The 144,179-nt window shown below is 46.3% G+C and overlaps 1 protein-coding gene and 1 long non-coding RNA gene across 2 annotated transcripts; both read left to right on the top strand.

Moving 5' to 3' along the window:
- The first annotated feature begins 48,704 nt into the window (after positions 1-48,704).
- Positions 48,705-51,566, top strand: LOC140217181 (uncharacterized). Its single transcript, XR_011893702.1, has 2 exons — positions 48,705-48,793; positions 51,375-51,566. It is a non-coding gene; the product is annotated as an uncharacterized lncRNA (long non-coding RNA).
- A 12,471-nt stretch (positions 51,567-64,037) lies between these two features.
- LOC129384964 (uncharacterized) lies at positions 64,038-116,398 on the top strand. The gene is made up of 4 exons (XM_055070698.2): positions 64,038-64,290; positions 85,462-85,638; positions 105,859-105,987; positions 116,012-116,398. The coding sequence occupies exons 1-4, from the start codon at positions 64,087-64,089 to the stop codon at positions 116,216-116,218; spliced, it is 717 nt and encodes a 238-aa protein (XP_054926673.2). The 5' UTR covers positions 64,038-64,086; the 3' UTR covers positions 116,219-116,398.
- The last annotated feature ends 27,781 nt before the right edge of the window (positions 116,399-144,179 follow it).

Raw genomic sequence — 144,179 nt, forward strand, 5'->3', positions numbered from 1 at the left:
CGCTGTGCCCTAAAATTGAGTAACAAAGTGCGGCGCTCCCGAACCAGACAAAAAAATAAAGGCAGCCAAATAAGAGATCTCCACAATATCTTCCCGTCCTGACTGTATAGTTTTATCAGCCGAACGAAGGAAGTGCTGAACCAGCCTAGGTTGAACCCTTCTGACTGCTGAACGACGATCTGCGAGCTATTCACGCTGGCGATAGCACTGAGAATTCGATCTCACCATGCAAATATCTCCTTGGCATTGACTTTGAAGCTGAGGTCACGGGAAAGCTGACCCAGCCCTTCAACCGGCCAACACAGTAATTGCGAGAGCAACTTTGTGGACAGTGTCGGCAGCAGAGATTTAGGTCATCCCGGTGAATGCTTCACGTCCGACCTACCTCTGGGAGCTGCAGGCCGTTTGCGATGAACCGCAGCGCGCAATATTCTTTCCTCTGCGTGGAATGGCCACTCGTACGCTTGCACCGAGTCCCCTCCATTTGATAGCGTAGCCTGCAAAAGGTTTACTTAGAAAGCCAGCAAGGGCGGTGCAACTCATTATCCGTCACTTCTTCGAACGCGTATCGCGCTTCCAGCCGTCGAACGCCAAGCAGACGACGAAGGCAAGTAATAGCCTCCGAAGCAACCAACGCACGCGCGCGCAACGCCCGCGTGTCTCCGGGGTCGCGCGACCGGCGCGCGCGGCCAGGGTCACAAGCCAAAGCCAAGTCACAGCAACGGAACCCAAAGCGGACTACCCCTTCGCCGGTTCCTACGGCCGGTTCGCTTTGAAGATGATTGACAGATGCGTGACGTATTCAAAAATTGTGATACCGCCCCGCTGCCTCTGACGGCCTGTGACGTAACCAAATTTTGGCCAATCAGGTGAGGCCAAAGGAACGGTTCCCCAACCGAACCGTTATAAGATTCGGCCCCTGAACGCAATTATACTGTTACGGAACAGGAATGCCTGGCAGCCGTTTTCGCCATACAAAAGTTTGGGCGTTATCTTTACGGTAGGCCATTCAAGATTATCACCGACCAGCTGGCTGGCCAATGGCTGGCTGGCTTTCAGCTGGCTGGTTGGTTTGCGTGATCCCTCTGGTCGCCTCGCCCGTTTGGCGCTGCGCCTCCTTGAATACGACTTTGTGGTATCGTACAAGAGTGGCCGTCGTCACGCTGACGCAGACTGCCTCTTTTGGATTCCTCTAGCGACTACCGACTGCGATGCTCAGAATTTTGACGACTGTCTTGCTGCTGTTAGTTCTCGTTCCCTGACGCGGCAGACTTTCAGCGAGAACAACGGATTTATGTTACCCTCGATCCGCTTTTTGTCGCCACCCGTACCTCTAAAGCAGTGGTCGCTTCACTGTCCGCGATAAATTGCTCTACAAAACTAATTACTCCGGGCATGGAGCTCGTTTTCTGCTTGTTCTCCCCGAGAGTCTCCGCTCCGACGTTCTACGCACCATGCATGACGATTTGACATCCAGCCATTTCGGCTTCGTACGAACGCTGCACCGCACGCAGGAGCGCTTTTTACTGGCCCAAGATGTACGAAACAACCAAGCGCTATGTCGCTAGTTGTGAAACGTGCCAACGTCACAAGCGATGGACCACCGCAGCCCCGGGTCCCCTTCGGCCATTGACACCACCCAGTACGCCGTTCGAGCAGGTAGGCTTTGACCTTTGGGGTTCATTCCCGTTGTCTAACAACAAGAACCGCTGGATAATTGTCTGCGTAGACCATCTTACATGGTATGCAGAAACTGCAGCCATACTGTCTTCCACCGCTGCTTGCGTGGCGGTCTTCCTGCTGCGTTGCGTGGTTCTTCGTCATGGCCCACCACGTGTCATCATCAGCGACCGTGGCCGCTAGTTCACTACTGATACCATTGAAGAGTTACTTCGTTTGTGCACTTCACAGTTCCGTCATTCCACGCCATATCATCCACAGACCAATGGCCTCGTTGAAAGGACGAACATAACGCTGACCAACATGCTTGCCATGTACGTCTCCTCCAATCATAAGAACTGGGATGACGTGCTTCCGTTCATCACTTAGGCATACAACACGGCGAAACAAGAAACCACGAACTATAGCCTATTTCATCTCCTGTATGCAAGGTTACCTCGAAGCCCTCTGGACACTTTCTTACCCTTCGTACTGCACACTGACAATTCTGTATCGAAGGCATTGTGTCTCGCGGAAGAAGCCCGTCGAATAGCTGGTCTTTGTACTCTGGCCTCGCAAAGTCGCTCGACAGAATGATACGACGACCGTCACGTACAAGTATCGCTGAAAAAAGGTGATTTGATCCTTCTTTGGATACCGCAACGCAAGCGTAGATTGTGCCAAAAGTTCTTGTCACAATATTCAGGCCCATTTACAGTTGTGAAGCGCCTGAGCGAAATCACTTACGTCATAGCTCGCCTCCTGTGCAATGGTAGGCGATCAAACAGAACTCAGCTGACTCATATTGCTCGCCTGAAGGCTTTCTACCCTGCTTGTCCATCCTGACTCACCCCACGGGCTTCGTCTGCTTGCGGGGAAATCTAACGGATACGAAAGGCGCGGACAAGAAGATAGAAGAGAAGACGAAGAGAGCGAGGAGTTTGAGAGGCCGGGCTGCGCTACGATCACGCTACGATCATCGTCAGTCTCCTGTAAAAAAAACCATTTCTTCGCAACTGTTCGTAACAATATGTTCGATAAGTTTACAACATGAGGAAGTTAAATATATCGATCTTTAATTAGATAGAAATAATCTGTCGCCTTTCATGCAGATAGGGATTACTCGGGCCGTCTTCCAGTCACGCGGTAAGGTTGCTGCTGACAAGGAACTATTAAAAATAATAAAAAGGAACTTGGCAACGCATTTGGCATATCGTCAAAGAAACACATTTGGAAGATAGTCATGACCGCAACATTTTTTCGTGTTTAAGTTTAAACGCATAGAAACCTAATCAGAATATGAAATAAAATTGACTTCGCATGGTTGAAATGAGATTGCGGTAGGCGTACATGGTTCGGATAGTGAGAACACGCTATGAAAATAGGCGTTGAAATGATTTGCTATATCGTCATAATTTGTAACCATGCTACCGTCAACTTATATCACAGAAGCTGCTTTCTTGCTTTCAATAAGATAGATCCAGAACATGAAGGATCATTCTTTATAAAATTGGGCATTACAGTTCTAAAGTAGTAATCCTTTGCGTGATGCATCGCTTGTGCAAGGATTCTTTGGTGATCGCTGATAACTCTGCACTGCGCACGCTGCTTTCTTAGCCGTTTAACTTTTCTCTTCAATTTAATGACTTCACGAGTTATCCAGGGTGCACGCATGTCTGTTTGTTTGCGTTTGCTGGGTAAAAAGCTGTTCATACAGTAATGACACGTCTCAACAAATTTGTCCCAAAGAGCCCCCGTGTTTGGCACGCCGTCATCAAAGTCTGCAAGTATGGTTTCCATCTAATCAAGCACACGAGCATCGTAAGCTCGGGAATAGTCCTTAAAATACCGAATGGGAGATTTTTGGTAGCTGCTGCATTTAGGAAGAGGAATTGACACGCTTACAAGTTCATGATCGGACAGCCCTTGTTCCACTAGAATGGTATGTTTTGAAAAAGCCCTATATACAAATACCAAATCTAGAACCGAGCTTGCATGCCCTTGTACGCGTGTGGGTTGTTTGATTATTTGAGTTAGGTCGTGAGCGAGCATGATATCAAAAATAATGTTAGCGTTTTTACTGGCCTGGGAACAGGCCAGTCCCTCCCCGTCCAAACTTGGCAAATTAAGCACTCCAACCACGAAAATTTTCTTATTATGATACAGCCACATGTGTTCTTTGAGCCCAGTTAAATACTGCGGGCACGCGTCCGGCGGCCTGTAACATGCGTATAAGATGAAGCTATGTCCCCAACAAGACAACTGTACGCACAAGCATTCAAGAATACCAACATCAGTTCTAATCGCAGCTTCTACTGGGAGCTTTACAAGGATGGCTACTCCCCCACCTCTGGTAGTTCATTTTGATATACGTTGTTACACGAGGGAAAGATTTCATCGTCACTAATTTGCTTTCTCAGCCATGTCTCTGTTATCACCGCGATGTGAGGATCATGTTGCATAAGTATGGTTTCTAACTTATCTATTTTATGTGTGACTCTGCGCGCGTTTAAGTTAAGTAGCCTCAGTTCTTTCCGTTTGGTTACATCTCCGGTTTTTTTGGAGGACTTAGCGATTTTTACTTTGGGTGTGGCTTCTAGACGAGGGATCTGGTCGCATTGCTCAGTTACGTCTGTGGCGATGGCACTTGGCTTCGAGTGTTTGGCCGTCGGGTTTCGCTTGCCACAGTGCTTCGCTTTTTAGTATCGTTTTTTTGAACAGGTACTTTGTCTTTTTTTTTCGTCCAAAACGTATGCCTTTTTATTGATATATTGATATTGATATATCGTATACCAGCGAGGCTTTGTCGCCGTTTTCTAGATTCATTTTGCAGCTTTGCCATAGTTTTCTTCTGATTTCCCGCACTCTTGCCGAAAAATCCTCGCCAATGTAGGGATTCGTGCCTTTCAGTTGGATTCCCTGCTTTAGATTAATAATTTTGTCTCTTGAATCTAGGAGCTTGAGAATAACAGGCCGGACCTTGCCAGCCAATGACCGTCCCAACCTATGAATACGTTCAATAGCGACTGGTTCTAGCTCAAGAATACCTTTTATTGTCTCATTGTTCAGAGCACCCTCTAGCCATTCGGTTTTCTCTTCTTCAGCTTCAGGTTGTCCGTAAAGAATGATATTAGACCTTCTGCTTCGGTTCTCCAGGTCGTAATTTCTTGCTTCAAGGTGGGCAATTTCCTCCTGGCACGACGTAACCTTAATTTCTAGACTGGCCAAGGAATCTAATTTTTTGTCAATATCTGTAAAGCGCTTTTCTTTAATTTCGCTAATGTCGTTTAATGAATAGATGTGAATGAATAAATGAATGTTTAATGAATAGCTGAAAGCTGCGAACAAGAAGAATTCACCACTTGTGCATTCTCTGCCATCATGGGACATGTCGATCCGATTGGCGCCCGGCAGATCAAAACCGCTTGTTATAGTTAAGGTAGACCGGCAATGTGTATATTTTGCGAGGTAGCCATTAATCACTTCAAGATATTCTGGTGCAGGTTTGCGAGACCGACAAATTTCCCGTAGGGTTACACGTTTACCGTGAAATGTTAATCTGCACAATATAATTTCATGATCATCGATGTCGTCTAGTATTTCGCAGGGTATACGATTTTTTATGCTTATGGCTACACCACTACCACGAGATTGTCTGTCTTTGCGTGCCACTTTATATGCCGATGAAAATATTTCAGAATCCAGAACATCATCACGTAACCAGGTTGCAGTTGTAACTACGACGCGTGGATGACAAGATAAAGAAATAACTTCAAGTAGGTGCAGTTTATTGATTACGCTAATCGCATTCAGGGCTACAACTCTCAGGTAACATTTATTTATCAGTCTTTGTTCAGGCTCTCATACATTTGGGCGGATTCGCCATAGAGTGAATTAGTTGAACCCTGCAATCCAGTACTGCACCCCAGATAAAATGTTTTTTGATTGATCGTACACGAGTGAAATTCTAGAACCCATTGCCTTACTTTTTTATAGGGGAACGCCGTAGCTAAGCCCGTAGTCCTATTCTCGGCGGGAAACGTTCTGATATATAAATGTGTGTTCCTTTCCGTTTCATGTATTCAGATAAAATTTTATATTTTTCATAGAATTCGAACAGCCTGATTATTACCGAGCGTGAACTCTCGTCACGTTTAGTACCAATTTTTTGGACCATTTTCATTGTTCTAACTTCCACATCATGTAATCCATGACTATAGTTTTCTTTACCTTGCATTTTGTTGAGTTCCTGTCTTCATTGGATTCTTCGATTACCCCGTATATAATGAGGTTGTTACGTCGGCTCCAATTTTCTAAATAGTTCACTTTAGGTTCTAGGCTCAGAAGTTTCTGTCCTTACAGGTTTGGTCGCATTCTGTGAGATTGTCTTCATATTCTTCAAGGCGTCCAAACTCGTTTTCCATCGCCTCAATTATTTGCTTAATAACATGAACCGCTGATTCAACTTGCTTAACATTCCAAGTAAAATCTTCAAGAGGTACATTAGTTTTAGCCTGCTCCTTCACGACTTCTTTCAACATTTGATCGGTAGAATTAGCCTCTCAATTCGGACACGGCTTCAACTTGACAGCACCACATGTCAAAAACAATAATCAGATTATTTCAGCGTACTTGCAATGCATAACGACAAGGAAATCTGGAAGCAGCCGCGCCATCAAAGTTAGAGTTATCACGTACACAAGAAAATTGATCACCAATCTGTACAACAAGCACGAAAAGGTTACCCATCCGTCCACGACCGGAGCTACGAAGTCCTCCCAAGTGTTCCGTACCAAGCCACATGTTTATGTAGTCCTTGTAATGCTTCTCACTTGACGTCACTGGGCCTGACAGGTGAAACCGTCGCTGTACACGTAACATTATGTCGGTAGATTGGCACATCGCTGCCATGCAGAGATGATAGTGGTTTTGCACAAATTCCTTCGCTGCAGTTTCTTGCCATCTTCACGGGTGGCGAGTCTGGTTCGCAAAACAGTAATCTGAACGAAAAACACGAACTTATTAACTATCCATCCACGATCGGTGCAACCATGTCCACTCTTAATTATTAGCAAAATATTGTCACGTGGTGGTGACGTTCAAGAACACAGTAGCAATACTGTGAAGAACAAAACTAACTTTTATTGGGCGAACCTGTGCCCACAAAAACAGGCTAGCGGCGAACACTGTCGGCGATCGTCGAAAATCTGATCAGCGGGTCAAGCGCGCCGGCTTTTACAGAGCAGTCGTCGAATGTTCCAGACTAATCGTTTGGACCCGCGTGCCTTCCACAAAGTTCTACACCTTTCGCGTTACGCGATGACATCAGATAACACAAGGTTCGGCGACAACAGACAGCCGGGTAGAAGCATCAATAACTTTCCAGAAACTTCGGATACATGCAAGCGCGTCCGTCGCTGTGCGATTACAGTTGTTAAGCGGCGAAACGTGGTCGCCCGATAAAGATAAGTACACGTGTCAATACCCCCCTCTTAAAAAGCATCGACCCGATGCTGCAAACAAACGAAGTTAATAAACAAAAGCACTCGTAGAAAAGAAAAGAACAAAAATGACGAAGTTCGTCAGCGTCCGTGAAAGGGTTTAAGGCGCACCACGTGGACCACTTCAGATCCTGCGCGGCGCCGCTGTGAAAGCGAAATGCCGTCTGGCACGACCTCATAGTCCAGAGCGCCAATACGTCGGATGACCTTGTAGGGTCCGAAATAGCGTCGGAGTAGTTTCTCACTGAGTCCTCGTCGGCGTATCGGTGTCCAGACCCAAACACGGTCGCCAGGCTGGTACTCGACGAAGCGTCGTCGGGGGTTGTAGTGTCGGCTGTCGGTCCTCTGCTGGCTCTTGATTCGCAGGCGGGCGAGCTGTCGGGCTTCTTCTGCGCGCTGGAAAAAGCTAGCGACGTCAACATTCTCTTCGTCAGTTACGTGCGGCAGCATGGCGTCAAGCGTCGTCATCGGGTTCCTGCCGTAGACCAGCTTGAACGGCGTGATCTGTGTTGTTTCTTGCACCGCCGTGTTCTACGCAAAGGTTACGTATGGCAGGACCACGTCCCACGTCTTGTGTTCGACGTCGACGTACATTGCTAGCATGTCGGCGAGGGTCTTGTTCAGGCGCTCCGTGAGACCATTCGTCTGCGGATGGTAGGCAGTTGTCCTCCTGTGGCTTGTCTGGCTGTACTGCAGAATGGCATGGGTGAGCTCTGCTGTAAAAGCCGTTCCTCGGTGATGAGGACTTCTGGGGCCCCATGCCGCAGCAGGATGTTTTAGACGAAAAATTTCGCCACTTCAGCTGCGCTGCCTTTTGGTAGAGCTTTAGTTTCAGCAAAGCGGGTGAGATAGTCCGTCGCCACGACGATCCACTTATTCCCGGATGTTGACATCGGAAACGGCCCCAACAAATCCATCCCAATCTGCTGGAATGGTCGGCGAGGAGGTTCGATCGGCTGTAGTAATCCTGCTGGCCTTGTTGGTGGTGTCTTGCGTCGTTGACAATCTCTGCATGTCTTGACGTAACGGGCGACGTCGGCGGTGAGACGCGGCCAGTAATACCTTTCCTGTATTCTCGACAGCGTCCGGGAGAATCCGAGGTGCCCAGCGGTTGGATCGTCGTGTAGGGCGTGCAGTATCACTGGACGCAGCGCTGACGGTACAAGAAGAAGGTGGCTGGCGCAGACTGGTGAGAAGTTCTTCTTCACGAGTAGGTTGTTTTGAAGCGTGAACGAAGATAATCCACGCTTAAATGCCCTAGGGACAACGTCGGTGTGCCCTTCCAAATACTCGACCAGGGCTTTTAGCTCCGGGTCCCCTCGTTGTTGTTCGGCGAAGTCTTCCACGCTTATTATGCCAAGGAAGGCGTCGTCATCGTCGTCATCTTGCGGCGGTGGGTCAATTGGGGCGCGTGATAGGCAATCGGCATCTGAGTGTTTTCTTCCGGACTTGTATGTTACAGTGATGTCGTATTCTTGTAGTCTGAGGCTCCACCGCGCCAGCCGTCCTGAAGGGTCCTTTAAGTTAGCTAGCCAACACAACGCGTGATGGTCGCTGACCACTTTGAATGGCCTGCCATAGAGGTAAGGGCGAAATTTCGCTGTAGCCCAAATGATGGCGAGGCATTCCTTTTCGGTTGTAGAATAATTGCCTTCCGCCTTTGACAACGACCGGCTAGCGTAAGCTATCACGTGTTCATGTCCATCTTTTCTCTGGACTAGGACGGCACCCAGGCCTAGGCTACTGGCGTCAGTGTGTATTTCGGTATCGGCGTGCTCGTCGAAGTGCGCAAGTATGGGCGGCGACTGCATGCGTCGTTTGAGTTCTTGAAATGCTTTGGCCTGCGGCGTTTCCCACTTGAACTCGACGTCACATTTAGTTAGCTTTGTCAGCGGCTCAGCGATTCGTGAAAAGTCCTTGACAAAGCGCCTATAGTAGGCACACATGCCAAGGAATCTGCGCACTGCCTTCTTGTCGGTTGGCTGCGGGAACTTTGCGATGGCAGCTGTCTTCTGTGGGTCGGGGCGTACTCCTGATTTGCTGATCACGTGGCCTAGGAACAAAAGCTCATCGTAAGCGAAACGGCACTTTTCCGGCTTCAGAGTGAGCCCTGATGACCTGATGGCTTCTAACACTGTCGCAAGCCGCCTAAGGTGATCGTCGAAATTTCCGGTGATGACAACGACGTCATCCAGGTAAACAAGGCACGTTTGCCACTTCAGTCCGGCTAACACCGTGTCCATGACGCGCTGAAATGTTGCAGGCGCCGAGCACAGTCCGAATGGCATGACCTTGAACTCGTAGAGGCCGCCTGGCGTGATGAAGGCAGTCTTTTCGCGATCTCTCTCGTCGACTTCTATTTGCCAGTAGCCAGACTTGAGGTCCATCGAGGAGACGTATTTAGCGTTGCAGAGCCGATCCAATGCGTCGTCTATTCGTGGAAGGGGGTACACATCCTTCTTCGTGATCTTGTTCAGTCGACGATAATCGACGCAGAAGCGTAGGGTTCCGTCCTTTTTCTTTACCAGGACTACAGGAGAGGTCCACGGGCGTTTCGACGGCTGGATGATGTCGTCGCGCAGCATTTCGTCGACTTGTTGCCTAATAGCTTCACGTTCTCGCGTCGATACTCGGTAAGGGCTCTGGCGGAGTGGTCGAGCGCACTCTTCGGTTATTATGCGATGCTTTGCAATTGGTGTTTGTCGAATCCTCGATGACGTCGAAAAGCAGTCTTTGTATCGTCGGAGAAGACTTCTGATCTGTTGCTGCTTACTCATAGGAAGACTTGGATTCACGTCGAAGTCTGGTTCGGGGACAATGCTCATCGGGATAGATGCGGCTGAATCCGAGAGGACAAAGGCATTGCCGGTTTCCACAATTTCCTCGATGTATGCGATTGTCGTGCCCTTGTTGATGTGCTTGAACTCTTGGCTGAAGTTGGTTAGCATAACTTCCACTTGCCTTCCGTGGAGTCGAGCGATCCATCTTGCGACGCAAATTTCACGGTCGAGCAGTAGATGTTGGTCGCCCTCGATGACGCCTTCTACGTCAGCGGGTGTTTCAGTGCCGACGGAAATCATAATGCTGGAACGCGGCGGGATACTCACTTGATCTTCGAGCACACTCAAGGCGTGGTGACTACGAGGGCTCTCCGGCGGCATCGCTTTATCTTCCGACAGCGTTATTGACTTCGACTTCAGGTCGATGATTGCGCCGTGTTGGTCCAGGAAGTCCATACCGAGAATGACGTCTCGTGAACACTGTTGGATGATAACGAAGGTGGCAGGATAAGTCCTGTCATGAATGGTTATTCTTGTCGTGCAGATTCCAGTCGGCCTGATGAGGTGTCCTCCAGCGGTCCGAATTTGAGGGCCTTCCCATGCGGTCTTAACTTTCTTCAACTGGGCGGCGATGTGTCCACTCATTACGGAGTAATCAGCCCCTGTGCCCACTAAGGCGCTAACTGCGTGGCCGTCCAGAAGCACCTCGAGGTCGGTCGTTCTTTGTCTGGCGTTGCAGTTAGGTCTTGGCGTCGGATCACGGCTGCGTCGCGTTGACCTGTGGCTGGTATGTGACGTCGTCAGGTCGTCTTTCGTCGTCGCATTCTTTCTTTCCAGACTTCGTCGGGACGGCGGCGTGTCGTTATGTTGTCGAGGTAGTTCCGTCGGCGTCTTCGTCGGCGGCGGAGGGTCTTCGTCAGTTCGACGGACAGCAACCGCACCTCCATTGGTTGCTGCTTTTAGTTTTCCGGATATGGGCTCACTGACCGGCCCCGGGCTGGGCCAGTGAATGGTCGGCGCTGCGGCGATAGGTAGCGGCCTGGTGACGGCGAACGGGACGGTTGTCGAGGGCTCCACTTAGTAGCGGCGAGGTAGTCGGCGATGTCACGAGGGCGTTCACCTTCCCTCGGGCGCTGTGCCTTGACGGCGAAGCCTCGCAGTCCCATCTCCCGGTATGGGCATCGGCGATACACATGGCCGGCTTCTCCGCAGTGATAGCAGAGCGGGCGGTGGTCGGGGGCTCGCCAAATGTCCGTCTTCCTCGCGTAGGTATGCTGGGCGACGGGTGGGCGTGCTGGCGGCGGCGGCGGCAGACGGCGGAATTGCGTCGTTGCAGGGCCCTGGCGTGGTCGCGGAGGGGGACCTTGACGGCGTGCGACGGCGGCGTATGTCATCGCTTCTGGATGGGGCTGCGGTAATTGTGGTTGCAGCGCGGGAACTCCAAGCGATCGGTGCACCTCTTCTTTGACGATGTCGGCGATCGAAGCCACTTGGGGCTGGGACGAAGGCAGGACCTTGCGCAGTTCTTCGCGCACAATGGCCCTGATGGTCTCTTGAAGGTCGTCCGAACCCAGTCCTTGGGTGGCGTACTGCGGCGTGAGCCCCTGGCGGTTATATTGCCGGGTGCGCATCTCCAGAGTTTTCTCGATCGTCGATGCCTCTGCCGAAAACTCAGCTACGGTCTTAGGCGGGTTACGAATAAGTCCTGCGAAAAGTTCTTGCTTGACGCCCCGCATCAGGAAGCGGACTTTTTTCTCTTCTGACATTTCCGGGTCGGCGTGCCGGAAAAGACGGGCCATCTCTTCCGTGAAGATCGCGATCGTCTCGTTTGGCAGCTGCACTCTGGTTTCTAGTAGTGCTTGGGCTCGCTCTTTTCGCACGACGCTTGTAAAAGTTTGCAAGAAGCCGCTTCGGAACAGGTCCCACGTCGTTAAGGTGGCTTCTCGATTCTCGAACCAGGTCCTGGCGGCGTCTTCCAGTGCGAAATAGACATGCCGCAGCTTGCCGTCGCTGTCCCAACTGTTAAACGTAGCGACCCTCTCATACGTCTCGAGCCAGGTTTCCGGGTCCTCAAATGTTGATCCGCGGAACGTCGGAGGTTCCCTGGGCTGCTGCAGCACGATGGGGGACGCTGGGGCTGCCCTTGGGGTTGCCTTGTCCACAATCTTCTTGGTCTTCTCAGGTAGAAGTCCGTGCTCCGGGGGCAGCTGTTGAAGACGGCGGCTTGCTCGATGCTCCGGGACTACGTTGGTGTTCTCTTTGCGGTCCGGGCTTGGATCACGGCTTGTCGGGGGCGTCCGGTACATGAACGAAAAGCACCTCCACCAGATGTCACGTGGTGGTGACGTTCAAGAACACAGTAGCAATACTGTGAAGAACAAAACTAACTTTTATTGGGCGAACCTGTGCCCACAAAAACAGGCTACACTTATAGCACAACGATAGCGGCGAACACTGTCGGCGATCGTCGAAAATCTGATCAGCGGGTCAAGCGCGTCGGCTTTTATAGAGCAGTCGTCGAATGTTCCAGACTAATCGTTTGCACCCGCGTGCCTTCCACAAAGTTCTACACCATTCGCGTTACGTGATGACATCAGATAACACAAGGTTCGGCGACAACAGACAGCCGGGTAGAAGCATCGATAACTTTCCAGAAACGTCGGATACATGCAGGCGTGTCCGTCGCTGTGCGATTACAGCTGTTTAGCAGCGAAACGTGGTCGCCCGATAAAGATAAGTACACGTGTCAATATTCTCATGTTGTGGTAACGGTGAACAACCGCAATAGCACACCGAAAGTCACGCAGATAACTGTTAATTGAGGGAGCCTGTGCGCAGAAAGACAAGTAACATTCCGAGGAATGATAGCGGTGATCACACTCATCGATCGTCGAAATCTGATCTCCAGCTGAAGCGCGTCGCCTCTTTATACATGCGTCGCCGAAGGTTCCTGCTCATCGGGGAAGTTCTACGATGTACACCACTCTTTTTGTTATAGGCACACAATCTGATTCCACAAGTCTCGACGACTACACAAACAACTGATAGAAGCCGTGACAACATTGGAGAAACTTCTAGAGGGTGCTCGGGCTGATAACTTTGAGTATTTGTCAGCCGGAAGGATATGTAAATAAGTATTTAAAACAGAACAGCGCCGTTTGTATGGGGACAAGCAGGGAGAACGACACGGACGAGCGCTGACTTGCAATTGAAGTTTATTGCTTCAGTTGCAAGTCAGCGCTCGTCCGTGTCGTTCTCCCTGTTTGTCCCCGTGAAAACCGCGCTGTTGTGTTTATAATATGTCTTACCAACTCGCCCAAACGTCGGTTTTAACGAGTAAATAAGTACACGTGGAAATATGTAAATTTTCGGATGCGGTAGGATTGAGCCCGTCACTCTTCTGAAGGGGCCAATACACTTGAGCAATGTTTTTTACTTAACCAGATCATGCTATTGCCTTCAAAATAATCTAAAAAATCTACAATCTAATCCAAGTCATTGACCGAATGGTACCCGTAACATACTGAGTTTTGGCCCCGCTATTGACAATGTACCATGATCGCCTTATGTAAACAAAGTTACAGTAACATCGTTACAGTTGGTAACTATGCCATATGATTATCGAATTTTTAATCGATAGAACCTTGCGAAACTGCAACAGAATAAAGCTCTATATGGCTTCATCAACTCTGGCTTTTTCGAGTGAAAACATAGTTAGAATTTTTATATTCATTTATGTACATTATACTCTAGCAATACTAGACGGTGCAATTAGAACAAGAACCTTCACGATTTAATAAAGATGGAATACATATACGTAAAACAGAGTAAGACGCGCATTACGTCGAACATATGACTCAACATAAACCAGTGAACAGCAAAATATTTCTCTTCGCAATCGTTGACAAAATTCAGGCAAAATGCATCGGGGATGATAAGCTTTTCCGTGGTGGCTTCAGTGAGGTGCTGCATCGGTTCTTCGAGCTGACTGGCTGTGGGATCCTTTTTGGGATGTGGGATGGAGCTAAGGAACAGGTGCGAAATGAATAAACTGGTGTCTCAAGTACGGCAGTATCCCATCGATGACAAAAGCGGGCGATTTACCGCCGAAAGTGGAACCAAGTCCAAAGGAAACGTTCTTCTACACCTGTTTGCGACAAACTTGGGCCACTGATGAATCCCATCATGTACGAGGCGTACAAAGCAGTTGCCCTCATCTCTCACGCTTCTTTTTTGACACACTAGGCCATGTATTGGATACCGCATGGTCCCCCTTGATTTCTCTCTGAGTTTTCACCGGTGGCCGGTCCGTGTATTCAACGCTTGGAATTTTTTTCGCTGCCCACGTGCATTCGAGCGGCAGCGCTAAAGCGTTGGCCAGCTCTGCTGGAGGGCACCGTGTCAGCCGGATTGGTCTCCCATCCACCACGGTGTAAATTTTAAAGGATTTCATTTCGAGCATGCCAGCGTGAGGGCGCCATGGGTCAGTGTGAAAAGCAGAGCACACTTCCGCATGTACGTCGCCGGTATCACCAACAGCCACTTCCGACGACCGTGAGACATAATTGCCGTGGTACAAGAGATGTACATGAACGCTGAAATGATAGTCTTGATGGCGGGGAGCTCCTAAGAGGCTGGACAAGCTCAAAGATAGCTTAGGAAGTCATGTATTACACCAAACTAGGTACTCTTGCGTTGTTCTGAAGGCATGTAGCTAGCGCCATTTCGCGACTAGGTTGCAATGGTACCTCACGAAGAGATGTCGTGTTAGAAGCAAACTGCGAGCAGGACAGTGTGTTGGCGCCGGAATGTTTGCGTCCGGTTCAATACATGATAAGTATGTACTCCTGAAGGCAAAGTGTCCAACGACCGAGACGAACTGATTGATCGCTCATCAACCAGAGCCAACGTACATCATTATGGTCGGTGACGACGCCGAAAGGTGCGAACGGAACTCAGGTACACCCGAAATGATGGGCAATCGGTGTTTTTCGTTGACAGAATGACTACTCTTCTCTTTGGTTGGCGTTCGACTCGCATAAGCAATCACATATTCTTCGCGCCCTGGTTATTGCTGAGCCAGTATTGCACCAAATTTGATGGCGTTGGCGTCGGTATGGCATGTGGAGGTCAAAGAAACGACTTACTAAAATATAAACACAGTTCCGCTCAAATGAAAATAGAATTGGGCTTGGTATATTTCGACACGGCCTGGCGTTTTCCACAACATAGGGAAAAGGCATTCTTGAGAAGACGTAACTCGGCATATACAACTGGAGATTAGCAATATGGCCATATTTTACATTGAGTTTAAGGCCAGCAAGGGCTAGGTGCACGAAAATTCGCGTGGAGACATCTATGGTGCATCAGAAAATCTACGTCACTGTCAAATTAGCAAAATTGCTGCTCCTCTTGTAATCGCGGAGGATATTACCCATCATGCTTTCGAACGCGGTGGGCGCGTTGCCCAATCTGGAAGCCATAACGCTGAACTCAATGCCCACAGGATTGAGAAAAGCAGCATCTGCTCGATCACAGTCAGCCATCGGAACATGTAAGTAACCCAAGCGTAAATCGAAATCTAAGAAATTCTCCGCATCTCGTAAGCATTCTGGAGACTTATCGATGAGTGGGAACGTGTATACGTCCGTCTGATTTACATCGTCGAGATGGCGATAGTACAGTCGCGGTCAAAAATACGCGGCCCACGACTCCAGTCGGCGGAGCGGCCGCGAGCTGCACCGCGGCGCTCGCGTCGGCGCTGCGAGAGTTTGCGCTCCGACGACAGGTATCTCCCTACGTATCGTCCGTATCCGTTACGTATCCGCCCGTTACGTATCGTCCGTTACGTATCCGCCCGAGAGCGAGGGAGATACCTGTCGTCAGAGCGCAAACTCTCGCAGCGCCGACGCGAGCGCCGCGGTGCGGCTCGCGGCCGCTCCGCCGACTGGAGCCGTGGGCCGCGTATTTTTGACCGCGACTGTACATACATGACCTGACGAATCTTTCCTTTTAGTGACGTTGAAAACTAGACGACTTGGGATTGATGTATGAATATCCCTTAATGCGATTAGCATACGTCGAGAACTACATCCAGCTTTCGCTTTGTCATTCCGTGCGTATATTTATTCAGTCATTTCATTATGAGCCTCTTGGTACACTCTGGTCGATTGCATAGAGCATCGGGTTGCTGTGCCGAGGGGACCGGATTGTAAGTCATTACTCCGTATATTTGACGAATGATATGTACCGCTCTTCCACGAGTCCATTTCACACAAACTTAGGCTGCTGGGCAGGGACATTCGATATCTGTCCCTCTTCAATGGACCTCTTTGACGCTGAATTCAAGCACTAGGTGTGTTCCGGTTGTATGTACCGCTATTAAATGAACCTATTTGATGCCAGCTTGGGTCGCAGGTTATGTGCCGGGACTGTCAATCGGCATATTTCACGCTGACGCGGCTAATGGCTACGTACTACTAGGTATATCCCGCTCTTCAAGGACCAAAAATGCTATTTATTTGTTTATTTATTTATTTATTTATTTATTTATTTATTTATCAGTATACGTACCTCATCATCTAGACGGCGTTGCAGAGGGGTTGGCTACAAAAAAAATAAAGAATAGCCGCGATTCAAAGGAGAAGCATTAGTTTGCAGCTACGCCAGAAAGTGTTCAGTAACTAAAGCCTTTAACAAGGCTTGGTCTTCAGCGGCAACGGTGGAAGGAGGAAGGTGACTCGACTCCCTACTTGTCTTCGAAGAAAAAAAGAAATGTGAAAAATATTGGTGCGGCAGAAAGGGATGCCTACTTTATTTGGATGAGAAACACGTGATGAAAAGCAAGTAGGTTAAGATATAAATTCCTGTTAAAGTACTTGACCAGGAAATAAATTTTTTTGAAAAGCGAGAGTAGGGAAATCGTTCTTTTCCTTACCACGTCTGGAAAGTGAACAGTCCATTTCATCGATGTGACATGGGCCGTACGAACATAAATATTTCGCATAAATGGAGCTGAACGGTTCAGGGCATACTGGAAGGTTTCAATTAATGTTGATATAGCTGGGTCCCATACGGCAAAAGTGTAGTATTTCTTTAGACGGATTAATGTTTGTTATAGCTATGGTTTAAGGCCTGCTGGTGCTTGACGGAATTTTCGGTTAAGTAACCAAAAGTACGACTGGCGCTGACAGTAATGTACATACGTAATATGAGAGTGCCATGATAAATAATTTGATATGTAAACAACAAGGTATTTCTAAGTATTGTCTCCTCAGATATCCTTCCAATCAATGTGTCCTTAAAAACCTCAGAAGAGTTAGAAAAGCGCGAGATTGTCAAAGATTTAAATTTAATTACGTTGAAGGTCCTTAGCCACGTGCCACACGAGTCTGACACGCGATAAGGGTCGGCCTGAAGAAAGTAGTCACATTAGTTGGGCAATCTACTGTACACCAGACAGTCGTCTGCAAACAGTTTTATGCATGATCTAATGTTACGGGAAATGTCGTCGATATAGATTAAAAAGAGTAAAGCATCTAAGAACGCCAGATGCAACTGCGCAGGGAAGTGAGGAACAGTCAGTAGCTGTCAGGTACTCAGTACGGTTACTCAGGAAGCATTCTGTACATTTGAGAATATTTGAGTCGATGTTGAGCGTGCTGAGCTTGAGTAGTAATTATTGGTGCGACACCTTATCAAAGGGATTTCTGAAGACTATAACTATTAAATAAACCTGTATTCTATTGACGCGTGTAGTTGTTTTTCGAATGACCGTGTTTCATTGTCCATCAAATGTTATCTTTCATCGCAGTCGCACCTGCATGTATCGAAAGTTTCTCGAATGCTATTCATGGTTCTGTCCACTGTCTGTTGTCGCTGAACCTTCTGTAATCTCATTCCATGTTTGCGTGACGCGAATGGTGTAAAGCTTTCTGGAATACTCGTTGGCACAAGTCATTGCTCTGGAACCTTCAATGACCGATGTATAAAAACCGACGCGCTTGATCCGCTGATCAGATTTTCAACAATCGCCGACTGTGTGCCGGTATTGTTGTGTTTTGAGTGTAGCCTGTTTGGAGGGCACAGGTTTGCCCAATAAAACGCAAGTTTTTTCACTCAAATTTTTGCTGCTTTCTGCACAGTCACCACTACGTGACACTATTATGGAGTGCGAAGATGCATCATAAGACAGAAGCCAAATGTCACATGAGTGGTGCTTATGATAGCCATGTTGTAACCTGCTTAAGAATGAGCTGGTTATAAGAAATGCAATATAGTATTAACGCTCAAGCACCTTACACGGAATACTTTTAAAGGAAATAGGCCGGTAGTTTAGGGCAGACTGTTGGTTTCAGCGTTTAAAGATGGGAAGCACCTTCCCCGCCTTCCGATCAGGTGGCAAACTAGAGCACTGAGAGAGTGCGTGGACAGCTGCGATAAAATTACGGATGAGTATCTATGGTGTTATTCAGAAACTTGGAGCTTGTCTCAACAGTGCCGTAGGTAGTGCGACAGCCTAAGCTTCCGAATTAAGGTAATAACTGCTTAGAACTTAATCACTAGAAAATCCATTTGAAAAAGCCTGATGTCACAGCGCTGCGCCACACAAACTGCACATGAATCGGAAGAACATTGCGAAAAAACGTCGATGAGAACGGAATAGCATTCTCCATTGCGAAATGCACGGTCACCGGAATCAGTGAGAGTTATAGAAAGTTGTTTGGCGCTTTTCAAAAACTTGGATAGGGTACCAAACAGCAGGGAGGGAAGCCCGGTGTTGAAATAGTCAGTGCTGGCATTTTTGGCAGCAGAGCGATACGCGGAAAGAGCTTCGCGATAAGCGTGCCCGCTCGAAGTATTGCTCTTAAGCTTTGCACAATGGAAGATGCCTTATATTTCTCTTATTTAGAAGCCTTTCTGGGATTCTTGCAAACAATGGCTCTCACTGCCTATTTTCAATAAATTGTATTGGTACGTTCTTGCTGATCAATGAAGCGACTTCCTCTCCGAAATGGCTCCAATTCTGGTCGATTGACTTGTCAAAAAAAAAAAAAGCCAGGCAAAGAGCTTTCCATAAAGTATTCTAGGTACTAAATAATTCCTTCATAGTCCCCTTTCTTGTACCTTCCTATTTTCTTGGCAAGATAAGTCGAGGGTAAAATATTCAGGTTTCAAGTAAATTCAAGCCAGCAAGAGTCGCTAACAGCACGAAATTCACTCCGTGAGCGCACTAAATTTCTTGTTGCGGTAAGGATCAAATCCAGGACGTTAGGAGACGCAATGCCTACTCTCGCTGGCTCGGTGACTAGTTGAGTTATATTTAAATCTGAGCATGATTTAAAGACACCCTCGCCAGGCCCCATAGCAAATTTTGGTTACACGTTGGAAGCTGTTACGGGCTCGTTTAGGAGCGTTCTACCACAAGACTTTTTTCAAACTGGTTCACTTATAACCAACATATAAGTATTTCACTACGGCGAACCCATGAGTTCTGCAGGCGAGCTTCGCCGCCAAGAAGGACAGTCACCACACTTGTGCCGTCTAGCCTTGGCAAGCTAAATTCCTTCCCGGCGTTTTCCCATACGGGAGCTGGAGGATCGCCTGACTAACACATGTCACGGTCCCGTCTTCTTTTTTACAGCGAAGCTATATGTGGCTGGCCGATTCGTGTGTCCGTCCGCCTGCCGTCTGTACGCCAAAAACTCCTCCGGCGCGGCCCCATTCGGATTTGCGAAAAAAAGAAACAAAAAGAGGCGCGCGATTGCCTGCGCCAGCAGTGACGTCATTGCTCGCCGTCACAGCCATGCCCGCTCGTAGCAATTTCTCTCCGTCATACGCACTCCTGAGGAGCACGCAGCTTTCGATCAGTGATGCCATGAGCAAAACCTGGAATGTGCCTGTCTACGCCGAGCCCATGCTGTAGTCCGGGCACAAGAACAGACTCTTGTAGCCGAGCACAAGCAGCAACTGCTTACCGAGAATCAGGCAGCCTACGGAGCGGTCGTTTGAAGTACCATCAAGATTAACCCAGCGATAAGTGCCGGGGTCCACGTTTCAGCTTCGCTGGTTAACAATCTATATGGAATGCTTGGGCAGTGATTTTTTTCTTCATCGCGTTTTTGGCAGCGCGGCGCACTTCCGCTGACGGCCGAGTCAGCGAGCGGTTGCGTTTGCCTCGTTTCGCAGGGCGCATGATATTGCGCGCTGCGCACGAGAACACCTAACTAGCGGTAAAAGTCAGTGCTACGCGAGCACTGAGGCAGACCCAAACGGCTCACAGAGGGCGACTTCGCGCTGGAACACGGTAGAAGGTGACGATTTCGCTCTCAGCGCGCGTAACTGCACGGTATAGGAACAAGCAGACGAAACGGTAGTACATCTCTCTCGCTGCGGGGCACAGTAAAAAAACGCGCAGACATTCGGTTTGTACGTTTTATTATTTCTCTAAGCATTCGTTTTTCTATTGAACCAGTATAGAACACAAATAATACATGTTTCCTTGAATAGTTCATGAAGTGTCATGTGTAACTGTGAGTGACGTCACAGCATATACATGTACGTGTGCGCACTTGCTAATATAAATTATCCCCCCCCCCCACCCCTCCTAGAGCACGCTGCCCGCGTAGGTGAGGGCGAATGACATTTATCTTGAAATTTCAGGTCTTTCCGCTGTGTGTTCTAGTGCAATAATCAGATACGATGGTAAGCGCGCATTGTAAGCGCCGCACTTTTCAGCTCAATATGGCCACACATACTGAGGGGCTTTAATATATAATTTATTCACGCCGGTCGGTTCAGTATTGATAGGACTGGTACCTGGCAAATCAATATTAGGAAACGTACTGTCATGAAAAAATACAGGAGAACGGAGATTTTTTAGAATTAATGAGTTCAACTCTTTATGTAATTCGTTACAACATTCAGGTGTCGGCGATGGGCAATCTGTAGCACGCGCAAGAAAAGCGTTTCGGTGTGTTAAAGGCATGTTCGCGTAAACAAGCTGTAAGGAAGAATTCGCTAGTAAGTGGCGCTAGCTTTTCGGCTACTGCTTTAAATACACGACCCCCTTTTCCGCTGTGAGGATCATGGCGAAAGCTGTCGTATATTTTATTGCAGTAAAATAGTTCGCTACTTCAGGCGAAAGCAACGTTTCTGTAAGCGTCATATCAGCATATCATGAGTGTATGAAATCTGGTAAAATGTTTGGCGTATTGGTTATTCTTCAGTCGTTCGATAGCAGGAAGGACATACTTCGAGCAACATGGGGCGTAACATTTGCGCTTTGTGATAGGAAAGGAAGTGGCATGATTTGCAAACGTAGAAGCGGACGAAAAATCGTTCGTAATTTTCTCACTGCCAAGTCCTAGTCCTATCGGTCACTCACGAGTAGACCAATGACATTTTTTAAGTATACTTTGTTGTAACGAAACGTGAATTGCTCTCAGCAGGCTTTCCGGGTTCAAAAAGTTTTAAGAACATTTCGTGTAGCGTTGCAGAAGTCTTGATTATTCAACACATCATAAGCCTTGAGAGTGGTTCTTGCGGCGGAAATATCGTCGCGTAGGTTGAAAGACGCAAATTTAATTATGACGGGCCAGCACTTTCACCGTGCGAATTTGGCCAGCCTTTGCGCACGAGATATGCGTTAGCTACGCTAGCCAGGTTAAGCCTGAGCCTTGTATCAAGGATTTTACAAACCTTTTCTTTACATTCTGTCCATGTTTCGGCAGCCCTGTCTTCATTGCTGTCTAATACCAGAATATATCGGCGGGAGCGTTCTTAAGGCTCGTCCGACGCTCACTTAAAGTTTTCAGTCGTGGTGTCGCGCCTAAACTCGCGTTTTCTCCAGTCAAGTGCTTAGTGTATTCTACAAGAGAAACCCTGCTGTGAATGACGCAAATTTTATCCTCAAGCGAACTCGGCGCTTCCTGGACCGCGTTTAGAAAGGCCATAATCTCATTGTGCTTTGCGCCAACGTTCTTGCGAAGGGATTTTATCAAAGAAAGAAGTCATTTCTGCGCTTTGCCTGGCTCCTCATTTGTGGAGGAGCCAGGCAACCTGGAGATGCCAGCAAAGGATATGGTGAACAATAATATATCAGTGCAAATTAGTAGAAAATTTTCATTCGGAAAGGAAAAAGTGAATCGAATTTATTTTTGTGCCCAATTTGTCCCCTGAATTGTCCAGGCCTTTGTCGCAATATATTTGTGGCGGACGTCTTGTGGTTCATTCTTCTCATTTTAATTATAATATCTGTTTTCCATTTTGCAGCCCAGAATTCTTCAATAGTTTTAGGGACCCAGCATTCGACATGAGTATACAAGACATGAAATCAAACGGAGTACATCACTTTGGCGTTCTAAACCTCCACGAAGATTCAAGATTCATTCAGAACCTCAGAAACATTTTCACCGTACTGCAGGCAAGTGTGCGAGCTAATGTATAGATCTCCTTTCTTTTTCTAAATCTTCAAGGCCACCAACTAATACTTGCTAGTCAGCAATATTTAGGCACTTTACCAAATGCGCTGGAAGTTACCATATGGTATCTGCAAAATGTCGGATGTGTAACGACAGCTTTCACATCAATTACTGAAGAGTAGACAACGGATAAAGACTGAGACAACGGTATCCAGCACACTACAAGTTTGCGACACTGCTGAAAGCTCGGAAATCAAGTCAAAAATTTTATTGGAAGTATATAATCGCAGACTTGTAATTTTTGAGTTGGTATGAATAATAGTGTATACATACATAGGTCCTCTCATTCGCGCACAGTGTATTTGCTTTAAGAGGTACGCACAGTGAGGCATTCCTTTAAAGACCCGCTATTTTTTCGTATAGCATGTCGCTACCAGTCACTCGAGCGGCATTTATGGATTTACTGCACGGATAAAAGTTTTCCCCGTTGCATTATAACCTGCTGAAAAAGTGCATTTTAATGCCATTTACTTTTTGCAGAGGACTACACACAATATCTTATTTATCGGCTAGACGTGAGAAAACAGTGATTCAAGCAACTCGATGTCCCACTGTGCTGCCAATAGTTTTGTTTTCTGCAAATATGTTTGCAGGACGTTGATTTCGCGTAAAAAGGTTTCTTGCAATAGTACTTTGGAAATTAAGAAATGGTGCAAAAAATGACCTACATGGATACAAATGAACGAATTAGCGTTATTGTGAAATGGTAAACATGTACCGTATAAACATATTAGAAACATAATCGCCATCAACCATCCTGGAGAAAAAGTAATATTTTTATCAGGAATAATCGTCTAGGCTGCCCAATAAAGAAATAATAAAAAAACAGTAATTATTGCGAATGACAAAGAACAACATTTCCACAAAATAGCATCGCACAAAAAAACGCTAAAAAAAGAAATTATATCTTGCTCAGCGGAGAACAGAAGTGCTGCGAAAAAGGCATCAAAAACGGCAAGAGTCTTTCCCGTTCTGGTCTCCTTTTTTTTTCGAAACACTTCGGCGTTCCCCTTTGCAAGATATAATGTTAAACCAATTAGCTCAACAGCTTACTGTTCCAAAAAAAATGAATTGCTGTGGAGAGTTCGTGGTGACCAGTGTGAGTAACGGGAATTTTAAAGAAATAATGATTAGATATTGGTGAGGAATGAGATTGTTTTAGGTAGTATGCAACCGATTCGCAAACGAGGGGCCCTTATGTATTGACATCAATTTTCATAGCTAGTTTTACCCTTGGCTAAGACCAAGTTCTTGTTCTTCAAAAATTCTGTGTAATTGTGGTTACGGGAAGAGTGGGAAGTGAATTCAATACAGAGATAAAAGCTATTTAACGTTCTATAAATGTACAAATAAACTTGCTTTTCGTTGCAGAAGGTAGCGCATGGGTAGCACATCCACGATTGCATAACGTGGAGCTACAAGTGCTCTGGTTTTGTTAAATGTGATAAATCGGTGTTATTCGTTCTGCAACTGTTGAAGATGTACATATGTGTAGCACGTGTCTCCCCATGAACAGAGGCCGTATTGGAGATTCATGTTAATGATCACAAGGTCAAGCGACATGAGAAGTTACTGCCTAACTACCACCACGTTCGTTTATTAATTCTTAGAATAAATCCCACAAGAAAATTAACCCGCCGTGGTTGCTCGGTGGCTATGTCTTGGGCTGCTGAGCACGAGGTCGCGGGATCGAATCCCGGCCACGGCGGTCGCATTTCGATGGGGCTAGATGCGAAAACAGCCGCGTACTTAGATTTACGTGCATATTGTCACGCGCTAAGGCAAGAATAAGCAGCAGTATCAGCACCCAGACACAAAAATGTCAGACACAAGGAGGACGGTTCACCAGCTGGCGCAAGATCCCTGACCTCGTCGTCTTCTTCGCCGTTTTGCTGGGCACGCAATGCTGAATGGTCGCTGGCTCATAACACCAGGTGGCATTATTCCCCCTCCCTATGAAGCATCGACTCGATGCTCGAACACAAGACGTACACGGAAAGTACGCACATTAGGTAAGACATTAAAAAAAAAAAAGGGAAAACGCGCTAGCACACATACGGGCATGCACACGAGGCAAAAAAAAATTGGGTTCTGTCGTCGGGAACAAAAAAAGAGAAAAAAAACACTTCGCAGTTCTTTGGAGGACGACGCGACGACAGCAAAAAAACAAAAGTTTGTTTCACCGGTAGACTTAACATCACCGTGTAAAATACGGCTTGAGGCGGACGACATGTACAGTCTCTGCGCGTGGTAAACGGCGCTTGGGCGATGGTAGGTCTCCGTCCGGAACCACTTCATAATTCACGTCGCTTACACGCCTTAGTACCGTGTATGGTCCGAAGTACTTGCTCAGGAGTTTCTCGCTGAGGCCTCGCCGTCTAATGGGGGTCCAAACCCAAACTTGGTCACCAGGCTCATAGGTAACTTGTCGATGGTGAAGATTGTACCTTATGGCATCGGTACACTGCTGCTGTCGTATGTGGACACGGGCCAGTTGACGGGCTTCCTCGGCACGCTGAATGTACTCCTCGACGTCAGGAGCTAACTGGTCGAGCTGATCGAAGTCTTCATATGGAATCATGGCGTCGAGCATAGTTTGAACATCTCGACCATAAACGAGGCGAAACGGCGTAAATCGTGTAGTTTCCTGTGTGGCAGTGTTGTACGCAAACGTTACGTACGGCAGGATTTCGTCCCACGTTTTGTGCTGCACATCGACGTACATAGAGAGCATGTCTGCCAGTGTTTTGTTTAGTCTTTCTGTCAAACCATTAGTCTGAGGGTGGTATGCAGTGGTCTTTCGATGACTCGTGTAACTCAACTTGAAGATGTCGTCCAGAAGCTTCGCCGTAAATGCCGTCCCTCGGTCAGTGATGATGAATGATGGTGCGCCATACCGAAGCACAATGTGGTGCATAAAAAACTGGGCAACTTCAGATGCTGTCCCACGTGGTAGTGCCTTCGTCTCAGCGTAACGCGTCAAGTAGTCAGTTGCGACAATGATCCACTTAGTGCCGGAGGAAGACAAGGGAAATGGTCCAAGAAGGTCCATTCCAACTTGATCAAACGGCGTACGCGGAGGTTCGATGGGTCGTAGAAGGCCTGCAGGCTTGAAGGGTGGTGACTTTCGGCGCTGGCATTCACGGCATCCTTTCACGTAGCGTTTGACGCAAGCAGTCAGTCTAGGCCAGTAGTACAGTTGCCGTACCCTGTCCAGAGTCCTTGAGGAACCCAAGTGACCAGATGTCGGCTCGTCGTGGCAGGCTAATAGAATGTCGTCGCGAAGGGCTTGAGGCACTACTAGAAGATGTGGTTTGTCGCCGGCACCTGTGTTTCTTTTGTATAAGATGCCCTCTCGAAGGCAAAATGATGACAACCGTCGCAAAAGTGGGCGAGGAATGGACGCGATGCTGCCTTCTAAGTGATCAATTATGGGCCTTAATTCAGCGTCCGATCGTTGTGTAGCGAGCAGGTCCGGTCTGCTGAGGGCTCCCAGGAAGGCGCTGTCGTCTTCCTCGTCAGGATTCGGAGATTCAACAGGTGCTCTTGATAGCGTGTCAGCATCTTCATGTTTCCTACCTGACTTGTATACGATGGTGATGTTAAATTCCTGGAGTCGCAGACTCCAACGTGCCAATCGTCCAGAAGGGTCTCGGCGGTTGGTCAACCAGCACAAAGCGTGATGATCGGTCACAACTTTAAATGGCCGCCCGTAGAGATACGGCCTAAACTTTGTAGTAGCCCAAATAACCGCGAGGCACTCCTTCTCTGTGGTGGAATAATTGGACTCTGCCCGTGACAGAGTGCGGCTCGCGTAGGCGATAACTCGTTCAGTTCCGTCTTGCCGTTGCACCAGGATAGCTCCAAGACCGATATTGCTGGCGTCAGTGCGTACTTCTGTGTCAGCATCCTCATCAAAATGACCGAGCACAGGGGGAGAAGACAATCGATGTTGTAGCTCCGCAAAGGCAGTCTGTTGTTCATCAGTCCAGAGGAATGGCACGTCGTCACGTGTAAGGCGAAATAGCGGCTCTGTAATCTTCGAAAAATTTTCAATGAAACGTCGATAATAGGCACACAACCCCAAAAACCGTCGGACACTTTTCTTGTCGGTTGGAGTGGGAAAAGCAGCTACGGCATCAGTCTTCTCGGGATCGGGCCGAACACCTGCCGCGCTCACGACGTGACCAAGGAACTTCAGTTCCTCGTAACCAAAATGGCATTTCTCTGGCTTGAGTGTAAGGTCAGCCAATCGAATGGCTTCGAGTACATTCCGAAGGCGTCGAAGGTGCTCGTCAAAAGTCTCCGAAAAGAAAACGACATCATCGAGATAGACGAGGCAGCTTTTCCATTTGAGGTCAGCGAGAACGGTATCCATCATTCGCTGGAATGTTGCTGGCGCGGAACAGAGGCCGAAAGGGAGTACTCTAAATTCGTAAAGGCCGTCCGGAGTCACAAACGCAGTTTTCTCGCGGTCCCGCTCATCTACTTCAATTTGCCAGTAGCCACTTTTCAGATCGATAGAGGAGAAATACTTCGCGCGCCTCAATCTATCCAGAGAATCGTCGACACGAGGCAACGGGTACACGTCTTTCTTTGTGACGTTGTTTAGCTTCCGGTAGTCCACACAAAACCGAAGCGTGCCATCTTTCTTTTTAACGAGAACGACTGGCGATGACCAGGGACTGCATGAATGCTGTATTACGCCGTCTTGAAGCATTTCCTTCACCTGCGTTTGAATCGCATATCGTTCTGTCGGGGAAACACGATAAGGCTGTTGCCGTATGGGGGGCACATCGTCATAGGTGATGATACGGTGTTTCGTAACCGAAGTTTGACGTATCTTCGACGACCGTGCAAAGCAAGAGTGGAACTCGAGCAACAGCTCGCGTAGGGGTTGTTTGTTCTCTTCAGGAAGGGTTGGACTAATGTCGACGTTGCGCATAGGTGGTTCAGCATTGTCGATTGCCTCGGAAACAAAACACTCAGTGACATCGGCGATCGGGTCGGCGTAGGCGATGACAGTACCGGGGAAAAGGTGCCGGTGTTCGTAGCTGAAGTTCGTGACAAGAACCTCACAGTGGCCATCATGGAGATCAATAAGGCTTCTTGCTACGCAAACACCTTGAGAAAGCAGGAGAGAGCGATTGCTTTCTGCGACCGCTTCACCGTATAAGAGTCTGTCACATGCCACCTGAACCACGACACTTGCACGTGGTGGTAACGTGACAGCGTCGTCGATGACACGAAGAGGTGCTCGAGGGTGGATGGTGTTGGTCGTCGCTGCGGCGCTCTTTGTCGAGAAAGTGACGAGGCGTTCTCGAATGTCGATGATAGCTCCGTGCTCCCTGAGAAAGTCCATACCGATGATTAGGTCTCGAGAACACTGAGGGAGAATGCTTAAGCTGGCAACAAACGTGGAGCCGCGGATCTGTATTCTTGCCGTGCACATGCCGAGTGGGGTGATGATGTGCCCGCCAGCTGTACGAACTGGCGTTTGATTCCAAGGCGTCGTCACTTTCTTCAGAAGGGTGGCCAGTTTTTCGCTGATTATAGAATAATCTGCTCCAGTGTCCACTAAAGCAGTCAATTCACGACCGTCGAGCAGTACAGGAATGTCCAAGGAAATTCTTTTTCTGTAATCAGCGGGTACTGTCGTCGTCGGTGTGTCGTCGGTCCGTGTACGCGTCAGTAGGGGTCCTTCAGTACGTCCTGACTGAGCGACCTCGCCCCCGAAGGCCGCTGTGGTTAGTTTTCCCGGCGCGGGCTGGGCGACCGACCCCGCACCACGCTCGAATACGTACGGCGAGTCGGAGAAAACCGCCGCGGCGAAGGGGAGCGTGACTGGTGTCGAGTTGATGGGGATCCGCACTGCTGGGCAACGTATTGTTCAATTTCAGGAGGACGCTGGCCGAACCTAGGTCGCGGCGAGTTTGCTGAAAATCCGCGTAGTCCGAGCTCTCGATAGGAGCACTGTCGGTAGACGTGCCCAGCTTCGCCACAGTGAAAACAAAGGGGACGGCGATCAGGTGCCCGCCACACGTCTGATTTCCTTGGGGCCTGTCGGTGGTCCTGGTAATACGAGGCCGCTTGGACGGGCTGTAGCATGGCCGGGCACGCGGTGCGAAGCGGGGAGGGAGGTGGGGCAGGTTGCCTCAAAGCTTGCGCATACGACATACGGGAGCTGTCAGTTCTTAGCGGTCGAGCTTCTGTGTTGAAGGGTGGTTCTCTTAGCGCTTGCTGGACTTCGTCACGGAGAACGCTGGACAAGGAGTTGAGCGTCGGCTGTGAGGGTACCGACAGCTTCTGGAGTTCTTCGCGGATTACGGAGCGAATAAGCTCTCGAAAGAAATCGACGTGGTCCCCGAGAGCTCCGAAGAAGTCCGTAGGTGAGGCAGCGTTCACTTGGCGTTCGTATGATGGTGCCCGCTGCCGAAGCGTCTGTTCCATGGTGACGGCCTCGGAAAGAAATTCTGACACAGTCTTGGGAGGACTGCGCACGAGACCGCCGAACAGCTGCTCTTTTACTCCGCGCATCAGGTACCGCACCTTCTTTTCTTCCGACATGCTGGGGTCGGCTCGTCGAAAGAGACGCGTCATGTCCTCGACGTACATTGCGACACCCTCGTTCGGCATTTGTATGCGGGACTGGAGATCACGCTCAGCTCGCTCTCGGCGATCAGGGCTCGCATACGTCTCAAGAATCCGCCGTTTGAATTCTGCCCATGAAGTTAAGGCATCTGCACGGTTCTCGTACCAAACACGTGCGCCATCATTAAGGCTGAAATAGACATTTTTCAGCTTGTCTGCGTCATCCCACTTGTTGAACGCGGCGACACGTTCATAGTGCACCAGCCAATCTTCAACGTCCTCATGTATGGCGCCGTGGAAGGGATTCGGCGTTCGCGGATTGAATAGCGTACAATGAATCGGCGTTGTGCCTTCCATACCGGTTGGGGTGGTCGGAGCTGCCATTTTCTCTGGGAGGAGTCCAAACTCAGGGGCTTGTCCACGGATCCTTCTGCTGGCGCGGTGTACAGGCGTAACCACCGGTACGGGGCTGGAGCTCCTGCTGCCCGGAGGGGTTTGGTGCATAGATTAGATTACCCAGCACCTCCACCAGTTTGTCACGCGCTAAGGCAAGAATAAGCAGCAGTATCAGCAGCCAGACACGAAAATGTCAGACACAAGGAGGACGGTTCACCAGCTGGCGCAAGATCCCTGACCTCGTCGTCTTCTTCGCCGTTTTGCTGGGCACGCAATGCTGAATGGTCGCTGGCTCATAACCCCAGGTGGCAATATTAAACAACCCCAAGAGGTCGAAATTTCCGAAAACCTCCACGTAAAACCCCATAATTTAGTTATAATCAATTATAAAAAATTGAAAATTGTCAAAAATTACGGCACAACTCCTCTCACGATGACTGTCGAGGGTAATTCAACTGGCATTCCAGCTATGCAACGGCAGATACTTCTGAGCTGACATTTATTTAAGTGTTGTGGTTAGTCTGAAATTCCCGTTCTTTAGGCGCTATACCAGACATTTCTGATCGTCCAACACTGCTTTGGCACTGGCTTGCCAAGGTCATTCATGTACAACGCGGTATGACAACGATGAGATGGCGCTGACGTACTGACGCATAATCACTTCTAAATGACGGCACCATTATTCGATAGATTGACGCAGAAGGAAAGCATGATATACCGACAATGGCCTTAATGCCGGGACACCTGGAGCGTTTTTCAGGGCGAATTTAGCACCGTAGAAAACGCCGCGGCGGCGTGACGCCCAACTTCGGCTGGCAACATGAAGCGATGAAGCGGTGGGTGCTACCTTAGTGTGGCCAGACAAGGCAAAACTGCTTTAGTCAACAGGCAATGCACAAATAAAGTTTATAGACCTTTGCTCTTTCTTTACAACAGCAAAATACCAAAGAAAAGCCCTAAAACTTTGTATAAACCTGCTTCAGTTACTTTTGATAATGTATCAGTATATTTTCTGCCTGTTTAGCGGAGAGATTGCGTTTTAAATAAGCGGTGGGGCCACGCTATGCGTAGTCGGAAAAGATTGACGTGCATTCGTGTCTCCGTCTTTATAATTTTTATAATCCACCCTTCCGCTATACCACAATATGGGACACTTCTGCACCGCGCAAATAAGCTTATCATTGTATTCCATGCGAGCCGCCTTTGAAATCATGACCATGTCGCTAACACTAAGTGCCAGACCCACAGAGAAACGCGTGTGCGAAAAGCATATGCCGGCGAGGAAGACGGAAGTGATGGCGGTACCGCCCACTAGGCCATGATTGGCTACCCTTGCTGGCTACTTCCGGCAGCGTCCGACGACGCACGTCAAATATCTGGCACGTCCTGATAGGCGGCAGCGGTCGTTTTTCTCGACACTGGGCGTCGAATGCGCGCCGTCGGACGAAAGTGGCGAACTTGCCGCCATAAAAACGCTCCATGTACCCCGGCCTTCAGAGGACGATGGCATGACGACAATCGGATGGCGTTATTTAAGTGATGACGATGGTAAAATAACATCGTAATAAAAACGGCACCATGAAAATGACGCGACACTGACTGTGTGTCGATGAAGGCGTCATGTCTACGGCATAACGAGAGTCAGATGCCAAAGTTAGCGTGACAATAATAGGACAATCGCAATGGCGTCATGACGACGGCATGATAAAGAAGACATGCCCACGATGTGATGACTACGATGGCATGGCAGCGGCGAGGTGACAGTGGGATGAGGACGAGTGTATGGCGACAATGGTGCAACGACGACTGTATCGCGTTGCCTGTAAGACGACGATGGCGCAATGATGACGGCATGATGAGGGTAAAAAGATTTTGGAGCTACGACGGTGCCAGGACTACGACGGCATGAAAACGGATGCATAATAATGACTGTCTGAATACAACAAATGAGAACGATGGCACGACAACGGTGGCCTACTCACGATTGAATGGTTACACCATGATTACAATACAATGACCAAAAAGTATTGACATCGATGGAACACGGAAGACACGTGACGATGGTGGCTGGACAACGGGACGATGTTACTCAACTGATGACGATGATAAATTACATCATGACGGCGAGGCCACAGAGAGTCGGCTTCATCTTAACTCAGTCCTACAATGGCATAACGTGATTCGGATGACTTTCGTTATGCCGATGAAGGAACAAATGGCAATGACGTATTGAACGCGATAGTATCAGGACCACGGTATAAGAAAGAATGCATGCATAATTGCAGCTGTATGACGATGATATCGGGACGATGACATGACGAAAATCGCATGATAAAGCTGGAATCATGACAACGGAATCACGATCGCTAGCAGATACATAGTGGGTCACCTTTTGGACAATTTCGACTACTGGGTAGGCGTAGAAGGCGTGACAATGACGGCATGACGAGAATTACATCACCATACTGGAATGACAACAATGGAGCGACCGCGATGGCATCAAGATCATGAGCGCACACGTAGAGGCTCAAGCTGGTAGACAACTTGTGTCACTGGGTTGGCGTAACAGGACGGACGGACGGAAGGACGAACAGAGAGGCAGACAGACGGACAGAGAGACAGAGAGACAGACAGGCAGACAGACAGACGGCTGGACGGACGGACGGATGGACGGAAGGATATATAGACGGATAGATAGACGGACAGACGATAGATGGACGGGTAGATAGACAGATAGACGGATAGATCGACGGATAGATAGACAAATAGACGGATAGATAGACAGATAGACGGATAGATAGACAGGTAGACGGACAGATAGACGCATAGGTAGATTTTTCAACACGGCAGAATCAGGCAAAAAATGCTGATGGCAATAAAACGATCAAGTGGGTGCCCTAGAGGCCTCCCCCCCCCCCCCCCCCGCTTTCTCTCTCAACAGGCCACCCAGGACATGACCCTAAATTTGGTGCTAAACGCCCAGTCATTGTGTAATTGTTGCATTATTAAGGTGGCGTGATCTTGATGCAGATATGAGACGAGATTATGCATATTCTTTAACGTCATTTATTGTTTTTGTCGGAACAGCAAACGCGTGCTCACTGCTACTATTTCTATCGAAAAAAATTCCGGGCCACATTGGTGTAAAGAGGCAAGGAAAGCGGTTCTTTATAAGCTCGTACATCGAAAACGTGCAAGAGCACTCAGGAGAACTACCGGTGCAACACGCACCTGTTAATTGGCGCTACACCTGTCAAAAGCAAGCACGACCTTATTGCACCGCAGAGCGCGGCTGATATCGCCGGAGACCATGTTCCACCGAGTGAGAGCGCTGATGCATAGGAAGTGAAACTGAACCGGAAGCAATAGCTGAAGCATAAACTCCGATTTCTCAATTCAAATAAATGCCGAACACCTATCTACATTGGCGACAGAAGCACAGGGAGGGTATTCTTTGATAGTCCACATAGTGGACTGTCCATTTCGGCCTCTCCTGATTGGATGCAGCTGTACGAGGGACGAGGAGACGAGCGGCCCCGGCCAATCGAGAGCGGCCTAAATGGACAGTCCACTAGGTGGACTCCTACAGAATACCCTCCTGGTCGGGTCTGCGGTATATTTGCTGCAGTGCCAAGATAAAGTTACGTCCTAGCATCTATGGGACTCAGAGCAATAATTTGGCACTGAAAGTATTGTTTTAAATTGCCTATATTTCGAAACAAACAAAAGCATGAAAGTCCAGAAATCCGTGACTTTGAGCGAAAACCAGATATAACGGTCACGTAAACAGCATCTGCGAGATCGCCACAACCGCCATGTTTGCTTAGCCGCTATGGTGTTGGGCTGCTAAGCACGAGTTCACTGGGTCGAATCCCGGCCACTGCCCTCGCATTTCGATCGGGGCGAAATGGGAATGCACCCGTGTACTAAGATTTAGGTACACGCTAAAGAACCCCAGGTGGCCAAAATTTCTCAAGTCCCCCACTAAAGCGTGCCTCATAATCAGGTCGTGTTGTTGAAACATAAGACAGCATAATTTCATTTCAGAGCACCTGAAACGGAAAAATGTGATGCAGAAACTTACCAATTACATACATTTCCGAAAGATTACGATCTTCTTGCAAATTTAATACTCACAAATTGGTGGAACTTTACAGATTGGTGCATAGGATAACAATTTTTTCCGCTTTTCATATGTTTCAAGTGCAGTTCACAGAATAGTGACAGCGTTAGGAGCGCTCCGTTACAAAAAAATTCGTCATCCTCATTTTCGTGAAATTGTCTTTCAGAGATGTTAAAAAATGTGATAACACAAATTCCTCAAGCTACAACACTTTAATACTTCTAAACGCTAATATTATTTGAATGCTTTACAACCAAAGCTATTTGTATTTACGTTATGTATTTAGAGAGTTGTTCTGCAGCTAAAACTACCCAATGCCGATTTCTAATATTATACACAAATTTCACTTCATGCCAAATGATGAAAATCCAAAATGAAATTCCAGAATAAGGTACTAGCCCTTGCCAGGAAAATATTATAAAACTGAAAAAAAATATCGTCGCTAAGAGAGTACATCATGTTATCGTGAAGCTACCTGAGCTTTTTCTTGAAGGCTACTCCACTTTGCAAGTGACTGCATGTACTAACAGCGCATATTGATGATATGGCGTGCCGTTCCGCACTTATTTTACCACAGAGTATTCAAGACAGAGTTTTAAGAATTCAAAGACGTTTCACGATACGAACGCTTACAGCCCTGGGAGTCTCTATCACTGATCGTAATCTTCAGTATACCCTCAACACGACAATGTAAGTGGCTTGATTATATAAATTTAGTAATAGCGTGTCAATACACAGTTTTTTCAATAAGAATATTTCAGTCTTCCATTCAATTCGTATCATAATCAAGGTTTCAGTATAAAGTGGTTAAGCATTTGTGTTTGTTGCCGTTGAGCAGCTTTGTCTCAAGCAAGCTTCCTTATTGTGTGCACATGCTGCTAGTGGCCAGCGTGCTCCTTCGCGGCGCCACAGCACTTCTCTCGCGTGCTGTGTCTCATCAAAATGATCGCGTATTTTTGACACCCCGTCTGAGCAGTTCAACCACAATCCTGCACTTTGCTATCGTCGTCAATGCTTCGCACGCTTAGGCGAATCTTACAATCCTTAAAATTTAGTATCGCACAGCATATAAACTCCAAAGGACTTCCCATTTCCGCATATACTCGGAACCAGCGATGTTAACGTGAAACTAGCCGGTAGGTATGCAATATGTGGCACTTGCATGATCGGACTCAGGGTTATCAGGCGTTAGTTTTCGCGAAAACACCGCTCTGATGTTGGAAATGTGAGCCAGCAAAATCCTGTCGGAGACCAAACAAACAAATGCGTGAAACTTTCATACCGCAGCTTGCTTTCGTTATGCCAACGAAGTCGAGACAATAAGGCAAATTTGAAATCACCTTTTAAAAACTGTCGCCCTTCCTCTACTCCCATAACAGAACACCCAAAGTATTATACATGATACGCCGAGGTGGGTATCTTGAATCGCTAATTTAGGTAAAGAAAACATCAAAACACCCGTGATGACCTTTTGCACGTTGGAGTGCTGTTTCAGTCACGGATAGTCCAGGAAACAAGCCCATAATAATAAAGTGTGCGTCGTGCCGCTTAAACATATGTCCCCTAAAGAGCCTTCTATTTGTGCTACTGCTTCTCCCTCCGCCCTTACTGCAGCCGCCAGCAGTGCCTTGCCATCTTCAGAGGTGCAACAGCTGCCAGCTTTGTTAAACGAACACGCAAATTCTTTTGATGTGCATTCGTCGGCTCTGGGCGAAAGGACAGTTGCAGCGCATGGCATTCACAGAGATGAAGCGTCCATAGTGCGCCAACCACCAGACCACGTTTCTCTAGCCGAGTCGGAAATCACAGCAGAACTACCTGCGGACATGCTACAACAGAAGGTCATCCGACGATCAGCTAGTCCTTTGTCATCTCCTTTTGTTTTGGTCCGAAAAAACAAAAGAAGGTTGCGTGCGCGTTTGCATCGATTACCGGGCCCTCAATAACATCACTCGGAGAGACCTATATCCTATTCCACTGATTGGCGACGCCCTTGATTCGCTACAAGGCGCAGAATACTTTCAAACCTGGATTTCCGTTCTGGCTATTGGCAAATTGATAAACAGAGATGATAAAGAAAAAATTGCCTTACTACCCCCCATTGACTTTACGTTCTACGTCATGCCTTTCGGGCTATGTAATGCACCTGGGAATGTTTCGTATAAGGGTTTGCTATTGATATTAAAAATTTGTATTATTCCATTCCACATCACGCTCTCACGGGCATCGTTGAAGAAGGCCCGTTTGAATTAAGAGCTGTGGCGTTCCAGAATGACTGTGGTGTTACTGTTAATGGTTTTGTTTTATGTTCTAACAATTTATCTCAAGTCTACTTTCGCAGAATAGAATGTAAAAATTTATCTGCAAGAGAGTGGCGTATGTATCGGGTCAGGCATTGGCCATATTCTGAGTGACCTGTTTTGGGCCATTTATATAGAAAGATTGAAGCTATTTTATCTGGTACACATATAGTAAAATGTTTATGGTTTGCCGATGATTACCTCGTCCTGTTAGACTACAATGATGCCTGTTTTGATTCGCCCCTCCAGCAGACACTGACGTTGTTCAGCGAAAGCCTGTAACATCTCACTCTCACGCACGAACGTCCTGAGAATGGTGCGTTTTTCGATTTGAAGTTGTCCTTTTTAGGCGAGCATATCTGTTCGAAATATAAACCCTGCGCTAAAAAAACACTGCTTCCTTTTGAATCAGCCCGTAGCAAATTGGTTAAACCGCGCATTGTTCAGATATGCTTGAGAAACGCCATGCTAAAATCCTGTTACCACTCAGTACGAGACAGTTTCAACTCACAGACAGTTCATTTGAAAGCTGTTGGCTATGCCGGCAGCCTCATTGCTTCTGTTTCAGATACGCTGCGAGAGAAGTTGCAATCTTGTGATGCCCCGCCCGGCCCACGTTATGCTGTTCGCAGGAATCTAGCAGTCATCGAATACCTCCACGCCATTTCACATAAGCTAAAGCGGCCAAGCTTTTTCTGTGCCCCACCAGTTATCCCAGTTATGCGCAAAAACCACCCCTGTCAGCAGACAATGAAAACCATGCAACATTCTACGTAGAAAGGGTTTCGTAAAATGCACAAGGAAAATAGTGTTTAGCATATCTCTTTCCTGCGGACAGCGTTACGTGGGACAAACGGGAAGGTGCTCAAACGTGAGACTGCAGGAGCACAATCAGAAAGTTCAAAAAGGGAGAGAAGGTTTCCTTGGGATCCATTGCTCTCAATGTAAATGTGAGCCACTCTTTGGAAAACTCGCAAGGCATGAACGGGAAAACGCCAGATTCGCCACTGAGTCAGCGGCTATCGCAGAAGGCAACTGTGTCAGCAAACCATCCATAGTATTGACCGCTAAAGAATTTTCATTCCTGGGGACTGTCTATGGGAAACTACCTTAAAGGGAAGCTGAAAGGTTTTCCAGAAAAAATGAGTGAACATCTGTACATAATGGTTCTCAACCCTCCGAAGTCGAATATCGTATCGAAATTGAGCGAAAGAAAGCGTAAATATATTTTATATCGACGAAAACTGCAGCAGCGGACACGCCCAGCTCGCGCGTCTCGTTTCCGCCTGTGATTGGTCGGGCGCCTCGTGACGTCAACTCTAGTAACCGACCGCTGCCGCTACACATGAAGCGCGGTTCCAGGTAGTTTGGTGCTGTTTTTCTCAGACGGTAATGGAAAATTTAGAGAGACTGCGTTTTTCTGAGGAGTTCGGCGTTACTCCCTACATGTACGAGCCAACTGCGAAGAGCCGGCCTCTCGAAGAAGCAAACGATGCTGGTGCGAGCAGTGCTTTCGACGCGAACGAAAGCAAAGTCTTGGGATCTCCTCGTGTTGGAAATGCTCTTTGGTGAGTATGTTTTTTGCAAAGCGATCTAGTGATCTCGCCGATCTTTCGGCGATCTAGTGAGCTCGTTTACGGTCAAACAACTGTAGTGTTGTGTTCCTGCATGCTTCCTCGTGGAACGTAAGCGGGGATGCGATCGTCGGCATTTGTGCGCTGTCCAAAGCTTTTGGCAATCTGCAAAGACGGTTTAAACGCGTGAAAAGCTTCCCGGTTCATGCAGTACGTGTAGTGACCTTCATCTGTTGACTACCACGTTGACTACCAGTCACGTTGATTACCACTCACGTTGACTACCACGCCTGTTGACTACCACTCTATATACACGCAGACGCACCAACAAAGGAATACAGGGTCGATCGAAGCAGATTACGATGGCACGCACGCAGAAACAAGCGCGGTCAGGCACGGTCACGGACGCTGCGAAGGAACGAAACACTAGAGTTGACGTCACAACACCGCGGTTTCCGGTCTCCGCCCGCATCGTCAGCGTCAGCAGCAGCGCGCGGCATTCGACGGGGGGCGGAGCTACAGCGCAATTTCAACCGACGATTACGTCGCTCCTAATTGAAAGAAAAACCCAAATTTTACCTACATGGTTTATAAAGTTTCCGCATCCGTATATGAGCGTCATATTGAATTCTACAGACTCTTCAGCTTCTCTTTAAGCCCTGCCCCCGCCATGGTGCGCTCTTGCCTGCTTGTGATAACCATGTTGTCTTGCACATGGGCATCCGTCGTGACCAAGTGCACGAGAGTACATATTCATAACCGTTTTTCGTAATAAACACCAGTTGGAAGTTGCGCTTGTCCTTGCCGCCCTTATGTCTCCCGTGACTTCTCTTGTGCTAGTCACTTCAGCAATGTTATAGACCAGCTGACGCTACACCACTTGGTTATGCTACAAGAACGCGTTACTTTGTGAAAATAAAAAAAAAAAGGTTAATAGGCGATTTGAACCGGCTTGGTATCAATTAGGAATGGTCCCAGTGAAACGAAGAAGCTGGTGTAAACGTGAACATTACATTTCACATGCTGACACCAGATCTTATGCAAGTTATTAATGAACGTCATGTTCACTATTAGACCTGGTATTTTGAAATTGCGCCGTAATGGTCTATGAGATCATTACCTTGACGCTGTTTCTTTGCCTATTGATAAGGTTACTGCTGTTAGAACTGCTAAAACCAATCATTCAAAGATTATTTCAGAGCCGAAAACGCTTACGCGGTTGACTAGATGGAATCTTGCCTTACGAGTTTCACTGATAGCGATGGAAATGCGCGTCTATTGTGTAAAACATTTCTTGAAATGTGCACAAAAGCGCGCCTTAGAAAACCCGTAGTATAATTAAATTAAAGCGATAAATAAAACGAATAAAAAGAAGCATCCACGTTCGAGAGTTATCGCTGAATTACAAAGCAAACTGACGAACACTGTACGCGACCAACAAGATTTGTACTTCACCGCAACATTGCCCTACTTTATAAAGAACTCGCCGGCTAAATATTGGGGATGCCTAGACGATAGCAAGAAGCCTGTTGCTAGAATCACAGTTGATAAAACCGATGTTAAGGATTCGAATGAAATCGTACAACAATTTGCCCATTATTCCCATAGTATATTTTCCCCTGCAAGTTTAAGTCGTGATTTCAATTCTACAGTGTTTCAGTCGCATTAATCCAATTCCATCTCTTATCATGGCGTTGTATATATGCTACTAAATTTCCAAACCAAGACATTTCTTGACGCAGACAACCTTCCGAGCATCTTACTTGTGCGATATGCTGAAAATTTCGCCAAGTATTTAGTTCTACTATTTAGAGCCTCTGTGTAACGCGCAAAAGTGCCTAAATATTGGAAAACAGCACAAGCTGTTCCCGTTTTTAAGAAATGCGATCGCCTATTGCGGCAGAATTGGCAACCCATATTGTTGGCATCATCAAGCAGCAAATTTTTCCAGTGCATCATCGCAACTCCCTTCAATGAATTCAGAGAAGAAAATGTGGTACTAAGAAGTTCACAACATGGCTTCATAAAAGGCTGTTTCACTATCCACCAAATAGGTACAGTAATTGATACCTTTGCTAAAGGTTCGCATAGTAATGGTCCAATAGATGCTCTGTTTTTGAACATCCGCAAGGCATTCGATAGGGTAATTCATTAAGTATACTCATTATAAAATAAGAAACATTAATCTTCTAGATATCATAACTAATTGGATTGCCGACTACCTGGCAATCATTGAAGAGTATGTCTAACTATCTACCAGTCACATCAGGTGTTCCTCAGTCCAGCGTCCTGGGGCCGCTGGTATTTCATTTATGTATTAATAACATTCTTGCTGTTGACACTTCTGGAACCCAAATAGCATTGTTCGCAGATGACAGTGTTCTACTCAGCGCAATTACTTGTATGGAAGATAAGGCAGAAGTAGATCTACCATTGAATAAGATACTTATTTGGTTCGAGGAATGGGGCATGGCTGCCAAAAAATATGAAACTATTTGCCTTCGTATAACACACAAAAATAATGCGCTGGAGTACGTGTAAAAACTGGCACCAGTACCGCTAAAGGAAGTTGACCGTTATAGCTACCTTGGCACAACATTCACTATCGACCTTTCTTGGAACCTGCACATTGACGACATATGTTGTTTTGGCTTGAACAAACTAGGTTTCCTGTTGCAGAAACTTACAAATACCCCTTCAAATGTTGAACTACTCAGTTACCTGATCTATATCCGATCAAAACTAGAATACCCTTACACTAAAGGAACCCACACACTAAACTCAACATTAACAATCTTGAGATAACCCAGAGAAAGGATGTATGTTTTATTTATTGTAAGTAGAAACGCTATAACTCCCCATCAGAATTACTCCTGGCTTAGAACATTCTTCTTAAACTAGGAAAACAGAAATACCGCCTCGACTTTCTACATCGTATACGCAACCACAAACTACCCACCAACGCTTCCTATATGTGTCACCACTGTCCACAAGACGCACACGGCACTAACCATTTCAATAACACCTTATTACCTTCGACAAGCACGTGTAAGCTTTCCATCGTTCCATGCACCATTTCCGAATAGCATTCCCTTTCCGTACCGTATCTACCGTATAATTTGCGACTGGGTTTTTGATTATGTGCATTTGTAGCCATACAAATGTAGTTTTGCTTTGTTTGCTGTTTCTTATGTAGTTTTCTGCTTCTTTTTTATATTATGTTGTGTGAACGCCCTGCAATGGCCACATTAGGCTCTGCATTGCGTGCTAAATAAATAAAAACAAAAATAAACATTCTTTTCGGAAAAGTTTTTATTTTTATTTTATATTTATAACATTAATGGACCTCATAGAGGCCTTCTTAACTGTTCATTACTAAAAGGAATACCCTTCGTTTTATTTCGTCGGGATATATACGAAAAGTTAACCATTCATGACAAATATTCACCCTCTGCAGTTGACCCGCCGTGGTTGCTCAGTGTCTATGGTGTTGGGCTGCTGAGCACGAGGTCGCAGGATCGAATCCCAGCCACGGCGGCCGTATGGGGGCGAACTTTTTTTTCGATGGGGGCGAACTGCGAAAACACCCGTGTACTTAGATTTAGGTGCAAGTTAAAGAACCTCAGGTGGTCGAAATTTCCGAAGTCCTCCACTACGGCGTGCCTCATAATCAGAAAGTGGTTTTGGCAGGTAAAGCCCCATAATTTCATTTTTTTAGCCCTTCCTGCAACCGTACATAGAGAATTGACAAGCTCGAACAAAATGAATATATTTAGTTCTGCTACGCAGCACCTCAACTGAGGGAGCAATTCCTGAGGCGCGCATCAGCCTGATAGACGTTTGCGGTTTCTGCAGCCTCTGAGACTATATTTTTGACTGTTGAACTACCATGAACGTTACCTGCTCTCGACGATTCACATTTCCCGTCCAGAGAGCTCTATTTCACGATGTCTATTGCAACATTGCCTGGTTCCATCAGGTTTTCTTTCGGTCAAAGTAGCGAGATTACCAGAATCGAATTTTTTAAGACTTCTGATTCATCTTGATTCTGGGAATTATTGAAAATAATGCGTAGCTCATAGGGACTTAGTCCTTATGCTTTATCCCCTATTTCTATAAGATACACCCCCCCCCCCCCCCATTTCCATCCATATATATAGTCTTGTCGATGTCGCCAACATTATGAACTGTAGTATTCGTAATGCCGAATTTAACGACCAACAGCGGGAGTGCATTTTTCCCTGCACGTTGGAAGCCAGGCTGGAAATGTTTGTGTTCAACTTCTTGATCAACGAATTATGTCCCATTGCGCTGAATGCACTTCGACTGTGGTATCAAATTGCATGTAAAAGATTCTTTGTTGCAACTTCTAGACATATGCACCCGGTGCAACATTACGAACGTATTTTCCAGAGGTACAGGCAAAGTACCCTGCCCGGAATTTAGAACCGTCCTTCATTACTAATGGGTCATCTTTCCCGTTATAGGGGGCCCCTTATCACAAAACGAACTAGCGAATTGTCCGCACTGCATGCGCAAGTTCCGTCAGGAGGACGTAGCAATGGGCTTTCTGTCACATTGTAGACCGTAGCTGATGTTAATTATTTCAACATTTTACATCTACAGTAAAAAAAGGCACAAAGACAGCCATGTTAGGCCGCGACGCCGCTGGAGTGCGCGGTGCGTGTTCTGGCGTCTCGACCGGTCCGTACGAGCACTCCCTCTTCGCCACGTTTCCTTACATTATCCTCCATACAGAGTACGTGCCAAACCACAGAAAATACTCTTCTCAGATATACGAAGGCGCCTAATACTGTATTTGGCCACAAACTTACAATGGAATCCTAAGGTATTTTGTTACTGGCGAGAACGCACACGTCTAATCCACTGTTCTTTTCCATGCCGTTGAGAACGCGACGCAATAAGTGCTTTTGGTCTGGCAAGTCACTAGCCTGTTTGTTAGTGCTGCCGTGCCCATGGCTTTTTTATGTGCAGCTGTTGATGTTTTGGTTTTAAGGAAGCTTCTTTCGGTGCCTCGTGACGTAACGAAAACCTGGCCTTGATGTTAGCCAGTTTGCTAAGCAATAAAGAAGATCGCGATATGCATAAAGGACATGAAAGAATGTCGGCTAGTTGAAGTGGAAAACAAAGATGACGACCTCGACAGATGTTAACAAAAAATTGCCTCATCCATATCATTACTAATATGGATGAGATAGTTGAAGTGGCTGAGGAGTTCTATGGAGATTTATACAGTACCAGTGGCACCCACAACGATAATAGAAGAGAGAAAAGTCTAGAGGAATTCGAAATCCCACAGATAACGCCGGAAGAAGTAAAGAAAGCCTTGGGAGCTATGCAAAGGGGGAAGGCAGCTGGGGAGGATCAGGTAACAGCAGATTTGTTCAAGGATGGTGGGCAGATTGTTCTAGAGAAACTCGCAATCCTGTATACGCAATGCCTCATGACTTCGAGCGTACCGGAATCTTGGAAGAACGCTAACATAATCCTAATCTATAAGAAAGGGGGCGCCAAAGACTTGAAAAATTATAAACCGGTCAGCTTACTGTCCGTTGCCTACACAGTATTTACTAAGGTAATTGCAAATAGGAACACCTTAGACTTCCGTCCGCCAAAGGACCAGGCCAGATTCCGTAAATGCTACTCAACAATAGACCATATTCACACTATCAATCAGGTGATAGAAAAATGTGCGGAATATGACCAACCTTTATATATAGCTTTCATTGATTAACGGAAAGCGCTTGATTCAGTTGAAACCTCAGCAATCATGGAGGCATTGCGGAATCAGGTTGTAGACGAGTCGTATGTAAATATACTGAAAAATATCAATAGCGGCTCCAGAGCCACCGTAGTCCTCCATAAAGAAAGCAACAAAATCCCAATAAAGAAAGGCGTCAGGCAGGGAGATACAATCTCTCCAATGCTATTGGCAGCGTGTTTACAGGAGGTATTCAGAGACCTTGATTGGGAAGAATTGGGAGAAGAGTTAATAGAGAATACCTTAGTAACTTCCGATTCGCTGATGATATTGCCTTGCTTAGTAACTCAGGGGACCAACTGCAATGCATGCTCACTGACTTGGAGAGGCAAAGCCGAAGGGTGGGTCTAAAAATTAACCTGCAGAGAACTCTAGTAATGTTTAACAATCTCGGAGGAGAACAGCAGTTTACGATTGGCAGTGAGGCACTGGAAGTGGTCAGGGAATACATCTACTTAGGACAGGTAGTGACTGCGGATCCGAATCATGAGACTGAAATAATCAGAAAAATTAGAATGGGCTGGGGTGCGTTTGGCAGGCATTCTCAGATCATGAACAGCAGGTTGCCATTATCTTTCAAGAGAAAAGTTTATAACAGCTGTGTCTTACCAGTACTCACGTATGGGGCAGAAACCTGGAAGCTTACGAAAAGGGTTCTACTTAAATTGAGGACGACGCAACGAGCTATGGAAAGAAGAATGATAGGTGTAACGTTAAGGGATAAGAAAATAGCAGATTGGGTGAGGGAAGAAACGCGAGTTAACGATATCTTAGTTGAAATCAAGAAAACGAAATGGGCATGGGCAGGACACGTAATGAGGAGGGAAGATAACCGATGGTCATTACGAGTTATGGAATGGATTCCAATGGAAGGGAAACGTAGCAGAGGGCGGCAGAAAGTTAGGGGGGGAGGGATGGGATTAAGAAGTTTGCAGGGACAACGTGGCCAGAATTAGTACACGACCGGGGTAGTTGGATAAGTATGGAAGAGGATGCCCTGCAGTGGGCGTAACCAGGTTGATGATGATGATGATGTCCCGTTCGAAAATAATGTGCTCTAATTTGCGAGGACTCTTAAAAGGTTAGACAGCAGGTTTATTCATTTTGAAAGCCGCAGTAGAACATCAAACCTGACTGAACAGTTTACTCGAGCTTCATGGCTGAAACAGCGAGACATTGTAACGCAGTGTAAGCCAAATCACATAAAGGATACGGTGGGCCTGGACACAGTTACCATAGAGCCAGTACATCGCTTAGACAGGGTGATAAAACAGAGGCAGGCTGGGCATCCTAAAGCTACGTGGCTCAGAAACAAATCAACGGTAATAAAATCAGTTTGGAATCTGAACAACATCAACTACTCTGTTGGTGAGATCTTCAGCCGCAGAGTCCGAGAAAAGAGTCGTAAACTGTGGGAAAGCTCAAAAATAAAGCGCGAGAAAAAAGAGAAAAATGTCTCTCTATGATGGACTGTACAGAAATTACAGAGCATTTGTTTGGGAAAGGAACGAGAGAGCAGAACTAAAAAAATAAAAACGCCCAAACAAGCCCACCTGTAACTCGAAGTCAAACACAATTAAAGGCAGCATAGCATTATGTATGCGCGACAAGCGTTGTTAGAAAAATTAGGCACTAGAAAACATATTACTCGAACACAACCCTGATATAACTGCCATTGTCAAAATCCGCCTATCATAGCAAACATGCAGCCGCGAAATAGCAACCCTAAATTACTCAGTTATCCGAAACGGTCGACCAACCATAAAGGGTAAAGGAGGCGGTGGTCTAGCCATGCTTATTAAGAATTATCTAGTCTATGTCTTGCTGCCAGAGGTTCCAGATACTGAAGCTGTATTCTGCAGTATACTGTGTGATTATCTTACTCTACTTACATGTTACTCTTACAGAAATTCTCCTTGTGGCCATAAAAGTGTAATTGCTGTGCACGAATTTATGCAGACATATCCTAAGAACATAGCTATTCTCACTGGCTATTTCAATTGACTTGATATTGACTGGAACATCACTCGCCACACTACGCAGCTTTGTGTTATTGCTAATATCAAAGTACATCATATATCAATGTGTACGATGCCAAGTCGTGAAAAATTCTTTGTAATGCAATAGCCTGAAATGGCTCATGAGGCGGAAAATTCGGCATTGTCGGCGTGAGCACTCGATGTACAAAGAGGTTACAAACTCTAAACCCTTCATGGGAGTCGAACCCACTACCTTGGCGGTAATTAAGGCTATGAACACATGACCTTTGGTGTTGATTAAGGCACCGGTAATTAAGACTCTTATTTAAGATATAGGTAATTAATGCACTCGAACCCACCACCCTTAGTAGAAGTCGAAGCACGTTAACATGTTAATTAAGGTGCAGGTAAGTATTATATAGGTAATTAAGACACTCACACCCACGAACTTTGGTGTTAAAGGAAGGCTATGTTAATTAAGGCGCAGTTAAGACACAGTTATTTGAGGCCCTTGAAACCACGACCTTTCTTAATGAAGACGATGCTAATTAAGGCACAGTTACCATCTAGTAATTAAGTCACTCGGACCCATTACCTTGGGTGGGAATCGGACCCACGACCATTGTTGGTAATGAAGACGATGTTAATTAATGTAATGCTAATTAAGATATAGTCAATTGAGGCACTCAAACCCTCGACATTTGGTGTTAATTAAGGCGATGTTAATTAAGGCACAGTTAAAATAGTTATTTGAGGCACTCGAACCCATGACCTTTGTTAATGAAGGCGGTGCTAATTAATGCGTAGTTAATTAAGATCTAATAATTATGTCGCTCGTACCCATTACCGTGGGTGCGAATCGAACCCACGACCTTTGTTAATAAAGGCGGTGTTAAGTAAGATATAGTTATATTAGATATAGTTAATAGAGTTAATAGATATATAGATAATAGATAATATAGAGTTAATTAAGATATAGTCAGTTAAGGCACTCGAACCCGCGGCCTTTGTTGTTAAAGGCTATGTTAGTTAAGGTCTTTTGGATTAATATACAGTTAATGAAAGCACTCGAACCCAGGACCTTGTGTGGGAGTCGTGCCCACGAACTTTGGCGTTAATAAAGGCGATGCTAAATAATGTGCAATTAATTAAGATATAGTTAATGAAGGCACTCGGACCCATGACTATTCGTGGGAGTCAAACCCATGACCATTGATGTTAATGAAGAAGATGTTAATTCAGGTACCGTTATTTAGGATATAATTAATTAACGTACTCGGACCGATGGCCTTTGGTGGAAGTGGTTCAGATTCATCGTTTGGGCATTCTAAGACACAAGAATGAAGAAAACGATATACCACAGCGTGAGCGCCGGTTACTCTGGAAACGATTCCGATTTATTAGGGCTATAGGCACAAAGCAACGACGTCATTTTCTTTTCTTTTTAGAGAGCACTGTGAGTTCGTGTTACCCCGTTATGACATTTAGTAAACAGTGAAAACCTATAGCTAATACCTTGTTCTGCGCAGTTTGATTTCTCGGCTTTGTTCCTTGTCTTTAAGTTGCAAACCGACAATTGTGCAGATTCACATGATCATGATAAGGAAAACTGCGTTAGCGGCAGCGTCTATTTGCTGGAGCGCACTGTAGTACTTGCTTGCAAGCACATCGTACGCCAGCGCACATTTCTGGCATATACCACATAGGACAAATGCACGCTGCCGAGACATGCGGGTCTTTTGAGGAATCTTCGCGGGTGGCACGATCAACACAGAAGACACGAGCGACAGGAGTGCAACTCGCGCACATTAAACACACTAACACGAAAGCAAGATACCAACGACAGGGGTGTAGGCTGCGCCACACGGGCAGATTTGATGCTTTCCGTCTGACACTGTTGCAACGGCCACTGAAACATCGCATACTGCACGTGTCGCTCGGAGATCGCGTCAAGGATGTCTGAGGCTATACAGCTGATGTTAACGACAGCAGGAAATTACTTAATATGAAGTGATGGCGCAGGTAGCACGGGGAGGAGCGAAATGCGTAATTCACGGGTTTTAAGAGAGGTAACCGAAGAACAAATCGTTCGAATTACGTCACAGCAACGGCTTTCTACAGGGATAACATTTTCAGATCTTGAAGGCCATGCTGTTGCTTGCTGCAGAAAGCAGAAGCGATTAGAATATAAAATGTGTTATAGAATTTCTTTCTATGCCAAGCCATAGCTTACAATAAGGACTTTTCTGTGGTTATGTTTGTCTTGCAACAGCTATGCGCAGTTAGGCAGCCGCACAAATCCTCAGATGACGCTGGCCGAGGCATTGGCTGGCCCCAAGTGACCTGTTTGTGGTGCCACCCACCGCCCCGTTTCAAAAGGGACGCTCATAGCATCCATCCAATCAGCCAGTCACTCTGTTTACGAGTCGGCCGGGCGTGCGAGCTGGAACGATGTGCTTGTTTGATCGTGTGTTTTTCTGTTTGCTGTAACGAAATGTGGCTTAGTTCACGTGCGCATATGTGCCACGGGCAGCTTGTGTCTCGCTGCAAACTCGCCGTATGCGTGGCGCGCCAGTCAAATGTGGACCAACGATGTTCATGCCGTGGAGTGCGTTCCCTGTGTCTCTGGTTGTCGTGGAAAGTTGGGTCGACGTCGCAAAGAAATAATGCGCATTGTTAGCGCGCCACCTCTCGTTCACTATGCACCGGCGTGAATGCTGGGAGTAACATTGCAGCACCGGCAACTTGGAGGGCGCTTTTCGACCGCGTCTTACCATTCAAAAGGTAAGTAACCGTGCTTGCTAACTACACGTGTTGTGGATGCTCCTCGTGGGCATAGGGTGCCTTGCGAGCGCAGGAAAGGAAACTACCCCGACAACAGTGAAACCTATGCTATGCTTGCTGGGTGTCAGAGTTTAGTTGCGCAAATTTATTGCCATAATGCGGAATTGAATATTTTGATAAGCGTTTTCTTCTGATGAGAAAGTTCGGAAATAATTGTGTTGATCATGCGCCCTTGTGTGTGAGCTCCCGCTATTCTGCTGAAGTCGCATGATAACGTCTCATATACCTCTTGACCGATTCCTACTGCAATGACGTTTCCTCGCTTATAAATGATTCGACGTTGTAAATAATCTCCGCTCACAAGGTTTTCGGTTTACGAGCAGTATTAAGGGAAGAAAATGTAAGCAATCACCGCGTGCTACTGGTACAGGTTCGTTTTGAAAGGGTGTTGCCATAACTTTGACGTAACTAAACAATACACGGGAGTTACTTAATGTCATGAAATACTCTCGAATTGTTATGTAAACAAACATTCATGTAATGCGCTGCTGCTGCTGCGTGTAAAATTTTGCTTATTTGATGGGGTCCCTGTCATCGTGACATTGATCAGTGACTTCGACTTTGTGCTCTGTTGCCACCCTGCTCCAGTACAGGCATTTTTCTCGTGACTCTTTTTACATGCTCCTTGCATGTGTTCACGATGTGATAGTCTCATTCTGCCACAGTTGTAAGGTAACACAGAATACTCTTTGTAGTGGTGAAGCCGTGACCCACAACAGTGTCCACATAACCCGTGGCCATGGTTGCAGCAGCACGGCGTGTAATCTGGATGAACATGTCAGGTATGTTTTAAGTGCACGTGTTCACAAAATTAGGATGTCGGTATCATTAGTGGAGAAGTGTATCGACATATTACCTAATGCAGCTTGCTAAATAGGCTAAATATTTATGCAACTTTATTCCACTTGCTGCATATTTGTGTTTGTAGACATTATGCTTACATTATATTGTTCTGTTAAAACTACACCTCGCATGTCCTGTCGTTTAGTATTCTTCTCGCATCAATCGCTTCGCTGCAAGTCCATTTTATTTTTGCCTATTACGCAGTATATCTCGTTTTTATTTTGGTTTAATTTGTTTGGAACTGTTTCCTATGCTGTAGCACATATTTTTATAATTTTCTTCCTGCTTATACTACACACATGTGCTGTTTTTCTCCATGTAAGAACTCCAAGTGTAGTGTGCCATATATGTCACAGGTCCAAGTACGCAGTGTGCATACCATTGCTTAACATTGATATTTACAAGTATGTCTGTCTTGTTCTCAGAATAACTGCCACTGGCAAATACACATTTCATGTACTCGAATTTTTAAAATGAAATAGGAAGGCCAGTATTCATTGTGCTGCATTTACTTAAGTAGAGAGGTGTTTTCTGTTAAGCTTGCTGTATTTTATACACTTTCTTCATATTTTTCTTTAAAAGCTGCCCCTATTCATGCTGGTAGGCATTGTAGCAGTTGTGAGTGTGTCTACTGCAGCAATGTCGCAGCTAGTTTGCACACACTACAGTTTGCCAACAGATACCCATCACTGTTCTTGGGCATTTCTGAGAACCAGCCGTGTCCACTCGGCGAAACTTTGTTGTGTCCATTTTAATTTGCCTGACAGTTCACGCAACTTTTTAGGACACATTTTACGCAGCGAGGGAAGAGAGACCATACAACATGACCTTGGCTAACAATTGCCTGTTTAAGTTGATGGAACGATTAACAAAATAGCACTCGATGTGCGCTTGTGTTGTTCACCAGTTAATTTGAGAGGGATGGCAGAAGTTGTAATACAAAGGCATAAAATCATGATCAACGGTGCTTGCATAAAAAGAAGTAAGTAAATAGGCACAGAATAATTTCTATCCCTTGTAATCTACAAAGGACGCCTTTCTTCATGCATTGATAATGGGGGCTGGCTCTCACTTATTACTTATGTGGTGTGTCTGACAGGTTTCTCTTGCCAATTTTCTGCCATAGATGAAAAGGATAAACAATCCTAATCCGGCCTGAAGCCCCATTGCGGATATGTGTGGCCAAGTCGGACGAGCATACTGGTCTTTTGAGGGAAATATAGTGATCTCATAGGTACATATTTAGGCACCAGCCAGTCCGCCCTATGTACATTTCACCACTTGTAATAGGAATACAGTACAGTGCCTCTGACACGTACTGGACAAATTTGGTGCTACCTTTAACCAAGCAAGCCTCGCTCGCCTCCTTGCCTTTCTCAATTCAGTTGTGAACTGTTGTGCATATGCTGTTTAAATTATTTTTGCTGGAAATATATGTACATTGCAGTCCTTAAGTGAACTGAAAAATGGACCCAGGCATTCGAGGCTTGCTTAGTTAAAGATACCAAATATTTGTCTCGTAACTGTCAGGGGTAGTGTAGGCTACTCTTGGATCACGTGCATATTTTATCCAATGTACATTGGGCATGCAGGCTAGCCGGTGCCTCAGCATGCGCTTAGGAGAGCACCATAATTCACTCAAAGGACCACTGCGCTCGTTCCATTTGACCATGCATTGAGAGGACAAGCAGTGCACTGGATTTAGACTGATCGTCTGTTTTGTTCGTCTATGGCAACGGATTGATACAACAAAATCAGTGAGGAATACCACATCCAAAAATGGGACGTGTGTCAGTCAACGCTCATTATGATTGCATGACAAAGAGGAATGCTCTCTAATGACGTGGGATAGCAATCGCCATGCTTATTTATTAAGATCTTTCTATGCAAGCTTGTTCGTCATGTTTCTACGCATTTGTTTTTCAACTTGTACCCTCCCTCAGAAAGCGGCGCTCGGGTTAAACGATAAAAAACCCCGGACATGGTGTGGTGTATTTCTTGACTGGGATATATGCCAGCATACCGGAGGCCAACACAGGCATGAAATAGTAGCCTTGGAATGTATGAGAACTCTGCCGGTAGCTGATGCAAATATTCTATAACGACTCGCACTTGGATGCCTCGGGGATGCATTGGGTTGCCCGTGCACAAACACTCCTATGCTCATTTCCATGCCAAGTAATTAGTGAGATCTTCTAATTCACGCTAGCAATCCTCAGACACTGCTGTTCTTTGTCAAGTGGAAACCGATATAGCTGAAGTAGTTCACAAAATATACGCATGTCACAGCTGATCCACGTCGCGCATTTGCACAGCCAAGAGCAATTTCTGCTTACTGTAGTTACTGCTGCACCCAAAGGCCACACAGTGGTTCCTCAACTTTGTGTAAACCGACAACACATACATTTTTCGTAGAACTTGCTATAACATCTCCAGATCGTTCTGCAGCAGGCGATACAGCGTGTATTTCTGTAGTTGATTGCCAAGTTTCGTTAATTTTCTGTCCTTTCTACCATGCAGGGTACACGTACACTTACTTCAAGATGACGACACTCCACCTCAAGAACAGCCTCTTCTCAATGATAAGTAGCGAGATTAAATGAAAGGAAAGTATCACATGCGTAACCAGACTGATACTGTGTTTTCTTTTCATTTAACCTTCTGCATTTAAGGAAGCATTGATATGCCCAATAAATGTTTTTGTTAAATTTCTTTCGTTAAGTAAAGTCTAACATGCGGCATATGTACGGGCCCATGTACATGTTGCCAAAGGGCTGCTCCTTTGCTGGACATTCAAACATGCATACAGGCTGCATATATCAAGCGCCAAAGGCACAGGTAACATCTTTTAATAAGGTCTGACTGCCATTGGGACACAAGAGAAAATGTTACAACACGTGGTGGCCAATTTTCTTACAGGAGTGCTATGAGCACCAGCAGTCTAATATATAAGCTCATTAGATATTCATTAGGAAGACATGAGAAAGTCACAAGATATCTGCTTTGGAGCGCACATTAGGAATACATTTCATGCTCACAAGAAAACACTGATCAAGAGTTCAACAGAAAGACGGTGGCCGGTACGTTTTAGAATTACATTAGGAATACATAAGAAAATTCCAAAGAAACTCATCAGATAGTCTAATGGCTGTGATGTCAAATCTCTTCAGACTTTCATGTGAAACTCATCTCACATTTTTTTAAGGGTCTAGCGCATGTATATGAAGAATTTCACGAAATAGCCACCGATCATTCTGTTCACGTCAGGGATCTCTGGTATAATTTCAAACTTTTAATCTCGCACTGCATGCGTTATTCAGTTGCAATGACGAGTAAAACATCACGAAAGAAAGGACGAGAAATAACGCAGGTCAAACGTCGAATAACACTGTCGAGGCGTAACGTAAGAATGAGTGGGGCGGGTGGATACCATAAATCGCAACTACCTAGCGCTGCTGCATAACTCAAGGTAGCATCTAAGCATGCGCAGCATAATTATTTTAATGAAGCATCGCCTCAGCCTCTGGAAAGACAAGCTTAATCGGTTTTTCAACTTGTTTATTGCATGCCCAGCGGATACCCAAGATCGTGTACATGTGGAAAAAGAAGCACTTGTTAACATGTTTAGCAAGTATTTTCACTCGGCCTTTACTAAAGATTTCGACATAATTCCCTTTCTACCATAGATTTCATCTCCCCTTGCTGATACGATAAGAATAAAAGACTGAGGAATAGCAAATCAGTTACTAGCGCTTGACGTGAAGAAAGCAATCAGTCGCGCAACACCCCTAATTAGTTCTTGAAGAGCGATGCTCAACAGAATAGTAACGTCTTGACCTAATGTATCCCAAAATAACTCTTGTTGTCACACCTGAATATCAGGAAACTGCTAAAGTTGTACCGATTCATAATTCAGGGACATTAATGTGCCATCTAACGATCTACTTACTAAGACATAATGTTAAAGTTTGGAACACATTATTTTCAAACATCTAATTACATTTCTCGAAGACAAGTTCTGATTACGTGTCCGCCATTGCTTTAGAAGATGTCTATCGAGAATCGACCAGTTAACACAAATAGCGCACGACCTTGCTTTCAATAATGAGCCCTACCAAAACGACCTAATTTGATTTCATTTCGGCAAAGCGTTTGATTTTGTATGCCATACTAGACTAATCCCAAAATTTACTGCTGTGACTTATCACCACAAGGAGAAAAGTTTTCAGATACACCGGTGACAATTCATCGTCATTGTAAATATAACATCTTAAACTGGGCCCGTAAGACCAGGGGTCCGACAGAGCTCAGCCATTAGAGCGCTATTAGTTTTTATTTTGTAAGTGAGGTTGATAATAACGTTGATTGTAAAATTAAAGTTCTTGCACGTGACTGCACAATATAGGGGAACATATGTAATTACGTGCACCACGTAGGCCTTGCTCGCTAGCACACTAGCGAAAATACCTGAACAGTGCTATAAGTGATAGATAACTGTTGACGCAATTAAGATGGTTCGCTTGACAGTAACGAAATAAAAGTGCACCTCATAGTTTTTCCTACAGCCTTAATCGCATCCCCGTAACCAGAACACAGCAGCACAAATTTCTTGGTTTGACTATACTATACGGCCTTAACTGGGCAGCGCATTTGAATAACGTCCCTTTCTGCGCATTGCGAAAACTGTTCTTCCTTACAAGGCGTCTCCAGCTATCCACCACTAACATCAAACATTTACCTCACGCTACATTTGTTAGACCAGATCTTGAGTAAGCAAATGTCGTATGATTCACGCACGAAGAAACCACTCTAACTAAACTGAAAACCTCCAGAGAAAGGACATCCGGCTGATTAACCGAAAATATAGGCGAAATGACTCACCTAGTCATTTCCTAACGCTGTCAGGACGTACAACATTGGCGCTTCGAGAAAAATGGAATTGCCTATAATCCCTACACCAAGTACTACACAACATATCAAATAAAGTTGCCTCGACATACGTTTCTTTTCCTACATCCAGCATAGCTCGTCATAGACATTCATACAGTTTTTTTCCCTAGAACAGTTAAAGAGTGGTATGAGTTGCCGCCAAGTGTTATAAAGGCCGAAGACTTTTCGGCAGAACTTTAACGTTTCTTTGGTGAGCAACAGATACTTGCAATTGTATGGATGTACGCATTTGATGCTGGGTTAGTTCTGTCCGGTTTGGGTCTTTTTGTTTTGTTTAAAATTGCTTCATTGTGTTAGCGCTGTTGCTTTTGCGTGAGTGAGTCCAACCGGTGGGATGATATGCACAAGCTCCGCAACATCGCGTTCTACCTCACTCACGTTCCCAGGATTGGTTTCTCAACCACTAGAGCACTTTGCCTGACTGGGCGGCATTCAAACACCAGCTGCAGCAGATTTTTGGCGCTCCCAACATACGCTCTGAAGTGGCCAAGAAAAGGCTTGATGGACGCACACAACTTCCCGGGGAAACATACCCCTCTTATATCGAGGACGTCCTCGCCCTTTTTCGCCGTGCTGACGCCACCATGACGGAATCTGATCGCGTGCGTCATATCCTAAAGGGCATTGCCCAGGTCGCGTTCAACGCACTGGCGATCAAGAATCCAAATACCGTTAACGATGTGATCGCGATGTGATTGCAACACCTGGACGCACTGCAGGCGATCCGTTTACAACCTGTCACCGGTGACGCGCCTCCGTCGGATACCGACGTGCGTATGCTGATTCGGTCTCTCATGCGCGAAGAGCTCCAAGCGTGCGGCCTGCTGAGTCCTCCCGTTCCCCAGCCTCAGCCTTCGGTTCCTGGCCTGCGCAACATCATTAAAGAGGAGCTGTCCTCCATGACCCGCACTGCGAGCTGTGGCCCTCTTTCGCCGTCCACCTCGTACGCTCAGGTTGCGGCTGTGGAACCAGCGTTTGTTCGGATAGCGCCTCCTGCTGCTGCTACTGCCCCCACCACCTTGTGACTCTACCACCCCGTCAGCCTGCCACAGAATTTTACACTACCCGGCCTACGCCTTGCCCAATTTGTTATTATTGTGGTATTCGTGGGCACATATCGCCTTTTTGCCGAAGACGACAACAGGACGAACGCCGTGGCTACGATATTTGCGAGAGAGACCCGTTGCTTCCTCCGAGTCCTTACCAGCCCCGGCTCTCCCCACGCTCACTTTCTCCACCTCCCGAAGCGCCTCACAACTATCATCCAGGGCACCGCCACTCGCCCTCCCCTCTCGGACGGTCGACATCACCCTTGCAACCGTACACCCGCACTCCTGACTACCGATCGGAAGACTAGATGGTGCAGTTTTTGGAGGAAAAGCTACATGGCTCGCACAGACTGCAATTCCTCCAGCGTGCCCGGCCAATACTTTATTCGTATGTGCAGAAGGTGTACCAGTCCTAGCATTGATTGATACGGGAGCAGCTATTTCTATTATTCACGCTGGTTTGTGCTCTCGTCTACGCAAAGTTACTACACCCTATAGTGGCGCTCTTCTTCATTGTGCAAATAATGTTATGATTCGGCAATCGGCGCAATGCACCATTAGAGTTACGATCGACGGGATACGCCACCATATCCAGTTATCAGTGTTGACTTTCTGTGCTCACATGCTTATACTAGGGTGAGACTTTCTCTCTTCGCCGTCTGCTTTCATCTCGTGCCGTCAACGCCTCATTAACTTGGCAGAGACTGACAATTCCGACGACGTGCACGAACCGCTGACGACTGTATGGTGCCCCCTGGCCGCGAACAACTCCTTGTAGTAAACTCTGACATCACCGATGGTGACGCTTTAGTTGTACCGTCAGCCCGTTGCTTATCCAACGGGATTGCTCTGGCACCCAGCCTTGCTCGCTTCACCAACGGCACGGCCACTTTGGCTGTACTCAACACAACCAATGACCCAGTCCTCCTTTTTAAAGGCTCCGTTCTCTTGTGCGTCTTGGACACACAGCCTGTCTCTGTGCTTACCTCAACTACTGCTGTTTCACAACAATCCACAGCTATGGATCCGGTCCCTGCTACTGTTCTCGCTAGTACCATCAGCTCCGATCTAACGCCACAGCAGACGGGGGAGTTACTGGCGTTGTTATCCAAGCATAAAGACTCCTTCGACGTCCACTCTCCTCTTCTGGGACAGCCTTCTGCGATGGCTCATCGCATGCACAAAGATGGAACTTCCATCGTGCACCGGCGGCCATGTCGCGTTTCTGCCGCTGAACGCCAGATCATCGATACCCACGTTGCCGACATGCTGAAACGTAGCATGATCCGCCCATCCTGAAGCCCTTGGTCGTCACCTGTCGTTTTGGTGTTCTTATGCGAGTTTGCGTAGACTACCGTGCCTTGAAGAAAATAACCCACAAAGACGTATATCCACTGCCCCGAATCGATGATGCGTTAGATTCATTACAAGGCGCGGAGTATTTCTCCAGCCTTGATCTACGCTCCAGATACTGGCAGATCCCCATGCACGAAGCAGACAAGGAGAAAACCGCCTTTGCCACACCCGATGGATTTTACGAATTTAACGCAATGCCTTCAGGCCTGTGTAATGCTCCCGCCACGCTTGAGCGAATGAGTGACACCATACTACGGGGCCTAAAGTGGAAGACTTGCTTATGCTATCTTGACATCATCATATTTTCGTCGACCTTCCATCAGCACTTGCAGCGCATCGACGAACTCCGACATGCCTCTCAGCTGCTGGCCTTGAGCTGAATACAAAAAGTGCCATTTCGCCAGCAAAAGCGATAAAGTGCTCGGACACCTTGTTAGCAAGGAGGGCCTTCGACCCGACCCCGACAAGATTGCCGCTGTCCTTCGCGTCCCCAGGCCTGAACGCGCCAATGCTTGCGTAGTTTCTGTAGCAAGCATGTGACGCCCCCTCAGACATAATGTTCGTTCGCCGCCAGGCTCGGTGGCCTGCTAAGCTCGGCAGGCAACATTGGTCACCACACCGCAATAAACACCGACGAGCACGGCTGCTCGGCGGTCAGTCATCGTTCAGCACCACCACGCTGCGGAGAGTCCATCTAACGCAGGGTGCCTCGAGCCCTCCCTTGTTCACGAACCCGGGTGGATCGTGGCACTGGCGACGAGGATGGGATCCTCATGACAGTGGCGACGAATACCCACGGATCGTCCCACGCCACTGAAAGCGGCGAAACACCGCCCCCCGTTGCTGCCGCCATGCCGCTGTACGGAAGGCTCGAGCCGTTCGAGGGAGATGGGTCCGCCTGGCAAATTTACGTGGAGCAAGTCCACGTGTTCTTCCGGGCAAACGACACACCCGAGGCCAAACAGCGGGACATTTTCCTGGCCAGCTGCGGGACCCCCATCTTCAGTCTCTTGCTCGAAATTCTCAAGCGAGCCACGCCGCACGTTAAGACGCTGAGTGAGCTGCTCGCCATACTGCGCTCACATTTTAACCCACCACCGTCCACACTAATGGAGCGTTTCCGATTCAACAAATGGAGCCGCCGCGAAGGAGAGGGTTAGCGAGTGCCTGCGCCTTCGGGGACCAACTGGACTCGCTGCTCCGGGACCGTTTCGTCTGTGGCATCAACAACACCGCCATGCAGACGCGACTCCTGGAGCTTCCCAACCCCTCGCTGGACGACGCCGCGAAGGCAGCGCTGGCAACGGAAGCTGCCACCAAGGACGCCGGCGAGATTTCCCATGCGACTGGCTCACCCTCGGCGGAAGCGGCGGTCAATGAGTTGGCGACGAAGGGCAGTACCTGCATTGGCTGTGGTCGTGCCTACTCCCCCTCACAGTGCCAATTATCTCAAGCACAATGCTTTACGTGCGGGAAAACTCGGCACCTGGCAGGTGTATGCCGAAGGGGGAAGACGAACAGCAAACAGCAGCAGTAGCCTCATTCAAGCCTAGGTACCAAATAAGCCCGCGGCCAGGGTAGCCATCGCAAGGGTATGCAGTGGGGGCGTGCAGTAGCAGGCTCAAGTTCTTCCGCACCCAGGCTCCACGTCGTGGCCAAAGACCCGCCGATTTTCCACATTTGGCACACAGGCCTTGTACCATCCGCTGTGCCGCCGTACATGCTGACTGTCAAAATCTGCGTGTACCCCATTTCCATGGAGCTGGACACAAGGGCCAGCGTGTCAGTAATGGCCGGGAAACTCTTCAAGCGTGCTTTCCCCGGCGTGTCCGTCGAGGCTTGGGACGTGATGCTACGCAGCTCCTCCGGGAAACTCTCCCAGGTCCAGGGTGAGGCATAGGTCAGCGTTCGTTTTGGTGACAGGGAGGCAACCCTTCCCCTTTGCTTAATGAAGGGGTCGTCGCCGACGCTGCTATGCCGAAACTGGATTCATGCACTGGGCATTCGTCTGCCAGAGTACCCGGAAGCCAGGCTGCATGTGGTGCAGAGCTGCCAAATCTGCCAGGAGCATCAGCGAGCCTCGCGTCATGTCGAAAGCACCCCCTGGCCGTTCCCACAGAGACCCTGGTGGACCCTACATGTGCATTTTGGGGGACCCTTCAAGGGCCATTACTTCTTGGTGGTGGTGGATGCCTTTTCAAAGTGGTTGGAGGTTCTACCTGTCACCACTCCATCAGCAGGTGCGACCATTGCAGCACTACGACACCTCTTCGCCGCCCAGGGGTTGCCGGATGTCATCGTGTCTGACTATGGTCCTGTTTTCCCCAGCACGAAGCACCTGGCCTGGCTGATGAACGGTATCCCCCGGATGATGGTCCCGCCGTACCACTCTGCTTCAAATGGTGCAGCCGAGGGGGTGGTGCATACCATCAGAGACAAGCTCAAGAAGAGCCAGACTAGGGATTTCCGGACGCAGATTGCCCGGATACTATTTCAGTACCGGACCATGCCCCACGATGCCCCATGCTCCACCGCACCATGCCCCACTGGCCCTGCCCCCTGTGAACTCCTGCTGGGTCGGATGGTCACGATACCCTTGGACGTCTTGCATCCGAACCTCCGATCCACAGAGCTCTTGAAGCAGCTGAAGCAGAAGCTGGCTGCTGACCAATGATGCTGTCCCGGGCTCCAGTTTTCGCCAGGAACTTCCGTCCTGGCCCACCCTAGTCTGCCGGACAGGTGGTGTCTCCTGCCAGCGCCTCATCGCTGCTCGTCCACATGCCAGACGGGGCCATGTGGCACAGACACGCCGAACATTTCAGGCCTCGCCTCGGGACCTTGCCAGCTCCCTCGACTGCCACTTCTGAGTTCCATGGTATAACTCGTCACCTACAGCGCAAACATAGACGGAGGACAAAAAGGACGACGTAGACAAGCGCTGTCTTAAAGACTGACGGTAGATCCTTGCCTGCCTCATCCATTCGGAGCGCATGATTTTACACACCCTTTTTCCATGCCCTGCAGACGGAAGAAATCCACCGAAGACCGTATGAACCTCGGCGGGTAGTTGTCCAGTCCGGCTATGAATGCAGTAAGTCAGGATGCGCGCCTGGCAAAGGGCAAAGGTTGTCAAGGTGACAAGGACGGATGGGTGAAGACAAACAGTGTTAGCGATGCCCGACGAACTAGAAATATACTGAAGCAAGGTCTGACTACGGGCTAGTTGGAATTCCATGGTATAACTAGTCACCTACAGCGCAAACATAGACGGAGGACAAAAAGGACGACGTAGACAAGCGCTGTCTTAAAGACTGACGGTAGATCCTTGCCTGCCTCATCCATTCGGAGCGCATGATTTTACACACCCTTTTTCCATGCCCTGCAGACGGAAGAAATCCACCGAAGACCGTAAGAACCTCGGCGGGTAGTTGTCCAGTCCGGCTATGAATGCAGTAAGTCAGGATGCGCGCCTGGCAAAGGGCAAAGGTTGTCAAGGTGACAAGGACGGATGGGTGAAGACAAACAGTGTTAGCGATGCCCGACGAACTAGAAATATACTGAAGCAAGGTCTGACTACGGGCTAGTTGGAATTCCATGGTATAACTCGTCACCTACAGCGCAAACATAGACGGAGGACAAAAAGGACGACGTAGACAAGCGCTGTCTTAAAGACTGACGGTAGATCCTTGCCTGCCTCATCCATTCGGAGCGCATGATTTTACACACCCTTTTTCCATGCCCTGCAGACGGAAGAAATCCACCGAAGACCGTAAGAACCTCGGCGGGTAGTTGTCCAGTCCGGCTATGAATGCAGTAAATCAGGATGCGCGCCTGGCAAAGGGCAAAGGTTGTCAAGTTACGAGTTACGGTTGACGAGTTATACCATGGAATTCCAACTAGCCCGTAGTCAGACCTTGCTTCAGTATATTTCTAGTTCGTCGGGCATCGCTAACACTGTCTTCACCCATCCGTCCTTGTCACCTTGACAACCTTTGCCCTTTGCCAGGCGCGCATCCTGACTTACTGCATTCATAGCCGGACTGGACAACTACCCGCCGAGGTTCTTACGGTCTTCGGTGGATTTCTTCCGTCTGCAGGGCATGGAAAAAGGGTGTGTAAAATCATGCGCTCCGAATGGATGAGGCAGGCAATGATCTACCGTCAGTCTTTAAGACAGCGCTTGTCTACGTCGTCCTTTTTGTCCTCCGTCTATGTTTGCGCTATAGGTGACGAGTTATACCATGGAATTCCAACTAGCCCGTAGTCAGACCTTGCTTCAGTATATTTCTAGTTCGTCGGGCATCGCTAACACTGTTTGTCTTCACCCATCCGTCCTTGTCACCTTGACAACCTTTGCCCTTTGCCAGGCGCGCATCCTGACTTACTGCATTCATAGCCGGACTGGACAACTACCCGCCGAGGTTCTTACGGTCTTCGGTGGATTTCTTCCGTCTGCAGGGCATGGAAAAATGGCGTGTAAAATCATGCGCTCCGAATGGATGAGGCAGGAAAGGATCTACCGTCAGTCTTTAAGACAGCGCTTGTCTACGTCGTCCTTTTTGTCCTCCGTCTATGTTTGCGCTGTAGGTGACGAGTTATACCATGGAATTCCAACTAGCCCGTAGTCAGACCTTGTGTCTGAGTTCCAGCCCGCAGGCGGACTAGCGCCAGCACCACCCACCTCGGAGGCAGCAACCGTAGCCAGTGGTGCGGCACCAGTTGGACCGGTGTCGAACCCGGCACCACTCCCAAGGCAGACCACTACGGACCCTCCTGATGGAGCGAGGCTGGCTCAGGCAGCACCCGGCGTTGCCACACCCGACCCATCAACACCGGTGCCCAGGCAGAGAACTCGACGGCGGAGGCCACCGGACCGTTACTCGCCTGGATAGCAGGCAGCATCGACCCAGCTAGGGTGGAGGCAGAGCCTCATATTGTGAACATGGACGTTTGTTTTTTATTTAACAAACACACTGGGGGTAAGGGGGTGTAGCAAGAATGACGCCCCTTCAGGCATAATGTTCGTTGCCGCCAGGCTCGGTGGCCTGCTAAGCTCGGCAGGCAACATTGGTCACCGCACCGCAATAAACACCGACGAGCACGGCTGCTCGGCGGTCAGTCATCGTTCAGCACCACCACGCTGCGGAGCATCCGTCTAACGTAGGGTGCCTCGAGCCCTCCCTTGTTCACGAACCCGGGTGGATCGTGACAGCTTCCTTGGCCTAGCTTCGTATTTCCGGCGCTTCACACGTAACTTTGCCGCCATTGCGGCTCCGCTCCATCAACTCCTTCCTTCTGGAGCTCCCTAGGTATGGTCGGACGAATGCCAAACTGCTTTTGACACCCTCAAGCGTGCCCTCACGTCCGAACCTGTGCTTTGTCATTTCGACAACACCGCACCCACTCTTCTACATACTGACGCCAGCCGACACGGTATTGGCGCTGTTCTTCTGCAACGTCAGCAAAATTCTGAAGAACGTGTGGTTGCATATGCAAGTCGCACGCTAACAGCTGCAGAGAAAAATTATAAGATTATCGAGCAAGAGTGTATCGCCGTTGTTTGGTCCGTCCAAAAATTCTGGCCTGATCTGTACGGCAGCCACTTTGCGGTCGTAACTGATCACCACGCCGTGTGCTGGCTGGTGACGCCAAAGAATTTAACGGGATGTCTCGGCCGTTGGATACTTCGTTTACAAGAATACGACTTTGACGTCACCTACAAGTCTTGAAAGAAACACCAGGATGCAGATGCTCTCTCTCGTTGTCCCCTACCACCGTCTTCAAACGCTGCTTGCTTACCACCTTCCGTGAGGAAACCGCAGGGCGCGTCGCCTGCATTCCCTTCTCTCGCAGCTATGGACCGGCTCCCTTCGAGCCATTCTCATATATTTGCCTCTAGCCAACGTAATGACTCCTACTGCCACTCCGTTAGGGAACGTGTTCGCGGATCACCTCTTCAAACTAACGCTCGGCTCCGACGGCAGTTGAAGAACTTCCAAGATCGAAAATTCGATATTATACGTGTACGTGTTTCATCCCGAACTACACCGTTGGGTTCCTGTCGTTCCCCGATCACTTCGGGCCCAGATATAGGAGACCTATCACGACGACCCTAGTGCCGGTCACTTTGGTTTCCATAAAACCTATGAGTGAATTCGCAGCCGCTTCTATTGGCCTGGACTTGCAACCAGCTTAGCGAAATACGTGGCTTCCTGTTCGCTCTGCCAACACTGCAAACGATTGACCTCACCTCCGGCTGGACTGCTCCAGCCTGTCCCATGTCCTCAAGTTCCTTTCGCAGTTGTCGTATCGACCTCTATGGACCACTACCCTTAACCACTCGCGGTAAACGATGGATCGTCACAGCTGTAGACCACTTGACACGGTACGCTGAAACAGCCGCACTGTCTTCGGGATCCGCCGAGGAGGTTCCAGCCTTTTTCTTGGAAGCCATCTTTTTACCGCATGGAACCACACGTGTCCTTTTGAGTGACCGCGGCAGAACATTTCTCTCTAAACTTCTCGACGATGTTCTCCGTGCGTCCAATACCATGCATAAAACGACTTCCAGCTTCCAGCTACCGCCCTCAAACTAATGGTCTCACAGAGCGCTTTCGTCACACGCTGTCCGAGATGATACCTATGTACATCAAACCTGACCACACCAATTGGGATGCCATTCTACCATTCGCCACTTTCGCATACAACACGGTCGTCCAACGCACTACGGGGTACTCGCCCGTTTTCCTTGTGTATGGTCGCCGACCGATACCTACCTTCGACGTTTCTTTCTTTGGTGTCCTCGTGCCTTCGTCCACATCAGTGTGTGAGCAGTTTGTTTCGCACATTGCCCGGTGTCGCCAACGTGCCCGCCTCAACACTGACACCAGTCAACAAGATAGCAAAATTCGCTATGATCCATCTCAGTGTCGACGTTGCTCGCTTCTCAGGACTCTAACGTCTCATGTTCGTCACAAGCCTGGAAGCGGAAGTTCACACTACATACACTACTCGCATGGGGGCCAATGGTCCATGCTACCCATTGACGCTTACTTCTCCTTAACTCCAAGCTGCCTTCATTGTGCCAAGGAGGCACGAAGAACGCACGAAATTTCACGAGGAAAATGACAAGCACGGCACAAACAGGGAGGCGATGGAAATATGTCACGTTTTTGCGCCGTCGGGTTTGGACTGAACATTGGCGATTTGCATTGTCGGCACTATGATGGATTCGGGATCACGCTATTGGGATGCACGTAAGGCGTGCGTTTATAGGGTTTGAGGGGGGGGGGGGGTATATTTAAATATGCAGCGTGAATCCAGACGTTGTTATGCCGAAAATGTGAACACTTTCCTCGAGTTTGCAGGCTTGCTTTTTGAAGTGAAGCTTGATGTGCAAGTTCCTCCAATTTTTTTACTGCTGCTGTTGTCGCTGTCGTGGACGCCGCGAAGGGGGGTGGTTGAGAACATGTATAATGTATATGTTAGGAACACGACAGAGGCGTATGTGACTCCTTCCGAGCGATATCATAAGAAGCCAACAAACACTGACACCATGGACAACATAGGCGAAATTAGTTATGCTTAATAAATGAAATAACGAAACGATAAATTCATGGAAATTAAAGTGGATGAAAAAAGAACTTGCCGCAGGCGGGGAACGATCCCACACTCTTCGCATCGTTCCCCACCTCCGGCAACTTGTTTTTTCATCCATTTATCGTTTCTTTATTTCATTTATTAAGCACAACTAATTTCCTCTGTGTTGTCCTTGGTGTCAGTGTTAGATTCTTATTATATGACTGATGAAATGGGGCCCCTCGGTTAACCCCCTCTCTTCTCCCCTTTCGAACGAGAACTTGGTGGCCATCCGCACAATGCCCTCTGGAGCTATCTGGCGGTGTTTTGAGAAACTCATGTTAACGCTCGGTTGCAGGGACTTCTTCTCTAGCAAACCAGACATCCTCGTGGCCATAAGTCACCTCTACAAAAGCATGGACGACTACCCTGGCTGCCTCATATCACCGCCCACGACCTACAAGTACCCGAGTGGAGTGCATCGACCATACAGCACAACCTTGGTGAGTATGGTTAGAGGAATGGTGTAATGGCGCGTTGTATGGCGGTTTCATGTTTAGAATGACGGTTGTGAAACGTTCGACATACAGCGCTATAGAAGGGATGGTTTCGAAAGAAAACGCCGTATATGTACACTGGAATGTGAAAAAAACTTGGCTAGCCAGCACTCATTGGCAGCTGACATTCGTACAAGCGAAAAGAGACAGGAAAGGCGAAGGGGCCGGTGCCCTTTTCTTCTATTTTCGCTCATCTAAGTGTCTGTTCCTTCTTTCGTATTTGTTTTGCACAAGTGCGGACTCAATTATTACATAAGGTTGCCTACCACATCAAGCGCAGTATGTTGGTACCGTGACTTCATTTTTTGATAGCGTAAGCAGTTACGGGTCATTCCAGTAGCCGTTTCGGTTGGCAGTGGAGTCTGCCGGCGCCTCCTTCACCGGTGTCCGCAGGAGTTATCGATGTGAGTGAGAAAAAAAAATCCCACCTATTGTCGAAATCAAACCAGGGCTCGCTGCGAGGGAGTCAGCTACTCTACCACTGAGCCACGCCAGCGCTTGCTAGCATGCAGCGGAAAAATGCTCCATAAACGCATCCTAGGGTGCACGGGAAACGCGATGTGACATGCGCGTCGCGCATCGTCGGTATGCGCAAATTTTGCCCATGCAGTTGCCTATTATTCCATCAGCAAGAGCGCCCTGTGGCAGATACACTGGTGGCGGTACAACGCAGTTCAAGAAGATTGCGCCAATTGCGGTGGCTTAGTGGCTTATATGATGTGGCGCTGCTAAGTACGAGGTCGCGCTATGAAATCCTGGCCACGGCGGCCGCATTAGAAGGAGGGATAAATGCAAAAACAACCGTGCTTTTTGATTTAGGTGAACCTTAAAGAACCCCAGGTGGTCAAAATAATTAGACGTCCCCCACTACGGTGTGCATCATAATCAGATATTGGTTTTCGCAAGGAAAACCCCATAACTTAATTTTAATTTTATAGAAGGTTAGGAGAAGAAAAAGAAGCTTATGGTGGTGTATACAAGAATGCTACAAAACAGATGTATTGCGTACGTGATCAAAACAAGCTGGCTAGGTGACTACGTCTGCGCCGTGTTTAAAAGGGGATACCAATAAATCATCATCATCCCCATCATTAGCATCAGTTCATGTGACATGCGCGCCGCGTAGCGTGTATACGTGCACTCTTTGCATTGCAGTTGCATCTTCTTACACCAGGTGGCACGCCATGTACCAGTTGCACAAATAACGGTACAAGGTACATGATGTCTTGAGACAGAAAAATAATATGGCGACATATAAATGACGACGTTATCAAAACGTAAATGGTATACCTCATTAATTCAAGCAGGCTAAGTGACTGTAACCAACCCGTTTCAAAGCGAACGCTAATACATCATCGTCATCCTCATTAGCATCGTATCATGCCACTTCACACGCGATGTGACATGCCCGCAGCCTAGCATCAATATGTATACGCCTTGTGTTGCAGTTCCGTTATGTTCCATCAGGTATACTAACATGAACAAGTTTCATATAGCAGTTGCGCGCTACACGTAGCTGGACCTCGTTAACCCAAGCAGGCTAGGCGAGTCTTATGCCACTTCGTTCCGAAGGGAATGGCAATAAACCATCTTTATCATCATAATCATCAACAGCAATGTACTGTGCCATGGGTCAAGGGACGTGACATGTACGCCACGTAGTCTGGATAGCTGTGTGTACTGTTCTGTACTCGTCATGACGCCTCCATGCAAAGTAAGAATCGCTGCTGAAGCGAATAGTAGAGCTCCATCCAGTGGCGTAGCTAGGTGGTCTTGCACCCGGGGCCCATAGGCCTTCTGTCACCCCCCCCCCTCCCCCGCCGGGTGAAGTCGAGGAAGGCGAGGATGTCGACAATTTCCGGACTTCAGTACCACTACAGCCACCTTGGAAACCGCGCACATCCCCAGGGTCCCCCTCTCCTTCGCTTTCTTTCCCAAAGATCGCGAATGCGGCAGGTATACACGCTGTTTTTTCTGCGCCAAGTAACACAGGATGCTGCACTGATAACTTGTGATAAGCGCATGTGCACATCTTCTGTCAGACTGTAAGGCTTGGCAGCCAATACAAATGCGGCATCATGGAAAATATGGCTCACGTCACAGGTAACAAAAAATATCTTTATAAAGGTTTAATTACCAATTTTAACGGCAATTTTGCATTTGCAAAATTGAAGCCCGACATTCATATCTTTCCCTACAACAACAACTTCACAAAAATTGTCGTAGGTACTATGGCGCGCAGTATTTTACCTGCGGGCAGCCCTGAACGAAAACGAAAATTCGATTATGTGTCAGTGACGCTGATCTCCCCACCCTATTAGAAAATGCCACCTGCCTACCTGCGGCGCGGGCGCCAATGCTATGACAATTGCGAGTTCTCTTTATTCTGATCGATAAAACCTTGTTTTTATTTGCTGCTATACGGACAAACGTGATTATCCGAGCTGCGGTACCACCTCAAGATTGGGAACAGAATAGAGCACGCTTCGCGTCGATTCTTGGCGTCACCATAAAAGAAAAGGCCGTGATGAAACCTGTGCCAACGAAAGCTTGCACTACTGTTGGTCTGCACTTGCAGTGGAGATGATTGAAGGATCAACGTCACTGGTCCACTATTTAATATTTCTGTCGCTGCTGCCATACTGGGCGCCACCCGCAGTGCCAAAGTACTGTAGGCTGTAGCACCGAAAACAATTTTGTTTAAGAAGTTTTTCTTGAGTTAATAATATGACTTTGAGTCCTCGATTCTCGAATTGAAGTGCTTCCTCTATAAGCACTAATTAAAGGATTATTCAGGGTATGGTTATAACTTATCTGCCATATTTTTCACGCTACCAAGTTCCTAGTAATCGCAAAAATACATAACGTCATAGAATATCGGGAAATATTATTGCGCAATTAATCTTCTTTTTAAAAAATTCCGTGTAGTTGACACAGACACTGTACTTGTGACATGAAGTCACACAACAACAATATGATAAAGAAACGGTTAGCTAGGACTAGGAGAAATATCTTTCATTGAACACCGCGAAACTGATAACGAACGAATACAACGATTCAAAATTGATAAATAGAACATTGTATACATATCGCCGATGCAGAAACCATGGTGGGACATCGAGCCTTTTGCACTAATGTAATGACCGGTAAGGACACATTTCCTTCAGAAGTTCTTTTGCCGACACTTCGCTTCTGCAAACTCATTAATTAGAGTAGTAAAGATTATATATTTTTTACGTGTTCTTTTTCTATGGTCAGTATCGCTACGTTTGATAGCATTTCATCACTCATGGCGGAGCGCAGAGACGTCTTGATCAGCTTTAACTTGGAAAAGTTCCTTTCGCATGATGCAACTGACACACACAGATCGTTACGAACAAGCGAAAGATAACAGTAAGTAAGAAGTTCCATTTGGCGATAAATTCCAGGAACTCCAGGCACCGAGTCTGAAGATGATCCAGCGAATCTGATTCGCGACTTTTCACGGCCGCACTTATGCAATGTCGTTCCTACTTGACTTTTTCTGTGACACGCCGCTGAGAGCGCGGCTGTAAGCCCCGCATTGCTTCTTCACCCTTCTTGTTATTTCTTTCCGCCTTCTTTTCCTTCTCTCCCTGATCTTTTTCTCCCCACTCCCCTTTCTGTGCAGTGCTTCCTCCTCTGAGAGACAGTTACGGCACTGCACTTCTCTCTTCCTCTCCTTCAAAAGTCACTACACATGCAATGTCGCTCTCAACGAACGCTTCGCCGTAAACGCGAGCGCCGGGCGCGCTCGTTGTACGCCCTCTCACTGCTGTCTTTGTTCGTCTTCGCTGCGCGTTCGGAACGGAAAGGGACCCAAGAGCCTCAACGCCTTATAACGCCCGACTGTATGTTTAGCGACGCCTGCTCCCAGCATGAATGCACGGCACGAGCCCACCCCACATGAAACGTTCCGCTAAGGCGAGTAGTTTAGCGACCATTTTGCGAAGTAAATTTTTTAGCCCGCACATTCGTGCAATTATTTCGTGGGGTGTTAGAGCTTCAACCGACAATTCTGCGGCGCAACGCATCGGGTACATGAGCTCGGGCTACTGGATACCGGAGCATTCTTTGCCATTTGCGCTCACTCAAGCCGACGGAAAGAGGGGTGTCTTCAGACGTATTTGACACCCCTCCCCCCCACCCTGGCCCCTTGCACCCGGGGCCCATGGCCCCCCGGCCCCCCCTGTCGCTACGCCACTGGCTCCATCGGATTCAGCAGACCCCTGCGTAGAAACCAGGGCAGGCCGCAGCACAAGCTGCAGCTCGCTGTCGACGCGGGACGGACCGTTCAGATCGTCCAGACTTCGCCACGAAGAACCTGTACCGTGTGTCGCCGAAAATGGAGCTCCTATGGAGCTACTCGTCTACTTAGGTTGTGCCTCTGCTGCGTGTGCCGTGCAGTGCTGTGACTTCTATAATGAAGTGGATCGGTTCTATTTGCAGCGTAAGCATTTATAAAGCTCAGAAGCAGGCTGGATTCGCACCTCCGGCTCTTGTTTTCAATACTTCGTTGCAATGGCGTCATATCGTCGTTGTTATGTCACCTGGACACCTGGGAAATCTTGGAAACGAATGTCCCTCCCGAAGGGCAACGCAAGGTTGAGTAATTATATGCAGTTGAAAGGCGGGCATGTTAATCGCATAGCGATTGCGCAGCGGAGTTTCGCACGCCGCACAAACTTAGAGTTGCGGCGTCTGTGCAATGTTTCGGAGGGCAAAGTAAGCGTGCCATATTACAAAAGTAGTAACCTTTTATTATCCAAGCGAAAATGAGCTAAGAATACGTAGTTACGCTTAATTTCAAGCACAATCGAGATGCCAACTTTGACAGGAATGGCATTCTATGTGAACTTGTCTCGGCGGTATGAAAAACGAAAAAGTGATTGCTTTTATTCCTTGAATACTTATTAGGAAAGGAACTGCAAGCCTAATAAACAGTACCTGCAGGCTGTTGAACCACGAGAATGTGTATATGAATTCCAAATATGAGTCTTTTTGAATCTTTTCTCAATCCCAAGCGGGAATTTTTTAAAACGCCTGGATCATTGCTTTGCTTTCATCAGCTATGAACACTATCACACAACTGCTTCATCGGGTGCTCAAGCAACATATTTGCTTTCCTTACCAGTTCAATATTTAGCACATACGTGGGCATTGAAGTCACTGCTTCTTGAAGTCGTAGTGAAAAAGATTCCCTTGTCAGCCTTTTTATCTGGTCAACAGGTATCTCCACTCCAGAAGCAGGTTGTCCTTCTATAGCGTTTCTGACTGAGGTGTGAATGATCTATGTCGCTATCACGGGCTACCAAGCCACGGGAAAATTATTTTTCTCGTTGGGCGCGGATGCAGTATTTGCGCGTAAATAACGCGACCACAGATATAACGCAAGATGGCCTTTTGGACTACCATAAAACGACAACTATTTATATTAAGCTTATAACGTGAACCTATGCCGCAGGAAAACAGGCAACGACGCTTATAAGCAAATGCCGGAAGGGCTTCATTCATCGTTGCTGCGAACTGCCCTCGCAAAATAAAGTGAAAGGACGAAAGCTGACGCCTTTGTCACTGTCGGCGAGAACGACGTCGTCCTCCGAGACACACGCCAAGTTTATTGCAGCAGCGACGTTCAGAAGTGCCCGCGATACAATCAAGGACGCCAGAGTATCCTACAGATTGCGTGGTGGTGCACCGCGGGACCGCAAGACCGCTCGCTTAAGGCACCTGCACGACGGCGCCAGTCATTTTGCTCAAGGTTGCTATTAGTGAAGTGAAGTGAAGTTCATTCTTCTTTTAAAGGAAAAGAGGGGACCGGGACAAAAGGCGGTAAGGCCTGACGAGGCCCCGGTACCCATACAGTTGGCAGTAACAACATAAAGGCAAAAAAAAAAATGTACATAGAAGGCGTGACAAAATATGTCAAAAGAACGCTACAATGCGCACAGTGAAACTTAATTCGGGAAAAATACAAACATGTGCAACGTAATATGCAAGCACTCAAAGTTATACACGTACAAATGCAATGCGTACATGACTGGTGAATTAAGATACGAAAACATGCAACTACAGCACTTATCCGCAACAAAGATAGAGAGAAACATACGTATAAACAAACGGTAGAGACACTTTCTTACATTTGAGTTTCGCCTTCAATCAAACTTCGTTTCATGTTTTTCTTGAACACATTTTTAGATAAAAAGAAATCATCTGTAAAGGGAAATTTGTTGAAGGCAATGGGTACTGGAAAATTTAGCTTTTCTTTACCATAATTCGTGCGCGTTCGCGGTACACGTAGTTTTACCTCACGAATGTTGTAATTTATAGTACTGTCAGTAATAGAGTACAAACTGTTTCTACGAATTTATTGTAACAGCCGTAGATAATACACTTGTACAGCTTGTAGTATGCTATGTTGATTTTTGAATTATCATAATAAATATGTATAGAATAACGTTTCATGGTTTTGATCGGCATGAAAAAATATAGTTTGTTTTATTTATATTTAAATTAAGCTGATTTGCGTGTAACCCATCACGAAGCTTCAGTAAATAAGTGTTCACCATACTTTGGAGGGCGGGTAATTAGCAGGGGAAAAGAAAAGTTGTGTGTCGTCAGCGTACATTACCAGATCTGGAGAATTATATATATCGGCTAGGTCATTGATATATGTAATGAATATTTAAAGGCCCTAGTATTGATCCCTGCGGGACACCATGCATTATTGTCTGTGTATCGGAGGGGATGTTATTTGTTCGTATGTATTGGGACCTATTACTCAGGTAACTTTTGAACATGTTCAGCGCAATACCACGAACCCCGTAGTCACAAAGCTTCTTAAGGAGAGTATCATGATGTACGCAATCAAAGGCCTTGCGAAAATCTAAAATTAGACTAAGCGTATATTTTTTCCATTCAATATTATCTGTTATTTTGTCTTTAACAACTAACAGCGTTTGTTCGGTGGACCTATTTTTTTATCAACCTATACTGTGAATCAGCAATGACATTGTATCTATGGAAAAAAATGGCTATTCTTCAATTAATAACGCTTTCAAAAACTTTTGATAGAACAGGTAATACAGAAATAGGTTGGTAATTAGACAGTTTATTCAAGTCACCACCTTTACATTGTCACGTGGTGGTGACGTTCAAGAACACATTAGCAATACTGTGTAAGGCAAAGACTAACTTTTATTGGGCAAACCTTTGCCCACAAAAACAGGCTACACTTATAGCCCACCTATAGCGGCGAACAAGGTCGGCGATCGTCGAAAATCTGATCAGCGGGCCAAGCGCGTCGGCTTTTATACAGCAGTCGTCGAATGTTCCAGACTAATTGTTGGGACCCGCGTGCCTTCCATAAAGTTCTACACCATTCACGTCACGCGATGAAATCTGATAACACAAGGTTCGGCGACAACAGAAAGCCGGATAGAAGCATCGATAACTTTCCAGAAACTTCGGGAACATGCAGGCGCGTCCCGTGCTGTGCGATAACATTTGGTAGGCGGCGAAACGTGGTCGCCCGATAAAGATAAGTACAGTGTCAATATGTTGGAACCACTCGCGCCAATTTTAGTTTGTCCGGAAAAACACCTGTTGAAAACATAAGGTTTATAATGTATGACAAGACATCGCATTTAACGGTGCATATGTACTTCGGGGGAATTACTTTTATATCGTCATATCCAGGGGATACATCATTCTTTAAAGAAAATGTTCGTGTAGCTACTTCTTGAGAGGTTGTTGGTGCGAGTGCTATAGAATTCAGTAATGGAGTGTTCAGGCCCATAAAACTATGAACCGGAGTATGCGTAAAAAGATTTGGTCAACCGACATTAATGAAGGAGTCATTCGGGTCGTTTGATAGCTCACTGCCAGTTAATTTACCATCAGCTGCAATTATTTCACTAAGTTGTGTGCATTTTGTTTTATATATTCAAGTTGTTAACCTCTTGCCTAACTTTATGACTATCAATTTGAATACGAGAAAAATGGCTTATGTAATAATTAGATTTAGGATTTTTTAAGTCTTTGTTCAGTTTATTTCTAAATTGTTTCAATTGAGAAAGCAGAGCCAGATCTCTGCTATGGAGAAACTCATGATACATTTTATTTTTCTTTCTTATCCTTGCCTAATGTGATTTGTTCATCCAAGGCTTCTTAAACTTCTTAACATAAATGATTCTCTCTATTTGTGGAAAAGCTGCGTTATATTGGGTTAAGAAAATATCAATAAACTCACGATATGCTGTATTAACTTCAGATATCTCGTACATAGATTCCCAGTTAGTACCTTGGATTAGTTTAGGAAACTCGTTGAGAGCAAAATCATTAATATCTCTGGTCATATGCGTAACAGCATTTGTTACTCGGTTTAATCTGAGAGTTATAAAGCAAAATATCGAGAAATGGCCACAAATATATAAAGATAATAGACCAGAGTTAGTGCGTGGAGCCTGAACATTTGAGATACAGATATTTAATAAAGTAGCTGTGTTGCAAGTTATTCTAGTAGGCAAAGTGATATAGTTCATACATGCGTAAGAAGAAATGAGGCTCTGTAATTCCCTTGAATGAGAATCATCTGATAATAGGTCAATGTTTCAATCACTCATTAAAATGAAAGGTAGTCTAGTAGAGTCGAGAAAAGTAAAAAGGCTTTGCAAGAACCAAAAAAAAATTTGGTTTGTTACCCTGAGGGGGTCTATACATAGCAGCAACGATTATAATCTGTGACGATATAGCTAAGCACTCAACGTTTGGATTTGTGACTGTAACATCGCAAACCACAGAGTGCGAATGACATTTTTTTAACATATACAGCGAGGCCACCACCTCTTCCATGGGGCCTTGATAAACCATTGTAAATATAGTAATAGAAACAACTCTCGTCACCATCAGTGCTGAATCATGTTTCAGAAAAAACCATAACATCAAACTTCATTGACAGCGACCCCAGAAATAAATCAATATCATCGCGCTTGTTTTTCATGCAACAATATTTAAATGAAAAGCCGAAAAATATATTTTGCTTGTATTTTTAAAGTTAGAATTAAAATGATCAGTATTGTATCTAGTGCAGGTAGGTGGAAAAAGCATCGTGATAAGTCAGGAATGACGGGCATGTTGCAAAAGCAATGTTATTAGCTAGTCATCTTCGCCAGATCAGTTAGATCCTGAATTCTAACAGCGTCCATGTGTTCATCTTTCCGCGCGAAAACCTTGCCCCCGCTCGTCCGGAAAACTTCCATGCCACTTTTTTTGCGGGCAATAGCGGCACCAAGCAGTTGTTGGTTAGTCTGCGTAAGATGCTCCTTCACATAAACGTGGTCGGTCCCAGATAAGCCCTGCTGGTCATTTGTAACCTTTTGCTTCCTGGCCTTAGCAAGAAACGCACGACGCTTATCTCTCCGAACAAAGCGAACCAAGATATTGGTCTCGCCTGGCTTGCGCGTTGGGATCCGGTGACACGTGTCAATGTCATAGCTAGCAACTGGTTCTTTAAGAACGTCGCCGATTTTCTTGACTTTCTTGATGCCTTTTATTTCCAAGTTGTTTAACCTGGTATACTGCTCCAGCTCTTCAACTCTCTGCGTTAACCGCTTGTTTTCATGTTGCAGGGTTTCATTGAACTTCATCAGCTCACCAAGTTCCTGTCAAAGTGCCTTCACGTCAGCGCCGATTGCCTTTGTTTCGTCACACGTGTCACTACAAAATTTAACACTGTCCTTCACACTACGCAGCTCTAATCTCATTTCCCGTTTGAAGTCTTCAAGAGCCTTCGTAATTTCTTCAGCATTGCCAGCCATTCTTAGGGATTACATGCAAGCATACTGTCAAAGTTTGGCAGCAGTGCGCAGCAATACTCCGTAAGTACATTGATGCGCAACTAACAGCGTTCTCAATCATAAGAAACACAGTAGAAAAGGCACTGTGGCAACTCCTAGGTCGCCACACTTGTATCAGGGAAAGCGGCAGCGGGCACAGAGAGCAAGGTGAGCTGGTGAATATACAATTAAAAAAGAACATGTTGTATTCGCGTCATGAACAAGAATGTAACGCGAGGGGCGACTGCACTTCACAAATTTCTAATCTAACTTCGTGTTATAGTCGTGGGAGTTTAGTATACTTTACGACAATAAACAGAGCAATTCAGAGTAATTCAACAGCCCGGCGTTAAAATTTCCTCAGAAATGTACGAGGCTGACTATATTTTGTTTCAATCAAAGCTACTGCTCGCGTAGAAGGTTCTCGCTTTCCATTAAATGCACTATTTTGGTAAATTCTGCTACACGCACGAGACAAGCAGACACCGGATATCCTGGCAAATAAAGTTAGCCGCTATTGAATAAGAGCGAGCCGTGACCAACGTACTTACATATACATTCAAATCGTCCATAAATCGCAGGAGAGGGGCCGCAGTATATGCACCATCCATATGGAAATTCTGTTCCTGAGGCGTCAGACGTCGGTGAATTTTTTCTGGTAAACTCAGCACAGTCGCACTCTGTATGCGTGCACCACCTGCCTTGTACAGCAAGAATGTCTGTAGAAGTGAACATAGCTATGTGCACCAACTTTAACAACTACAGCGAAAGCTCAGTGCTACAATGAACGAATGACCTGACAGACTGTCGGAGAATTCACCCCAAAAGTGGCCTAGATCAGTCTTCAAAACACCGTGTTCTTCTTCAGCCGCTGCAAGAAAAGTTTCGTATTCTCCGCAGTGAGGTGAGAAGGCGCCCAGCGTTGTACTCCCTTGCCCAAGCTTCTTGCAGATCACGTGGAATATGACGGCTCTTCTATCGGGAGTATTATATGCGTGATAGACGGTTCCCACACGAGCTTTACGCGGGATGTTAAGCGTGTGATTTGCGTTTCTCACGCGTACGCGGCTGGTTCGCGCTCGCAGAAGGTCACACCATGGCAGGCAGTCTTGTCCTCATGCTTACATGAAGGAATGTCACGCTAATTTTTGGTCACGTAGTGCTTGAAACGTCGTCGAAGGCTCAGTTACATGCGCGTCACGCTTAAACTTAGAGTTTTGGGTGAGCTTAAGCATGGGATTTTTTAGAGTGTATTCATTATTTCCTCATCAACATAGAGCTTTTGTTCATCTGACATGGGAGAAAGGTGATTGTACACTCAATCTGCACGCTGTTCTGCTTGCGTGAGTACATGCGTGCGCTGACAAGGCAAACTACCAAATCAAATGGATGTGCAATACGCCGTAGTAATGATGCTTCCTCGCAATTCCCACTTCATTTTATGTCTTATGCATGCAACAACAAGTTTCGAATCAAGTAGACTAATTTTCCTAAACCAAAGGCTACCCTTTGGCAGTATTTAGGGAATCTAGAAAAGGTAACATATTGCTCTAATAGCTTCCTATCAACAGACAGACACAGAACATTAATTACAATGTCCTGAGAAGCTTTGCCCTAAGGCAGAGCTGCGCGTCGCTGCCAAGAGGGGACTAGTAGGCCGAGCCTAAGCGCCGCATCGTGGGCTCTCTGGACAGCCCAAGTTTGACGTGAAAATTCTGGGTCTGGAAGGCAGAGTTCCATTCTTCTTCTGTGATGCGATTGGGTCCATGTAACGAGGGGCATCGCCGGAGCATGTGTGCGACATTGCTAACAGCCCCACAGTCGGCGAAAGTAGAGCTAAAATCCTCTGGAATAATTGTGTGGAAAAGGGCCAGGTTTGGATAGCACTTAGTGGGAAGCATGCGTAAGGCGGACGCCAGAGGTCTAGGCAGTTTGCTGTGACGGGCAGGATAGGATCGTTGAATTAGTGAAAAAGATTCACTATGCATACAACACTAGCCCGTGTACCAACTGTTACTGGTATTACTAGCGTCCGAAAAACGAAACATTCTAGACCAGAGCTCACAAACTGGTTGGCTTCAGTTTGCCGGTTCTGCTCCTCTTGCTGTACGGACATCTACCAAGCAGTGCTAAGGTTGGTGAGCCGCTTGCGTAGGCTAACCTGCATGGCATCTCACGATTTTTCCTGTTTGCTCATAAAACTGAAGGCCTTCTGACATTCACGTACTGTATGCCGCAATCTGGGTAGTCAATGAGTGTGACGCATATCGCGACATTTGCCTTTTTTCGTGAATATTCACATGGTAATAAAGATTACCTGCTCGGAAGCTTACGTCGCCAAACCATTGCTGTCAGCTTTCTACATTATCCGTGTTCTGTGTAGGTTTACCTTTTAAGCAATTCGGAAACCGGAGCATACCAAGAAACCTGTACAGAGACACCCAATAAAACCGACCATACATGTACGATATCTTAAAATACTGCGTTGGTAGAAATTCTCTACGCTTAGGTAGGCCGTGACGCACTTCGTATAAGCAAGAACTCGGATACTGCAATGCCGACACTACGGTGATTTGCTGCATATCATGCACATCCCCTCAGCGAGACGAACTTACAGCACGAGCGAAAGCGTAAAACAGAATAATACTTTTGCCCATATAACCACGCTAGACGGTTGTACAAGCATCAATATTGACGCGTGTATGCTACTTAGAAGAAAACGACGATGGGGGCAACAACAGACTCCGTCTAGGGTGTGGCTGAGATTGGGTGAGGACGAAGAAGACGTGCCTCGGTTCCGTTTGGTTTTTGAAAAGGTTGTCCTGTTGTTCTTGAGCGTCTCCCTGTCTTCTGTCTGCGTTGTACCGCGACACTGGTGGAGGTGCTGGGTACTGAGTTCGCCTGATGCGCAGGAGTCTTTCTGTGAGTCGTTCATCTACCCAGTAGGCATTGTCACCCGTTACGACACCCGTGCATCGCTTTTGTCGCTGACTGCTAGGCCTTGCCCCGGAGTTTCCCCCCCTTCAACCACCTCTCTCCGGCAGTTGCACACATCTCTCAATGGCCGAAACCAGCTCACCGCAAGCACCCCAAAGCAGCCGGTTTTCCAGTCCACAACAGGTAACCGTTCTGCATCCACTGGTTCCCAATCGCTATCGAGGTGCAGTCTTCGAAGACATGGAAGACTGGCTTGACAAGTATGAACGCGTCGCACAGACTAACCACTGGACTGAGCAGCAAAAGCTTTCCCACGTCTATTTCGCCCTTGACGACAGTCGCCGTACTTGGTACGAGAACTGTGAAGCTAGCCTGACGACATGGAAGGACTTTCGGCAGAAGATCACCGATACTTTTGCAAGTGCCGACCGACGCGACCACGCCCAGCAGATGATGGAGCTACGGGTGAAACAACCTAATGAGTCGGTCACAATGTTCGCCGAGGACATGGCCCGCCTCTGTTGTAGAGCCGACCCGAACATGACCGAAGATAGGAAGTTGCGCTACCTCATGGGCGGTGTAAAAGAGCAGTTGTTCGCGGGACTTGTGCGCAATCTGCCAGTCACCGTCGCTGACATTATCAAAGAGGCAACGGCTATTGAGCGGGCCCTTCATCAACGATGCAGGCAATACGATCGACTGTCCACCAGCAATGCAATCAATGCTGCCGCAGGGACTGCCGAGTATCAGAATTCCTTGCGTGAATTGATCAGAGAGCTTGTCAGAGAGGAAGTGCAAAAGATTTTGACACCAACGTTGGAGAGACCTGTAGCATCATTCGCCGAAGTGGTGCGCGACGAAATCAGGCAGGCGTTCCCGTCAGCCGATTTTCAAGATCAGCAGCGTCCCATGACTTACGCCGCCGCTGTCCGATGTCCACCACCCGTCACAACCACGCCGCCGTACCACGAGCCTCCAACAGCCGCTCCTTGGTCGCCGCCGCTAGCGGATGCCTCGAGGCGCGCACCCGTTATGCCTTAGCAGTCACACCAGCAACCGTCGTTCGCCGCCCCTTGGTCAACGCCGCAAAACGATGCTACGGGACGGCCACAATTTCGGAGAACCGACGTATTGCGCAGCGTTGATAGGCGACCACTTTGTTTTCACTGCGGAGCCACCGGCCATATTTCGCGTAATTTCTGGCGTCGTGACACGTCATGTCGACCTCATCGTCCGTGGTCCTATAGTCGACGTGCAAATCACGATTCCATGCTACGCCGTGACGACGCTACTTTTCGGGAACCTGCAATAGCGCACCCGAATGACGAATCCGTGCCCAACGATAGGTTCGATTTCGGCCGTCGCTCGCGTTCTCCAACCCCTCCAAGTCAGATGGCTTCACCAACTGGACGTACTTTTGCTGACCTCCGAGGACGAAGGTCGCGCAGAAACTGAAGGCGGCGACCTCTGGGAGTAAAGTTGCAGGCCCGCCGCAAGACAATAAAAATCTCCCAACACTCCCGCTGCAAAACACTGTGAAGCCGATAAACACCGAAGAAATTGTGAGCGCCGGCATTGATGTTATGGTGGACGGACAGCCAGTGACAGCGTTAGTCGACACTGGTGCCGACTTCCCTATAATGAGTCAGGAACTCATCCTCCACCTGAAGAAAGTAAAAACGCCATGGACGGGACCTCACATGGACCTCACAAGGACGGCAGGCGGTCAATTACTGATGCCTGCTGGAAGGTGTACTTCTAGAATCAATATCGGGGATTCTTCTTTCGTGGCCGCTTTCATCGTTCTGCCTGTGGGCTGTAAAGATTTGATTATTGGAATAGATTTTCTGAAAGAACATCCCAGATTGTATGGTGACGTTTTATAAGAGTCCTGAATTAGTCTATTGCTAACGCCGCAACACCACTCCTTACGTCTAACAGAAGACGACGTTGTCATGCCATCTCGATCATGTACCCTTGTCTCGGTAGCACGTGACGTACCGTTTCATTGCGAAGGCATTGCCGACCAAATAACCACGTTGGTGTTCACTCATGGTATCTCGGTCGCACGAGGAATCGTAAGTGTCACCGACGGGCGCACGAACCTGTTGCTAACAAATTTTAGCACAGAGCGACGGCGCCTTCCAAAGGGCATGGCTGTGGCTTATTTTGACGGTGTCGCGGATGTCCGCTGCAGCTGTTCACTACTCGAAGAAACACCTACGCAAGACCCAGCTCCTGTACTTGACGTCAGCACTGCTTTGTCGCCATACGAACGAGAACGGCTTCTTACGCTACTGGCCAAATTCAGCGTCTGCTTTGCATCGACGTCCAGCGTCGGTCGGACACCTCTAACAAAGCACCGAATAATTACAGAGGATACGGCAAGACCAATTCACCAAAATCCTTATCATGTTGCTCCCAGAGAACGTGAAGCCGCACAACAAGTGACAAAAATGCTTAAAGACGACGTGATCCAACCATCAATGAGTCCTTGCGCATCTCCTGTAGTTCTAGTCAAGAAAAAGGACGGCGGCTTGCGTTTCTGTGTGGACTACCGAAAACTAAATCAGGGGACAAAGAAAGACGTGTACTCGCTTTCCCGTATAGACGATTCACTCGACAAGCTTCGACACGCGCGTTACTTATCTTCAATGGATTTAAAAAGCGGATATTGGCAAATCGAGCTAGACCCGAGAGACCGCGAAAAAACTGCTTTTGTGACACCAGACGGCCTATATGAATTTACGGCCTTGCCTTTCCGCTTGTGCTCCGCCACTGCTACGTTCCAACGCCTCATGGATACTGTACTTTCAAGCCTGAAGTGGAAAACCTGCTTAGTGTACCTCGACGGCGTCATCGTGTTCTCCGCAACATTTGAAGAACATCTAGAGCGGCTTGAAGCTGTTCTGCAGTCCATCCGGTCCGCCGGCCTTACCCTGAAACAGGAGAAGTGCAACTTTGGCTTTGCGGAACTACAGTTTCTTGGTCACGTCGTAAGCCACAAAGGTGTCCACCCGGATCCCGAAAAAATTGCCGCCATCGCACAGGTTCCTGTACCATCCAATAAAAAGGCTGTCAGGCGGTTCCTCTGCCTCTGTGCCTATTACCGGCGGTTTATTGCAGACTTCGCTCATATTGCGTCGCCGTTAACTCGCCTGACAAGAGACGACGTTGCTTTTGTATGGGGCGGCGAAGAGCAAGGCGCAATCAACGACTTGCGGGAACGTCGCCAGATACCTCCAGTGCTTGCTCACTTTGATGAAACCACTCCTACATTGCTCCACACTGATGCCGGCAATGTTGGCTTGGGCGCTGTTCTTGTGCAGTGGCAGGAGGGCACAGAAAGAGTATTTGCCTATGCAAGCAGAACACTCTCACGCAGAGAGGCTGATTACTCCACGACTGAGAAAGAATGTCTCGCCCTTGTATGGGTGGTTATGAAATTTCGCCCATATTTGTATGGCCGCCACTTCACACTTATCAGCGACCATCATTCACTGTGTTGGTTGACAAACCTTAAAAATCCTTCGGGACGACTGGCGCGTTGGTGCCTACGGTCGCAGGAGTTTGACATGACTGTCAAGTACAAGTCAGGAAAACGACATATCGATACTGGCTGCCTGTCTGGATCACCGATACAGTCGTCTTCTCCAGCCGAAGAAGACTCGTCATTTGTTTGTATTCTGGAGACATCCACCATCGTGCAACAACAACGGGACGACACTGAGTTGCTTGAACTCATCAATTACTTAGAGGGATGATCAATTACTTAGAGGGATGCGAAACCACCTAGAGTTTTCGCAAGAGGATTGTTGTCGCTTTGTTTGCGGGCGAAAGTACTTTACAAACGAAACTTTTCTTCGACCGGGTCTCCCTATCTGCTCGTCATTCCTGCAGCTCTTCGTACGGAAGTACTTGAAGCCTGTCACAATGATGTGACTTCTGGTCACTTAGGCAACACGAGAACACTAGCGAGAGTGCAACAGAGGTACTGCTGGCCGAGACTTACCACCACCGTGAAACATCACGTTCGCACTTGCCTCGACTTCCAGAGGCGCACGTCGCCTCCGTCGAAACCAGCCGGCCTCCTAAAACCCGTCCAGGTTTCTCGAAGACCCTTTGACCTAATTGGAATGGATATATTGGGCCCACTTCCTGCTTCTACTGCAGGGAATCGCTTTGTTATCGTCGCAACGGACTATCTCACACGTTACGCTGAAAGAAAGGCAATCCAGAGAAATACAGCAGCCGAGGTGGCGCGCTTTTTCATTAAGCATGTTGTGTTGCGACACGGCGCCCCAACCGTCGTAATAACAGACCGAGGAACCGCATTCACGGCTGCACTGTTAGATCACGTCTTTCTGCTAAGTGGAACATCTCATCGGAAGTCAACCGCCTACCATCCACAAACCAACGGATTAACAGAACGCCTAAACAAAACAGTTGAAGACATGCTCTCCATGTACGTGCATGTTAAACAGAAAAATTGGGACGACATCCTACCTTGTATCACCGTTGCGTATAACACGGCGAAACAAGAGACAACGCGCCTGACTCCGTTCACCCTTGTTCACGGACGGGATGTACGAACGATGTTGGATGCAATGCTTCCACACGAATTTGACGACACTGATACGGACACCGAGGTGTATGCGCAACGCGCAGAAGAGGCTCGGCAGATAGCAAGCTTGCAGATCTGCCAGCAGCAAGACTACGACGCAGGGCGCAATGATCTTAACTGTCGAATGGTCATCTATGACGTCGGTGACAGAGTGTGGGTTTGGACACCCATACGGAAACGCGGCCTCTCCGAGAAGCTGTTAAGACGATACTTCGGACCATATTGAGTATTGTGCCGACTCAGAGATGTCACGTACGAGGTCGTCCCCGATAGTGCCAGTTGTACGCGGCGCCGCACGCACTGTCGTGAACTTGTGCACGTTGTCCGCATGACGCCGTATGTGAGCGAATAACTATGCGAGAGACTCTTACTTCCGCGAGTGACATTTCTGGTTTAGCACTGGGGCGATGCTCTTTTAGGGAGGGACAAATGACGCGTGTATTCTACTTAGAAGACAACGACGATGGGGGCAATAACGGACTCCGTCTAGTGGGTGGCTGAGATTGGGTGAGGACGAAGAAGACGTGCCTCGGTTCCGTTTGGTTTTTGAACAGGTTGTCCTGTGGTTCTTGAACGTCTCCCTGTCTTCTGTCCGCGTTGTACCGCAACAATATTGTCAATCACCAATGATGCTCTCTCTTCGAAAACGTGAACCGTATGCAATCAGAGGTGCGAACTCGCCACTCTTATTTCGGCGCTTTGAGGTGTGTCATATTCAGGCTACCCTCCTATAGAATGAGCACCATGTTCGCAATGTAAACGAAAACAAATGAAAACCACAAAAGCAGACTATTGACAATTTCAATTGTACCTTTAGATTCTAAAGTAAACCAAACCAATATGGTAGTGGATACACGCTATCTACACACTGTCGCTTTAAGTAAGGGTTTGTGAACCATAGGCACGCACCATGTAGAAGTCACAAGGGGCAACACCGGCTTCCCACATTCGATTACTACATTTGCGGCTCCTTTACAATGCTTGCATCATTTCTTAAACGCAAAAAGTAACATTTTCACATGACCAGAACTCCTCGTCCTACATGCAACTTTCTAAGCGCCAGGTTGGCTTTGGCATGAACGTGGCCGCCATGCCGTTTTCCAATAAGAATGTAGCAGCCATTTGATGTTCCGCTGGATTGGTTGTCCGCTGCGGAAAACCTTGTTCGTTTATTCGACTCGCAGCTATACTATAACACGTGTTCGTAACACGTGTTGGTACATGTGTTCGTTTCTCCTGGAGATAAAAAAACGGCTCTTCAAAGGATTGAGGAGCCAAAATTGAGTTCGACGCCATTGCGCAGTTCGGATAATGCTCCCATAAGCGTGGTTCGATAACTGACATAACTGGTGATGTTAGAACTCAAAGATTTTTAAATGAAAGGTAATGAAGCTTTATCATAACCTATACTTGTATGCTATTCTACAGCAATATGTGCGTCTTGACTTCATTTATTAATGTATTCTTTGGGCCGTATAAGCATAAAGAGAGGGAATATATAGACCAGATAATTTATGCATCATTATTTATTTAGCGTTTATACATAGTGAAAATCTCCAATGGTCATCTAATGAGTAATGTAAATGGATTATACATAAATTAATGAAGCAGCACATGGTGACAGACTACTGCCTTCAACACCTCAAGATCAGTGGTGGAGACAATGGTAGTGGAAAGGCCATTCCAGTCCTGGGTAGTTTTGGATATGAAACAGCCCAGTTTTGGATATGAAACAATTAAGGCAAACATGAATAAAATACTCAGAAGAGCGGTTGTTGGAATAAGGCAGCATAACGTACATGCGATGGTAATGGCAGGCTGACAATTGTCGCGGAATCGTAAGTAAAGATGTCCTAAAATTGATATAGTTCACCACCGCCGCTGTCATTCATTTATCATTGCGTCGTTGCTCGTTCGCAACAGTATTTTCTTCCGAAGCAGGTGGGTGTGACTCTGTAGACAGGCTAGACCATTTTGTATCACAGATTAGGAAACTTTAGAACGTAGTGCGGTTCGATTTTGTGCAATGTTTTGTTTAGTTTATTTCTTTGAGGCTGTGACGTGACCCTTTGAGACCTCGAATCCAGACAAGGCCTTTCCTGCTTTAACAACGCATGGCTAAAAAATCTGTCATGCTGCAACTTGGCAGGTTGCTGCTCATCATTACTTCGTGTATACTATGTTCAAGCCTATTCTAGTCGCATAAACCAGGAACCCGCTTTCACAAGGAATCATAAACTCCAAGACTTTAGGAAATCGCAGTTTCTGAGTGATGCGTTGATATTTCACTCCATCATTGTTATGCGCCAACCACTTCCACCGAACGGCTAATGCATTTTACAACTTGCAAGTGGCACTACGCCCTCTATTGCCGCGACCCCTTGATACTTTGAAAATGAGCATATAAGAAGGAAGCAAACAGTAAGGGACCTTTACTGTGGAAGATACGGTTAACGGCTACGTCTCTCTCAGGCTTATGGTGACACGGTGAAACGGGGAGAATTTAATGATTGTACAATGCTCACGGAATGAAATTCCGTCAACGCACTACGAGTTGACTGGTTGTCGCAGCCACTCGCGACTCTCACCCAGTCCGCCTAACTAGCATGTAGGCAATCACGACAAAGATATTTCAGTCCTACAATATAACTTGTCCCAGTTGACGGGTCCGTGTAAATGCCATAAGGAGTGCCTCCTTCTAGGAGTCTACTGTTCTCCCCAGTGTGCTTTTGCGGTCATCCGTTGTCTTTATTTAGCTAGTTAACGAAGTGCAAAGTCTCTAATAAACGTTAAGTAGTCCAACTGTCTTCTCTAATAGGAGTACTTGCCCTGCTTTCTTCACTAGATGAGCCTACTGGCTCTATACGTGACTCAAACTCTCTTATTGTCGCTTTTTGCATATCTCAGCAATATAGAAAAAACGTTATTCTGTCACATGTTATCCCACATTTAAATAGCATTCTTCCTGCTGCAGTTGCACCACAAAAGTAGCGGTATAAACTTAGAGTTGGTAGTCTACGAATTCTCTTTTACAATAATTAACCTGCGCTGTTTCACATAGAGCAGGTGACGTCTCACCGCTAATTTTTTCAAATTCTCTGGTAGAGTTTCTGCATGTTGGCCGGCGCGTAAAGCTTTCTCAAATGCTCTCCGTTGTGCATTCATTAGAGGCAGCAGTATTTGGGTTTTAGAGATCTTTTATAACTTTCTATTACAAGTTATGCGCATCCGTATTAAAAGACAGCCACCAGAACGCGGACTTCAGGCAGAGTATTCGCGACTTACCTAGAAATTTCACATCGTCTCGGGCAACTCCTCATACTTAAGATAACCGATAAATTCCGTATACTGATTCTCTTAGATGTGTAGTTCTTTTATAAATTAATAATGTATTCTTGACAAAGAGGAAAACTTGTATATAATTACATAACGACCTTCTGATACAAAAAAAAGTTATCAGTGGCATTGATCGAAAAGAGCAAGCTAAACTCCGCGTGAAAATCATGTGTTTCCGCTAACGCAAAAGTTCTCAGCTTCCAAACATTTTCACTATTGTACTTATTTTTTGTGAGCAGGCGGGACAAGCTAAGATAGCTGGTCTCTCCGTGCATGTACATCATGGCCAAACCAGTCATTTACGGAGTATTTACCATGTTTTTCTTGAGTCATTTCAGATCTAACCGCTCTTCTTATTTATTACAGCGCAAAGCGGGAGACTTATTGACCTTTATGAACGACTCCTACCGCGGCATTATGGCACTCTCGTTCACTCTAAAGGCACGCCGTTACGTTCCAAGTCAGCAGAATTCAGCAGCAGACTACGATTTCTTCAAACCTTGCACAAGTGGGAATCATTCGCAAGATGTGCATCTAGGCCAGGTTAGTTTCTTGCTCATGCTGCCTATATTTTTGTGGTATTTACAGTCTTTGTCCAGTCTTCGAATGATCAAGGCGTAAAGTTATATTTCCTAAATGCCGTATCAAAATATACTTATATCGTGTAGACCTTCGCGTGGTCTGACAATAAAATGTAATTTGCATCAACTTAGCGGCTCTTGTCCTGGTCGTGAACAGGTTTCTATGTCAGACGTTCTTTTGTGTACCAGATGGTCCGGAGTCCTTTTAGCTTGGTGTCATAAGCTTTTCTCAGCTACCTAGTAAAGCATTGCATCTGCTCAACTAAGGAAATGTCCAGTGCTGTCGGCAACAATGCGACCTACTTTCACAGATGCTAAATCTGCTTTGATCATATTATTCATCTGCGTGCGGATAATGTGCCTTATTCAAAGAGATATTCCGATTCACTATCAGCGAGCCTTCTGGGTGCTGCTCCCATAGACATTGATTTTCAGGTGAACTATTCGGAGTTAACGCAGGTCAGCAGAATCTTCCGGTCGTAATGAATGTCCGGAGCTTCGGCGCCGTGTGCTAAACCTCTGGGAGTCCTTCTGCTAAAGCAAAATTTTTAAAGAGCTACACAGACATGCCTAAGGACGAAGCCAATTCCATGCAGAAAGCGGGCGGGCCGCTGCTAGCTATGCGAGTGGTGTGGAAATGTCAATGGAAGCGGCCTTGGTCAAAACTGTTACACTCTGAAAACAAAGCGAGTTCCGGGCACTCTCTTTGAGGGAGTGTCTGCTTGTTCCATATTTCACTCTCCTTTCGAGAGTACATTGACCCCCTTTGAGAGCGAGTAGGACAACTCCTCCTGACAGAGTTTCACACAGGGGTAATGTACTCCCCCAGACCGAGTGCTTCTACTCCTCCAAACCGAGTACTTCTACTCCTCCAAGCCGAGTGTTTCTACTCCCCCAAACAGAGCCTTTGTACTCATTAAGAACAGAGTGCTTTTACTCTTCCTAATAGTGTGGAAGCACGATGTAGATCCATGGACACGCTGGAAGGGATTCACAACACTTACATGTGTGGAATAGTTGATTCATTCATAAGCAGCTCCTGCACTTATGCTTGGTGAATGAGATGTAATTTGTAGTCGTCTAGTTACTCAAATGAAACATTTTCTCTCTTAAAAGGTCAATATCTTTATTGATCAGTCGCAAGACAAACTGCTTAATAAATTCAGAAACATACTGACAAACACATAAAATGAGATTACAATGATGCCCATGAACTTTATTTATAACACATAGTGTAAAAAGACATAAGCATATCCTCTAAAGTTTCATCAGTATTACAGTGTAGAAACATCCTTTAATTTAAATTGGCTCTTTCTTTTGATAAATAAAGTATACAATGGAAAGTTAAAAAACAAACGTGTGCAAGTTCACAAAGTATTGATACTATGATAGAAGAGAAATATGCACCACATTACTTACTGGCCAGCAAACGCATTTCAGGCACAAAGCGCGTGCACTTATTTAGCAGAAGTTACCAGATGAGCTGCTAAGCATGGGGCTGGTAATGCAGATAAATCGTGCAAGAAACTTTTTTTGTGTGCCATATTCTAAGACAGCAGCTCCTTTGATAACGTCCTGTACAGCATATGGATGTTCCTGACTGAGAGTACAGTGGATTAAAAATGTGTTTCATATTCTCATGTGAGGTCACAGGTCTTACTAGCTTTGCTTATATTTCACCTAAAATATTCATGTATGGGCTGCACCCCATTGTTTCTAAGTGTGGCTTGTCGTGGCTCTGCAGCACAATCCTGCTCGGTCTCAAAGCGGTACACAGGCGTATCATATATTCTATTCGGTTGGCCTCCTCGCAAAAGTAGTTCCCTGGTGTTGTTGGGATTCATCCGTTACACTCTCTCACAAATAAATAAACTTAGATTTACAAAATTATCTAGTGTGTAGCCAATGAATATAAAACTTCAAGGAGCATTGGAATTAAAGCCTCGCGCATAAAATTTCCTGTCATATATGATATAATTTCATTCCCTTCACGGTAAGAATGCTAGTTCTGAGGAGCAGCTTGCCTAATTACATGATCAATTATTGTGACTCGTTGAATATGCAATCCAACTAAAGTATATCATGGCTTGAGATGTGAACCAAAAATTAGATGTGATAAATATGATGCATCAAAGGCGGCATACAAATAAAAACAGGCAGGGAAGTGCACGAAAAATACAAACAAAGAAGCAAAACATAAATTGAGAATGACACCATCCTGTTTCACATATCCCTTTCATGAACGTGGATTTTGCATGCGACTATGCATGTACTTAAACAATACATCAACTTCCTGAAAGCAAAGCTTTTTTTTTCCTACTGAGGTGGTTAAGATGCGCTAGAGTAAGAAAAATTATTGCACTTCTCAGAATCGCCTCAAAACAAGTACATATGTGCCTGGAAATATTAATAGATCGGCTCACGGTGCACTCTATCTTAAGTTCAGAAATTGACCATGTGCGAAAATGCGTTATTTTTATTTTCCCTTATAAGAATGTGTACAGGAGCCATGAAACCAAAGGGCTTTTGCTTGACTCTATATGTTCACATGCGCCAACTGGTGAACAAGTGTTCAACTCGCATTCTCTCTGTTCTTTGCATTGAACGCATCTCTATCTCCAGTAGCATAGTTGGTTGGCAAGTAGATTGAGTCACGCTAATCAAGATATCAAATACCTGCCAGAAGCTATCATATGAATGTTTTTACAGAAGGAGAACCAACAATCTTACATTTTAAAAATAATTTTCTATTCCAAGTGACTCTCCAGCTTCTGAGATGTAAGGTGTGCACTACGGTGTACAGTTAAAGGAACTAATTGCTCCTTCCTTTCGCTTCGAGAGGTACGAGCGGTTGTAATGAGCTGGTTTCGTCAGCATGCGCGTAAACGATGACTCCTTAAAGATGGGATTCTCTTCACCCAATGCTTCCACTTTCTGGACACTAAAACCAAGCCATACTTCTAAAGTTAGGTGTAAAAAATAGATGAAAAGGCAGACATGAAAATCTGTCTCCATCATGTCAGCATTTAAAATACAGAATCACAGTGGTTTTTATTTGCACCCTTGCATTCACGTGCTGTTAAATTTAAGCTATTAAAGCTGTTGGATGTATCTTAGCACCTAACCAAGCATGAGTTGTTGCTTTATACAGTGAACGCAGGCACCGTGCTCATTGCAAGTATGTATCATTTTACTAAGCAAATTTGCAATTTCATTGTACCACTATTTTTTATCACATGGTTGAGAGTTATCGTTGAGAGTTATCACATGGTTGAGTTGGTTATGACATCTGTTGAGAGGCAAGACAAAAAACATTCACTTCTCACAAAACTACACACCTTTTTTTAAACACAGTTCTAGCTTTTAAATAACGCTTCCTCCTATGTGTTTGTCTACAGAGAGCATACTTAATTTTGGCTTTCCCAACACATTACATGAATATACCGTGTTAATATGACTGCCAAGAGAAAGTGAGAATTTTTATCTTGGGGTGACATACAGTATTTTCGTTTTGTTTATATTTAGTCATATTATACACCCAATATAACCACATTCTAGTTTTTTCGTCGAAATTGCTTGGCAGTGTATTTTGATTCTTTCGCGTGCGCTCCTCGGCACTACGTGGAGTCGCACTGGGCTGGCTCTTTGACATCCATGTGTCCGTACAGCTGCCTTCTTGCGTTATATAAAGCGTGTGCCTGAAAAACGTTGTGTGCAAAAGTCAACACGATAACATGGTGTAAAGCAACATCATGATATTCCGGGTTATAGCACTAAAAGAATGTCTTAGCTCTTAGTCTTCCTACTGAAGTGCACACGAAGCATCTAAATGACTGTAACAATCAACTGCTAAACCAAATTCAATTATTAGATTTAAACAAAAAAGAAATAACCGAATGTTCATCCTCGTTCCGCACCAATGTTAAAATACTCCTGCTCATAGAGTATTGATCATTTCTCAGATCTCATAAGTCTGTCATTAGTCTGGTGTGTCACAAACATCATTTGTGACACACTTTAAGCACGTCCCCAGTGTGCCCCCCGCACCATCCCTGGTTGTGCCACTGCTTAAGCCATAATTTGAGGATCATATCTGCAAGCGTGAGGCTCAGTAGGCGTGAAAATATGGTCATCCAGTTCAATGAATATGATTGGATGTGCCTATAAGAAAGGGCAACAAGACTTGTCATGGCAAGCTTACCCACCTTTCAACAATAACAAGGAAGTTCACTGCGGCCTGCAATGAGCTTACTAAAAGGCATAAACTTATTTTCATTTATGAGCTGCGCAATGGAGTTCATTTTTGACAGACTCGACTACTGCTGCACATTGAAATCCAGCATTTTACATTCTTGAAGGCATGTAAAAGTTGCAGTTAGACCGCAGTTATTATTTTATTAGACCAACTATTTGTTTTGTGTACAACAGACGAGTGGTAACAAGGAATTAAAGCAACGTTTTATTCTCATACTTTCTTTCTTCAGTAAAAATAATAAAGCGATAAACACATTTGATCTGCCATGAAGTAGCAAGATGCACACATTAAACATAGGAAAGGTGATTTAGCTCTTCATATGACATAACTTTGAAACGGCAACTCATATAAGCAAATGCACAGGCGTTACCAAACAATGAGCGTATGCAAAGCGCCCCTGCAATTGTAATTCCACACAGCAGCCCTAATATTCGATGGCGATGCCTACCTCTCTGCTTGACGATTCACCGAGTTCGTAGACATAAGCTCCCTTTCATATTCGCACCGTGCTCGAAAACCGCAACAGGAGACGCAAAATCAGAAATATAATCACAAAATTTCAATACATGAGCAAAAACAGTTACGTCTTAGGGACTAAACCCCATGAGAGCGATTTGTGCGCGACGGCGACGAGCGACGGCTTCGAGCGACAAAACGTGCCGCCGCTCAGTTCTAGAAATCTAGAATGCGTCGCTCGTCTCCCGGAAGTGCTATGAGCGAGCGACTAGCCAATAGCGCGAAGCTGGAAGTGGATGTACGTCGTTCAAATACTACCGATTGTCGCGCGGAACGAGCAAATTATTGAATTTTTATACGTGGCAGGATTAGAGCCTAGAGCACTGCATGGGCCTGATTTTTCGGCCCGGGCCAACTTTATGAAGCCCGACCTCAGCCCAGGGCCGTGATACCAAGCACGGGCCGGGCCCGGGCTTGGGCGTACATGACCGAGCCCAGCCCGGGCCCGGCCCAGCCCCATCGTTCCAAGCCCCGACCAGTCCCGGGCCCGTGGTTCCAAGCCCGGGCCTGGCCCGGGCGCGGGCTTTCATTATTAACTTAGCCAGGGCACGCGTGTTCATGACCAGGCCAGGCCCGGGCCCGCTAGACGATATATGTTGTTGATGGTGATTATTATTATTGAGGCCTCGCGCTTTGTAGCGGGCGATAAGACGGAAAATTCGGTGTGTACATTCATAGAAATGCTGCTTTACCCACGGTGGTAGCTCAGCGGTTGCGCTGTTGCGCTGTGAAGCCCTAGGACGTGGGTGCGATTCCCGCGGCAACGGCGGCCGCATTTCGATATTGGCGAAATGCAAGAACACCCGTGTACTTATATTTAGGCGCCCGTTAAAGAATTCCAGGTGGTCGAAATTAATCCGGTACCCACTATGGCGTGCCTCGTAATCACGTTGTGGTTTTGGCACGTAGTAGCAAGAATATAAATGAAATGTGGTACATGTACATGTGGTACACGAAAAGTCATTACAATAAAAGTGTAGTGACAATAAAACGCAGCAACAAAATTATTTTACAAGGAGTGTACACCTAAATTGGAAAAGCGGATAGAAGCAAACCCGGGACATTTTCTTTTATTCTCTTTTCTACACTCGCGTTGGAAACATTATTTCCACAATTTTTTTAAGTAGGATCTTGAATAATAATTTGTTGCAGTAAGATAAAAACCGTTTTGATATATTATATCTTTCATATTTTATCAGCAAAAGCATATGGAATATAAATCGTTCAAATTCTAATGTCGACAAGGAAACGTAATCACCACGTACAATATAATTATATAATCAACCTGCCCCGCAACATACTTGATGCTATTCCTGATAAAAGGTTTCCGCCTTTTTAGTGCACTCAAGATAGAAAATACGCTTAATAGAACACCAAATGACACAAAAATATCGCACCCGAAACCGATGCGACAGGGATAGAAGTCTGAAAAAGCAAGCAAAACGCAAAAATTTACATGTTCTTGTGCAATAACAGCAGGTTCTGCAGGCTGTCCGGCTTCAAGCAGGTCCTCCTTTCTTGGAGTGCCTACCCAGCTGCTCTACTATTGTGTTCGCTAGTGGCGCTCGTAAATGGGCGCCGAAGTACTTTTCTGCAAGAAATGAAAGTCCTCGGTATTTCCTACACTGGGCTTCCCACCATTCAAGCAGTTTCTCAATGTCGCCACACGATTTACGGTCCCGAAGGTAACTGTCAAGCTCACTGTCGGCTGGCTCAGTTTCCGCAGCATTGTGCCACTAATTAAATTCGTCAAGGAATGTACGATTCGCAGGGGTCCATTATCCAGTTGGTCTCTGCTCGTTTCTCCTTGTGGAAAACGCAGATGTACATCTATCAACAATTCGCGTACTTTGTCGTGAACAGTTTTCCTCCCCTGCTCATCAAACACGCGGAGATGGCGGAAAGGAGGCCACAAGAACGTAGCGATTTTGTGAAGCTCTCCTATGGGCGTATTTATTTGAAAAAATTCTAGCGTCCTCGACTTGAACTTCCACACTTCTGGTGAGTCCGTCGAAGCAGCAGTAAGGTGCTTCTTCAGTTTGTGTAGTACTTCAATACAAGGGGCTGCGTTACAACTTTGTCCTGCTCAAGCTGTTCGCTGGCCTCCTTGAAGGGCTCCAAGAGCTCGACGACCTCCGTCAACAAGACCTTATTGACGTCTTCCAAGATTAGATTGCCCCTTGAAGCGATGAGATTCTCCATCGCATCGTACTGAGTTAGCACAGACTTGATCACGGCAAATTTCAAATTCCACGCATTTTTATCTCCTGGTACACACCGTGTGGTAGCTGGCTCGTCAGTGCGCTCTGTTTTAGAAACTTCATGAGAGCCTTCACTTTCTTCAGTTGTTCCAAAAGGTTGGGCAGTCTCTGAGCGAGGTACCCGTCATCAAACGCGTTCCGAAGAACGGTGTTCAAGACGTGAGCGCAGCAGTTCATTCTGGCATACAGACGGAGGGCGGTAATTATGTTGGCACCCTGGTCTGTCACGACCACCACATTGCTTAACACGCCTTCATCAATCCCCAGCTTAGCGCACCGTCCTACAACCTCTATACGGATGTTCTCTCCCGTTTTTCTCTCGGGAGAAAAGTCGCTAGTGAACAAACTAAGGCTCCTCAGTTCCCATTTCACACTCACGTAATGCGCCGTTGCAGTGATATAGGCTACTTTCTTGTAGTCGTCGGTCCACATGTCAAGGCTCATCGAGCAGCGATCTTCCTTCATCGCTGACTGGATCTCAGGCACCACCGCTTCTCGGAGTTCGTTTGCAACTTCAGACACCCTGCGAGACACCTACGTAGGATGCGGAATCACGGTCTTCGCGGATATGCTCCCGTATTTGGCACCGAGAGCAATTAGTTCGTCGGTAACTTTTAGGAATCCATCGTGACAAACAACGTCAAATTACCGCATATCTTTTGCGCACCACTTCACGCAAGCAGTCGTCAGATTCCCTTTAACGGTAGATGAAAGCTCGGGTTGCTTCTCGGTGAAGAACGAAGTAATGGCAGCGGTGTCATCTGCAGCCTTGCACTTATGGCGGTTCAGGTGCGACGCTCCTGTCTTCCCGTCATCATATGCGAAGTAAGATTCACAGCTTTTGCACTCCATATGCCCTATTATGATAGGGTGTGCACGTCAACAACTTACAGAAAATGTTTCCAAAGTTCGCTTTTTTTAACTTGCTTGGTGACAAGCTTCGGCTTCCCGGCAGCGAGCTTATCTCTTAATACAGCTGCATTCTTCGTGGTGCCACGTGTATACGACACAAATTAGGAACTCTGTAACAGCGGTAACCAATACTATAAATGCAACAGCGCGCTCTGACGAACTACGACCGAACAGCCAAAGCCTTTTCTCCCTCTCTTTTTCAGTAGATGGCGACGTTGGTCCCACGTTACCCACGAAGCAGTTCCTCGCAGGAGGTTATTTATAGGTAGGCCGCGCTCTGCGCGTGCTCCGCTTAGTAGGCTGTCGCCTAGCAACGGATGCCGTTCTTAGGCGCTTCTTTCTTCGCGTGCCTCTTATTTCTGCTCACGTGTGAGGAGTAAGCAAAATCTCGCAGTTGTCAGTGCAAGGCGGAGAGGCCCTAATTTTCCGGATGGTGCGAATTACACGCGCTTGCGCCTTCTGATGGTTCAGTTGTGCGCCTCGAGCAAGACAGTTCGAACTTACGAGGTCTGTGGCAAGGAATGTCCCTTTAATTCCCTCAGTGCTCAAGCAAAAAATACTATGACGCTTTGAAGGAGATTTAAAGCTTACACACGCCTTACCATCGGCCCTTCGACCAGAAGGATAGCCATAGACAGGGTGTTAATTTCGGCCAAACTATAAACATATGCACATAATTCGTAGCTCGAGAGAACCAGGGTATTATTCTTTCCCATCGCTTGTAGTTACTCAGGTAATTTTCTGCAATCCACCTAATTAGATAACTTGTCTTAATTATTTAATCAACTTCTCAATTATTATAACTAGTTGAAAAGTGACAATGAGAATGTCATAGAGCAACATGAAAAACTCCCGATACACCTTTCTGTTGCTCAATACGTGCTGCATATAAGCGTTTTTCCGAGCGTGAAGCAAGCTCGTGAATATTGTAAGAGTTGGGGTCGGGCATGAGATACATGGCAGCTGGCCCGGGCCGTCGTCCGACTCATCCACGCTGAGGATGTTATTGAAGGGAAGGACTTGTTCTCATAGAGAACGAGGAATATGGGATTTATTTACAATATCTGCATGAAGGGTAGAGAACGTTACAGTTCATCAGTCTAGCATGGCTGAAAGAGAATGCACACTGAAGAGCCGACAACAGCTGTTTAAAAACACTCTTTCCTCGCAAGATCCCTAGGTGAGGGAAAACTGCCGTTCAACCTGCGAACAATGGGACCGTCCAAAGTCATCTTTGTCGACCCGCATTTGAGGAGGAGGGTTCACACACTCATATCCGCACTTTGGTTTCACTGAACACACCGAGGTGAGAGGGTTCTTGTAGGCAGGGGTCTTGATGCGAACAGGGGTCTCTTGATCCCAGAGCTGACCCCGCAGTCAGTAGCCGCCGCGTCTGTGCATTGACTGTGACGACCTCTGGGGCCCGTGGGAAAGCACCCGAAACATCCCCTTCCAGGAGTTCCCCGCTCCATGCAAACCGTGAAGGCGGCAGCGAATCAACTAACAATACCCGACCCACAGAATGTGGCTAGACATGCCGGCGCCGTCGGGCTGTTTACGCGGCGCATTGTTGTATTTACAAAGCGAGCCGTCGCAGCGAGCTGGGAAGGGATCGGATTTCGCTTCTCTGAAGATCGCCAGCCCCCGCTGGCCGATCGTGACAGCTCCTCCCTGGCCCGGAAAATATCGACGAGTCAGTGCAGATAACCACTGGACAGGAAGAGAATGACTGGTGGCAAGGGGGGGGGAGGGGGATGCCTTAGCTTGCAGCGACCACCTGTGAAAAGACGACACCGCCCCAAAACATTCGACAAGAACAGGCAACTGCAAAGCGAACCCCACAACACGGCTCTGCGCCGAGATGACGCATTTTGGATATCACTTTAGGGCCGCTAGGCTTCAAAAAAAAACATAAGTGCAGAAACGATAAATGCTGCATTTCGATACGCCAATTTTTGAAGGAATTTTCGTGCTGACAAACCCAGCAATCACGGATGGAGTCCTGCTAAATGAGAGGGGATCTTCTTGGCTTAACAAGATTAACAATAACAGCCCCAAAATTTAGGCGGGATCACTAAACGCAGAATTCAAATTAGCCTGCTAAAATCATCCGCATTGCTATGCAACTTTCGCTTCTTATATCTAAAGGAGAAGTTGTACTCTTGGAGAGTGAGGCTCCCTCAGAGGAAGCGGCCATTTTTGTGTGACATTTGATTGAGCCACGTCAGAGGACAGGGGTCGGTCCCGAAGATGAACCTCGCTCCGTACAAGTAACACGACAACGTCTGGGCTGCCCAAACTAAACAAGCACATTCCTTATCTGAAATGCTGTAGTCTTCCTCTCTTACAGTTAGTTTACGGCTGGCATAGAGGATAGGATGTTCCTCATTATCGTCGCCGACCTGACTAAGTACCACGCCTACACCCCTGTCGCTTGCGTCACACTGAACTATGAATTCACACGACGAGAAATGAATAGCGTTTTCAAACCTTCGAAAGCGTTCTCTTTGTCCTTATCCCAGTGCACGCTATTCGGTGCTTCCTTTCGGAGGGCGTCCGTTACAGGACTTCCTATTTGCCAGTAATTGCGAATGTACCGTTGACAGTACCCAACAAGTCCCAAAAATGAACGAATGTCTGTTTTCATGCGCGGCTGTGAAAAATCTACAATCGTAGCTAGTTTCAGCTCGGCCGGTCGTCTTGTGCCCTGGCCGACAACCTGGCCCAGATAAGATACCTGCGAGCAGCCAAACCTACACTTTTCCGCCTTCATCGTTAAGCTGGCTTCCCTCAACCGCGAGAACACTTGTTCGAGGTGCGATACATGCTGTTTCCAGCTGTCCGAAAAAAATTGCTACATGATCAAGAAATGAGAAGGCGAACTCCTGCAAGTCTTTTACGACAATATCGATTAACTCAGAGAAGCTAAACGGTGCGTTCTTCAGCCCGCAGCTGAGGGCGAGAGAGCGAGAAATGCCTACAGGTGAGATAAATGCGGCATAGCGGCTGGCACTATCTGAGAGGGGAACTTGCCAGTATTCCCGCACGAGATCTATAGTTCAAATGTATTTAGCAGCGCTAAGTCTTTCGATTCGTTCCTCAATGTTGGGGATCGGGTACAGCTGATCCCTAGTGATTGCATTTAACTTACTGTAGTCAACACACGGTGAGGGTCCTTATTAGGGGTTCCTACCAGTATTAGCGGTGACGTGTAGGCATTCTCAGCGGACTAAATAACGGCCAACTCTAGCATGCGTTGTATCTCTGCCTCCATAATATCTCTCTGTCGTGGAGACACTTTGTAAGGCTTTGATCTTACTGGTTCGGTTGATGTCAGCTCTATTTCATGCGTTATTAGTTCGGCTCTACCTGGCCGATCACTGAATCTAGATATTCACCTAACAGCCCTCTTAGCTCATCTATCTGCTCGGGTCTAAGAGCGGGCGAGCTTACCGAATGTTTTAGTTCTTCTAGGCTGACGTCAGAGTTGGAGGTCGCCTTTTACAGTTTATACTTGGTACTAGTGTCATCCTCCCCTTTGATGGTACAGTTAACGACTCCGCTCCGCTACACGTGCAGCTTCATCAAATTGCAGTGGTATATCCTCACATCCTTCCTGCGACCACGCACTTTCAGAGCATGGTTAGTATCGGAAAGCTTGTGCAACAGTTTAACGGATCCGTCCCAGTGAACTTCAAGCTTGTTCTTTCCTGAAGCTTTGAGGATCATTACCTCCTCTCCGGCGTTAAACGTACGAAGCCTCGCATTCTTGTCGTACTAGAACTTTGCCTTCTATTGAGCTACTCCCATTTCTTTTCGATTAGTTCTTGGGTTGCACTTAGCCGTTCCAGCAGATTTAGCACGTACTCTACCACTGTTGGAGTCTCTCCTCTTTCCTCCCACATCTCTCTTATCATTCTCAATGGACAACGGAGTGTCCTCCCATACACTAGTTCTGCTGGCGAGAGCCCTGTAGCCTCATGAGAAACCGTTCGCAAAGCAAACAAAGTGACCGGAAAACAATTCTCCCAGTCCTCCTTGTGCTCGTAACAGAGCGCCCGCAAAACTCGCTTAAGCACTGAATGCCTCCTCTCTAGACAATTCGACTGAGCGTGATAGTCGGAACGGTGTTTGAACTTTACCCCGCACTTTTGTAAGAATGTGGGCATCACTAAGCTGGTGAATACTGACCCTTGATCCGCCTGAATTTCGGCTGGAAACCCAACTCGTGCGAATACTGACAAAAGCGCGTCTACTACTTCGATGGAGCTCAGCTCTTTCGGAGGGATTGCTCCCGGAAACTTTGCAGCCGTACACAGCATGGTAAAAAATTACCTGTAACCCGCCTTTGTCTTTGGTAGAGGCCCTACCGTGTCTATGACATGTCGTCTGAAAGGTTCTGAAATTGAGAGCACTACCTTTAGTGAAGCTTTTCAGGTTTCTCCTGGTTTACCCGAGCGCTGGCAGGCGTCGCATGAGCTTACAAAGTTTTCTACGTCTTTGAAGCAGCCAGGCCAGTAGTATTCCATAAGCAATCTTTCCTTCGAGTTTTTTATGCCTAGCTGGCCAGACCACCCATTTCCATGACAGAGACTCAAAAGGTCCTCCCAGTACTTAGTAGGTACGACTAACTGACCTAGACTCCTGCCCATTCGGTCTCTGTAGTGCCGATACAACAATCCTCCTCACTCTTGTATCGTCACGTTGCGCCTAGCAATGCTTTCTTTAGCTGTGTGATGCAATTTAGCTAAGCTGTCATCATCCTTTTGCTCGGCTACCAGTGACTCTCTGTCCTCACGTAAGAGCCGATCAAAGTTCTTTAAGGCCGGTGATAGCAACGACCCTGTCTCGCTTGCGAGTGCGTCAGCTGGCTCGTCCTGCAGGCGTGAACATTGACACCGTAGTAATACGCTCTGATTGAGCTGGTCAGCTGGCCGGGTTTCCTCAACCATTTGTAGTCCCTCGAACCTAGCTCGGATTCGGTTACTGATGTTACCTCTTTTGCTACTTCCGCTGGAGCAGCTTTCCCATTTTTAGCCGAAAGCGACGCTATTTTACGAGCTTTGCCTCGCGTCAACGCCTGTACTACGCCCTCTCGCAGTTTAAGCCCTTTGTCATGCAGTAACTGATTAGACCAATTTGAAAAAATGTAAGGGTACTGCAGCGACAAGAATTCCGAAACTGCAGCCTCGTTCACGAGCTCGCCCAACGGTCCACTGATTTTGACTTTGGCCATGGGCAGACACACCCTGTGTTCTTCTACAACCTCTGATCCATGCTACTTCTCCCGTGAAGTCATCTAACGTCACGTAAGGCGGAAGGACAATGTCCAAAGCAGCGACACTGTCTAGCAGCACCCGGCATGGTTTGCCATTAACTTGCAGGTCGTGAAGATATTCTCGTCTTTTTCATCCACGTAGGAGAAACTATGCTAGGCTTCCCGCAGTTTCCAACGATATCTCACAGTTTGTGGCACTTATAGCAGCGGAGCGATCTAAAGATACGAATGTTCTTTTCTGCTCTTTTTGTACGGTTTTCACGTTTAACTTCTCGCTCTTTTTTGACGTCTTTTCCGCCGTGTCTACAGGCTCCGGAGGTTTCGTCTGCGCACCCTTCTTGAACGGAAATGGTTTCCGCTGTCCCTTTCGACCGTCCCAATTTCCGTCCTCGGCGTTCAGCTTTCTACGCGTTGCGTACTCTTTGACTAATTCAGCCGCTCTTTCCACAGTGTTTACGTTTCCTCTGTCTTCCACCCAAAGCTTCACAAATTGTGGGATGCTTTTGTAAAACTGCTCTAGACACAGGAATTCAATAATCATGTCTCTGCTCTCGTACACTTTCACGCTTTTCAGCCACTCGTCTAGGTTTGCCTTTAAGCCTTATGCAAACTCCAGATACCCCTCGCTATCCTTCTTGCCCGTGCTTCTAAACCTTTGCCGAAAAGCTTCGCCTGAACGGCGGTACTTCTTCAAAAGACTAGCCTTAACCTTCGCATAATCATATGCATCGTGCGCACTGAGTCTGGTGATTACCTCCGCAGCCTCACACAGCAACACAGACAGCAACCGCTGTGGCCATGTAATCGGACCGAAGCTCATCTTTTCGCAAAACCTTTCAAAATTACCTAGGAACATGCCTATGTCGTTCCCGACCTGAAATAGCTTTAACAGCCTGTCCATGCGGTATGATGCTGCCTCACTTGATCGTTCCAGAGCCCCTTCCCTTCCTTGAGACCGCTCCAAACGTTTGCTTTCAAGTTCAAGTTGCATTTTTCTTAACTCGCGATCTTTCTCGCGTTCCTCTCTGTCCCGTTCTTCTCTCTCTCTTTCCCGTTCTTCTCTGTCCCGTTTCTCTCTTTTCCTAAGAAGTTCTAACCCAATTTCAATGTCCTCCTCACTGGCCTGTTCGGAAATCAGCTGCAACAATTCCGATTTTAACATTTTCTTGCGCACCTCTAGGCCCAGTTCCTCACCAACAGTCAACAATTCGACTCTCAGCAGTATCCTTAACTCCATGATTGCTGCTTTACTGCCTTGGTCCTGCTCGCTAAACATACCTAGGTAAACACAACCTGGCTAACAATCAACAACCCAGCTTCGATACTGTTCTAAACAGAACAACCACAACATTAAGCCTACAGAGTCAAAGCAGGAACCAAGCACTGACCGCAGACACAGCACCAAGTCGCAAAGTCCGCCTCACCGCTGCCAGCCAGCTGTAAGGATTGAGTTCAGGCATGAAATAGATAGTAGCTGGCCCATGCCGTCGTCCGACTCATCCACGCTAAGGACGATGTTGAAGGGAGAGACTTGTTCTCATCGAGAACCAGGAATACGGGATTTATTTACAATATCTGCATGAAGAATGGAGAACGTTACTGTTCATCAGTCTACAATGACTGAAAGAGAATGCACATTGAAGAGCCGACAACGGCTGCTTAAAAACCCTCTGTCCTCCATAGATCCCTAGGTGAAGGAAAACTGCCGTTTAACCTGCGACCGATGGGAGCGTCGAAAGTCTTCGTTGCCGACCCGCCTTTGAGGGGGAGGGTTCACACACTCACTTCCGCACTTTGGTTTCACTAAACACACCGAGGTGAGAGGGCTCTTGTAGGCAGGGGTCTTCACCCGAACAGGCGCCTCTTGATCCCACAGCTGACCCTGCAGTCAGCAGTCGCCTTGTCGGTCCATTTACTGTGACGACCTCTGGGGCCCTTGAGAAAGCACCATAAGACATCCCCTTCCAGGAGTTCCCCCGCTCCAAGGAAACCGTGAAGGCGGCAGCGAATCAACTAGCAATACTCGGCCCCCCGAACGTGGCTAGACATGCCGGCGCCTTCGGGCTGTTGACCAGGCCCATTGTTGTATTTACAAAGCGAGTCGTCGCAGCGGGCTGGGAAGGGTTCCGAGGTAGCTTCTCCGAAGATCGCCAGCCCCCGCAGGCTGATCGTAACAATACAGGCAAAATTACCGCGCGATTGGCCACTCGAGGCACTTTGCGTGTATTCGCTGGCTTTTTCAGTTTCGAAAAAACATTGTTGTGCTACACTGTATTGAGCAAGAGAAAACTGTATCGGGAGTTGCCTATGGTACTCTACCATTTTCTCATCGACACTTTTTATCTAATTATAATAATTGAGAAGTTGATTGATAACGTAGGACTAACTATCTAATTGGGCGAATCGCAAAAAATAAACTATGTACTGCAGGCGACGGCAAACAAAATCTCCTTGGTTCTGTCGAGCTACGAAGCATTTGTATATTTTTAGATTTTTGCCCAAGTGAAACACCCTGTAAAATGAGGTCTACCCCTGTATAGGCACAGAATCAAAAATCTTTCTTTACTTACAGATTGTGCTGTATGTGCCAATCTCACCTCCAGGAGGTCCGATCAGCTGCAGTGTACAAGCAATAAAAGACCGAAATCTTTGTTCGTCCCATGGGAACATCCATGATGTTCGTTTTTGGGGTAAAAGGAAAAATTAGAACTTCAGCTGTTTTTCGGTTTTCTTTACTAAGGTATACTAAGAGCTAGCTCTTTGCTCGTGTCACTTCAGCTTGGCGCAAAATACCTTAGACATCACAGTGCATAATGTTCGCGTCTGCTCGAAGGCCCGATTTGGACCTCTTAAAGAGCGGACCTGAGTCCGTCCCGGGCCTGCGGCCTCAAGCCCGAGACGCGGCCTAGGCCCGCGCTTTCAAGCCCGGACCCAGCCCGGGCCCACCGTAAAACGCTTCAGACGGCCCAGCGCGGCCCGCGGGCCGGGCCGGGCTCGGGCCGACCTCAAGGCCCGGGCCCATGCAGTGCTCTATAAGAGCCTACTGCAAGACGTTTGGAAATAATTTATGCTACTTTTACAGTAAAATACATCAACTTAAATTATTGAAGCACGCGTCATGCTATATTCGACGCATATTTGCAGCCCTCATACCGGCAACATCGTCTCGTGCAACAAGCCGGCTCAAAATCGTCGCTCGCAGGGAGTACGACTTGTAGGCGACGAGCGAACGCGACAGCCATCAGCATCGCCTCGCTTGTAGCTGTCGCGCGCAAGATCGCTTAGATGGGGTTAATACTTCATTCAGAAATAAACACTAATTTCTCATACGTTTTCATTGTGTTCAAGATATCGCGCACAATAGACCTCTTGCAGCATGCAGCTGCATGCCTGCTGCAAGGTTTCTAACCAGCACTGGCGCTGCACGTAACTTCAGTGGTCTCAGATTACCCATGGGCGAGACACCGTCAAGCGCGAGGCTTATATATAAGGAAAGCATGCTGCCAGCAAAATGATGACTTCTGTTATGTACCTCCTTATTCAACGGCGTTCCGTACACAGTAGACTGCCAAATTAATAAAGTGAAACACACAATACGCACGCTAAGCCCGCTCCGCAGAGGGTCAGAATAATGGGCTGGTGAACAAACCATTTTATGCGCCCTCTCGCTTCACGTCTTATTGAACATACCATGGTTCTGGCAGCGCTTGCCATTTTCAAAGCTCTTACTGATCGCGGCAAGTGATAAAATCACAAGGAGTTTTTCCGACGTCTGGCTTTTTCGATTGACATCGAGAGACACAGCGCGCTTGCCTAGTCCGTTGTCAATCGCGTCAACTAAGCGCGACGACGACTTCCTGGCGATAGCATATCATGTACGCAGAATATGCACCTAAGTTAGAATTCACTTACCGTGGAGGATTTGTAGTTATACCCAACGATTGACGAACGACTGTCATGTTTTCGCGGCGACGCGAGATGGCTGACACACGATTTCCCTTGGATGGCCTTCGTTCCTGCTCGCTGGACGTATTGGGGGTGAGGAGTTACGGAGTCGCCATCTGTCGGAAGCGCCTCCCTTGCTTAGTATGAGGGATCACGCGGCGTGCTCCTCATAAGTTTCGCTTAGGGCGCTCAATAACACCAAGCGGCAGCCCTCGTGGACATTTATGTAGGTACCCTCAAAACGAGGAAGCTTTTGACTGTCGATATAATAATCTTGGGCCAACTGAAAGCACAGAATCGTTCACAGACGCCATCTCCTTACTGAATACGTACAGTGAACGCCACTACGCGCGGTCGCCGCGATGGAGTCTACCGAACCGCCTTCTTGCGTGAAAGGTAGGCAATGGCTAAAAGTAAACTATGTGAAATATGTTCTTATAGTGGGCTGTCTGTATAACCAAATGGGACATAACAGAATGAAGCCTCAAGGCAGCGATCGCACGGGCTCGGCGTGACCGACTGCGCGTCTGCATGCATGTCCACGCACAATGTTTTGCTTTCGCTGTGAGCGCGTTTTCGCACCGTGCTGTGAGCTTTAGGCCGCAGCATATGAGCATGTGGCGGTACACTAGCAACCATTGTTGGGTGGGCGCTATTAGAACTGTTCAAAGATAATTTCGTTATAGAGACTTGACGCCTACGGTGACTGTGATGTACCGTCGCGATGATTTAATCTTTTTTTGTCTTCTAAATTATTCGACATTTAAATACTCTCAAGTTGCGTCGCAATGTATGTTTAACGGTCTTCTCAGTGTGCGATTTCCATTTGCTTGTTTTTGTAATCCAGTGCATTAATTCGTAACACAAGTATGACCCTATGCCATGCTTTTCTTTAATGTGTGTCTTACCGCTCCCTTTCCGTTCCAGTGAACTTGGCAGTATATAGCATCAACAAGTGGATAGACCAAACCGTCCTGACATTAGCCGGGCAGCGAGCGTGGGCGAGCGTCTCAGTGCGCGTGTTCTGCTACTCACCGAACATCGTGCAGTCCCGGCACCATAGCAGAAATATTCCTCGCGACTAAGCTTGCTGCATACCCGAGTTGCAGCCGATGGCTGTCCGCTGGTTCTAAGTTTCACCAGCCAAGCTTCACGCAGCTCCTTGCCCTGCTACTACGTGTGAATAAGGCTCAAGCCGGGCTCAATTGCGTACGTCCGGCACTGCGGCACAGAGATGATGCCTACCATGATGCACGCCTCCAAAGGCAGCCACTATACCTATTGTAATAGTTTCAGATGTTGGCTTGTTGATATCCAAGGCGGTAAAGCCTCACCACTTAATCAGAACCGCGGCGCAGGGGGGACTTTAAACTTTCGTTTTCAGCTCGCTTCGACCCTTCCGAAGATGCCGACGCGGCCGCTGTGTCCACGTGCTCCCTCATGCTACTTCAGGCCGACGGTGGCGCCAGCTTTTCCAGTGGTGAAGCTCGCCCCCAATACTGTCTCCGGTGCTGTGCTGTTCCGCGATGTTGAGCGCGCGCGGTGGAGCAACCCCGAGTGAAGATGTAGAGCGCTCTCTCCACGTTCTTTTGAAGAACTGTGGCTGCCTATTCGCTTAGAAGCAAAACGTTGTGTCCTTTGGTCAGCTTGCGTGAGTGATACATCGCCATGTTCGGGGCGAGCCTCATACAGTAGAAGCAGACGATTACGTAACATTTCGTTCTCTATTGCCGCAAGAGTAGAACGGGCATTTTACTCTCTCTCAGAAGGGCAGAGTGAAAAACATAGTTCACTCTCTCCTTGGTGACGGAATGGACAATGCATTTCACTCCACTCGACATTTTGCGAGAGTAAAACAACGCTTTGATGAGTAAATCGGCCGCTTCACCCCTGCGATACCCTCCCTATAGAGTGAGCTGTGAGAGGCCCGCTACCCGGGCTGTCCCGCTGCCCGAGCCTTCATGCCATGTTTGGACACTACGTGTCAACGCAAGGGCACCATAGCCGACGACCTGTAAAAGTTGTGCTACAAATGCATTGAATTCAATGAAATACACCTGCGCTAGCCCAGTAAGCTGATCGCAAATATGATCATTCCAACTTGGATCAACATACTTGCTGCCGAGCTGTACCTCTCTCAACGCCGAGTGAAAGGCTAAATTTACCTCCTATTGCGTCATGTGTGGCACGACAATGGTGCCATCCTTTAATTATTGAATATTGATCGAGTAATGAGATCGAGGATGCCGACTTTCTGCGCTGATATTCACGGTAGCATTAGACATTGAGTTATTTGGTGTAGCGCTCTAAAGCCACTATGTCATTACGAGACACGCCATAATGGGTTACCCCGGACTCATTTTGGCACATACCGACAACGGGGAATGGTCCAAAAAGCGACCAGTACTTTTAAAATATGAAGAAATGAAGAAACACATGCCTGTACAAATGGCTCGTCACATTGCTGAGCACGGGCACGCAAGCCCAGATGCACGCATAAATTTTCTTTACGCCAAAGCAGCAAGCCTGGAATGGGCAAATTTGTAGCGTTTCATTACCCGCTTCACGAAACGTTCACATCAAATAGGTCCCAACACTGGCGTTGGATCTGCATATTTCTTTTAGTTGAGGCACGCTACATTCCTGCTTAAGCGCTGGTGTGGTAGTGCGTTCTTGAATATAGACTAGCATTCGCAATGCTCACACAATCTGTTTAGAGAAGATTGTTCCGCTATAGAAAAGTCGGCAGAATTGGAAAATATCCTATAACTTTCCGACAACATTGTAACAGTGTTGTGCTGATGATTAAACGGTTGGCGAGAAAGATACACAATGTACGCGTGTGGACACTGACATAATAGTTCTTATTTACGAGTAGTGCCTATGAGTTTACTTGTTTGTCATTCTTGTGCCTAGAGGTTTTGGAGACGAGGATGCACCAATTTGCCCGAATTAATCGGTTTGTTGAACGCATTTAATCACGCGTTGCTCCTTATGCGCGGTTGTTTTTCGCAGGAATGCAATGCCTCAGCAGATTTTCAAGCGAATTACAAACACGACTCAACGCTTCTGTCTGCCATGACGTTCAGTTTAACAAGTCACGTTGCATTGACTTTTGACACTTCCACTACACTTGTAGAGAAGGTAAGCTTTTGTCTCCCATATAATGGCTGAGAAAATATAGTATTTTATCCTTTATTTAGCAACAAAAGGGGGGTTTAGGCCGGCATGTGCGCTTGTGGAGCAGCCGCGGAAAAAGTGAAACTAAGTTATGTCCTCCTCCTCGTGAACTGCTTCCTCGAGAGTTAGAATGACGTTCATGTAAAGCCACCATTTGTCTAAACCTGCAACATCTGTTTCTTTTTCCTTGTCAGTTCAATAACTAGTACGCAAGGATGCCTGGAAGGCGCATGCGGTTACGTGCAAGATTACCTTATATGGTTCAGAACTGCGTGCTTTCGAGGTTGTAAGCAGCTGCAATTCGCAGCATTTTTTTTCTTATTGGAATTCTATACTGGCCTTGTGTATCGACGAGGCGGCCTTCATGGCTGTATTGCTTGCCTTGGCTTCCTTCAAATTCGTGCATTAGGCAAGCGTGGGTGTCACGTGTCTCGAGCGATAGTGAACCAAACATAAGAACCGCGTCTGCCACCCAAAGAGTTTGGTGAATAAACCAGAAAGAAACATTAGGCAAGACATTAGATGCAGTGCAAATTATTTCTTGAAATTTTTTTCCAACATGATGACCGTCATTATTAAGCGGTGGGTGAAGCATTCCCGTTGTTTACTGAGCTTATATAACACACTATTGTGAAGGAAATTCTCTTTTATTACTAGCGGTGCTTATGTTCACATATAAAGGTCAGCGATGCATAGGAATTTCCGGATAGCTGACGTTCGCGTTCATTTCTTTCCTTCGATATTTCATGTGTCACTGCAATGATGTCAACAGTGCCTCTGCAAGTTGGTAACGTGTAAAATGATTTATTTCATACGTTCAAGTAACCAATTTCGGTCAACCATTTGTTTTTGAACTTCGACTAAATGGCTGTAGAGTTGCCTGTCTCAAGAACGAACACTAATGAAATACGGTTGTGATGTTTGATTATGCAGTGGAGTGAAATCTATTTATGCGATGCTTGTCCGGTGTCAGTCATTACATGTAACAGGCACGTTGTTTTTTTCAAGAATAACGTGAAATACTCCCCCGTAAGGCACATGTTTGGAAAAATACCGACTGTAGGCCCAGCAGAGGCGACCAAAGTATTTAAACTGAAAGCGCTGAGCACGGTCAGTACGAGCACGAGAACAAGCCTGTGCCGCGAGTCGTCGATCGGTTGTAGACACCAGACAGCGTTTTCTTTGCGCTATAGACCACTGAGTTAGACATGCACAAGAGCTAACTTGATGAGCTTACTTTAGTTCCTTAACCATTCAGCAGATCCACTCGTCCTCTGCGCGCGTAGCACGCCACCGTGCTCTCTACTTCGGCTGTTGACCCTTTCCGTAACAGGCCCTTTTCTTGTGCTTCTCCCCTCCTCCTCTATTGCAAGTTGCTAGCACAAATGCACTGTGCTACGTGTCACAGAAATGTAATAAGTACTGGCTATCTTGAGAATGGGATCATAAAGGGACATGAAAGGCACATATTAAGTCAAGCTAAAGTGATAGATTAGTGATTGAGAATTTCTAAGGCCTCAATAGGGCGTCGCCGAGGTAACAAAGGCAAGTTGACCATTTGAAACCTTGAAGCACAGTCCATCATCGGTTCTAACGTAGCGGAGGCATTGCATAAACCGAACCGCATAACCTTGAATTGGTAGAGGCCATCTGGAGTGACGAAAGCGGTCTTTTCTTGGTCTTGCTCATCGATGGAAATCAGCCAATAACCCGATCTAAGGTCGGCGGACGAAAAGTATTTGGCATCATGAAGACAGTCGAGAGCGTCGTCGATTCATGGTAAAGGGTAAACTTCCATTTTAGTGATTCGGTTTAGGTGGCGGTAACAACGCAGAGACGCCACGTGCCATTTTTCTTTTTGACGAGCACGACGGGCGACACCCAATGACTCGACGAGGGCTCAACAACGCCTCTGGTGAGCATCTTGTTTACTTCCTGCTGAATAACTTGCCACTCTGCCGTCCGCTCTCCCGCGGACACGCGTTACGGTCGGCGGTGAATGGAACTAGCATCACCAGTGTTTATCCGATGCTTAACAAGGGACGTCTGACCAAGTGGTCGATTGTTAGTGTCACATATGTCGTGGTAGGAAAGCAAAAGGCGATATAGGGCGGCTGCTTGGCCAGGTGCGAGGTCCGGAGCGACCATGGGACATAATGGGCCGTCAAGATTCAAGGCATCCTGCGGGTAATTAGGAGAATCTGGAGACGCGTCGGCTGCGAAAGCAGTGACGTGGTCGGCTGTCACTGACCGAAGCGTGGCCACCGCTATGCCTTCAGGTAACACTTGCTTCGTCAAGCCAAAATTAATAATGGGGAGACACGTCTGTTTGGCGGCAAGGGTTACGACGGAGTATTGCACAGAGATGTCGCGCGCCAGGAGGACATCACGAATAGGTGCGAAAACGTAGTCGCCATCAGGCGCGGTGGCCGTTGAGGGCAATTCGACGAACGTTAGGACTTTTGGAGGTAAGCGAACAAACGCTGTAGTGCAGAGGGGGTTCGGGTGTTCGGGGCGAGCGTCTGAATGAAGAGGAAGCTCGAGGCACAGTGTACCAGTGGAACAGTCAATGAGGGCAGAATGCTTCGTCGGATAGTCGAGCTAGAAGATTAGGTCATGAGGGCAACTGGTCAGCACTGTGAACAGGACTGGAACTTGGCGGCCAGCAATTCCTATGCCAGCAGAGCACATACCACTGACGGCAACAGTGACGCCATTGGCAACGCGTACTGCTCGAGTGATGGCAGGCGTAAGGAATTTTTTTGAGGCGACGACATAGGTTAGCGCTCATTATGGACAGTTGGTCTCCAGTATAAAATAATGCCGTCAACGGAACACCATCTACGTCTACTTCAATTAGGGTCATGTCGGTGAGAATCATCAATGGAGGATTTGGACAGGACGAACGTGATAAAGCACTACCTCCAAGAGCTGCATGGCATAGTTTTCTGCCCGTCGGCTTGGCGAGGAAAAGCGGTGAGGTTGGGGCGACGGGGAGCGACGGCGTTGAGGCGACGGCGATCGCACGGAGGAGCGGCTGTGAGGAGCATAAGAAGTATGGTACAGACGGCGAGGTGAATAACGGCGAGCGTCAGCGTATGGGCGAGGAGCCGGGACTGAGCTCCAGTACGGCGGCACCCAGGTGGTGCAGCAGTGGCGGGCTACATGACCAACGCGATGGCAGCGGAAGCAGATCGGTTTGTCGTCTTGGGTTCGCCATGCACCAGGATTGCGTGGTCTGGGAGCAAAATAATGGTCATTACAGGTTGTGGACATGGGAATAGGTGCCGAATAAGGTCGCGAGACAGAGCAGGCCGTAGTGATGCCAATGTTTTCGATTTTTTGTTGCACGACTGCTTTAATAACAGAAATAGTGGGGGCCGCTTGGTCGAAGGTAGCGTCAAGGGGTCGTGGATGAAGGGGGGCCAGACTCGCCGCTTCAATCTCACAGCGAACGATACGTGTGTCGTTATCTTGAAATGGTCGTGTGGTGGTAAGAGCGGAGGAAGAGGACGTGGCAGGGGTGTTTGGGAGCCGGGAAAACTGCGGGACGACGCGGCGGCAATCTTTGGCGATGGCGTCGACGGTAGAAACGTCATTTTAGACCAGCAAATTGAACAACTCGTCAGCGATGCTTTTTGGGATATGGCCCACCTTGTCAATCTCGGTCATATGCTCGTCGACTTTCTGGCAAAGCGAGAGCACTTCCTGTATGTAGGAGATATACGATTCGGTCGATGAATGGACACGGCTGGCAAGCTCTTTTCACACAGCCTGTTTTGGACCTGATGGGTAGCCAAATAGGTCGCGAAGCCTCTCTTTCAAAATATCCCAGCTGGAGAGCCAGACCTCATGGGTGTGAAACCAGACACGCGGTGTCCCGTCTAGATAAAAAATCACATTAGCAGGCATGATGGTAGGGTTCCAGTGGTGGCTTTGGCTAGCGCGCTCATGCATGCGGAGCCAATCGTCGACCTCAACGCCATTTTGGGCGGGGAATGTCCCAGGATCACGGAGACTAGGAACCGTAACGTACGTTGTGGTTGGCACCGCAGGTGTACGTGCCAACGGGATGGTTCCATCGGAAGCCATGGCTGAGAAGGCAACAGTGCGGCCGCTTCGGAGCCCCGTGGCGAGGACGGGGAACATTCCACCTCCACCACAATGTTACGCGAAGGACGAGTCATTAAGACGAGCAATTATTTACAGGTTATATTTACAAAAGCGGTTGAAGCGCTGACCTGTTAGATTCACCACGCGAGCCCAGTTCGTTCTTCCTTCTCTTTTCTCGAATGATGGCGCCTACGCACCTCGTCCAAATAATTAAATGCCTCATACGTGTAGAAATATTATCGCAAACAGAGGCTTAATAATCGAGCAATCGACGTAAATTCAGGACATGATTAGTGACTTCACCGGGACATTCAAGCACTTGCCCGATGACGAAAGCACTCCTCGGTTAAATTCTGTCGCGAATACTCAACCGCTACTAGCAATAAAATCCTTCTATTGTATTTCAAGAGGAAATCAAATGCTACCAGTCCAGTTATATATTACTTTATGCAAAAAAGAACTCCTTGTAATTACCCTTGGCAACGAAGCCGGCGGTCGAAAAGTTTCATTTTCGCTCGACTCCGCGTCACCCACGCTTTCGCCTTTCACTAGTTTCATTATCGCGTAAGGGGGCGCTGGTTTTGCTGTGTCGCAACACTCCCACAAACTCTAAGTAGCGGAGAATTCAACTTCCGTGTGATGACGTGGGATGCCCGAACGGTCTACGCCACATGACCAGAAAGCAGCTGCAGCGGCGAATCCCCAGGGATGAACCTCCTCACGGCTGCCATTGCCTGTTTTAAAGCAGTCGCTCTTTCGACGCTAGCGCCAACATTCCCTTCAGGCGATACTTTGTTCAAATGGCGCCGCACACGATTGTTTATGTTGCCATGGGAACAGGAACTGCAGCCGCGTGGCGCCTCCTGATCCTAGCTCATTTTCTTTTTGTTTTTATTATGACGACCCGCTCCGCTCCCTTTCCACCTTTTCGCATGCCCCGCAGACCTTTACTTTTTCTTTCTTTTTGCCTGTCCGCGGCGCGTTTATTTTTTTATCGCGCGTGTGCGTTACGGCAGACATTGGCATTGTGAACTAACGCGTTGTGCACCGTGGTGCCCTTTATGTGTCTGTACGCACGCAGTCTAGCCCATACTTTGAGAATGACAGCATATGCCAAAACATATGTAAATTAAGCTTGCAACAGAACAGATCCTTGGCCTTGTTTTATTGACTTCCCTTTCCGAAAACAAAGATTTTCGCATAACATTGTATGATACACGATCAGAAAAAGAACAAAAGTGAAAAAAGCATGACATGTACATGACTACTAAACAACAGAAAAGTTCACAGACATTGAAATAACAAAACAAAACCTAAGAAAACGCAAACATCGTTTCACGTACACACATATAAAAACGAATTTTATATAATGCCCTAAAGATGAAAGTGTACAAGAGCTTCTGATATGCGCAGTGAGAGCTTATGATACAGCGAGTTGGCCGGAACATCTAAGAATGGCGCTACGTTTGGAAAATTGAGGGGTATAACGTGCTTCCCCTTGCTGCCTGATGCTGGAGCTCTAAGCAGCCTCCGCAGAGCACAGGCCAAGCGCTCGCATGTTCGCTTTCATAAAGGACCACCCTTGTACTTGTGCCTTGCGATCTCCTTGGGTCTGCGCGCTCAGCTGTTGTCTTCTGGCGCCCGGAAGAACCTTACAGGGCTTGTTTTTGAGGTATTCGTGCAGCACTGCACGATGTACGAGCGGTGCGAGTCGTGAAACGGGTGAAAGAAACATCGTGGAGCACAAGCATGCAGCTATCGAGGACCACGAAACCGACGAAATTACCCACGCCAGTCCAGGTACAGCAGTGCCTGCTTCGCGATTACAGCAGATAACAAAACATGAAACTTGATGCAGTGGGCTAAGCAGACGCTGGGCCCGCGGGCGCGCGCGGTGACAATCGAAGGTGAGGGAGTTGTGAGAGACGGCAATGGGAGAGGTGTTAGGAGGAGGGATGAAGAGAGGAGTTGAGAGGACTGAAGTTCAGAGGAGGGGCAACCTCCTTGATCGACACGTCTGGGCACGCGCAAATCTTGGAGATCGTGGAAGGGAAGCGGATTTAATTTGCTGCCCTCCTGATGGATGGCGCCAATTACCTCTGCCACTTAAAGCCCCTTAAACTTCGTAAAGTAGCGACACTCTCCTCCTCAGGCTTCACCCCTCCTCGACCGTGGCGCCGCCTACACTGCTAGAGCGTAGCAACGGCGCCAACATGCGCTCCTCGCCACTCCGTAGACGCTTCTCAAGCAAAAATGGCGCTGATGCCCGGCGCGAGGGACCACATGATGCTATTAGGCCAATAGCAACGCGGCGTTGGCCTCGATCAGAGCGCGCGAGGAGGAGGCGGCATTCTTCAAAGCGTGGCAGTACTTTACGAAGTTTAAGGGGTTTTACTGCCACTGAAGCGGGGAACTTTCCGAGGCCGGCTGAATCCGCCACCAACGTTGTCCATCACTCTGGATGGATTGATTGATGGATGGATGTTATGAGCGTCCCCTTTGGAACGGAGTGGTGGGTTGCGCCACCCCGCTCTTGCTATCATACTGCCTAATGTCCTACCTAGGTTAAACAATAAAAAAGAAAAAGACACTTTGAACTACCCCACCCAAATTTTCTGCTCCCCTATTTCGAACTGTGCTTTTGTACGTCTTTTGTACGTCTGTGCTTTTGTACGCCTTTGTACGTTTTTTGTCGTTTCCCTACTTTTCGTCCAAAAATCCGCCAATCGCCTCTGTCTTGGCTCGGTAGCGCTGTCAATCGGCGGAGTTTTGCTCACCGACCGCAGGAAAGGGTGGTGAGGGCATATGCAACGTCACGATCCCCCCTCCGCCTCGACTGGGTAGCGGGAGATCTATATTTCGAAAAAGCCATTCGGGCCCTTCAAATGCAACTTTCTCATAAACTAAGTCTTTTCTTGGAGTAAAACAAGCGTTGCAAGGTTTCTGGAACGGTATTTAAACAGTCCACGTCAACTTATTATTTGCCTTTAGTGTCCCTTTAAGGGAACCGCGTAGTAAAATACCAGCAGAAGACATGTAAAGAACCAATTTGGGTGTCACTTTTATTGAAAAAAAAACGCGCTTTCCATTGCTTGGCTGTTCATTAAGTACCAATAACTTAATTTGATTGCTTTCATTTAATACAGGATTCTCTCGAGCGGGTGTCATGCTGCGCAGTTGTTGCAGTAGACTGTATATAGTTTCAGTCGGGGTAGAGTCTTTAGCTCGCCCCAGTTAGTGTACCGTTGTTTTGTTCAACTCAGTGGTCGTTTCTCATCACGCATGTGATGATTCTCGGTTAAGATCGTCGGATCGATGATTACCGAACTCGCAAATCGTTTCCTTCGTAAATGACGGTGCCGTTTTCTTTTGAATGCTCTTCAAATTTCCTGTTCACGCCACCTGCGGTCAAAGGTTCTGTGCGTTTAGCGCAAATATTCCTAGGAGCTGCTCCCATGTTCCTAGCAACATAGTGCTTAAGCGGAATAAAGATGAAGGTTGATTTTTGGGCCACACCACTTTTTCATCCCCGTTTTTTTTCACCTTTTAGCCAACCACTGCTAAATGGTATGAATGTGATAAATTTAGCTATAGCCCAGATATCCCAGATGGCAGGTTTGCTACTAATAGCGTGAATTGGCTCTGGTTATTTTTGTCCTACTTATATTATAGCGTGTTGTATTACTGCATTGGACAAACTTTCGGGTATACTTCTGTAATTCGCGTATGTTGTATATAAGCCCGTAATATTTTCCTGAATATTTCTTCCCTAATTCACAGCCCTTTCTGATGTCGAAAGGTGCCGAGGGTAAACAAATAAATGCCAAAGTAAAAGTAGTGGAGATATCGACAGCTACACGTGAATAGTAGGAGTGTATTGGAGTGTTACCAGCTTGCGCCATAAACGCATTCAAATTTATTCGAAGTTGTAGAGCGAGAGCGTTCAATCAGAAATATCCTGGCAAGCGAAAGCCAACATGTGGGCGTCAGCAGTATGAGCTGAAGTGGATGACAAAGTGTTATGCGCCTAGATATGCGACAAGCGACATACCGCACAAACGCAAAGCGTCTGTAGTGGTTGCTGAACGTGCTTAGGATGGACACAGAGACAGCGTTCGGTTTGCGCTGCAACAGCGGAAAAATGGCGCCAAGTGTGGCGGTGGGCGAGGAGCACACGCTGCGTGTCGCCATATGTGCAAGTGCGAAACTGTCCTCCCCACTGCATCAAAACGAAACACTCTTAGCAGATTAGGCGGCTCTCCTGTTTATTTTGCTGCGTGCTCTAGCCCACGTAACTTGGGATCAAGCAACCATGATAGGTGTTGGAACCAAGTCCTCGCACGAAACCGGTCGAGCACTAACAAAGCTTGGCTGATGTTAGGGTTCTTGTGATTTCAGTATTATATTAGCTAATTCAATGTAATCTTAGTTTTTTTCTATAGCAGTGTTACAATAGAACATGTGGTATCATTTTATGGTAGGCGCCATTTAAATCTCGATTTGTTAACATTATGGGTCCACGCAGCATGAACAGTTATACCATCTTCAGTTGAAAAACAGTGCTGTTTTCTATTTTATGTCAGGCGTCTGCCGTGACAAGCTTTGAAGGTGTTATTGATATTCGCGCGTTCGTATCCGCCTTTTTTATAGCGCAGAGCTTAGGCACCCGTTCCTGCGGCGAGCGTAGGCGTTGTTTCTCCTAACTGAACGAACGAACACAGTAAAAGATAAAACTGATCGCGTATCGCAGCGGCCGATAAAAGACGGCGATAGCGAAGAGAGCGCGAGGAGCAAAGCGAAGGCGGAGGGTGCAGCGGGACCACGAGGCGCAAAGCGGAGCAAGAGGGTATGGCGAAAGCGTGAGCAGAAAAGCGTAGTGCCGTGCAAGACAGGCTTTGCGGCGACGATGGCTACGAGATGGCGCCAGAGTACCGCGCGTCGTCTGTGCGTAAACAAAGCGCTGCATGAGCGTAGGGTATGTCTGCGGCGGCTGCTGTGAATTGCGTCCATGCGGCTCCCACGTGCCGCCTCTCGCCGTCTCCCGAAAAGCGCGGCAGTCGCGCCACACATGGCTCCAGTTGCAACGTGCCGCACGAGACAGATTGTTCGTGCCAGCCAATATATCGCCAAATGAAAACACATATACGCCTGCTCTCAAATTTTCATTATTGAGTATCGCAATCGCCGGTGAGTTTTTTTCTTCTTATTTTGTGGTTAGGGGAAAAGGTATAAATCAGAAACTTGGATCTTGAAGGTATAAGGAATTCTTCGTGTTTGAAGGATCCACTGCAGCGCATACCTCTAAGACAAGCACAAGAAAACAGGGAAAGGAAGTTAAGGTATCATTTGATTAGTAATTGTGTATACCCAGAATACATGAGAAGGAAGATACTGAAGCACGAGGGAAGGGCATTTGTGACTGAATATCACGTTGAGGACCTGTATACGGTAGCCGTCACAAGACGAATTTTTCCTGTGACTGTTTCGAATGGCGTGCTTACGTTTCTTTGGTGAGATTGTATTTCGAGCGCTGGTGAAACACATTTCGGGGTTTGCTCACTTCGTCATAACGATTACACTGTTACGTACATAGCCCACGTCACTAGCGGCAAACTGCAGCAACGCATAATAGCATGCATGCACTGGAAAAAGCAGTAGCTGTGATATATCAACAGTCGTAGTTTGCCAAGCCATAGGTCACATGGGGGGGGGGGGGGGGCGGCGATTTGCTGAGTCTCCAATTGGACCACTGGGCATTTTAGTATTCGCTCTTAGATGCTTCTTCAAGTATAAAAAAATAATGTTTTTGCTTATAGAGTCAAGCTTCTACTTGTGACGCATTTTCAATCTTTTTTTTTCTTTCTCCTCCTTGCAGGCCTGTGACACAAAAGAGTACTTCTTGGGACTACCGATCACACTAGCTGCCTACGATGTAGACTACGACAATTTCATCACACCATGTCCTAGTCTACACATCATGCAACCGTTTCAACGTGTTAATGTCCTTGGCAAGCTTAGCATCTACATACGCGATAATTTCTACACTTATGGGGCGAAAACAGATTGCTATAATATTGCGTGAATACACTGATTTCGCTATAGGAACTCTGATTATGACGACAATCATTTAGTCGCCGTCACTACGGGCTGAAAACATTTTCTATAGTATAAATGCTGCATGGTATTGTTTCTTTAAATATTTGCTGGCAAACATCTTCATAACATTCATGCTGAGTCATGCAATAAAAAACTGACTTTGTTATATGGACCACCTCCAATTTTCATTGATATTGCAGTAAAACAAGCCATAATCTCTTTTTGTATACTATGTGCGATCGATGATTAAGTGAGTGAAATTACACCCATCCTGCCACAGAACGACGGTTGTAATGATGTAATGTGATGTAATGTAATGATGTTCAATTAAAGCTGAGAAGCAGCAGATAACCATCAGCCCCGCAGTTCGAAGAGCCTCAGCTCTCTTGCCAATGACAGCACGGGTCGTCGTCGTCGTCTCCGAGCTGCTATCGGAAACATGAGGCGCGTCTGCTTCAGTACACTTTCTCTAATACTCGTTCGTTGTGTTTGTTTACATAGACAATGCATTACTTAAATGTGCTACATACGAGGCACGAGGAATGGCTCGATTGCGTTAACATTCATTGAAAACAGGGGGGAAACTTATTGCGCAATATTTCGTTTCATTTCAGACGAATTTATGCGTTGTTCTTACATCCTAGAAAAATGCACAATATGTTCTTTTTTTTTTGGATCGATAAAAATGAACTATTCCCGATTAGCTAAAAAATTCTACTAAAAACCCCTCTGGTAGTTGCCTGAGTATGCGTAAGCGTCATACCACTTGCGCATCTCCGCGCAAGCCGGTGTCTTTAGCAATGTTACGAAACTTGATCCGACCAGTATGAACGGCAGCGCTGCGACGACACGAACTGCTGCCGAAGGAGGCGCAAGGCTAATTGGTGACGTAAGAAAACTACAGCAAGTGGCGTTGCCAGGTGCGCTAATGACTTTCCGATTACTGTAATTTGTTATCCCTCTTTGGTGCCTAATCCATCTACGTCAAAACATTATCAAACGTGATCAATCGTGTTGCTCCCGCGGCTGCATATGGTGCGGCCGCGTGGGCCTATGTTCTCGCCGCTTAGTTCGCGTTGAACTGAAGCTCGTAGCCCTTATCTTAAAAGCGATCTTTCATGAGGACGCAGTGCCCCTAGTGCTGATAGTTTCGTGTGCACTGTGTTCCCAGGCCGCACGAAGGTGAATTTGCTCGCTGGGGCGGGCCCCACCTTTAATGTAATCGCGTTACGTGAGGGATGGAAGGAGGGGCTTTTTCGATGGGTAGGCATGAAAATACCTACGCGTTTGAAGATACGGTAGCAATCACTTTACTCCAAAAATCATCCGCCAGTAAAAAAGAACATCCATCTGGTGGAGATGCTATGATCCAACTCATTGCGTCCTTGAAACAAATTTACCTTTCACAACAAAAGAGCAAAAAGCTCAAGCGAAGCAATCGTCCGATCATCAATGTAGCCTAAGGGTCGACCAGAGATCGACAAATTTTGATAAACTGCTCATAAATTGCCTCGAGCGGCCAGTCAGGCCGCAATCTTGCGCGTGTTCGCGGGCTTCTTTCATGCTCGGAAACACACTTCAATGTAGCACGTATTGTGCAGCAGAAAGCTTTTCCGCTGTGCACAGGCTAGCAAATGTTGAACCTTATCACTCAGCGCAAGACGCGTCTGCATAATTTGGAACTTACGCTAATGTTATTGCTCATTCTGTCTGTTCTTTATGTCCTCGCCAAACCTTGTAATATGAAATGAAAAGTAGTGGGCGATTCGTGTAGTAGTTTCTGGAAACCACGCGGCTACCATGGATTTCAGTAGAACCTTCGACGAATGATGGACAAAGCATGTTGCGAAAATAAGTTTAGTCATTTTTTTCTAAAGAGAATATGGTACACCAAGTGAAACAAAGAATCGCCATAAGAACCCACGCGCCTTGCTTATTAAACGATGGAAGGAGCATCAGCGGAGCGGGAACGAAGCATGCGCCGAGCGCAGAAGAAGAGAGGGTAGCGGCAGACAGGCGTGCCCATGGTTCTTATGCAAAAAGAGGTGAGGCGTGCAGACAGGACACAAGAGTAGAGAAGTGGACAACACGATGCGTTCGTGTTGTCCACTTCTCTACTCTTGGGTCCTGTCTGCACGTCTCACCTCTTTTCACATGATGAATTCTTACGAACTCGCTAAGCTTTCTGTCGTTCTAATGCCCGTGGTTATTCGAATACGAACCATGATGGTAGACAGACGTGAGCGGGCAACATGGTCGCCAAAGGAAGTGCGTGTTATTATGCGTTATGAATGGGCACGTGTTCCTTGCTATGAAAGCGGCACTCTCGGAACGTCGCCTCCGAAACAATACTGAGGTTAAGCAGGCCATGCGACAATTCGTTGCATCGCAGGGCACCCAGATTTGCCAGAGTTGTTTCTTCAAACTGATTGCATGCTACGACGAATGTCTCAGTGCCGGTGGCGACTATGTGGGAGAATAGTACGACGTGTACATTCCGTGATGCCATGGTGTAGGCTTTTGTCAATAAAGCTTCCTTTTGAATATAAATGACAACTTAATTCCGGAACGTCCCTCGTATAAAACCAAACGCGTTTGACCCGTGAATAGATTTGGACAGTCGCCGACTGTGTTCGCCAGTATCGTTGTGCTTTGAGTGCACGGGGTTTTTGTGGACAAACGTTCACCCAGTAAAAACTTAGTTTCCTCAATCATAGTTTGCTGCTGTGCTCTTCACTGTCACTACTACGTGACCAAATGAGAAATTTATCAGGATAAACTTTGGCGCAATGTGGCATCCCGCTAAGCTTCAGACTGCCTTCCGCTCGCGATTATGAGAAAACAAACAAATCTGTCCATCATACGCGCATTCTTTGCCGTATCGAAAGTGTTATGTCAGTTTCTACGCAAAGAAGCCGGAGAATCTACGTGCGGTCCCTAACTTCGGAAACGATAAGTTACAGCGTGGCTAAGGGTTCTTTTCCAAAGAAAGAATTGGCTGTAGACGCTAAATACGTTAACAATAACATTATTTTAACAGAATGTACGTAAACGGCATAAGAATTAGCTGTCGAAAGCGTCGACATTAGGAAAAAGTCAAACGTGTAATGTTACCAGTCAATTGTTTATTTTGCATATACACAGGTGCAGCAGCATAACTTCCCGGTGCCGTTGCTGTAGACACCTGGGCAGTGCTGCTACGCAATACTGCCTAGGTTCCGACTTACCCTGCATGTGACTTTTTTTGCTTTTCGTTTTTTTAGTCTTCGGTACTTTTTCCGGCTTGGCAAAAGAACCCTTTTCGCCACTTCTTACAATGGCGACATGACTGCAAGCAGCGTCCTCACCCTGTAGGGCAACGAACCCGTCCACTGCAAGGCCCAAGGACTTAACGACCAGGCCCCAGAGGACAAAGAAGAGCTCACTAGACTGACAACATACCAAGACATCACTCAGCCCTAAAGACTTAACAGATAAGCACTCCCACCTCCGCATCCACAGTCCACGAAGACTAAGGAGACAACAATCAGATTGTTGCAAACGAACACGTTCCCGCGCCCAAGGACGCTTCATCTCATGTACCCTACTCAATATCACGAACAATGTAAATACTGCGAACAGCTAGGAACCCTCTGGGACCTGGCCATAGATTCAAAGAAAATCCAGTGTTGCCTCCTGTGCCTACCCCCAACGCCCATGAGTAATGGGAGACGCTGCTGTCCATCTTCCGCCTCTCGAACCAGACCATAGTGGTTGAGGGGCGGTCGCAGCCAAGACGGCGCATGGTTTCAAGTGAAGAAGGGACCAATCGTGCCACTCAAGCCATCTTTAGGCTCATTAAAGACGGTTTAGTTCTGTCTAACAACCACTGGGCAACCACTTGTAATGAACAGTTGTGATGGGTTTAAGTATTGCGAGACAGCTGTTAAGCCTCAGCGGTTTATTTCGCAGGTCGCGCGCCGGAGATGATGACGCTGGCCATGATGATGAATATGTACAGATGAAAAAGATGAAGGGGTAAATTACCGCTCAATCCAATGCAGTATTTTTACACGTACTCTGTTGCACAGGCACAGCAGAGCAATGAACATGCTTAAGCGCATGACCCGACCAATGCGGGTGTCGGGCAGTAGTGAGGACGCACTGCTTGCTGCTATGTTGTGCTTGTGAGGTGTAAGCGCAAAAATGTTTTGCCCCACATCAGGCAGTCTGCGGCAAAGAAAAAGCACAAACATATGCATAAGAGAATCTGTTGCCACTTGGTATCGCAATATACCATTGTACTCCAGCGTAGCAATAAGAAATCCTAAAGCGGCGCCAAGAATTGAGCTTGCACTCAGTTCTGTACTCGTGATGATAACCACTGACTATAAACTGTTTGATTTTTTTATTCCGCGCAATTTTAGATGTATGAAAGATCGGGCTAGCTACACTGTAAACGGAAATGAGCCGAAAAAGGCATTTTAAGGGATGTGACCTCCCTTGAGACTACGTGCCTGAAAACCGTGCTCCCTTAGAGTGGTGTAGAAATACTCAGCGTCCTCCATTTCTCTCCCTCGCAAAATGCGGATGAAAGAAGGAGACAGAACCTCAATTCTACATCCTTTTTAAGAGGGAGTTTAGAAGATACAGGCCTCCCTTTAGCGTAAACGGAGTTCTGTTTCTTATTTTATGCGTTGTTTTCTTTTCTTTTACACATCTGTGAGAAGGAAACGAGAAAGGAGAGATATATTGTCCAAGTGGTTCTTTTTCTTTTTTTTTCTTTCTGCAAATTTATACATTTCCAGAGTGCAAGCCAACTTATTTAGGGCGATATAATAGACGCTTTGTTCGCCTCGTCGACCACAATGTCCTGTCGCGCTGCCAGAACCCCCGGTCGGCATCTGACGAGCTGTCTTCGGAAGCGAGACCATGCAAAACTTCGACGGCTTAGGCCACAGAATGTCCTCGCTTCTGTTCGTCTTCCCATCAACTAAAAGTGAAACTGCTGAAGGCAAGGCCCGCAAAGCGCCACTGTCGTCGGCGCCGGTGACGGCACCTGTTTTGCTCATCGTAGTTCTGCGTGTGTGTCTATATGCGTGCTTACGAGGTAATTTTGGCGGCCGTCGGAGAGTGTTTCGTGTAGTGTGGAACCTCACAAGAAAGCTACCTGCCCCACTGCGCAGCACGGCGGTGATCGGCCACCGCGTAGTCATCGCTTTGACGTGATCTGTGTACTACAATAGACTTTTGTGGTTCGCGCGGCCGTGCTCGGGTATTCCCTCCTGCGCCACGATATGACAGCGGCTAGTTACCTCACCCACAGTCCTCACAAAATCGGACCGCGTACGGTGTCGACTGCTTTGGAAACGGCGCGTTTCGGATTACCGCTTGCCCAGTTGCCTCATGTTTGACGCGGCCTTTTTAAGCTGCGGTGGTGAGTACGGCGCGGAAGCATTGCGCTATGCGCATAATGCTCACACCTTTTATGTCGCGGTGTTGAGACTTACCGGTCCTTTCAATAAAACTCAAGAAGCCAGTGCCGCACAAAAAAGAGACGTTTCAACTTTTTTCTTTCTCTTTTTCAATTTAATTGTCGTGTTTTACGTGTCAGAACCATGATCTGTTCCTGTGACCTCGTGCTTAATACTAAGCAAAACTCCAAGGACGCTTATAGCAACCACGGCGGGTCAAAGAGTATTGGAATTTCGTCATCAGGCTGTGTTTGATAACCACTTCGCCTTAAGTGTCGATATAGGTTGTGACAGCCCACTTGAAAAACACAACAGGAAATTTTAGTCTGTCGGTCTGTTGTCCGTAGTGTGACGTCCTGTAGTTCTTGATCAATATTCAATTAAAAATTGACAGAGACCTCTTTAAGGCTATGTAAATTTGTTTGTAGAAAAAAGAAAAAATAAAGAAAAAAAAAACCTCCCCGCAGGGGATTCGAACTCCGGACTGAGGCATCCCGAGCCCAGCATCTTACCACTACGCCACGCTGAACATACGTCTTGGTACATATTTCAGCTATACAAATACTTTAAGTTTATGTTTATATTTGCATTTTAAGAGTCAACATGCGCTTTCATTCCACCGCGTCAACTGCCGCATCCCTAGAAAAGTAAAAGTGTTCTTACCATCGACAGGTACATTGTGTAGTGCTAGAACATCGATTTTGCTGTAGGATATCCATATTAAATAAGAAATACAGAAATAGACAACGGTGACCGGGGACACTGTTAGGTTGTTACTGCTAATTTCGACAGTTGTCTCTCGCTCTGCACTTTTGAGCGCGCATATAATTCTGTGTTCAATGCAAGATAGCTACATAAACATTCGTGGATGATTGTTCATTCTGACAGCATACTGGCATCTCTCGGCAGCGCTGTACCAGAATAATGAGACCCGAGCGAGACAGCTTTTCACGCAACTTTGTGGAACAACCTAAACCTTCTTTTTCGCTTTGTAAAAGCTTATGCAATATTTCTGGGAAGTTAACAGTGTCAGTGTAACGGAACATGTAAGTCCACAGGCCTGTGTGCCACATCTTACCAAATAACACAAAACGGATACGCAGCCATTCCCGCAGATGATATGATTTTCATCAGCGGCCGATTTTGAGGAGGCCGGTAGGGCATTTATGGTGCTTCGTCGTCACGGCACAATTATAACAATTGGCCACGTCGGCTTTAATACCGGTGTCTGTGCTATCAGCATTGCCGGCTTCAGAGAAGCACGATTGAATACCGCGCAAGAGAAAAGTACAGGGTACACCACCAACATACAATTTTAAAGCGTCGCGACTGAAAGCGCTTCTGTCGCGGCGTCAGAAATTATGTCGCTGCGACAGAAAGCGGCACATTTCTAACGCCACGACCGAAAATGTGTAGTCCCGACAGAGAGTTCCTGTTGCGACGTCAGAATCGCTGTTGCGATAGAAAGTTGTTGTTGCGACTTCAGAACTCTTGGTCTTCACGACAGGATGATTCTGTTGGGACATCAGAATTTCTCTCCTAATGTCAGAAATGTCTGTCGCGACTACAGAAACATCAGGAACTTCTGTCGTACAACAGAAATTTCCGTAGTTGCGACAGGAATTCCTGTTGTCTTTTTCAACTGGGAGCGATTTGCGTCACAGCAACATTACTTTTAAGGCGGCAAATTACTGTTATGCAGCATGAACAATGCGAACAGCCAGCCTGTTTCTGTGTTAAATGGAGGCACGCAGTGTGTGCACACAATTATGTTCATTTTGTCAGTTTTGTGAAATAAGCTTCAAACTGCATGCATTTTCACTGGGAAATCTGTACCAGCACTTCCTTGTATCAAGTTGTCTATGCACAAAGGTTTGTGCATTAGAAATCACAGTTTCAGGCAGTTACAGCCTACAATTTCTTTTTTTTGTATACAGACACTAACTGTGTTTTCATAGTCATGTATTGCACATTTGACCAGTGCTGAAAAGGACAAATGGAATAAATTCAAATAGGCCTGCGAATTTGTTTGCTTGGTCAGGCTTTGATGTATTTTAGTAACGTGTTCATGTGCAGATGTCGTGTGAATGCATACTTGGACTTTAGTTACGTTTCACTGCATCAAAAGAAACCACCCAGCCAATCTCAATTTCCTTCCTTGTTTCTTGCCCTTGGTGTCCACATACCTGAATGTATTCTGAGTTTTTTGTACCAAGACAACAGCAGGGCATCACACATGCTAGAAACATTAAGACAAAGAATAAGGAATGTGGCACAAATGATCCACAGAGTCACAAAACAAAAAAGAGGCTTCAAAGAAGCGGAGGCAGTCAGACTTGTGCGAGCATTAATTATTAGCAGGGTGACCTATAGCCTCCCCTTTCAAAAACTAAATAAGGCTGAAATGTCTAAAGTGAGCTCCATCATCAGGGCAGCTAGGGCTCCCAAAAACACATGTGCCAAAAAGCTGGAGGCTCTTGGTATTCACAACACATATGAAGGACATGACACGGCATGTGGTCATGCCTCAGAGAGAACATCTGAATTCTACAAAACAAGGAAAGGCTCTGTTACAAAAGGCAGGATATCCCCTGATAGCGCAGTATGGCTGAGAAAAAACAGTTTTGCTACCCAGACAAACAAGAGAGGAAATTCTAGTTTCACGAATCCCAAAGAATATGAGCACGGAACACCACCAAAGCAGAAGAAAAGCGCAATCAAAGGCTTTACAAAAGAAGTGTGAAAGAAATCCAGACGTATACTACACAGATGCATGTAGAGTGGCAACAGACAAATTCAAAATAGTGGCCTTCAATTGGTCCACAGGGATAACAACTTCCATTCGGAACCCTTTAACCTGCACCGTGGAGGCAGCAGCCATAGCGCTGGCCTTTCGAGATGCAGAAGCAAAAGAAACAATCTGCATTGGCCATGATGGACTCTAAGGCAGCATGCTGTTCGTGCATGACGGGTACCGTACCATACAAAATTCACAGAATTGCATCAGGTGGTAATTTGGTGCCCGCCGCACTCTGGACTCGAGAAAAATGAGAGGGTGGACCGAACTGCTCGAGCAATAAGCATCCGAGCACTAGTCAGTCCTTTCAAGGAACTCCCATTGACCCACACGACACCTTCGAAAACCAGGAAAAAGAGAGACAAAAATACAGCCGCCCGCACTCCAACCTTATGGAAGAACAGGCCAGGGATTCGCGCTGTGTACAGACTAACACATATCTACACCTACAAATACTCACTAAGGTACACCCTGCATTCTATGAAAGTATGTGTTCTTGGTGCGAGGAGCTGCCAACTCTTGCCCACGTAACATGAACGTATAAACTACAGCCTCCAAATTCCAATTCGCCCCTTACGGCGTAAGTGCCAAGTAACAGGCACTGGGATGTTTGGCTTGCTAGTGAAGATGTAGAGAGCCAGAGAGCTCTTCTCGATCAAGCCCAGCAAACCACAGAGATCAGTGGAGCCCTGGACTGAGGGACGCACCGACCGCCCAAACCACTAAGAGAAATAAACTTTATACTACTATTACTTGCCCTTAGTGCTATCAGCCATCAAGTTTACCTACAACTACAAATGAGCCACATGTCACTTGATTCACTCAGTTTCCATTTCACTCTTTGTAGGAGGGCATGCATGACTGATTGCGTATGTGCAGCATTTTGTTGCCACAGAGGGGTATGTAATATGGAAACCGACATAAACATTAATACACTCTGTAGTAACTTGTTCTGAATTGAACTTTTAAAAATAAAGAGCAATTTCAATAAATGACAACATGTGTTTTTTTTTTTAACTGGGTGAGTAGTGTGCTACCGTCTGGGATTTTTTTTATTCCACGTGGTAGAGGTGTGTGGCTGTCACTGTACTGCTTTCAAGCTTCTGCATCAAGTGTGCTTGTGGCACCTGGGACTAATTCTCAAAGCAAATATGCTTCAGGTAATTGTGAATTCTCGTCAAACATGACATGCATATTGCTGTATTTGTCTTGGAAAATTTATTCAGAAAAGCAGCTTTTATAGCCTCAGTAAATTATTCATTGTGGCCAATTCAGGTGACCCTTTCCGAGACTGACCATTAATTTTACAGCAGTGGCTTTCTATCATTCAAGTATTCAGTGTGTATACTGCTTCTTTTCAGATATGTTAACATCATACAAGTCTGCATTCCTAAGAACATAAACAGCCAGAGGCCACATTGCAAAGACAGGGATCTGAGTATCAAGAAAAGAAATCAGTAATAAAGGTAGCAAGAAGTACTCACAAGCAAATGTTTGTTGACAGAGGGATGCAACAATAATACAGCCCATCCAGGGGGTGCGCAAAAGCCAGATAATGGCCACAAAAAACAAAGCCTACTCATATGTCACAGCCATTTTAATCAAAAATGACATTTAACTCCAGGGTATGCCTATTGAAGCCTTGCTAATTATGTAAATTTACTAGCACTACCGTCCAGTACTGCTGTGCTCCTGAATGGTGGCTCACATTTGCAGGCAGCAATAGGTGCAGCGACATCCATCATTCGTGCATTACTCATTTTGGACAATACACACCTTGCTGCAAGAAAAAGTAGCCACAATATAGCTTTCTAACAATTATTGGCAATTAGTTTGAGAAAGGCGTTTCCAACCACACCAGGCTAGACCGGCATTGCTTTGCAGCATGCTCTACACCGGGAACGTAACTCCTTGCCCCCGAACCCAACATGTCTGTTTACCTGGCATAGGACAATGTGCAGACAATGCTCTCCCCCCCCCCCCCCCCCCAACACATGCACCAATATATTCCTGGCTACTGGCACTGGTCCTTGTTACAAGAAATAGAAGCACGGATCCTTGGTCTCGATGTTCGCCAATCCGGAACAAGATCAAATTGGCTAGGCAAAATAAAGAAGACACCAATGTCAACCTTCCACCTGATATGAAGGATTGCATCTAAATGTGGAGAAGATTGTACCGAAATAGCCAGTAATGCTGTTTGGTCTGTACTCCAGCCACATATTATTTATCAGGCTCAGTTTTACTGGCCCTCACTGAAGCAGAGGGACCAGATTAAGATCATTATTCAGAACATGATGAGGGCAATAGCTGCTCTCCCTCTGTTCGCTCAAGAACATGCCCAGGTGAACACCACGGCAGCATTGCTAATTCAATGTGAATGAGCATTTGAATTAAAGAGGTTGCATGTTGCAGTCACTTCTGATTGCTTGGGTGCAAGAACAGACTTAAGGCCATGGCACGGCTGTACACTGATGTTCCTTTGGACCAATGTATTTTGTACAGATGCTGCTATTACAAGAGATGGAAGCATAGTATCAGTCAGCCTTAAGTACTTCCCTCTTTATAAAAATAAGGAATCTACAATGGATGTCTGCAACTCTACTTGAGCTTCATACCATACATGACAAGAGTCTGCAGAACAGGGCTGGTACACGGTAAAGTCACACATGACACCAATGAGGCAGCCTCATTTTTATCAAACTTCACCCAAATACAGACACACCAATTCCTTGAGTGCCATTTAGTAGCTGAAGCAAGACAGTAAAGCCACATAGCTTTGTCAGAAGATACACAAGCTTCACAACTACTCACTTTTAATGCTTGCTTACACTAGGTACAGGGACACATCTCTGGCCTTTTCAATGCCATGGCAGATAACAAAGAACACAACAACATCAAGAACATGTATCTACCCGCACCTCTTGTGCCAGGATCACTTACCGTCTTTCTACCCCGAAAAGTTTGCTCTGATGCGACACATGCTTTTACGCTCAAGTTTGACAGCCATTGCTGCATCAATTTTGCAAGCACTGTCAAGGACGCAGTATTCTTAACTGCAATTTATTATCAGGAAATACGTAATTTTAATAATGTGAGCACAGGCATCTTGACTCACTTATTATGAATGGAAAGAAATGTCACTGCTTCCTGAATGAAAAGAGTAATCTTCTGCAGTTTTAGAGAGTCAGTGTAGCTTCATGCAATACTGTTTCACAGCAAGTTTGTACAAGGTATCATTACAGGCAGGGAATTATAGGCCTAATCGTGCTTTTCACTTGCTCTGAATGTGACCTTAAACAAAGCATTGTGTGTAAAAAGGGCAAATGTTCTTTGATATGAAGCATCTATCAGCGAGTAGCATTTTGCCTTTTGAGACTTTTTAGCATCCATGGGGGAGAGATTAAATTGCCAGTGTATCTCTATAAGTCATGCCTCTAAAGATGCACATGGCGTTTAGGAAGGTAAATTTTTTTAAACCAGGGAGGGACGTACGGAAATAACTTTAATGAGAAAAGGATCTGCAAGGTTTCCAGCCCAGGCTCAGGCCACCCGGGCATTATGTGCGGTGAGGCATAGCCTTTCCACTGCTGCCCGGGCCCACTGGATAGCCCATAGTTGGTCGTGTAGTTCCGAGCTAGTCAGAGCGCTTAGCTATCGCTCCTCGAGAAGGTCCTGTTCTATCTTGTCCTCTAGATATATCGATCTGATCTGTGTGCACTTCCATGAGATCTGTGCATTGTCTGCGGGTTCGTGCTTGCAGAGCTTGCAGCTCGCGTCTGGGTATTGTGTTGAATTTACTCTGTCTAAATGTACTGGGTTTCGGAATGTTCTGGTTTGCAACCTCCTCCAATCTGTTTCTTGAAACCTGTCGAGTTGTTTGCGGGGTTGTGGGTATGTTTCTCCTCGTTTCGTATAGTGTGTCAGTATGTCGTGGTATGTGACCAGTCTGTCCCTGTTGTCTCGTATCGCTACTTCGTAGTCGTTGCCTTCCCGCAGTCCTTCCCCTCTCCCCGGGGGTTGCGGGGTGTTGTGCCGTCACTGTCCGAGACGCGGTGGGTTAGTTCTCGCGCGGCTCGGTCGGCCTTCTCATTGAGGTTGGGAGGGCCATTCATGGTTACTTCTCCCATATGTACTGGGATCCATTTGAGGTATTTGGGTCATGTCAGAGAAACACAAATGTATTGTTCCAAAATGGTAGTGTTACTCCGCTGCTAGAAAGGTGATTTAGAAGAGCTCTCTAACTCCATTGACTAAATTTTCAGAGGTGATTGCAATGGGTGATTCCCCTGTTACTCTGGTATTGCTAGTCTGGTGCTTACTGTCAGTGATATACACAGCATGCCAGTCTTGGAGCTCAACTTTCAAGAGCCAATTAAGAGGCATGTCATGGGTGATTTAATAAGCTTATTAGGCTTCTTTTTAAACAAACAATTAATTTATTCTTTATTTTTGCTGTCATTTTGATGGCCTGTCTATGCTTTTTGTTTTCAAAGGCCATATTATTTTCATAATTATGGCCTCCAATGTTTAATTGTAATATCCCTTATAATCCACAGTGATCACTCGTAAAAGAGTAATCAATATAGAACAAACAGTAGATGTGGGTAAATGTATGTGCATTGACTTGAACAGTCACCTGCAAAAGTTTAAAGTCAGGTTGCTCAATGGATTGAATAATCTCAGTTGGAAAGCAGCACTAAGTGTGTTTCAATGCCCCTCGCTCATCCAGTATACGTAAATGTAACCAAATGTAGTATATGTAACCAACACACTCTCAGACTTTAGCGCAATAAGTTAATATGTTGTGTTATGCTGTTGAGTTGAGACTGTGAATGGAACGATTATTAAAATGAGCAAGCTAGAGACAACTATTGCAGTGTTTATAATTTGTGGTAATTGCAGCATGATATTGCAAAAGAACAATAAATAATGCTCCTCTCAATGTTTCTATCTATGCCTTTCGTTCATCTCTTAGTCTCTCTGAAATTAAGCAGCAGGGCATGGCACAAGCACTGCTGCTTACGTTTATAATGGAGTCATCAGTGGGTTTCAGACAGAGGCAACTCCTGTCCCTTATGCACATATGTTTTGGTATTTTCAAGATTGTTCCTGTCATACCAAAGCCAAGGCTCACTGGCCCCTCATGGTATTGAAGCTTGCTCACCAATTACTCAGAGTGGATGATACATTTTCTGCATTTTGTCAGGTGCCATCTGTCTTGCCCTAATCATGGTATGAAAGGTAGGTCCTGCTGGTCCAATGCAGCTATCTTAATAAAAAAATATTATAATTTGCATGTTTCTTCTCTTGGCCACCGAAGTGCATCATCCAAACCAAACACAAACACTTTTCTTCCTAGGCGCACTCTTGAAAACAAAGGCTTGCAGCCACATGCAGAAGAAAGAACAAAACAAATTATGCAAATTAATACTCTAATTAATTAACTTAATTAATTAATTAATTAACTTGAAAAGCTGATTTTACTCAGTTGGTCATATGACAAGAAATTTTGTTGTTGTGTTCTTAATACTTCATTCCTACATTGCATATTACACTACACCCCAAAGGTCCACACAGCCCACCTATATCATCATTAAATTAATAAAATGTGAATACCATGTGCACATTTGTAATGTTCCTCTTCAGGCGAATATGTACGGTACTGTACCTATATGCCGCCCTCATCATTCGTCTGCACGCTAATAGGAAGTTCGTTTACATAGTTGTGTGCGAGAAAAATACTAAACAGCACTTCATCGGCATGTCGTTGGCGAGCATATCTCATGAGAGCCTCTCAACTGTACGTGCCAATTCGACCGAGTCATACATACATACATACGGTGCGATTCGGCAAACATGAACCTATCTTCAGGGCCAGTATTTCAATGGATTCCTTTCTCGGGGTTATCGTTATTATTATTACCTACCGTCCATATAAACGACCTATCGGTGATAGTGTACGCGCAGCACGGCAAGGAAAGGCCCTAGCGAGTACGGCAACTCGATCCGGCCTGCCTGCTCTATCATAACATAGCATAACCGTCGGAATAAAGTGATCGCAATCGCACCTATTGTGTAACACAATAAGAAAAAAAGGCTAATGCCAACAGAGCTGCGATACGGAAGCGATCGACGTTTCACGTACCGTCAACACGCTAACTTAATTGTTGACAAAACACGATTTTACTACTAGCGCTGGCCAGACAGAAAGCGTTGTCGGCCGCATATGCCAAACTCGGTCCAAGGATGCTCGGGGCGGCCAAGCAATTGCTGACTCGGGCCCGGGCTGGGCTTGGACCTAGGAGCGTCTGGCCGGGGAACATTCATTGGCGACAGACGGGAAGTCAGCGAGTCGTGGAAAGTTCTTGCGCGAGCGAAACGCAAGCGAAATTAAAATATGTTACAATGTCCACCGTCTACAATCGGGCAGCGCGAAGCATTGGGCCTGGCAACAGCTACGCAGTTAATCTGAACCCTCGGGCTAATCACAGGTCACATACCGAACCCCGCGTCGTAAGAATGGGCTATTTTCCCATGCCCTTCACCTGCGGGGTGCCCTCACGCAGCGAGCGTACTACCATCCAAAAGTCAATCTATTATTGCCCGGCCGGCACCGCGTACGGCGGACGTGAGGTGGCACACAACGACGGGAGCTTTGCCCAAGCCGGATTAGCAAACGTTAAGAAACTGCCGTATTGTAATAAGTCGTGGTTATCAGCGCGTGAAATGACAAGGAAGAGCTCAATCATAACCTACGCTTATCCATGCCGGCCTGGTCGCTGTGGACGCGGATATAACACATAGCGTTACAGAAAAGTGTTCACAAACCATTAACAGCCCTGCTCGTGTATTTAATAACGTTTTCTACTCATCGTACCTTTGCGCTAGCTGTTACCAAAACTAAGATAAATCCTAACCAATTCGCCCACCTTGCTGTCTTGCTGACATAATATGACTGGTGAAAGTTATTCTAGTGCATGCACATATATCGTATTCACATGTGCATATATTTATTGTTTACTTCAGCATAAAAAAAAAGGATGCTCCATCTGTATAATTTCACATAATTACATTTTCCTTCCTTTCTTTCCTTTTTTTTACTGTTGCAGTGGGTTGAGTACAATATGTACAAATAAAATATGTCACTTTCGCACTACTCCATCACTTAGGAACAGCAAATCAGCAATCGGGATGACAGATATATTTATTTTCTTATTAATTTTTTAAAATTTGTAGTCAGTATGAGACAGCTCACACTAAGCTTGCTTGGTTTTTAACAAGCTCTTGGTCAACAACGACATATGTTTGGGACTCGGAAATAAACTGTGCAGTGCGTCTGTCTCAGCATGCTTTGGAATGACAAGCCAAACCTTCATCTTATGCAAGTGTGGAAACTGACAGCTTATGCAACCACACACCCATAACACGTCTACAAACCTGTCATTCTTATGCACTAGAGGTTGAAGTGTGATGTCAAAATATATGTCACTTTCATCACTCATTGATTCAAGCGTGACATCTCTTCTTGTACTAATCAAGACGTGGCTAAACGATACCATCTCCTATAAAATTTTTCTTTTCACATCTGCATGCAACACTTTTTGTTGTGAATGATGCAACTGCATAGAAGGTGGCATGCTCATAGCTTTAAAAAAATAAATTCTTGCAGTTCCAACTGGCATTCATTCATTCCTAGAGCACATTTTCATTTCACTTCAATGCTCAAGCAGAATGTTCTCATAAGTGCATACTACTGCCCTCCGGATGTAAATTGTGCATTTTCAAGCGAGTTTCAAAACATTCTAAATGAAGTGCATATGCTATTTTGGCATTCTACTGTGATCATTTATGGCAATTTTAATTTCTCCATTATTAACTGGACAACAGAATCTCTCACAGCTGCTCACGCTCAATGGCATATTTTCCTTCATTCCTGTCTACACTTCATGTTACCTCAACTCATTACTCTCCCAACCTGTTCATCATGTACACTGGCCAATATTCTAGATCTCATCAGAGGTAGGAAAAAATTAACATTCAAATATGCAAAGCCATCAAAACTACCCTGGGCCTACCATCTACGGCTTTGACTACGAGACTTCTCAAGACGGGCATACACAACACCTGGCAAGAATTAGCCGAAGCTCATAAAGCCAGTCAGTTAGAATGACTTAAGCTCATGCCCACCGGGAGATCAGTGCTGCAACGGCTGAGCTACAGTGAAACCTTTATAGGCCACCACGGGCCGAAAAGAAAGAATTCCTCTAAACATCTGCAAATCCCTGTGCATAGCACCAATTGTACCACAAGGAAAGAAGACGAGCCCAAGTGGATGCCCTACGGCAAAGACACAGGCAAGGTCCGGATGCCAGATACACCGACACAGTCAAATACCCGCAAAGAAATGCTAACGCCCTGAACGTCACAGATTCTAAGGGCAGAGAGCTAGCGTCTGCCACAGTCCGTGCACAAAACTCTGAGACTGCAGAAGAGACGGCAATCGCCCTAGCAACTACCACGTGCAGACGCAGCTGTAGTTTTTTCCGATTCTGAAGCAGCTGTCAGGAACTATGCTAAGGGTCTAGTGTCGACAGAAGCACTAAAGATATTGAAGCACGACAGCGCTTCGATCCGCTACACCTGCGTGACCTGGGTTCCTGGGCATGACGGGCTGGAGGGGAACGAATCAGCACACGCCGTGGCCCGAGGCCACACCTGCCGGGCCAACCCTTCCTACTCTCAAGATGCCAGTCTGCATCGGCAGGGGCAGAGACCGTACCCATCACCTACTCAGCGATCCTTCAATATCACAGGCTGGAACGCAGGGTGCACCCACCACCTCACCCAAAGCTCACCGAAGAAGAAAGTACCACACTCAGAAGACTACAGAGTAACACTTACACCCACGGAATACTCATGCACAGACCATACCAAATGCTACAAGGAAATACTCATGCACAGACTATGCCCAATGCTACAAGGATACCACTGCCCAATGTGCAGCTTACCATACACCTTGGCGCACCTGATCCTCGAGTGTCCATGGCATCTAGATACAGACGCATCGCCTTCACCGAAAGAATATAACGCCAGACAAGAAAGCGAAGACCTCATTGAAACGTGAGAGGCCAAGCTCGTCTCCGAGGGCCTGGAGCAACAATGACACCTCGTCGCCAGGGCCAAGGAGGCAGCGAAGGCCAGAGGGTTCCTGGAATGAGGAGACCTCCCACCTAGAGTAGAACTGGGGCTTAACCCGGGATACTGTTTCAAAAATAAATGTTTATTCCTCCTCCTCCTCATCTCGACCAGTGATCCTCTAATCTGTTCCAGCATTACTCATCTGGACGGGCTGTCTGATCATGCAGTTATAGTAGGTCTGCTTAACTTCTCTTTAACAAAAAAGAAAACACTACTAAACACATTAGGTGCTACAATAGGGCCAACATTACTCGGCATAATCGTTAATTAGCCACCTTTGCAGACACAGTCGAGCTATTGAAGAGAACTAGGTTATGTTTAGAGCCACCTTTGCAAATCTTATCAAAATGTTCGTCCTTTTTCTCAGCATTAGATGCAACAAAACATTCAATAAACGCCTGCAGCACCTCATAAATAAAATGAAGTGCTCTATAGAATGGCAAATAAAAAAAAATCCTAGACATGGCAAAGATACATATTATGTGACAAAGAATGCCAGATGCTACTAAAATCCACAAGTCAACAGGTTTACAGCTATGATTTATTATGAATAACAGTGATTATGGCACGTAATAAACCCCTATTCACAGCCTGACATAATCCTAATTCTGGTGGTGATGTAGTTCCTGAGTTATAGTGTGTGCAGTTACTAAATGACATGTTTTGTTGAGTGTCCAAATGTGAAGACATCACTGCATGCCCTGACTTCCCCATGCAATCTGACATGTCTGAAATTGTTATTAGTGGGTCGGGCATTTTTACCTTACTAAACAGATTAAAAACTTCATCTACAACAGGTCACAGCAAATTTAATAACAAGCTACTCAAGAATGTGTCCCAGCTAGTGTCGCAACATACCCCCTGGGTTCATTCTTAAGACTGGTGAGTGGCTAAAGTCATCCCATTCTACAAATCCAGCGAGTGTTTATCACCCCTTAACTACCAATGAATATCATTAACCAGTACAATTCGCAAACTTATGGAACACATTATTAATTCACAAGTCATCAACTATTTCGAAGATCCCAGTTTAACATTCAACTACCAGCACAGGTTTTCATTTACATTACGACTTAGCATGAAACCACCACATTTACTCCATCTTTGCAGCAGCTCACCACTCTCTTGGCATCATCAAATTAAACCTAAAGCATGCTTTTGTCAACATACATAAACTTGCTTACACTACACTAATCCACATAAAGCTCGAATACGCATCGCTAATATAGCACTCTGGCAGGTAAACATTGTTGACGAGATTGCATTTGTTCAAAACTGGGCTGCTCACCTTCATATTTTCCGACTATTCATCTTACACTTCCGTGTCATCATTAAAAGCACGTACTGATTTACAAGCACTATCCCTTCGCCACAAATCAGTGCGTCTTTGCCTGCTTGACAAACTTTATAATCGTACTTCTCTTCACAATGATTTCTTTCAGTCACCACCTGTCGTATTTTCATGCCGGCATCACCACCTCATATTCAAGCGTACACCATCTCGCACGTTACAATATGCATGCTCCTTTATACCCTGCACCATCACTGAAGGGAACTGTTTTCCCTCTGATATTGCCACAGAATCTGACATTAAAATTTTACGACGTGCTACGCACTGTTAATTAGTTGCCTTTTTTATTACATTCTTGTTTAGTTGTTTTTGTGAGTTACTAATAAATACCTGTATTAATACCGTAGTTTATGTGTGCATGCATATTTTCAACATTTGATTTTGCTGTGTGCATAACTTTTGTTTTGCAATTCTTATGATTTCTTACATTCTGTTTCTTAATACCTAAACAATGTTAGCATACCTTTGTTCTGTACTTTGTCCTATTATTTGTTGTAACTATTTCTTTGTAATCTCATTTATGTTTGTACTCCCCCTGCCCCTGTTATGTGATGGGCGCAACTGATGCCTTTAAGGGCACCGTTGAGCGCTGCAACACTGCTACTTTGATGTAGCAGTGTTGTGAGGCATTTTGCTACCCTAGGTAAAGTCAAACTACTGCACTCCTCTCCACTCTAGCACCAAATTTAGGTGCACCATGTGAAGAATTTTAAGACACATTGTAAGGCATTATAGTAACTAATATGGGAAGAAAGTTGGTACACAGGTTTCCAGGCATCACTTCATTGTTCTTTCAAAAGTCAGTCATCCATAGTGCATTTGAAATTGGATATTTTACGGAATCCAACATTGTCCTTTGCCATTGGTGAAATGTAAATGTTAAAGTGGGGTGAGGAACGACTAGATGCGATGTGCCCATCTAGAGCTGCCAAATCTAAGTGGCCACTTGTTTTGCCTACAGCACAATATACCTCTGCTTGGTTGTGTTGCTGGTCAGAAATATACATACAAAATAACAGAAGGTGCTGCTGTGCCAATATATTCACAAAAGTCTTACATGATTATACAGGTGCCATCCATTAGCATCAAAACATGGCTTGCACAACAAGCACAGTATCTTCAGCGGAAATTGTAGTGTTATATCTTGCATACAGAAATGCAGAAAAGTGTAAACAAGGTACACTGTGCTAAAATTTGTCTTGTGAATTCCTACTGTGCCAACTGTGCAGATTGATGACATATAGTTTGATCTGGGAGCTAGCCCAATGCACATGTACACAAAGGAAAATGATTCACCTCTTAAATATGTGAAATGACGCCCAGATAGGCACAGTAAATTTTCAACTTTGTATGCTTCAGTGTTATGCTAGAAGAAAACGTTTTTTTAGTGTGTTGCTGATTCACAATTATATACCAACTATGCATATAGGAGAATAATCTGCAATCTTTTAGGCTGCGTGTTAAAATACCATGTATACAAACCCAGGGAAAACATGGGGAAGGCGGGAAATGGAAATTCAAGACGATGAGCAAACCGAGAACAAGATGAAAGCAGGAGCCAACGTTTCAACAAGTGGACTTGTCTTCTTCAAGGCGACATATGCTTTCCTCGCCACAGTTACAGATATTAAGAATCAATTTGGTTGATGCCCAGCCTGATACTCCATGATTATACTGATAGATATGCATACAATTGTTTATCCTTTTTCTGTGGATTGCATTTCACCTACTAACAATTGAAAGATATCAGTCAACGTGAGATGCAAATAGTGTTGTACTTTGCGGAAGGTATGTATATATATATATATATATATATATATATATATATATAGCACCAGCAGTTATGTTACGACCTTTGACGAGTCACGTGATGCGCTTGACACACCATGCTCGCCGCTGGGTTGTTGTGCTTTGAGTGCCACATGTTTTTCTGAGCACAGGTTTGACCGATAAAGATTTAATGCTGTGAAGTGATGTTTCCAGTGCCTTATTCTACACTGTCACGACAACGCAACAATGCTCTGAAGTTATTTATTGATTTGACAGCAAGAATTCCATAGACATTTTCTGTAGCATGAAGGAAGGAGATGCAGATATGGTAGCAGATCTGAATTATTATTATTATTATTATTATTATTATTATTATTATTATTATTATTATTATTATTATATACATATTATTACTGTATTAATCATTAATATACATCATTGTACTGTGTGGTAGTACAATATATAGTATACCGCTCAACACAGTCAGTGCTCCAAGTTAGCCAGGGCTCGAGAGAGTTCGGCCTCTCTTCCATTTTCTAAGCAGGGGTTCGGCCCCATCTTTGCAGGTCAACTGTAGCACTGCGGCACCCATTCGACAAGCACTGTAGGTGATTTTATTGCCAATAGTGCCTTGTGAGGGGAAATTCCAACTCTCCAATTTTTTGAATAATGACTTAAATAAACAACAAATCGGTTTACTACCTCTGTCCAAGCGGCGTGATTATGAATGCCTTAAATTGTTGCATAATTCAAATAACACCCCACACTACTCATTAAAAAACAACTATCTGTCTCCTGATAATTTGAAACCTACTAGGAATAGCCACAAACTTAACCTTGCACCATTTCAACTGCATACTAACCTGTTTACGTATAGCTTTCCTCATACAATTGAAAAATGGAACTTACTCCCAGGTGAAACTAGGTAAATTAGAAAAATCTTTGTATTTACTTGATTCATGCTGCGTTTATTATACTGATTGTATCTTTTATATTGAAGTTATCATGTTTTTTAAGGCATTGAAGTTGATTTGTGCAGAAAAATATTTTGTTATATGCAATGTACAAACCCACTCCTGCGATAGCCCAATTGGACTACAGTATGTGAAAATAAAAATAAATAAATTAATAAGTGATTAATCAGTTGATAGGGCATGAGCAAAGACAGAGCAACAGCTATTGTCCTACTTCTGCATGATGATGACGATGAAAAAACTTTATTTATCCCTCTTTAAAGGGAAGGGGGCAATGGAATAGAGGGTGGGGGGAGGAACTACTTGAAGTAGGCCTCCTTTATCCTCTCAGCCCACTCCAGGATGGCCTCCTGAAGTTCGGGCCTGGAGCTGCGCAAGGCAGCCTCCCACTGCTCCTCACTAGATATTAGTTGCTTGAGGAAAGGGGGAAGGGTGCTTAGGGCACCCCCACATGATGTGGTTTAAGTCTGCTCTGGGAGAGACACAGAATTTACAAGAGGGAGAAAGGTAAATGGATGCATTTCCCCAAGGCATTGCACATGACAGTCACCACCCTTAATTGCTCGACTAATTAAGATTCTTGGCACAGCTAGCATACTGTTTCATGAGTCAGTTGAGTGTGAACCTACCTGTTCGTGAATTATTGAAGGTTCACCTTGGTTTCTTAGTTTACAAATTAATTTTAATTCGTTTATTTTTGCATTACGAGTACAGTGCTATATACCATGCATGTACTGTACTTTGTATACACTTTTGCAGTAAGCAGGTGTGAAACCATGAAATATATTCTTGTAGTGCCCTGAGGTTCTAGGTCCTTTCGGCTCCCCTTATTACCACCGGTACCACTATAGCCGTTACCACCAGTGGTGCGGCCGGTATGTCGATCGATACCGCCGGAATGCTTTATTGAGCGATATATGTGTGAACGTGACACGCGCGGCTTGCCCGTAAATCCGTTTCACTTGCGCGTGCCGCGTCAACAGAAACACGCCGCTTTTCTTTCTTTCTTTTTCTGGTGGAAATGGGGCACAACATCGTATAAACGAAGCTTTGCACAGCACGTTTACAAACGGACAAACACGAAATAACAACCACTCTGACTCATCATTAACATGTCTAATTGACCAACGATTTGGCGGCTGTCCATTGTATTTGTTAGGTTGTTAATTATGCTGTTTCTCACTGGTCAACCAAGCGAGACTGTACTAGTAATCATGCAAGCCGTTCGTTTTCTTGCATTTCGTGACTTGCTCGTCCGGCTCCTTTTGCCGACGAGAAGCAGCCTATTTCTCGCTTTATCCCCAGCAGCAATACTCTACAAAACGAAATATTGTCCCTCCATTTAAACCCCATTCAACCAGGTTTAATGTCCTCGACATTGAGCCACAATATGTAAGGAATATCGTTTAAAGGCCGCAGGCCAGCTGACAATGGACATAAATCGGAGGGGCCGAGGGGCCAAAGAAACTAAACTAAAACATTGTTTGCCGTGAGTATTTTCTAAACAGCATGTGCCTTATATCTTAAATAAATAAATATAAAATAATCTAGACGGACATATGTTAGAACTTTGTTTCGTTTTGTCCATATTCAAACTCTTCTAGGTGGCGCCCCAACAGCTCATCGAAATGCACGCAGCGCGAATTCGAATCCACAGCGAGATTTGAGCGCGGGAAGCTGTTATGTGCCAGTATGCTGGGGTAGGCTTGACAACTCAAAATTTTCTATTTGTACTTACGAAGCAGCAGTATTTGACAGAAAAGAATAATACTTTGATGCTCTTCTCACGCCTACAAGCGAGGGCGGCATGATTAACAACACAGCGTAATGCGCAACGGTGAACGCCAACGAACTGCGTGCCGCCACCAACCTGGACGAAGCATTTTGGTAAGCTCGTATTTTATTTCTTGTTTGCAAAGTTTGTCGCAGGCAAACAATTTCTTTATTTCTAGAAGGATCGCATTTGACTTCGCTATCGTGAGTCTCACGCCGTGAACAACGGCTTCTGCGATATCCAGAACGTATTGATGTGCTCAGTGCGCATGCATGATGTAAGACGATAGAATAAGCAGAACTGTGTAACCTCTTTATCGTACAAGGGGGAGAAGGCGCGAAGATAATATGTCAGTTGAATAAAAAGAACACATCTCGTTTGTACGCGTCCTTTTGTTTTAGTTACTGTATATTTTGGTAATGTATCGTCATATGGGTTTACCAGCCATGGCCGGACTTGGTGCTCTCGTTCTCGCGTGCAAATGTCCCAGTTGGCTGAGGTGGCACTGTGAACAGCGCCAGACAGGGCGCGATTCACCCGGTTCTTGAGCCCTTGGCCAAAAACTTATTTCTGGTATAGGAAAAATTTTCACAGCTGTGCACTGTACCCACCGTGGTTGCTTAGGGGTTATGGTTTTGGGCTGCTAAGCACGAGGTCGTGGGATCGATTCCCGGCCACGGCGGCCGCATTTTGATGGGGGCAGAATGCGGAAACACCCGTGTACTTTGATTTAGGTGCACGTTAAAGAACCTCAGGTGGTCAAAATTATTTCGGAGTCCCCCCACTATGGCGTGCCTCATAATCAGATTGTAGTTTTGGCAAGTAAAACTCCATGATCTATTTTTTTACCTCCGCACTATGTGTTTTGAAATGTTCCCTTGTTTAAGCGTGTTGGTACAAGCCTTTACCGTAGTTTTAGCTTTAAGATTTGACCATATTCTCTCGGTGCTTAATGCCTTTATATACAACAACCGCGGATAGAAGTTGCGACTGTTTGAGATCGTAACGCCTTTCCTCTAAGTTGTAGTGATTAGATGTCATTGGAAATGTGTAAGGTTGGAAATGCTTGTTTTCATCCTTCACATTGTAGAATACAAATTTATGCTAGGGTAATTAAAACTTGCAAAATGAAGTGTGAAACTTCATACTAAACTTTATTTATTCAAAGAAAATAAACAATATTTTCAATGTCCCTTTATAATAGCATCATTGTGCACTGTGGAGGTGAACTGGTTCGAAGGCACAAACTGACTGAATGGATTCTTGTCTTGCTTTAGCATAACTCAGTTTGAGTATGGAAGAAAAAGTACAGGTGACAGGATGAGCACTAACTTCTAACTGGTCTTATTCCACGACCCTACTGCACATTATATGCGCCGCTCATAGCACACATGAGAAAAACAACTGAAACAACAACCTTACAAGAAGCAGACGGCTGCAGTTCACTGAAAACGTGCCGACCAACTTAGAAAGTAAAGTTCCTTGCCTGATAAAGATAAGGAGGGTGTACTCACGCACACCCTAACGTATTTGGCAATGGCATTAGCCTGATCAGTAATCTCGTGCATCAGTTGAATGTTACTGCATCCTATGATGACACATTCTTTAAAAAAACTAGTTTGCATCCACAAGTCTTGCAATGCATGGCAAGGGGCCTACTTCGTTAACTTTTATGAAGGTTGTAACTATGCTCGCCCAAGCAATCGTTGATACTGCATCAGAACGGCAAGTTGGGCCAGTTGGTTGGGATTCATACTAAGGTTTGTTACAGCGCAACCTAAGACAAGGACAACAGAAGGTACAAAACAGCGCCGTGTCATCATTTTGTACCTTCTGTTGTCCTTGTCTTAGTTTGCGCTGTAACGAACCTTATTATGAATCATTGATACCCCTTCCCGTCTGTCTAATGTAGACGCCCTTGCACAACAAGGGAAACTTGTATGCCATAGCTCAAGTGCAATTAACATGCCCGTTCATGTCCTTTTTCCAACCAGTGTGTCAAAACAGATATAAAATACTCGCAAACATGCAATGACCGCTACGTCACTTCACATTTATTCTGCGATATTCTGCTATCTCAACTGCAGGTTGCCAAGAATGAAAAATTACCAGAGTGCACTACTCGAATGGTGTTCACTGTATCTGATGAGTGTCTTGATTTACCTAATCAATGAGATGTCAGTGAAAAGCTTTGTATGATGGTTACAAATGGCCGGTAACAGCATTTAAGAGCCTAGGATTTGTGAAGGCACGAGAATGAAAGCCCGTGAAATAAACAAAAGGTGAAAATAAACTGCCCTTACCATGACAATGCTTCTGCGCACTATTGCATCAATCTTTACAAAAACTTTGTCAAGTAGGGGCACTGGGAAAGAGCAGCTGCAGTTTTTTCTCGACATGTCAGCAGTTTTTGGCGTGCAAGTACAGTCCCTACCAAATGCGAAGTAGCGCGATCTTGGTAACAGTTCGCTTTGCGAACCTTTACAAGACTGTGCCCCAGGTTTGCACATTCATAATATATGCAGTGCACTGATGACACTGTTTCTGTCTGAGACCACTTATATTACTGATGCGGAGCGCATTGCCACGTGAATTTCTAAAGAAAAATTCGCTTGTTTGTTTTTTGTCGGAAAAAAAAAAAAAAGACCACACATGAACTAGGTCGTTGTAACGCTGTTATCGGTCATTTCTCGGCGTATTCCACAACCTTTGCATTGGCACCATATTTGATAAGTAAGGAAATAAACATTCATTACAAGTACATATTAATTGCTTGTTCAAAATGGAAAAAAAAACAACTTGAGTAGCACAAACATAAACCTATCAACATAGAGTGGGTGATGTTCACGGAAAGCACTCATTAATTTTTTTCTTGGCCACAGTTAGTTGTCACATCCAGTATGTAATTTAATGGTGGTTTCCGAGAAACCTGTACAGGTCTCCTTCGTAGCTTCATGCTAAAGTAGGGTGGGTGAAAATTTTTCCTGTCATGAATTTTACTTGCCTTGCAGGCTTCCACAGAACTGATCTGCCATAATCAAATAGTGCTCTGTAAAGTAAAATAAGGAACACCTTTTCTTCATATACGTGTATTTCACTCATTGACCTTTACCAAGCTACTCATGTAAACATGTATTTACTGCTCGAAAACGGGCAATTCATGCTCCAGTGTGTCAAATTTGCCACCTCCCAGAGCTGCTCCAAAACTTCTTTGACTGCTTCCATCCCTGTATGAGTGGCCCATAGTATAATGTTTAATGAAATTATCACTGGCATCCCAGAAACTTCAACATTTAACATCCGCCTGCCAAAGTGCCTACATCTCAACATTTTGGTTAGAACTGATCACTTTATTTGCTGCAGGACTGAAGCTGTCTTGATATCTACAATACATTGGACACTACATGCAGGATTATGAATGGATACCTGAACACTGCTTGAAGGAGCAAGCTCTACAGCATCACTTATGCTCCTTTCCATGGGTTGGCAAGAGGAACCGTGGCACGCAACTCTACAGGCACCTGTGCTCTTCACTACCTTCGGAGGAGAGATGCATTGGTATGCTGTACATATATTTGACTGTGGGTTCCAGCTGCATCTCTTGCATTGTCATTCGATGTGCAGGTAGAGGAGTTACCTATTGGGCGCACATGTTGGTTAACGATACAAAAAGGAAGGTGCTTCTTTGAACACCGATGACCCTGTCCTCCACTTATTTATTTTAATTTTCTTGTTACCTTATTTTTGCTGATTATATAAAGGTCGCAGGCAATTAAGCCAAGAGAAGCGTTGGTGTAATTAGCTGTGGTTGAAATTGAAATGTAGAAAATATTGAAAGAAAGTCATGAAAGCAGACGAAAGGACCTTGTCTCTGGTGGTGACTGAACCCACAACCTTTGCGGTACACACGCGATGCACTACCAATTGTGCTAACTTGGGTATTTATGGTATTTATGCCCTGGGAGTGTTAGCCAGCACCATTTAGAGCCATGGTGGGCAGATGTGGAACATCTTTTTTTGCACGATGGTGTCGCGTAAGACCTGAACTGAAGAGAGCGGGCATGTGGCTAATAAACCCATGCATGCTACCTAAAGGCATCAAAGCTATGAGGTTTCAAACCCTCGCATGAATGAATGAGAAGGAAAACGGGCTTCATTTTTTTAAAATCACGACCATATAAAGCCAGCAGGCAATGAAGCCAAGAAAAGCATAGGGGTAACTAGCTGTGGTTGAAACTGAAATGTTGAATTGGCTCTGCGGCCATCTATCAAATTTCACCGCAATGCATTATCATAACTCAATGGGCAGCACGTTTAAAAATTATAATTCAGAAGACTGCCAGAATTTCAACAAATGAGCAGTTAGCAAGAATGATAGTGTATGCCCTTCTAATATTCTTCGTATTTATGGCACTTATTCGTAACTTTTCCGCTGTGTTATATCAGTGTTTTAATTCGGACCAAAACTGTGCTATAATGTAGCAAAGAGGTTATGGTCTAGTGGCGTAAATGTGCATGTTAATAAGAGGGCAAATCGCCTTAACGTTAACTGAGAGTTGCTTAAACTTGGGCAGCCTTCCGAAATATACTTTTTTTGAAGTTGCTGTCCATTGAGTTACACTGGTGC

This window comes from Dermacentor andersoni, chromosome 4 (genome assembly GCF_023375885.2).
Source record: "Dermacentor andersoni chromosome 4, qqDerAnde1_hic_scaffold, whole genome shotgun sequence".
Taxonomy (NCBI): domain Eukaryota; kingdom Metazoa; phylum Arthropoda; class Arachnida; order Ixodida; family Ixodidae; genus Dermacentor; species Dermacentor andersoni.

Bases quoted from the DNA above. Each gene is read 5' to 3' on its own strand.
- LOC129384964 (XM_055070698.2), top strand. From the start codon at position 64,087: ATGCCCTCTGGAGCTATCTGGCGGTGTTTTGAGAAACTCATGTTAACG. The intron at 64,291-85,461 runs GTGAGTATGGTT...TATTTATTACAG, and splicing joins GACCATACAGCACAACCTTG to CGCAAAGCGGGAGACTTATT. The intron at 105,988-116,011 runs GTAAGCTTTTGT...TCCTCCTTGCAG, and splicing joins CCACTACACTTGTAGAGAAG to GCCTGTGACACAAAAGAGTA.